The sequence below is a fragment of the Pleurodeles waltl genome, chromosome 2_1, assembly GCF_031143425.1.
Source record: "Pleurodeles waltl isolate 20211129_DDA chromosome 2_1, aPleWal1.hap1.20221129, whole genome shotgun sequence".
Taxonomy (NCBI): domain Eukaryota; kingdom Metazoa; phylum Chordata; class Amphibia; order Caudata; family Salamandridae; genus Pleurodeles; species Pleurodeles waltl.
Window position 1 is genome coordinate 810,554,120 of NC_090438.1, and position 144,179 is coordinate 810,698,298.

General features: G+C 46.0%; 1 protein-coding gene across 4 annotated transcripts; it reads left to right on the forward strand.

Annotated features, from left to right (window-relative positions):
- Nucleotides 1–5,997: 5,997 nt before the first annotated feature.
- C2_1H6orf62 (chromosome 2_1 C6orf62 homolog) lies at nt 5,998–120,882 on the forward strand. Of its 4 annotated transcripts, none has more exons than XM_069218706.1 (5): nt 5,998–6,021; nt 109,482–109,658; nt 116,494–116,619; nt 118,871–119,005; nt 119,682–120,882. In XM_069218706.1, exons 1-5 carry the CDS (start codon nt 6,013–6,015, stop codon nt 119,805–119,807), a joined length of 573 nt encoding a protein of 190 aa, XP_069074807.1. In that variant the 5' UTR covers nt 5,998–6,012; the 3' UTR covers nt 119,808–120,882. The 4 variants fall into 4 exon arrangements, with proteins under 4 accessions (XP_069074807.1, XP_069074817.1, XP_069074792.1 ...); XM_069218716.1 differs by having other exon boundaries at nt 109,485–109,658; XM_069218691.1 differs by lacking the exon at nt 5,998–6,021 and adding an exon at nt 98,650–100,225.
- Nucleotides 120,883–144,179: the final 23,297 nt, after the last annotated feature.

Sequence of the window (144,179 nt, forward strand, 5' to 3'; positions counted from 1 at the left end):
GTCTAAAATCATTGAATTGTCCCCCCATGACAAATATGGTATTGGGGTGCCAATCCCATGCATCTCCGGGCTCCAGCATGGACCCCAAGTACTGCCAAACCAGCAGCTACCGCTGCTGCCAACCCACAGAAGGCAGAACAAAGTATTTCCTCTGAGAGAGGGTGTTACACCCTCTCCCTTTGGAAATAGGTGTTAAGGGCTTGAGAGGAGTAGCCTCTCCTGGCTTTTGGGAATGCTTTGAAGGGCACAGATGGTGCCCTCCTTGCATAAACCAGTCTACACCGGTTTCCCCAGCAGGTGACGTCAGAGACCCCTCCTGATAGGTGCTTACCTGACTAGGTGGCCAATCCTCCTCTGAGGGCTATTTAGGGTCTCTCTGGTGGGCTTCTCTTCAGATAACGAATGCAAGAGCTCACCAGAGTTCCTCTGCATCTCCCTCTTTGACTTCTGCCAAGGATCGACCGCTGACTGCTCCAGGACGCTTGCAAAACTGCAACAAAGTAGCAAGAAGACTACCAGCGACATTGGAGCGCCTAATCCTGTCGGCTTTCTCAACTTTTTCCTTGTGGTACATGCTATGGGGGCTGTCTGCCTTCACCCTGTGCTGGAAGCCAAGAAGAAATCTCCTGTGGGTAGACCGAATCCTCCCCCTGCTAATGCAGGCACCAAACTTCTGCTTCACCGGACCTCTGGGTCCCCCCTCATCGTGACAAGCATGGTCCCTGGAACACAGGAGCTAGATCCAAGGGACCCGACAGTCCAGTGGTCCATCTGCCCAAATTTGGTTGAGGTAAGTCCTTGCCTCCCCACGCCTGACAGTAATCCTGTGTACTGCATAAACTGCAGCTGCTAGGGCTTCTGTGCACTTTTGCAAGGAATCCTTCATGCACAGCACAGCCCAGGTCCCCAGCACTCCGTCCTGCATTGCTCAACTCGCTGAGTTGACCACTACCCTTCTTTGTAGTGTTGAGACGACCGCCATGCTCAGTTTTCTTGAACCCACGTTCAAGTTCTTCTGCAGGTGCTGCCTGCTTCTGTGTGGGCTCTCTGTGTTACTGAGCGCCCCCTCTTCCTCCTCCTCCAAGGGACTACCTCCTGGGCCTTCCTAAGCCCAGGCAGCACCCATTTTCTTCAACCAAGACCTTTGCAGCTAGCAAGGCTTGTTTGCGGTCTTTCTGCGGGGAAACAACTCTGCATCCTCCAGCACGCAGTGGGACATCTTCTGTTCAAAGGAGAAGTTCCTGGCATCTTCCGTTGTTGCAGAATCTTCAGCTTCTTCCACCCGGAGGCAGCCATTTTGCACCTTCATTTGGGGTTTAGTGGGCTCCATGTCCCCCCCCCCCCGGACACTTTCGTGACTCTTGTACTTGGTCCCCTTCCTGTGCAGGTCCTCAGGTCCAGGAATCTGTCTTCAGTGCTTTGCAGTCAGTTGTGGTCTTTGCAGAATCTCCTATCACAACTTTAGTGTGTTTCAGGGGAAGGAGGGTAACTCTACTCCTACTTTTCATGGTTTGTGTTGCCCCTAGGCCTATTGCATCCTATTGTATTCTACCGTGTTTGCACTACTTTTCTAACTGTTTACTTTCCTGATTTTGGTTTGTGTGTATATTTTGTGTATTTTACTTACCTCCTAAAGGAGTATATCCTCTGAGATATTTTTGGCACATTGTCACTAAAATAAAGTACCTTTATTTTTAGTAACTCTGAGTATTGTGATTCTTATGATATAGTGCTATATGATGTAAGTGGTATAGTAGGAGCTTTGCATGTCTCCTTGTTCAGCCTAAACTGCTCTGCTATAGCAACTTAGTAGTGCTAGAACACTACTAATCTACTAATAAGGGAGAACTGGACCTGGCACAAACTGTAAGTACCATCAGGTACCCACTATAAGCCAGGCCAGCCTCCTACACTGATACCGTAGGCACAGTGAACGGTGTGCCTTGTGGGTAACGCTGACACTGCTCTGTAGGTGATAAACAGGAAGAGTATTTTACTTCAGATTGAGCCAAGGTTAGTGGATCTTGCTAATTATGATGACGGGCAAAAGGATAAAGGTTTTTTTGTTTGGAGATGCCTTCATAAAGGATATGTCTAGGTTTGTTAGGGACTTTTTCTCTTTTCACAAGTCACAATGTGACATTACAAAAGTATTCAATGAGCATGTTCATGGATGAAGCTTAGGAACAAGCGTTCGGTTCTAACAACACCGCCCCCCATCCCCTGAGGTCAAGGGATCATCAGAAATTAATTCTCCCATGGTTACAGACCCTATTATCAAGGACAGGAGACATAACAGCTTTTTTCCAAAAGATGCATAGGGTTCAAGGTAGAGGAACACGTAGGAATTTCAGAGCAAATTTACATCAGGTAAGTATAGACCTTTCTGTTATTCACTTAAGATTGGGCAGCAGACTTGCCCAGTTTTATGGGAGATAGATTCGGATTTCATAGAACACTTGGGTTCTGCAGGCAGTTGAAGGGTTTTGGATCAATTGTTTAAGGGAACCAGTTCAGGTATGGTTTACAAAAGAGATAGTTTTCAGCAAAGAGCAGTCACAACTAGTGGACAAAGAGGTACAGGAGCTGTTAGTGAAAGGTGCTATAGCAGAGGTTCATCCAAAGACAAGAAGATTTATAATCAACTTTTTCCTGGTGGAAAGACAAGGTCGGGGAGTGGTTGACTCTATTAGATTTGTAGGATGTATATCTTACAATTCCAATTTGGGAACCACATAGATTTCTTCAATTCAGGTGGACAGAAGGATGTGGATGTTTGTATGTCTTCCTTTCAGCCTTTCATCAGCTTTGTGATGCTTCATGAAAGTCCTGTGCCCTGTGGAGGCATATCCCTAAGAAAGTTATGTAAGGTTGATTATATATCTGCCCAAAATATTGATTATGGATCAGGAGAAGCTGATGGGTGAACGTCACACAGAGTTAGCAGTGGAGTTTTGTAATACACAGGTAGAAGTTACCTTTAATTCCAAGTCAGGAAGCTCAGATCTTGGGGTTTATGGTGGATACAGTTGGGGAAATGTTGAGACTTCCTTCTTAAAAAATTCAAAGTTCTTTTCCTGGTCCTTTGAACTGTCAGGCATTGCAGACACTGAAAGCAAGGCATATACAATGTGGTTTGAAATGCTCAGCAAGGATTGTCCTTACCACAGAGGAGTTGCAATGATGGTTGAAAAAATCTGTCGGCTTGGAACAGTTGAGCAATTTTTGGGGAGAGTCCAGAGGTTATTATAGAGTTGGAAGCAAGCATAAAAAATTGAGGTACAAGTTCAATTTCAGCAGATAGTCATTGGAAAAATTAAGAGAGCAGGATGTATATAAATTGCCTGGTTTTACTAACAGGGGTGTTTACATGGAGGGCAGAGTGAGATGTTCAATGTTGCTGGAAATAGACAATGTTTCAGCAGTGGGCTAAGTGAACAAAATGGGGAGGGGGGGTCCAAGAGCACAAGAAATGGCAGATTTGGCAAAAGTGTTTTGGGAGTATTGCCTGAAGAGGAATGTTTCAGTCAAGCCGGACTATATTCTAGGATTGAACAACAGAGTGGTAGACAGGTATTTGAGGAATTTCAACAACTGACGTGATCAGAGTTCAAAGAGATCAGTTATTCTGGTTCTAGAAAGAATTGTAGGGACAGTTTGAGGTGGATCTGTTTGCAAACAGGTTTAATACTCAGGTGAGGATGTTCTTCAGCTGGCATACAGATTCTGAGTCATTAGGGATAGATGCGTCCATTCAGGCTACAGGGGTCTACAATCTTATACATTTCCAACTTTTACGATGAATGCCCAGGTGGCATTAATGTTTCACAAATGGAAGGATATTGTTATGCTGGGAACTCCTCTTTGAAGGGCCCAAGCATGGTTTCCAGTTATGCTGCTGTTATCTGTATGTTTTCCAATTCTTTTATCTTTGTTTCAAGGAATTCTGAGTAGTCTGATGTGAACGTTTCACAATTTGGTGATGTCAGGGCATTTGATATTAATAGTATGGAGAATTTTGGTAGAGCATGGGAGGTGACAATTCTTTCACAAAAAGCTACTAGAGTTATCAAGGAATCCTGGGCTCCAGGAAAAAGGAAAGTGTATAGATTGGAATGGCAAAAATGGATATGGTTGTCTGCGAAAAGAGATTTTTACCCCATTACAGTTGAATCGGTGACTGCGGTTAATTATTTAACTGAATTATTTGTGAAAGATCTGTCTTATACAACTGTTAATGAACAAAGATCAGAGATTGTGACAGGTTATGTTTTGGTAAATGGCCTAGGAGTAGGTCAGAATGTTCTCACAAGATGGGTATGAGTGTGACTTACCGGATTTGGCAGTTACAATAATTTATTTATCAATTGAACATCCTTCTTTCAGTTACATTCCTTTGGAATTATTTACTGATTTTTCTGATATTTATTTGATTTATTTTATTTTAGAGTTTTCTTTGGAGCTCTACCTTATTTTGAATAACCTTGAGTTCTTTATTGAGGGCTACTAACATTTCTACAATACTGTAATTTTCGTGGCTTGTGTGACTGATGATTCAGTTATATTTACATCTTAGTCCTATGTCTATGTTTACGACCTGGTTCAGCAGTCCCGCCCCCTCTGTTTATGGATTGGAGGATTAACGTCAGAGTACACATTTATACCTGATTTCCCACGTCCGTCTTCCTTTAGTAGTTTGTCGGCGTCATGGATACGAGGGAGAATAGCCCCAGTTCCAGAAGGTAATTAATAGTGTGTACCGCGTCTACTTTTGGACACTGTGTAACTTGTAAAATTCAACCATTTGCTTGTTTGGCTTGCCTAATAGGAAAGTTTTTCGATCCCTGTTCTCCTGAGCCGAACGTCAGGCTTTTTAGTAAAAATGAACCGCTGCGAAGAAACTCTGGTCTCCGTAGAGTATCAGGACTTGCATGATTTATGATACTTCAGTCAAGCGGCTAAGACGATTTCTTCTCTTTAGCGATATGCTGGGTTTTAACCTGCCATTAAAATAGTTATTTTCAAACTTGACCTCTAGCAGAGAGGTCTGTTAGCCATGTCCAACCGTCCCCTTTCTTTTTTCATGTGTTTACTGTTGTTATGCACATAGAGACCTGTGTCTTGAGACTCCTTGGTTCTTTGTATTAATTTAGAGTTGCAAGGCTGTCTCCTTTGCATAGATTGCTCTGTTTTGAAAAATTTCCTTGACATGACATGATTATTATTCCATCATCTAGTATAATTCTTTTTCTCTGCATGAGTATGTTTGTGTTTATTTCAGTCACTTAGAGCCACTCATAGTTGGGGTAAAACAGGTGACTGTGTCATATCAATGTTGTCCCAAAGATTGTTTTTTTTGGTTCTATATTGTGCACTAAGGATTTTAGAAATTATACACACCGTAGACGCAATAGGTCTGCAGCATGGATACAGTTGTTTATAGCCTCTCCTTAGGCGTACCATGCATAATGTGTGAAGCAATCATTAATTATGTACAGAATAGCTATGTTTTAGTGCATACATCACTTTTCACTATATTGCAAGCGTCATTTTGCAAGTAAATAGAAGAATATCCACAAGAGAGAATAGTATTGAGTAGAATTATTATTATTTTTTTCCATATTGTTTCCTTTATAATGATTAGGACTAATTGTCTAACCGCCTGAATTAATAAAAAGACCAGCCACAGTATTGATTGGTAAGCACCACTTTAATGGTTCTTGGTCACCAGAAGAGTCCTACACTTGAGTCTTAGAGAACATTCATTTATGAACACAGTTGTATAGTTAGCCCAGACTAATGGTGGCTTATTTTTGTGTTTCCTTTTTAACTTTAATTCTCTTGTTTGTGCTCTTGACCTTTGTCACTCTAGGTTGGTCCATCTGAAAATACACTCATTGATCAACTGAGTGAGTAGAAAACGCAATATTATTATTTTCATTATACATCATTGCATCATTTTTTGTTGGAGAAGATAATGTTTCAGTCCTGAAGAAGCGCCATTAGATCTGTATGGACAAGGTAAGACGCGAAACATGTTGACTGGTACAGTGGCATAAGAAATAGGGGGTTATTACAACTTTGGAGGAGGTGTTAATCCGTCCCAAATGTGATGGATATACCACCAGCCGTATTACGAGTCCCATAGGATATAATGGACTCGTAATACGGCTGGTGGTGGATTAACACCTCCTCCAAAGTTGTAATAACCCCCATAGTGTTTCTCAACCACTTGTTTATGAGAAATGGCACCATCACTCCCCGATACCCGTCTTTTTGTTTTTAATCTTGACTACCTCCCTTTGACTCCAATTAAAGGGATTTTCCTAAGGGGAGTCGAGCCAATCTTAATTTTTCTTTTCTCTCCACTTTTTCTGGTATTGGTTTGCACAGTACTCTGGTTTAGTGACCCCATTGTGAGTCCCGTCAGACATTGCAGCACCAGTCTGGCGTGGAGCAAGCTCAGTGATGAAATTTGAGGGCTTTTGCTCCTTAGGGCACAAAACTCACTAGTAGTGTCTTCTTTTTGGAACAGTGTATCTTGTTTTGATTTATGTTCTCACAAGAGGACTGTTAAGGAGAATTAGAATTTCTAATCCTCTAGTGTCTAGATATAATTCTTTTTGGGATGTTTCTAGCGTTTTGAGTTTTTTGGCCAATCGAACTTTATATGAGGATTGTCTTTGAAAGATTTTCCATTCAAATTGACTATGTTATAGTGTTTCATATTGTTAAGAAGAGTTACTGATGTGTGTGCTTTGCATGTCTCAAGCAGGTTATTTGGTTATTCACCAAAAGGAATATGCTTTTATTTGTCCAAAAGAACAAAAACACATTGTATGACTATGTTTATCCAGATTTCAGTGATAATGAGAAGTTATGTGACGTTAGCTGTGTAAAGGTGTATGCAAAACAAACAAAGGAGGTTAGACCTTATGGTGTAACTCTGTTGCTCATATCTCTTAAGAAATCATTCAAAGCTGTGTCACCTCCCACACTGGGTAAAAGAGAGTATAATGAGAGTAGATATGGATATACAGGGAGTGCAGAATTATTAGGCAAGTTGTATTTTTGAGGATTAATTTTATTATTGAACAACAACCATGTTCTCAATGAACCCAAAAAACTCATTAATATCAAAGCTGAATATTTTTGGAAGTAGTTTTTAGTTTGTTTTTAGTTTTAGCTATGTTAGGGGGATATCTGTGTGTGCAGGTGACTATTACTGTGCATAATTATTAGGCAACTTAACACAAAAAATATATATACCCATTTCAATTATTTATTATTACCAGTGAAACCAATATAACATCTCAACATTCACAAATATACATTTCTGACATTCAAAAACAAAACAAAAACAAATCAGTGACCAATATAGCCACCTTTCTTTGCAAGGACACTCAAAAGCCTGCCATCCATGGATTCTGTCAGTGTTTTGATTTGTTCACCATCAACATTGCGTGCAGCAGCAACCACAGCCTCCCAGACACTGTTCAGAGAGGTGTACTGTTTTCCCTCCTTGTAAATCTCACATTTGATGATGGACCACAGGTTCTCAATGGGGTTCAGATCAGGTGAACAAGGAGGCCATGTCATTAGATTTCCTTCTTTTATACCCTTTCTTGCCAGCCACGCTGTGGAGTACTTGGACGCGTGTGATGGAGCATTGTCCTGCATGAAAATCATGTTTTTCTTGAAGGATGCAGACTTCTTCCTGTACCACTGCTTGAAGAAGGTGTCTTCCAGGAACTGGCAGTAGGACTGGGAGTTGAGCTTGACTCCATCCTCAACCCGAAAAGGCCCCACAAGCTCATCTTTGATGATACCAGCCCAAACCAGTACTCCACCTCCACCTTGCTGGCGTCTGAGTCAGACTGGAGCTCTCTGCCCTTTACCAATCCAGCCACGGGCCCATCCATCTGGCCCATCAAGACTCACTCTCATTTCATCAGTCCATAAAACCTTAGAAAAATCAGTCTTGAGATATTTATTGGCCCAGTCTTGACGTTTCAGCTTGTGTCTTGTTCAGTGGTGGTCGTCTTTCAGCCTTTCTTACCTTGGCCATGTCTCTGAGTATTGCACACCTTGTGCTTTTGGGCACTCCAGTGATGTTGCAGCTCTGAAATATGGCCAAACTGGTGGCAAGTGGCATCGTGGCAGCTGCACGCTTGACTTTTCTCAGTTCATGGGCAGTTAATTTGCGCCTTGGTTTTTCCACACGCTTCTTGCGACCCTGTTGACTATTTTGAATGAAACGCTTGATTGTTCGATGATCACGCTTCAGAAGCTTTGCAATTTTAAGAGTGCTGCATCCCTCTGCAAGATATCTCGCTATTTTTGACTTTTCTGAGCCTGTCAAGTCCTTCTTTTGACCCATTTTGCCAAAGGAAAGGAAGTTGCCTAATAATTATGCACACCTGATATAGGGTGTTGATGTCATTAGACCACACCCCTTCTCATTACAGAGATGCACATCACCTAATATGCTTAATTGGTAGTAGGCTTTCGAGCCTATACAGCTTGGAGTAAGACAACATGCATAAAGAGGATGATGTGGTCAAAATACTAATTTGCCTAATAATTCTGCACTCCCTGTAAGTGTGTTTGGGGCTCATTCTCTTTGAGGAGCTTTGTCTTTAAAAGCCTTTATGATGGAAGGCAGATTGCAGGGCATTTTAAGGTGTACCTATTGGTCTAACCACTCATTTTACATGAAGTTTAACTTCAAGTCTATTAAGAGTGAGGCAAGTTGATTGATTGGAAAGCTTTGAACTTCCAAAATCTTGGCCTACAGGTCTTACCATAAAATGTAGATTTTCTACAGCCTGGTGGGCAGAAAATCTTGATTTTATTAAAGACACAGAAGCTAATATTATCCCTTCTTTTATCCCACCCTCTGTAATGACAAATGTACTGTTTTGGTGCAGCTCAAGGTAATGTTTAACCCGGGTGGAAGTCTTCGGACATTATGCTGGTGCAGAGGATATTATGCATTTAAAGTTGAAAGAGAAAGATTGAATTTTCTTCAGACTTTGGAAAATGTTCATGTTCCTTAAAGATGTTACGTTTCAAGGTCACTTTGCAGGTTATGATCCAGCATAAAAAAAAGAAGATGGCTGAGTATGCAGTGTTTTTGTATCATCTCAAATTCTATTGTGTTCTGTGTTCTTTAAAGGAGCAGCTGTGTATAGTGGCAGTAAAGGAGATTGCATAGTATTAGCCTCTGTGTCTTTAATGCAATACAGATTTTCTACCCACCAGACTGTGGAAAATCTACATTTTGTAAGCCTAAAATGGCTTTACATATGAAATTGCCTGCACTGCTTCGTCATAAATCAATGAGGAAAATGCAGTCCCCTGTTTTTTTTCAAAATCTCCCTTTTTCCAATATCAAAATGTTGGTATGTGTGAAAATGTAACAGAGTAGTTCACGAGAATTTTGTTAATGACTTTTGTAGGGCATTATCACCAGCTCATCTCTCCAATCAGCAGTTTGAACAAAAAAATATTTTTTTCAGCTGCTAATTGCTCATCCTGCTCTGCATCTGCACAGTCAGACCACCAGTAGCGACTGCTGCCAGGAAGAGGTGGGAGTGCGGGGGGCAGAGGTGGGGGATGGGACCAATAATATTTTTTTGTAAACGTATCTGCTTCTTCGGTGTTTCGCTGCTCCCACCGCCTAATTCTTCTTGTCTTCTTCCTCTCCTACCCACCCAATCATGATGCGTTCTCATTACCAACCAGACAGAAGTGCCAGGATTGAACTGAGTGGACAGAAATGCCACTCAGTGTGAGAGTGGGAGACTGCACTTAGGCCCTCATTATGAACACTGCGGTGTTAACCGCCATGTTCAGGCCGGCGGTCATTTCATTGACTGCCAGCCCCCCTGGGATCCCGCCAGCCGCATAATAAACATTCTGCTGGGCCGGCGGGCAGAAACATTGTTTCCACCTGCCGGCCCAGCAGAATGCCTGGCCGGGACATTGCCTACGGCTCCACATGGAGCCGCCATCAATGCCTGTGTGTGGCAGGTGCAGCTGCACCCGTCGCGCAGATCACTGCCCGTAAATCGGGCAGTGACCTGCTTATGGGGCCCCCAGGGGGGCCCCGGAGCACCCCTTCCACCAGCCTTTCAGGCTGGGGGCAGTAGGGATTATTATCCGAAGGACAGCAGCGCTGCCCTGTCTGATAATGATTCCTTCCACCATCAGGCTGCCTGGCGGAAGCAGCCTGGTGGTGGTGGAAGGCCGCCTATGGCGGCCCTCCATGTGTCCATTATATGGCGGTTCGGCCCGCCATGCCGGTGGCGGGCTTTTCACCCGCCACCGGCATGGTGGGCTGAACCGCCGGGGTTCATTATGACCCCCTTAGTCTCCACCTGGCTGTGCAGCACAGCCGGGTGAAGAGTTCTAGGTGTGCATGTCAGTTTAGCCGGCCTCGGACTGACATAAAAGTGCACATGTCACTCCTCCTCCCTGCTGATGTGGGAGTGGCTGACCCGCCGCGCCCTCATTAAGTGGAAAAGTAAAGTGATAATAAAATACTTTTATTATCGCTTTATTTTGCTCCTTTCAGCAGCAGAGCGATGCTCCTCTGCCATAGCGGAGGGGCCAGCCCTGCAAACTGCAATAAATATTGCACTTTCTGTGCTTTTGTTAAATGCTGTAGTATTGTATTTTTTCTTTAACCAGTTCTGTGCCGGGGACGTAATGGTTCCATCCCACGGCACAGTGCTCCTTTGCCGAGGACATAACCATTATGTCCCCGCACCAGAGCTCGCAGGCAGCTCTAGCGCTCCCTCTGTGGGCTTCCTCCCATCCCCCCCCATGGCAGGGATGGAAGGGGAATCGCTTCCCCTTCCACCCCAATCCCCCCTGACCCCTCCCCCAGTGACGTCTCATCAGGGGCCGCCTCCCATCATGCTGGAAGCTGAGCTTCCAGCGCGATCGGAAGAGAAATGCAGAGCATTTCTCTTCCAATCATGTGATGGGGGCCTGAGAGGCTTCAAAGGGAAGGAAAGGAAAGGAATTTCCTTCCCTTTGAAGTCTCTCAGAGCTTTTCAGCAGCCGGATCGTGAAACGATCCGGCTGCTGAAATGCCCACTAGACACCAGGGATCATTTTCAAAAAGGAAATTGGCATAAGGGGAGCGACCCCTTGGGCAAGGGTCACTCCCCAGTGGGGCAATTTATTTTCAAGGCCTTTTCTGCCCCCCGGGGGCAGATCGGCCTATTGTAATTCGGCTGATCTGCTCCCAAGGGGGGCAGAAACCTCTAGGCGCCAGGGATCACTTTTTTTGTCTTCATTTTTTAGAGGTGGGGAGTGACCTCTTAGGCAAGGGTCGCTCCCCTAGGAGGCATATTATATCAACGCCATTTCTGATCGGCCTATTTTCATTAGGCCAATCTGCCCCCAAGAGGGGCAGAAACCACTAGACACCAGGAAAGTTTTTTTTTTAAGGTCCATTTCACGCAAGGGGAGCGACCCATTAGGCAAGGGTCGCTCCCCGGGAGGGGGCAAATTTATTTTAGGCAAACCTCTAGGCACCAAGGTTTTTTTTTGTTTGTTTTACAGATGGGGAGGGACCCCTTAGGCAAGGGTCGCTCCCCTGGGGGGCAAATTGTATTTAGGCCATTTCTGCCCCACTTGGGGGCAGATTGGCCTATTTTTATTAGGCCAATCTGTCCCCAAGGGGGGCAGAAACCACTAGACACGTGGGATTTTTTTTTTATACTTGCGCATAAGGGGAGCAGCCTCTTGGGTAAGGGCCGCTCCCCGGGGGGGAGAATATTTTTAGGCCTTTTCTGACTCCCCTGGGGGCAGATCGGCCCATGGGGGCAGAAACCCCTAAACACCAGGGATATATTTTTGTTTATGTTTACTTTTGTTTTTTATATATGGGGCGTGACCTCTTAGGCAAGGGTTGCTCCCCTGGGGAGCTAATTGCATTTAGACCATTTCTGCCCCCCTTGGGGGCAAATCAGCCTATTTTTGTTAGGCCAATCTATCCCCAAGGGGGGCAGAAGCCACTAGACATCAGGTATTTTTATTTTTTTGAGCCAATTTCACGCAATGGAGCAACCCCTTAGGCAACAGTCGTTCCCCTGGGGGGCAAACTTATTTTAGGCCACTTCTGCTCCCCTTAGGGGCAGATCGGTCTATTTCTATTAGGCCAATATGCCCCCCGGGGTGGCAGAAACCACTAAGTCACCAGGGATTGGTGTGTGTGTATGTGTGCGTTTTGTTTGGGGGGTAGCCCCTTGGGCACATTTCTGATGGCCATATCTGCCACGCCTATTTTTGGAAGGCAGAAAGCCCACCAGAAACCAGGGAAGATTACTTTTTCCAAATAAGAGGGTGGGGGTATGGCCATACCCCTACCCCAAAAAAAATGGGGCCAAAGTTGTTCTGCCCACCAGTGGGTAGATGGGGCAATTCCCCTCGATCCACACCCCAGGGGGCAGAAAGTCTACTAGATGCCAGGGAATTAAAAAAAATAGTGGGGGGGGTGTCTACCAACTAGTATAGGCCTGGTTATGCCCCCACCCCAACTGAAGGGGGTAGCAGTCTTTCAGCTCTCCCCCCACACACTAAAACATCTTATCCCATGGCAAGCAAGAAGACATTTGATTATTTGGGGTTTTGGTTTGACATTTGGGCCATGACAGCTTGGCTAACTCTCAAAATCATCCCACTTGGAATGGTGAGTGCTGCACTTTATGCACTTTGGGACGCTGCCATGTACAAAAATCCACAAGACCTAGACACATCTGAAAACTAAACATCTGGGTGATTCCAGGGCGGTGTGCTTTACATGCATCGCGCATCATTTTCTTACCCACAATGCCCGCAAACCTCCAACTTTGCTGGAAATCACACATTTTTGTGATAGAACCTTCCGGAATCTGCAGGAATACACAAAATTCCTACCAACCAGCATTGTCTCATCTATACCGATAAATATTATGCTGCACTTGTCAGCCTAAAAATGTTTTTTTTCAAACTGCCCTTTTGGACCTGCTTTGGTTCCTTGTCAGTTTCAACATGTTTTTGGCTCTTCCCTGTCACAGGCACTTGGCCCACCTACACAAGTGAGGTATAATTTTTACCAGGAGACTGAGGGGAACATTGAGTGGTAGGGAATTTGTCCCGTGCGGTGATCTCACACAGAAATGTGGGAAAAATTTGATTTATTTAGCTAAATTTGAGTTTTGCTGAGGATTGTGGGTAAGAAAACATTGGGGGATCCACGCAAGTCACACCTCCCTGGGCTCCCTTGGGTGTCTAGTTTTCAGAAATGTCTGCGTTTGGTAGGGTTCCCTCGTTGGCTGCTGAGCCCAGGACCAAAAACGCAGGTGCCCCCCGCAAAAACAGGTAGTTTTGTGTTTTATAATTTTTATGTGTCCAGATAGTGTTTTGGGGCATTTCCTTTTTGCGGGCAGTAGGCCTACTCACACAAGTGAGGTACCATTTTTATCGGGAGACTTGGGGGAATGCTGGGTGGAAGGAAATTTGGGGCTCCTCTCAGATTCCAGAACTTTCTGTCAGTGAAATCTGAGGAAAAAGTGTTTTTTTGCCCAAATTTTGAGGTTTGCAAAGGATTCTGGGTAACAAAACCTGGTGAGAGCCCCACAAGTCACCCTATCTTGGATTCCCCTAGGTGTCTAGTTTTAAAAAATGTGCAGGTTTGGTAGGTTTCCCTAGGTGCTGGCTGAGCTAGAGGCCAAAATCTACAGCTAGGCACTTTGCAAAAAACAAGTCAGATTTCAATGTAAAAATGTGATGTGTACATGTTGCATTTCCTGTCACGAGCATTAGGCCTAGCCACGCAAGTGAGGTAGCACTTTTATCAGGAGACATGGGGGAACACAGAATGGCAAAACAAGTGTTATCGCCCCTTGTCTTTCTCTACATTTTTTTCCTTCCAAATGTAAGACAGTGTGTAAAAAAGACGTTTATTTGAGAAATTCTCTGTAATTCACATGATAGTATGCGCACCCCGTTTATTTCAGCTGTTATTTTCTGTAGAAAACCCTTGTAGGATCTACACAAATTAACCCTTGCTGAATTCAGAATTGTGTCTACTTTTCAGAAATGTTTAGCTGTCTAGGATCCAGCATTGGTTTCACACCCATTTCTGTCATTAACTGGAAGGAGGCTGAAAGCCCAAAAAATAGTAAAAATGTGGTATGTCCCAGTAAAATGCCAAAATTGTGTTGAAAAATGTGGTTTTCTGATTCAGGTCTGCCTGTTCCTGAAAGCTGTGAAGATGGTGACTTTAGCACCACAAACCCTTTGTTGATGCAATTTCCAGAGAAAAGACCACAAGCCTTCTTCTGCAGCCCTTTTTTCTCATTTCTTGAAAAAACTGAATGTATTTTGGCTAAATTCTTGGTCTCCTTCAGGTGAACCCACAAACTCTGGGTACCCCTAGAATCCCTAAGATGTTGGAAAAAAAGAACGCAAACGTGGTGTGGATAGCTTATGTGGACAAAACCTTATGAGGGCCTAAGCGCAAACTGCCCCAAATAGCCAAAAAAAGGCTTGGCACAGGAGGGGAAAAGGCCTGGCAGCGTAGAGGTTAAAGAAAACCAGACTAAAAGATGCACGGATATAGATTGGTTGATAAAATGAGGGATAGAGCAACACGAAGAGCAGGACAGGTGGCAAGGGGGGTTGTAAGGTGAAAACACATGAGAGAGACAGTAATATGAAGCACTGTATGGGGGTGAAGTACAACAGGAATAGAGAAACATAGAGTGTGTGAAGGGAGAGAGGTGTTTTCTGAAGAAAGAGAAGCACAGGAGTAAAAGAGCAGGAAATCACATGCACTCTGATGGAGTGCTCAATCAAAAAGAAAAAAGTAGTTCCCTAAAAGCAAGCAGTGGAAGAACAGAAGCCATCTAATAAAACCAATAATAAAGAGGCTATGCTCCATTGAAGAGACAAACACAAAATTAACTCTTAGCTGCCAAGTTTCCACATTGCTTACATGTGACATTTCCAGTGTCCTTATGAGTGAGCCTCTGTTGCCAAACATATGACACGTCAAGTGACACTTTCTTGCAATTAAAACTAACCAATGAAGTCCAGGTAAAGGGATTTGCACCAAAAATAACCCCCTTTTTAGCAATGAAAATCTCTAGAAGGGTTTTGAAACAGCTGATATGGAAGGTCACTGTTAGAAATGGGGTCTTTGGTTGGCAGTCAGGTTACCCCCTGTCCAAGCGAGGACCCTCACTCTAGTCAGGGTACGTCACACACAATCCAAATTATCCAGTGCCCACCCTCTAGTGGCTTGGCACTGAGCAGTCAGGCTTAACTTAGAAGGCAATGTGTAAAGTATTTGTGCAATAAATCATGCAATAACACAGTATAGCACCACAGAAAATACACCACACAGTGTTTAAAAATACATATAATATTTATCTGATAAGATGCAGGTCAAAACAATTAAAATGCAGTTAGTATATTTTGAGATCACTGTGAAAGTGATATAAATGTTTGTTAGTCTTTCAAAAGCAATATCTCTTTCAAGCACAAAGTACCTGGTTCGCGTTCAAAATCTCCGCAAAGAACCGCAGAGGAGGAGATGCGTGGAAAACAAGTGTGCATCGATTTCTAGGGCCGCACACGGCGATGAGTTGTTTAGTTGTAATGCAGGGAGAGCTGTGTGTCGATTTCTGGCGCTCGATCGTGGATCCTCGTCGGGTTGCGGGGTTTTCGGACACCCCAGGGATGATGCGTGGATTTCTGGTGCTGACAGGACGAAGTCACAGGGGCTGCGTCGATCTGGTGGGCGTTGCGTGGAAATTTCTACCGCACGGCAGGCGCTGCGCCAATTCCTCTCTGGAAGTCAGGCTGTGTCATTCCGGCTCGGCTGTACGTCGATTCAGTGGGCCATGCGTCGAATTTCCGGTTGCTATTCTGGCGATTGATCTTCTTGTTGCAAAGTCGGGCTGCGTCGTTCCGGTTCGCGTGCAGTTACATTTTTACCAGGGTGCAGGCTGTGTGTCGTTTCTGGCAGGCTGTGTGGCGATTTTCGCCGCACAAGGAGTCCTTCTTGTAGAGGTCACGTCTTTTTGGTCCTGAGACTTCAGAGAACAGGAGGCAAGCTCTATCCAAGCCCTTGGAGAGCACTTCTCACCACAGCCAGAGAGCAGCAAGGCAGCAGGGCAACAGCAAGGCAGCAGTCGTTCACAGAAAGCAGTCAGGTGAGTCCTTGGGCAGCTAGGCTGTTCTTATTGGCAGGATGCAGGTTCTGGTTCAGGTTCTCTTCTCCAGGAGGTGTCTTGTCAGGTAGAGTGTCTACCTCACAAGTGTCTGAGTTGGTAGGTTCAGAGAACCTGTTTATATACCCAAATGTGCCTTGGAAAGTGGGGGAGGCTTCAAAGAGTGGTTTAGAAGTGCAGAAGGTCCCCTTTCAGTTCAATCCTGTCTGCCAGGGTCCCAGTAGGGGGAGTGGCAGTCCTTTGTGTGAAGGCAGGCTACTGTCCTTTGACATGTAAGTGTCAAGCCCTCCACCCTCCCAGCACAGGAAGACCCATTCAAAATGAAGATGTATGCAAGTGAGGCTGAGTATCCTGTGTTTGGGGTGTGTCTGAGTGAATGCACAAGTGAGCTGTCAACTAAACCTAGCCAGACGTGGATTGGAAGGCACAGAAGGATTTAAGTGCAGAGAAATGCTCACTGTCTAAAAGTGGCATTTCTAAAATAGTAATATTAAACCCAACTTCACCAGTCACCAGGATTTTGTATCACCATTCTGGCCATACTAAATATGACATTCCTACTCCTTTCAGATTAGCAGCTACCACTCAAACAGTATATGAGGGTAGCCCCAATGTTAGCCTATGAAGGTTGCACGCCTCCCAGCAGTGTAAAAACAAATTTAGGAGTTTTACCCTACCAGGACATGTAAACTACACAGGTGCATGTCTTGCCTTTTGCCTACACAGCACCCTGCCCTGTGGGTTACCTAGGGCATACCTTAGGGGTGTCTTATATGTAGAAAAGGGGCATTTTAGGCTTGGCAAGTACTTTTAAATGCCAAGTCAAAGTTGCAGTGAAACTGCACACACAGGCACTGCAGAGGCAGGCCTGAGACATGATTAGGGGACTACTTATCTGGGTGGCACAACCAGTGCTACAGCCCACAGTAGCATTTAATTTACAGCCCTTGTGCACATGTAGTGCACTTTACTAGAGACGTATAAGTAAATTAAATAAGCCAATTGGGTATGAGCCAATGTCGCCATGTTTTAAGGAGAAAGCATATGCACTTTAGCACTGATTAGCAGTGGAAAAGTGTGCAGAGTCCTAAAGCCAGCAAAAATGAGGTCAGAAAAAGAAGAGGAGGAAGGCAAAAATTCAGGGGGTGACGCTCAGAAAGGCCATTTCCAAAAGTCACTAAACTATTGACAGGGCTGTCAAGTTTCCCAGGTCCATACATGATATGCTGCTCCAGTCAAGTTTTATTCTTTGAATTCTGGGACTTGCAGTGTTGTTTATTCTGTTATAAATCAGCACTACAAGTTCCAAAATTCAAAGAAAAATAACCTGGAGTGGATTAGCACCTCACATCTGGACCTTGAAGCTTGACTGCTATTTACTGAGATTAATCTGTTATCAGTCACTATGCAGTGCCCCCCACCCCACACCAAAAGTGTTGGACTCACTGACCTATCTGTGGAAAGTGCCCAGTGACTGCTGATCAATCTTCCATCCAGCCTCACTGCACTCCTACTTTCTTTGGGCTGGGAATAGAAAAGCAGGCATGAAGGAGATTATCCTGCACTTGCGGGGCTAATCCTTACTACCCTGACAACCAGCTCATGCCACTGAGATGATCCTGACCTTATTCGCAGTTGAAAAACGTATGAAGTTTTCCAGTGTTGGACCTATCTGTTTGGCAAGAGGTGGCCTGTGACTTGCCAAGCAGTCCTTTTCACTGTCAGACTCAATACACTCCAAAGCCTACTATCTTTACCTCACCTCAATAAATAATAGACAACTAGCTAGGGACTGTCTCTAGCAGGGCTAGTCCTAATTGCCATGATTCTGTCCTTCTAATCCAGTCAGAGCCAGTCACTAATTCTCCACTCCACTGTGCTGGGTCCTAATTGTCAAATACTGGAAACATTTGGGCCTCAGTATTAAAAGACAAAAAATCCCCAGGGCTCAAATTAAAACTGCAAACAGTCATCCAGAATACTTACATCTATTCAAAAATTCACCGCCACTAAATACTTTAGAAAGTAGAAAAATATATATGGCTATAATCTTGTTGTAAAAATATCCTTTAGATTCACATATATAGAAATACACATAAACAAGTGGGAGGTGTGTTTTAAGACAGCAAAACTAGTTACCCCAAAATATAGATGTTTTTAGCCACCTGCAGATTGTGGCCATGGTTGCTCTTTTACCTATTCCTGCTTGTCCGAAAGTCACAAATAAATGATCTGTGTTCCAGAATGACTCAGACCTGTTGAGATAAGCAGAAGTGCCCTTTTAACATCCAATGAGTGCAAAGGAAGATAGAATTGACTATGCAAAGAAAAGAAGGAACTGGTCTAAAGAGGACCTAATCATCATAAAACCTGAGAAAAGGAAGAGAGCAAAGAAGAGCAGAAAGTTCCCCAATTCTGAGGTAACAGCAACTAGAAAGAAGACTTTAAATGACAGAAATTTAAAATCGACCTCCTCCTAAGGCTCAAAAGGAGACAATTGCAATGATTTGATCACCGTAGGGAGCTCCCATAATGGAAAAGTAGAATTTGTTAGAGGTTTAGTGGTAGAAAAACTTATGAAAATCCTAGAGATCAAAGAATCAAACTCACTCCTAGGCTCCACTAAAGGCCTTGATAACAAACCAATGAGACTTAAGTTCAGAAAGAGAAAGACCAGATCATGCACAGATCACCACTTATGAAAAGAATTCCAGTGTCTAGCATAGACCTTTAGAGTAGAAGGTCTTCTAGAATTCTGAATCTGTCTCCGTCAGAATAGGAGGATAGGAGGAAGTCCCTTACTCAGCAGATTCAACCTCTCAACCTCCAAACCAAGACCGCTTAGTAATCAGGAAGAGAGTCTACTGTCTCCACATCAATGTGCGAGTACAGTACAACAACAAAGTTTGAGTGCACAGTCAAATTAGATTTCTTTAAAACATCTATTTACACAAGAAATAACCAAGTGGTTAGAAGACCTAAGTAGTTCAAAGACTCTAGAGAGGCAGAAAAGGGAGGAAGACTCAATAGATAGAGTGAGATTGTCAAGGGAAGGAAATTAGCTTCTTGAAGGGACAATATGTGTGAACAGACTTGAGTCATATACTGAGGCTCAATTGAGATACTTGTGTAAGATCATTACAAAGGAAGCAGGAAAGGTACACCAGCAGTTACAAGAATTAGCAGATGAGTATGACATCGATCTCACAAAACTGAAAAGCCTGAATAGAAGCTATAGATTAGAAATGGAAGAAAAAGATTTTGCACACATGAGGTCTGCAGGGTTGAAGACACATCTTAAGGAATTACTTGAAAGAGTACAAGTTTGGAGAGTCTTAGGCAAATGGGTCAAGAAAAGAGAAATACTAAAGAAAGAAGATTTGGCGCAAATAAGAGAATCAGTGAAGATGTTACTGATGAGAGAAACACCAAGAGGGAATTTTGTACATGTACCCTAGAGTAGGAGTGACATCCTAAATTTTACAAATGATTACCCAAGGTTGAGAGAGAAGCCAGTAGAATGGTATCAGCAGACAGATCGATTTGTGAAGTGTCTGTGGGAAGACTTGAATACTCTCTTTGTTATTGTTGTTCCAGCAGATTTGTGGAGGGAGTGCAAAAGGAGGGTGGACTGGCTGACAAGTGAGCTGTAAAGAGATTTGAAAACAGGTGCACCATCTCCAGAAGTAATGAAATATTACTATAAAGTTGTTGAGTTCCTGAAAACAAAAGTTTCACTGAAAAACATTGATTGACAACGCATAGATAGAACAGCACAGGAAGCTAAATAATCAATTCATGCATTTTATGAGAGGTTGTTGAAGGCATTTAAACATTTTAGTGGTACGGACACAATTGAGAAACAGGACATGTATCATTTTGTGTTCAGGTTTGTTGAAGGATTGAGACCAGAGATTAGCCAGATGATTAAGAATGATTTGATCTGTTGGCAAGCCAAACCGATTGATGAGGTGTTGCAGTATGCAAAATACTGTAGCGACGAGATTGAAATGAAGCAGAAAAAGTTGAAAGAGGAGCCAATGGTTATGCATTCTGTAGTCCAGCAGTGTAGGGGAGATAGTGGTTGAGCGTGAGTTGGTGAGCTGTATTGTGTTTTTGTAGGGTAGCCTTGTTGTGTTATAGGCATGGAGATGCGAAGTCCTGAAGAGTGGCATGTTGTTTATTTTGTTTGCATCTGTTTAGGGCTGAAGCTGTAGTAGTAATGGGCAGGATCAGAAAAACCCTGTATGATCTTGATAAACCCACAACAGCTAAGTTGAACAATAGTGTTGCTTAATAAAATATTTTCTAGCATCTGGGACATGAATTTTAGATTCTATTAAGGACACTTAGGCAAGGATGATGCTTTCTCTCTCTTTACTACTCCAAAACCGCAGCCATTGAAAAACATGAGAAAATACACATATAAACTACATAAACTAAAAAGGCTTTGAACCACGCCCCCTTAATACCGTCAACCAATCATGTTCATTCAACAGTGAGACACCATCTTGACTGCCTCTTTTTTTGCAGTTACCAAAGTCCAAACTTTATTAGAATCCAGGATACCCTGATGACCAGGGAAGCCAAATCCAACCTGAAAATGTAGGAGACCATCTGGTATCACCAAGAAGCCTTTGGCCCAAGACATATCATTCTTCTTTCTGATCCGTTCCTGAAATCAAAATACATTGCATGAAACCACATTTCAAGGGGAACAATTATGAAGGGTGGGCAGTATACAACAGCAGACATTATTGATTATGCCTTGTATCATCAATGTCACCGTTGGTTGTAAAACAACTTACATGTCTCAAATGGGTGGGATAATATTCACCTCTGTGTCCATAATAGAATCTAAAGTTCCTGTTGAAAATGCTATCAAAGTTTTTATTCTATGGCAAACCTGGAGGCTCAGATTATGCTGGTTTAAAGATGATTTACCATAAAAGAGGATTCATGTACAATAGGTTTATAAAAAAGGCTTTAAACACAGAATTGTATGACCAATCAGCTGCACGTAAAATATCCTCCAGCCTAAAACCCAACACAAAAGCTTTGGAAGCCATGGTCCCATTAGCTGAAAGACCTCCATAACTAGAAACATCAATATCAGCCTCTTCCATGACCCAACGGACCAGGCCAGCCAAAGTTGCCGCCAAAACTGGTTTGTAAGGTTTTTGAAGCACCAAAGCAATTGCCCATACGGATCTGCACTACAAGCCAGCATGCAGTACTCATATGTTTTCAAATGCTTGACGACACATCATTTCTCAGTATGACGAAAAGCTGGATATTCAATACTCCTGGACATCGTTTTTTGTCTGTCGTGATATAACAAATGATATGCCTTCAGGAGAAAATGACCTATCTGCTAGGTCCAACGCACTCACATCAGATACTCTCCTACAAGAGACTAGGCAAAGCAACATTGTCAACTTAGCTGAAAGTTGTTTCATGGATAGCCCGGCATTATCTGGCCAATTTTCAGATAGTTCACAGTTCATATCCCAAAACGGAGCTTATCAGGGTTTTGGAGGATATGCTTGAGCAACTTGCACACCAAAGGATGCATAACTACTGGTTAACTATCTTTGTGGTTGTGAACAACAGACAAGGCTGATCTGAAATTACTTACTGACCTGTAATATAATCCACAAGAACGACATTCAGAAAGGACGCTACAATATAGATTTCAAATCTGAGCCTATGGGATCCAAATCCTGTTGAAGACACCTTCCCACCCACTTCTTCCATGCTAAACAACATCACTTGTGGGTGGACAAAGCCCAAGCTTGCTGTATAAGACTGGCAGCCGCTGCTGAAATTCCTTCGATTTGTCCGTGTCTCCCGATATTTTCCAGGCCATAGAGCCAATTGGTCCTGAAGGAGATGAGGGTGAGACAGGCCCGTCAGATCTCCCAGGAGATCCAAGAATACTGGGAGAAGGAGTAGAAGGCTGATAGACATCTTTTGAAAGGCCGGGAACCAAGACTGGGTCTTCCAGGTGGGGGTCATCAAAATTGGTGCTGCTCAATGCTGTTGAAACTGAGCTGCAACCCTGAAAATCATCACCAAGGGAGGAAACGCGTAATTCATCTGGGATGACCAATCCTGAAGAAACTCATCCATGGCTAGTGTCGCTGGATTCAGCCTCCAGTTGTAGAAATCCTTCAACTGGCAGTTCAGTCTAGATGGGAAATGGTCCATCTGACAAGGGCCCAGGACCCGAAGAATCAGCCAAAAGACTTGAGGATGGAGTTTCTAGTCCCTGTGATCCACCAGAAACCTAAAATTCCAATCTGCCACAATGTTGTCCTTGCCTGGAAGGTATTCTGCTACCACTGTGATCTACTGACGAAGGCAAAAGTGCCAGAACTCCCTGGCGATGTCTGCAAGAAGGCAAGGACCTGGTGCCTCTCAATCTGTTGATGTATCGGACCGCAGATACATTGTTCATCCGGAGGAGGGATTTGATCACAAAAGATCCTGCAAGAAGTTCCAAGCGGTTTATGTGCAGACTAAGGGGGGTAATTTTGACCCTGGCGGTCTTTTGACTGCCCGGGTAAATGTGGCGGACCCACCACCAACAGGCTGGTGGTGCAGACTGCCACATTATGAGCGTGGTGGGTTGGCTTTTGCCAACCCGCCACATCTCCACTCGTACCGCCATGGCGGTCAGAACCACTGGATTGGAGATGATCATCTCCGACCCGACGGTCCACAGAAGACCGCCAGCGGTATTAGGAACTGGCTTTCCACCATGGTTTCCACGGAGGTAGCATTGCCATGAAAACCATGGCGGAAAGACTACTAGTGACAGGGACTTTCTTCCTTGTCACCGGTAAACGGCTCCCCTAACTCCCTCCAAGCAAGCACTAGACTCCCCATCCCCCCTTCAGCCACAGCGCTTCTACCCCCCTCCCGCATACATGCACACAGACAGCCACACGCACCATGCATGCACCCATTCATTTACACTTACATACACACATCCATACATGCATTTACAACATCCATACACGCATTCACAACAACATCCATACACGCATTCACAACAACATCCATACAAGCATTCACAACAACATCCATACACGCATTCAAGCACGCATACACACACACCCATCCAAACACGCATACTCACATGCATACACACTTACATGCAGACACCCACTCACTTCAACATTCAGACACGCATAAAACCACACATTCACACATTCATGCACACACCACGCACTCATACATGCACACACAACACCTCCCAAACCTCCCAACTCATTCCTCTGTCGGACGATCACCTTATCTGCTCCGGGGTGTAGGTCGTCTGGCAAGGAACGGGAAGCAGCGCTTCCACCATTGGACTGCGCCCTGCCAGCCGGACCCCGCCAGGCCGTATTATGGCCCATAATATGGTGGGCAGTCTCCTTCTAGCGGGGCGGGGCCGGTGGTGGAACTGCCAGAGCACCTCTGCCCGCCAGCACAACTGCTGCTGGATTTCCACTCAAAGTGTGGCGGAAATCCGGCAGTACCCATGATATGGTGGGCGGGAGACCGCAAGCACTGGATGTCTCCTGGCACCATCGGCTTTGGCGGTCTTAATAGAAGACCGCCAAAGTCATAATGAGGGCCTATGTTCTTCTGAAGACCATGGACCTCCTGTAGAAAACTCCACGCAGTTTGCCCTCCAGGTCCGAATGTCATTGGACTAGATGATGATATCCGGAACAGCCTTGAATATGGATCTGCTGTTCCACGTTTTCATGTGTTGCAACCAGCAGCTGAGTTCTGCTTTTGCATCCAGAGAAAGCGGGATGTGCAATCGTAGGTCAAACCAAAGAAGAGGCTAGCAGACCCACAATTTGAGTTAAAGATCCCAAAGAAACCATCTGTTTGCACAGAGCTGCCTTCAAATCTTGCTTGATGGATGTCATCTTCAAACCTGGGAGAAGTTGTTGAGCCTTGACTGAATCGACCTGGAAACCAACAAATTCTATTTGTTGAGCAGGTCCCATCATTGACTTTTTGAGACTGATTACAAACCCAAAGAAGGGATGACTTCCCAGAAAGATTCTTGAGGAGCCTGTCCTTGTCGGGGCCAAAAGAATCGTCGTCGAGATAGATAGTCATTTAAATGCCTATTTCCCTCAACTTTTCTAACCTAGGTTTTGAACTTTCCGTGAAAACCCAGGGGGCTGAGGACAGCCCAAAGGGAAAGGCCAGGTATTCAGACCACTGGTCCCACTGTTGCAATTGTAGAAATCGCCTGTGAGGAAGGAATATAGGGACTTTAAATCCAAATGCACCACCCATGCTCTTTCACAGAGCAAATCGCAAAGGTGATGGATACCTTCCTTTTTGAAATGGCAGTTAACCACTGTTAGAAATTGCGATCTCTAGTTGGCAGGGTATGTGCATTGTCCAAGTAGTGGCCACAAATCTAGTCAGGGTAAGTCAGTTACAGAACCCAAATTAACCTGGGCTAACACCCTGGTAGCTTGGCACAGAACAGGCAGGCTCAATTTGAAAGGCAATGTGTAAAGTATTTCAGCAACACTCACTCACAACAACCCAGTGAATGACACCACAAAAAGATTCAAAACGGGTTGTAGGAAAATAAAGGCTATTTATCTGATTAAAAATACAACCAGAATGAAAGATTCAATAATTTATACTATGTTGTATTAATTTGTTTCTAAGAGTGATTTGAATTGTTGGGACGTTCGGTTAAAATGGCTTTGTATGAATTCAGGAGCCTATGCGCTCCAATTACGGTATTTATGGTGTACAAGCGATATGCGGCAGAGGGCATTAGGGAAGCTTTTGGCCCTTGTGGGTCCAGTGAAGACACGCAGAGCTGGCTGTCTGACTGTCCTGGATGCCCGGGTGTTGTATATACCTGTGTTAATAAATGTTTAAACGCAGTGCCTGCTTTAGGTTGTTAGGTGATGCACGTGCCATTAGGTTCTATAAGAACTTGTGTTTATACAAGCTGTGATCTGTGGTCTGAAACTGGCTCTGTGAGCCCTTAAGGATTGTTATGATTTAAGGTCAACCGAGTTACTCTGGCTGATTCAGCTTGGCTGTTACAGCAGTTGACTTATGGCCTCCAGAGCATTGGTGTTTATCTTTGTGGCTCTTGTATGTATGCAGCAATAAATATCTTTACGGCAACAGACATTTTGGGCCTCATTCCAACGTTGGCGCAAACGGGAACCGCCAAATGGTCGCTCCGTGGTCAGAAGACCGCGGATGCCATTCTGGCTTTCCCGCTGGGCCGGCGGGTGACCGCCAAAAGGGAGCCCGCCGGCCCAGCGGGAAAGACCCTGCAACAAGGAAGCCGGCTCCGAATGGAGCCGGCGGAGTTGCAGGGGTGCGACGGGTGCAGTTGCACCCGTCGCGATTTTCACTGTCTGCTAAGCAGACAGTGAAAATCTTCATGGGGCCCTGTTAGGGGGCCCCTGCACTGCCCATGCCAGTGGCATGGGCAGTGCAGGGGCCCCCAGGGGCCCCACGACACCCGTTCCCGCCATCCTGTTCCTGGCGGTAAAAGCCGCCAGAAACTGGATGGCGGGAAGGGGGTCGTAATCCCCATGGCGGCGCTGCAAGCAGCGCCGCCATGGAGGATTCCCTGGGCCAGGGGAAAACCGGCGGGAAACCGCCGGATCCCCTTTTCTGACTGCGGCTTTACCGCCGCGGTCAGAATGGCCCTGGAAGCACCGCCAGCCTGTTGGCGGTGCTTCCGTGGTCCCCGGCCCTGGCGGTCATGGACCGGCAGGGTCGTAATGACCCCCTTTATGTCCTTGAACAACTTATTGGAGAAGGGGCATACAACACCAGGCTTACAGTGGAGAGAGGAATCTGCAGGCACACTTTTCAGAAAAACAACGCTGTGGTTCTCTTGCGGACGCTTCTGCCCTCACGGATGGGGAGACTCCATACGGCATCACCGGGACCGGCGCCAGAAAGGTGAGTCCTCCCCCAATATCCCTCCTGGTTGTGGGGGCTGAGGGTGTGGTGCCCGGTCCTGGGGCACCACACTAGGCTGGGAGGATGTTGCTTCTAGTGCTGGCGGTCCGTGCTCCTCTGGGCCCACGCGGCTTGGCAGGCAGTTGGTTTCTCTGCCCGATCCTGGGGCACGGCACAAGGCTGGCGGGTCTCGCTCCGCGAGGCCCGTGTGGCTTGACAGGCAGCTAGATCCTCCACTCCCCGACGGGAGTTGAGGGCCTGGTATGGCAATCCTGGGGCAGGTAGCCCGGGTTCACGCTCAGTGAGCTAGTGCTACGGGCTTTACTCAGCCGGCTCAGGGAAGCCAGGAGTGCACTGTGGCTGGTGGAACAAGGTCAGTCTTCCAGCGCACTTGTCCTGAGCAGCCTTACAGCATCTCTTGGTGTAGCCACAAGGGTTTCCACTCAGTGACTCACACACTGATGTACAGCAGTCCTTCAGGGGTGCAACAATCAAGGTCTTTAAGTCTCCCCTCCCTCCCTCTCCTCCCCCCAGAGGTAGCAGGTGGCAGGCTAGTCCAACATAACCTCGAGCTAGGCAGCAGTCCCTCCTGGACACAGCAGTTCAGGTGCAGCAGGCCAACACAGCAAAGCAAGAGCTCAGTGGAAGTCCCTCCTGGCAGCACAGCAGTTAGTGTGTAGAAGGCCAACACAGCAAGCAAGTGGTTAAGTGGCAGTCCCTCCTGGCAGCACAGCTCCTCGTAGTGACAGGGCCTCCCCGGGATTCTGGAGTGAACTTACTTGTGGGATTTTGAGTCTAGCTTTTATACTTTTATGCCAAAGGTCTGGAAGGTTGGGGAAAACTTCTAGATCTCCCTTTGAAGTCCCAGGGGTCCCTTCCTTGCCCTCCCCAGGGGGTATGCAAACCTTTGTGTGAGGAGAGGCAGAGCCCTATTCAGAGGCAAGTGTCAGCTCCTCCCTCATCCAAGAAGGTCCATCAGCCTGGTTTTGAGCCATCAATATGCTAACAGCACATCCAAGCCCTTTGTATGTTCCTGTCTAGTGGGAATGCACAAGCCCAGCTGTCATCTACTCCAGATGGGTATTCAGGGACGGGCAGAGGCACAGGATGTTTAAAGTAAGAAAATGCCAATTTTCTAAAAGCAGCATTTTCAGACTTAGGGGGTCATTACGACCTTGGCGGTATAAGGCGCTTACCGCCGTGCAGAAGACCGCCAATACACCGCCGCGGCCGCGGAATTCCGCCACAGCTATTAGGACACACATCTCGGAATCCGCCGAAATTCTGACACCCACGCAACACCGCCACAGCAAAGGTCAGCGATAAACATGCGGAAACAAATCATCCACCTCCATGCCAACAGAAACACGCCCATGCTATTACGATCCACGAATCCACGCGGCGGTCTTTCAACCGCGGTATTCCATTGGCGGTACACACCGCAGCGCTCAAAATACACACACATCTACAAAACACCGCCACATTGGACAATTACAAATACACACACCTGATACACATACACACACCACTCCCACACACCCAACACAATATAAAACACACACCCACATCACACACAAACCCCTACGACCACAATTTCTGAGAGAAGGCCAGAGAGAGACAGCACAGAATAGAGAACCCCATCACACAGAGGCACACTACACCATCACCCACACAACACCCACGCACAAAACACCACATACCACAACACTCACCACACTCATCAACACATACACCACCCCACACATCACACACACCACCCCATGGCACGCCAAAGACACCCCCGCTTCTCCTAGGAGGAGCTCAGGGTCATGGTCGAGGAAATCATCCGGGTAGAGCCACAGCTATTTGGCTCACAGGTACAGCACACATCAATAGCCAGGAAGATGGAGCTATGGCAAAGAATAGTCGACAGGGTCAACGCTGTGGGGCAGCACCCAAGAAATAGGGAGGACATCAGGAAGAGATGGAACGACCTATGGGGGAAGGTGCGTTCCACGGTATCCAGGCACCACATCGCGGTACAGCGGACTGGCGGCGGACCCCCACCTCCTCCCCCACAACTAACAACATGGGAGGAGCAAGTCTTGTCCATCTTGCATCCTGAGGGCCTCGCAGGAGTCGTAGGAGGAACGGACACTGGTAAGTCAAATTTTAACTATCATATCTCCCACCCTACCTGCATGCTATCACACACCCCCACCCTCACACCCTCCCCTATCACTCCAAATCCTCACCTATCTACCCATGACACCAACCACCCATCCCAACCCCAAGACCTGCATGACATAACTAAGCATGGATACCCATCACTAAAGCATGCCCACTGCACAGACCCACAACACCCCCCAACCATCACCACACAAGCCCCCACACAGGAATGCCTGCACTGGGGTACACGCACACCCAAACGTTGCACATCATGAAACACACAACATGCAATAATCATGTACTCATACCCCCGCAGGAACCCGAAGGAACGTCACCACACCAGAGGGTCCAGACAACACCACTCCACCCCCAGAAGAGGCCCACAGTGACGACAGCAGCTCTGCCCCACTGGATCTTGATGACCAGCCCGGACCATCGTGGGTCTCAGGACCGTCGGTTCCCCTTGCCCAGCCACAGCCCAACACCGAACTGCCACCCTCTGGGAACACCAGCACAGCACCCACCCAGCGGGCCCAAACCTCCCTACCCAGGACAGGTCAATCAGCAGTGTGTACACCACTACAGGGCACCCAGGCTAACCCAACACCCCAACAACAACAGGGACCTGGGGGCAGTGGTAGTGGGCACACGGTCCAGGGGACGGAGGCACAGGAACACAGGGGAACTGGGAGGGCTGCTGTGCGACAGAGGGAGGACAGGCCAAGGGAACCTACTCTCAATGAGGCCCTCTCCTCCATCATGGGAGCATACTACCACTCCCAGGAGCCGATGGCTACGGTACTGGGCAAGTTGCAGGAGACCCTGCGTCTGCAGGAGGAACAGTATTTGGGGTTCAGGGAGGAGCTCGGGACCATCGGCTCCACCCTGGGCACCATTGTAGGGGTGCTGACGGACATTCAAAAGACCTTCAGGGACACCGTGGCACTCCAAGGGGCCCCTGACACTAGCCAGGACGATGAACTGCCCACCACCTCCGGCGGCGCTAGTGGACAGGACACCACGCCACAGGACCAACACACCAGTACCCCATCCCCTGCAGATGGACAACCACCACGCAAGCGGGCCCTGAGATCCAGGAACAGGACAGAGCAAGATGGCAAGACCCCGCCAGGAAATAAGACCAGCCTGATCGTCCTCCCACTGTCCCACTTTGTTACCCTGTCCAAATCGGAACTGCCCCAGCTCCACTTCCAATGGCCAGATGTGCAATGCACCTGTGAGACTAATAGACTGGACTCTGCCATGGACATTCCTCCACCGTCACCCAACCCCATTTCACAACCCCCCTTCATTGTTATGCACTTAAATAAACACCCTTGAAACACTAATAAAACTGGAGTCAGTCAATGATTGTGAACTTTGTATTGTCAATTACAGTGTTAAAAAAGGTTACCCATTGGAAGGCCAACATACCAATGTCACACATCACAAGCCTTTCAAGGGTGCAAGCTGTTGACACGTAGGTTACCACATTAGTGAAACTGAAATGGAAGGGGACAACTCAGTTAACAAATAGGGAGTGAAATGTAGGTACAGGATAGAGATAGACGTGTGAAAGTTAATATTATGTGAAACATGAAAATGTACTCAGCTGTGTCTCACTGAAAATATTGCTGTATGACTGACTCCCTGTTATAGTTTTCATCTTCATCAGCTTCATCCTCATCACTGTCCACAGGCTCCACAGGCTCCCCCGCTGCAACAACACCGTCATCTGGATCATCCTCCTGCAGAAAAGGCACCTGGCGTTGCAATGCCAAGTTATGGAGCATGGAGCAGGCGATGATGATGTCGCACACCTTCTTCGGTGAGTAGAATAGGGATCCACCTGTCATATGGAGGCACCTGAACCTGGCCTTCAGGAGGCCAAAGGTCCGCTCGATCACCCTCCTAGTCCGCCCATGGGCCTCATTGTAGCGTTGCTCTGCCCTGGGATTCCTCACTGGGGTCAGTAGCCATGACAGGTTGGGGTAACCAGAGTCCCCCAATAGCCATACACGGTGCCTCGGGAGTTCACCCATCATATCAGGGATGCTGCTATTCCGCAGGATGTAGGCGTCATGCACTGAACCAGGGAACATAGCATTTACCTGCGAAACAGACCATCTGGACATTCATAGAATGATAGCTCTTCCTGTTCCTGTATACCTGTTTATTCCTGCGGGGGGGACCAGAGCTACATGGGTCCCATCAATGGCACCTATGACGTTGGGGATATGTCCAAGGGCATAGAAGTCACCTTTCACTGTAGGCAAATCCGCCACCTCAGGGAAAATGATGTATCTCCTTATGTGTTTCAGCAGGGCAGACAACACTCTGGACAACACGTTGGAAAACATAGGCTGGGACATCCCTGATGCCATGGCCACTGTTGTCTGAAAAGACCCACTTGCAAGGAAATGGAGCACTGACAGCACCTGCACGTCAGGGGGGATTCCAGTCGGATGGCGGATTGGTGACATCAGGTCTGGCTCCAACTGGGTACATAGTTCCTGGATTGTGGCATGGTCAAACCGGTAGGTCACGATGACATGTCGCTCTTCCATTGTCAACAGGTCCACCAGCGGTCAGTACACCGGCGGATCCCACCATCTTCCAATATGTCCCAACTGACTGCATGAAGGACAACAGCGAAGAAACTGTCAGCATTCCTCCAGGTATGTAGCAACAGTCACACACAAGACTACAACAGACAATTAACCCATCCGGGAAAGGTTTTGAGTGTAGGCCTCGGTATGTGTGACGCAGTAGTAATTGAAGCCATGTGGGCCCCTGAAATGGCGGCTGCCTGACCTCTAAACTGGGACCATGGAATTGTGGGGTAACTGCGCTGGTGTTGGACACCGTCGTGGTAGGCGGTCATAGAGCGCGGCGAAATGCTGCATTGGTTAACATTGGACCCTATGGGTCCCAGGAGCCAATGAACAGGTGCGCTGGCGGTGATGATGCCCCCCGCCGCGGACGTCACCGCCGCGGACGTCACCGCCGCGGACGTCACCACCATTTTCTATCTGTTCAATCACTAGATACCTGACCTTCGACAGGACAGGACCTACACTGCTAGTGCTGCTGTGACCTCGGTCTGGAAGCGACAATGGCTGCTGCGTCTGGGGAAAGGGCCCCTGCCTTCACTGCACAGGAGTTGGAGAAACTTGTGGATGGGGTCCTCCCCCAGTACACGCTACTCTACGGTCCTTCAGACCAACAGGTTAGTACACAGGGAGCACGTTGTATGGGCTAGGCTTGGGTGGAGAGGGCTGGGTGGATGAGGGAAGGGGGCAGAGTACATAGAACAGTTATGCATGGGGATGAATGGGCCACAGGGATAGAGTTGGGAGGGGGCCAATCACAACGACGGTGCAGTAGGTAATGACTGTTCCTCTTTCCTTGTGCATATCATGTAGGTCAGCGCCCACCAAAAGAGGGACATTTGGCGTGCCAAGTCCGGACCCTGGGGGCCCACCAGAGACGGGGCACCCACTGCCGTAAGAGATGGGAGGACATTCGCCGCTGCAGCAAGAAGACAGCGGAGGCTCAGCTGGGGATGGCCTCCCAACGTGGGAGGGGTGCCCGTCGCACCATGACCCCCCTGATGTTCCGGATCCTGGCGGTGGCCTACCCGGAGTTGGATGGGCGCTTAAGGACATCACAGCAGACACAAGGGGGTGAGTACAACCTCATCCTATGGACTTTGCGTGCAGCGGAGGTGTCTGGGTGGGGGTGGTGGGCTGTGGGTGTCCCTAGGCCAGGGCGAGTTAGGCAGGCAAGGCCCCTCCGTTATGTAGGCCATGTGGCACTCTACCCCAGCTCAAAACAGAGGCAAGTTGATGTATAGTTGCCCCTTTGCCATCCATGTGGGCAGATTACTACCATTGCCATGTAGGCCATATCCCAGAAATAGCATGTGCAGAGGGCAGGAGCACGGCGTAATGCATGGGGCTGCTGCGTCTGTCTTGTCCGCCAACGGTAGCGGTATGCCATGCACTAAAACTCTCTTTCTTCTGTCTCCCCCCTTTTCCTGCTCTCCCTGTCCTTTTGTACATCAGCATCAACAGGCGGAGGTACAGTGGCACCGGAGCACGAGGGAGCTGCATCCCACATGGCCATGGAGGGCCACACCACAGACTCTGAATTCACCAGTGGGATGGAGGGCGAGGGGAGCTTCACGTCGGCCACCAGATCACCAACCAGCAACACGTACTCGTCCGCCGATGGGAGCTCCCCTGTGGTGGCGGCACCATCTGTGCGCCCCACTTCTACAGGTACAGCCGCCACCTCCCCTACCAGCACCGCCCTCCCAGCAGCCCCTCAGAGTGTGTCCCGTGCCCGCTCACCCAGGAGGGTGGGCATCACCTTCGCCCCAGGCACCTCAGGCCCTGCCCCAGTCACCCCTGCTGCCCTCAGTGAGGAGGCCATTGACCTCCTCAGGTCACTCACTGTTGGGCAGTCTACCATTGTGAATGCCATCCAGGGTGTAGAACGAGACTTGAAACACGGTAATGCATTCCTGGAAGGCATTCATTCTGGTCAGGCTGTCCTTCAGCGAACCCTGCAATCTCTGGCTTCAGCACTGATGGCAGCCATTGTCCCTGTGTCCAGCCTCCCCCCTCCAACTTCCTCCACCCAGACCCAATCCCCTGTACCCCAGCCCATCCCAAGCACACCTACAGACCAGCAGGCACACAAGTCAACACCCAAAAGTAGCTCAAGCAAACTTAGGCACCACACACACCACAGGCACTCACACAAGCATCACACCCATACAGACACAGCAACATCCACTGTCTCCACTGTGTCCCCCTCCTCCTCTTCTCCCTCCTCCCTCCCAGTGTCATCTACACACACACCTGCATGCACCACATCTACAGGCACTAGGACTCGCACCAGAACACCCAGCACCACAAGCCGCACCACCTCCACTGCCATTTACACGTCCCCTGTGTCCTCTCCCAGTGTGTCTGTGACGCCCCCTCCCAAAGTACACAAACGCCGGCAATCACTCACCCAACATCCATCCACCTCACGACAGCCTCCAGTACCTGCACCCAAAACACCTAAAGTGACACCTCCTACAACCACCTCCTCTACCTCCACTCCTAGACCCCCTCCAGCTACCCATCCCAGTGTCCGTCAGAAACTGTCCCTCTGTCAAATTGACCTGTTTGCCCCCACCCCCCCCTCCAGTTCATCAGTCCCGTCGTAGCGCCTCAGCCAAAAAGCCTCCAGTACCAGTGGTGCGTGTTCCAGGTTTTTGGAGTGCACCGTCCACCAGGGCAGGCAGTAGGACCCGGAGCCAAGGCACTGTCAGCCCACCCCCTGTAAAGGCACCGAAATTGGAGAGTGGACGACTGGACCGTGTCAAGACTCCTGGTGGGACAACAAGTGAAATGGGATGGAAGGCGATTGGTGAGTCAGCTGTAACTCCAAAGAAGGTGGGGAAGGTTCCGAGGAAGTCTGCCCAGCCTGTTGTGAGTGTCACGGCGGAGAAGTGCGCCATCATTTCCGGCGGTCCAGACACAACCGCCAGCACCGTCGTTACTGGTCCAGAGACCACCGTCAGAGTCAGTGCCCAGGAGGGCCCAAGTATCGTTACTGGTCAGGAGACCACCGTCAGAGTCAGTGCCCAGGAGGGCCCAAGTATCGTTACTGGTCAGGAGACCACCGCCGGAGTCAGTGCCCAGGAGGACCCAAGTATCGTTACTGGTCAGGGGACCACCACCAGAGTCAGTGCCCAGGAGGGCCCAAGTATCGTTACTGGTCAGGAGACCACCGCCAGAGTCAGTGCCCAGGAGGGCCCAAGTATCGTTACTGGTCAGGAGACCACCGCCAGAGTCAGTGCCCAGGAGGGCCCAAGTATCGTTACTGGTCAGGAGACCACCGCCAGAGTCAGTGCCCAGGAGGGCCCAAGTATCGTCACTGGTAAGGAGACCACCGCCGGAGTCAGGGGCCAGGAGGGACCAGGATCCCACAGCCCCGCTGGGCGATGATGGAACGTCAAGCCACACCCCAATGTCCAGTGTGGAGTTCGTCATGCCACACACCAATGTCCAGTGTGGAGTTCGTCATGCCACACACCAATGTCCAGTGTGGAGTTCGTCATGCCACACCCCAATGTCAGTATCTGAACCGCCATCTCAGGCCACCGCTGAACAGTCCATAGCCAGCCATGGCAAAGCACTGCTGAACAAGGCCAAGACCGCCATGGTGAAGACCGCTGAACAGTCATAGCCAGCCATGGCAAAGCACCGCTGAACAAGGCCAAGACCGCCATGGTGAAGACCGCTGAACAGTCCATAGCCAGCCATGGCAAAGCACCGCTGAACAAGGCCAAGACCGCCATGGTGAAGACCGCTGAACAAGGCCAAGACCGCCATGGTGAAGACCGCTGAACAGTCCATAGCCAGCCATGGCAAAGCACCGCTGAACAAGGCCAAGACCGCCATGGTGAAGACCGCTGATCAGGGCAAACACCGTGTGGGTATGAATAGGCCGCCACATCAGGCATCCTTCTCCCAAGTGCAGCTGGGACAGTGACAGGACAGGAACTTTCACGGGGAGACTCATCCAGTCTGGCCACCAGTCCCACCCAGTACCAATTGAGAACTGCATCTACTTGCGTCAATGTGGCTTTGCACTCCCCAGGATGGTCCAGTGGGCAACCCACCCACTGTAAAGACTTGAGAGACTGTGGCTTTGCACGCCCCAGGATAAAGCAGTGGGCAAACCACCCACTTGTGAGACTTGAGAGACTATGGCTTTGCACTCCCCAGGATGGCACAGTGGGCAAACCACCCACTGTAGAGACTTGAGAGACTGTGGCTTTGCACGCCCCAGGATAAAGCAGTGGGCAAACCACCCACTTGTGAGACTTGAGAGACTGTGGCTTTGCACTCCCCAGGATGGCACAGTGGGCAAGCCACCCACTGTATAGACTTGAGAGACTGTGGCTTTGCACTCCCCAGGATACATCAATGGGCATGGAGCCCTGTCGTGGATCTGGCTTTACAGTCATGTGGCTGAGGTGCCCCCCTTTCCCTTCCCCCTGAGGTGCCTGTAGTGTTTCTATCTGATGCCCCGGCAGTGTTCTTTCGGATTTTGGTCAGGTATCTATTGTGGGCCTCGCCCATGCATTTTTGGACTGTTGGTGCACGGACATTGTTGTGTACATATCTGCACTACTTCTTGTATTGTATATATAATTATGACAGATTTCGAGATATGATTCAGTATATTTTTATATGACATGTTTATTGGCACATTACAATATTTGAACAGATCTCGCTTTGTCTTTGCATTTTTCCGGGGGGATTGTGGGTTGTTCATGTGATATTTTTGACTGCATTATTGTGTATGTTGTAATATGCGAGGGTGGGGGTGTTTGGTGGGTGTCCCCCTAACTTTTGCCTCCCCCCTCCCCGTGTCATAGATGCAGTACTCACCGGTATGTTCTGCGCCTACGTCGCTGTTGTTCGTAGAGGAGCAGAAAGACAAGGGCAGGTAGGATTTGGAGTTCCGGCTCCATGGAGTCGTCGTTCCTCGTGGAGTGTGTTGAGGTGAGCGTTTTCCCATAGCAAAGGCTGTTTCCGCCGTGTTTTTATCCACGGTGAATCCACCCCGGAAAAGGTGGCGGATTGGTGTGTTGTAATAGTGTGGGCGGTACATTGTCTCCCGCCTGTCTGTTGGCGGTGACCGCCACGCTGTTTGTCTGTACCGCCGTGGCGGGCGAAGTGTTAAAGTGGCTGTCTTTGTTGGCGGTTACCGCCAGGTTCGTAATTCCCTTTTTTTGTCCGCCGGCCTATTTGCGGTGTTTCCGCAGCTTTAACACCGTCCGCCGGGGTCGTAATGACCCCCTTACAGTTTAAAATCCAACTTCACAATAAGTTGTAATTATAAATTGTGAGTACAGGGACACCAAACTCCATATTTCTATCTTGTCCCATTGGAAAGTTGTACTTGAAAGATGTTTTAGGGCAACCACAATGCTATTCTATGGGAGAGATATGCCTTCCAATAGTGAGAAACAGATTTTGCAGTTTTTCACTAACCCTGCATGTTAAACTTAAAAGCACATGCCCAACCTTTTATGTACACTGCACCCTGCCCTTGGGGGTAACTAGGGCCTACCTTAGGGGGGGGCGTACATGTAATAAAAGAGAAGGTTTGTGCCTAGCAAGTGGGTGCACTTGCCAGGTCAGAAATGTCAGTTACAAACTTCACACATAGGCTCTGCAGTGGCAGGCTTAAGTCCTGTTTGGAAGGATACTGTGGTGGGGCTCAATTAGTGCTCCAAGCCCACTAGTAGCATTTAATGTACAGGTGCTGGGCACATAGGGTGCACTTTACTAGGGACATATATGTAAATTAAATATGCCAATTCATGTTAACATGTTTGGAAGGACAAAGTATCTGCACTTTAGCACTGATGAGCCTTGGTAGAGTGCCCAGATCCCTAAAGGGCAGCAACAATAGGTCAAAAACACAGGAGGTCAGAGAGCAAAAAGTTAGGGTAGAACACGCCAATGATGCAGGGTCTAACGTGTTCCCCCACAGCTGAAAGTGGGGAGAGCTACCCAACACCTTGGGAATTCTCTTCACTAAGGTGGGAGAACCTAGAGAGACCCTCAGCGATGGTGTGGTCTTTTAGAGGGTTGTGCTCCACCATAAAGTCCATTCCCTGTAGGGAGAGTGACCACCTTAACAGTTTGGGGTTCTCCCCCCTCATCTGTATTAACTATCTGAGGGACCTGTGGTTGGTCTGAGCCTAGAAGCGAGTGCCCAAACAAGTATGGCCTTAGCTTCGTCAGTGCCCAGACCACAGCAAAAACTTCCCTTTCAATGGCACTCCACCTCTTTTCCGTGGGGAGTAACCTCCTACTGATGAAAGCTACAGGCTGGTCCAGGCCATCTTCATTTAGCTGTGAGAGCACGGGCCCTATGCCATGGTCTGAGGCATCTGTCTGGAGAATGAAGTCTTTTGAAAAATCTGGGGCCCTTAGCACAGGTGCTGTGCACATTGCTTCCTTCATGGCAGGTCTACGTCCAGATCACCTAGTGTGGCTGCTTTTTGGAAATCAACTCTGTTCAGGGGGTAAAAATGGTGCCATACACCTTGATAAATTGCATGTAGCATCTGTTGAGGCCTAGGAAGGCTCTGACCTCACTCTGGGTCTTGGGAGGTTTCCAAGCCAGAATAGTGTCAATCTTGGGTTGCAAGGGCTGCACCTTGCCACCCCCTACTTGGTGTCCCAAGTAGACCACAGAGACCTGCCCTGCACTTGCTGACCTTAATAGTCAGGCCTGCCATCAGCAGAAACTGAAGAACCCCTGGAAGGTGGCAGGGGCATGACGCAGAATGGTAGTGCCCTTCTGGGGTAGAGAATGCAAACCTCTCTTTTTGCCCCATCAGTCAAGGGGCTCTGCCAGTACCCAGACATTAGGTCAAATATGCTAAGGAACCTGGCAGCCCAAAGCCGATCTATGAGCTCGTCAGCTCTAGGGATGGGGTGCACATTAGTTTTGGTGACCGCACTGAGCCCTGAGTAGCCCCCACAGAACCGGGGTTTAGGTGTGGCCCCTGGTGGGGCAGCCTTGGGTACCAGCACCACTGGTCTGATCCAAGGGATGCTTGAGTTCTCAATAACCCCCAGTGCTAACATATTGTTGACTTCCTCCTTGATCTTAGCCCTCACCTTATCAGACAACCTGTAATTTTTGTTCTTTACAGGTAGACTTTCCCCAGTGTCTGTATCATGGTGCACCATGTCGTGAGCCCTGGGCTAAAGGAGAACAATGAGATGAACTGCTCCAGAAACTGGCAGCAGTCCCTCTGTTGGTCTAGGGTTAGGGTAGGGGAGAGGTTGACACCTTCCACTGATTCACCCTACTCCTTGGTGGACAGGAGGAGGGGGAGAGGTTCACTCTCTTCTTCCACCCCATCATCAGTCACTAAGAGCATGGTCACCTCAGACCTCCCACAGTGAAGCTTGAGGCAGTTCACATGTAGAATCCTCAAGGGGTTTCTAGTATTTCTGAGGTCCACCAGATAAGCGGCACCACCCTCCCACTCCCTAACCTCACAGGACCCAGACCAGCGGTCTCGTAGAGCACAGGGCTCCATGATCCACCAAAGTGGCATGCTGGTCATACCAGTGTTTCATGTCCTCCTGGCTGGCTTGCAGGTTCTCTTGGGTGAATGGCCTGAAGCGCGCAGTCTGGTTGCAGAGGGCAGCATGTAGCTGACCATATCCTGGGTGACCCCTCCCCCAGGAATTTGCTCCCAGCCTTCCCCTCCTTCAGGAGAGTGAGAGGCTCTCTCACAGGGTGCCCCTACAGAAGTTCAAATGGGCTATACTGAACCCCCTTCTGCGGTACCTCCCTGTAGGCAAATAACAGGCATGATAGGAGGACGTCCCACTTACACCTCATGCATTCAGGTAGACCCACAATCATGCCCTTCAGCGTTCAGTTGAACCTCTCAACCAACCCGTTAGACTGACGGAGGTAAGGAGTAGTGAACTTATAGGTCACCCAACACTCCTTCCACATGGCCTTAATATAGTTAGACATGAAGTTGGTATCCTGGTCAGAAACCACTACCCTAAGGAACCCCACACAGGTAAATATCCCCATCAGTGCCCTGGCCACTACGAGTACAGTCACCATTCTCAGAGGGATAGCCTCCGGGTACCAGGTGGCATGGTCCACCAAGACCAGAATGAATATGTTGCCAATGGCAGTCTTGGGGTTCAGAGGCCCCACAATGTTGATGCCTTCCTGCTCAAAATGGGTGCCAATGACTGGTAATGGTTATAGGTGGCCTTGCAATCCCCCCGACTTGCCACTCACCTGGCAGGACCTACAGGACTTGCAGTATGCAGCAGTGCGCTGTCTCATTTGAGTCCAGCACAAGTGGGTGACAAGCCTGTCAAATGTCTTGTGCTACCCCAAATAACCTGCCAGTGGCACACTGTTAGAAATGGGGTCTTTGGTTGACAGTCAGGCTACCCACTGTTCAAGCAAGGACCCTCACTCTAGTCAGGATAAAAGAGAATCACCCTCAGCTAGCCCCTGCTTACCCCCTTAATAGCTTGGCAGAGCAGTAGGCTTAACTTCAGAGTGCTAGGTGTAAGGTATTTGTACCAACACACAGTAAATTAATGAAAAACACTACAAAATGACACAACACAGGTTTAGAAAAATATAAAATATTTATCTAAACAAAACAAGGCCAAAACTAAAAAATCCACAATACACAAGTCAAGTTATCAATTAAAAATCAAAAAGTCTTTAAGTAGTTTTAAGCACACACTAACACTGCTAGCGTGAAAATGTACTTTGGGTGCATCAAAAATAACCCTGCACGGACGAGTGGGCGTCAAAAAGGGCTTGCGATGCGTCGATTCCACTCACGAGCGGGACCTTGCGTTGTTTCTCCTTTCGTCAGGTTGGGCGTATTGTTTCTTCTCTCCACAGCAGAGCGATGCGTCGATCCGGTCCACACTCTCGGGTCCGGGCAGGCCTTGCATTGTTTTTACACACCCAGCGGTACCTAAGTCAGAAATCCAGCCGCACGATGATTCGAAAACCACACAGCGCAGGTTGCGATCTCCCAACCTCCGTCAGCGATGCTGCCCGTCCTTTCTCCTGCTCCGTGCGTCGATTCTTCAGTCGCGTTTCTGGCGAGCATCGATTTTCAGCCATGGAGCCGGTGGCGCATCATTTCTTCAGCTGCAGATCGGAGTTGCGTCGATCTTTTCCCTGCAAAGCGCTCTGTGAGTGGATTTCCTTCTCTTAGGCTGCTAGCTTCTCCTTTCAGGGTCCCAGGAACTGGATGGGCACCACAGGGCAGAGTAATAGTCTCTCCAGAGACTCCAGGTGCTGGCGGAGAGGTCTTTGCTGTCCCTGAGACTTCATACAACAAGAGGCAAGCTCTAAATGAAGCCCTTGGAGAGTTATTCTCAAGATGGAAGGCACACAAAGTCCAGTCTTTGCCCTCTTACTCTGGCAGAAGCAGCAGGATAGCTCCACAAAGCACAGTCACAGGCAGGGCAGCTCTTCTTCCTCAGCTCTTCAGCTCTTCTCCAGGCAGAGGTCCCTCTTGTTTCCAGAAGTGTTCTAAAGTCTGTGGTTGTGGGTGCCCTTCTTATACCCAATTTCTCCTTTGAAGTAGGCCTACTTCAAAGTAAAGTCTCTTTTGAATGTGAAATCCTGCCTTGCCCAGGCCAGGCCCCACACCATCACCAGGAGGTTGGAGACTGCATTGTGTGAGGGCAGGCACAGCCCTTTCAGGTGTGAGTGACCCCTCCTCCCCTCTCTCCTAGCACAGATGGCTCATCAGGAAATGCAGACTACACCCCAGCTCCCTTTGTGTCACTATCTAGTGTGAGGTGCAACAAGCCCAACTGTCAAACTGACCCAGACAGGGAATCCACAAACAGGCAGAGACACAGAAATGGTATAAGCAAGAAAATGCTCACTTTCTAAAAGTGGCATTTTCAAACACACAATTTTAAAATCAACTATACCAAAAGATGTATTTTTAAATTGTGAGCTCAGAGACCCCAAACTCCACATGTCCATCCGCTCTCAAAGGGAATCTACACTTTAATCAGATTTAAAGGTAGCCCCCATGTTAACCTATGGGAGGGACAGGCCTTGCAACAGTGAAAAACTAATTTAGCAATATTTCACTGTCAGGACATATAACACATTACTATATGTCCTACTTTAACCATACACTGCACCCTGCCCTTGGGGCTACCTAGGTCCTACCTTAGGGGTGTCTGACATGTAAGAAAAGGGAAGGTTTAGGCCTGGCAAGTGGGTACACTTGCCAAGTCGAATTTACAGTTACAACTGCACACACAGACACTGCAATGGCAGGTCTGAGACATGATTACAGAGCTACTTATGTGGGTGACACAACCAGTGCTGCAGGCCCACTAGTAGCATTTGATTTACAGGCCCTGGCACCTCTAGTGCACTTTACTAGGGACTCACTAGTGAATCAAATATGCCAATCATGGATAAGCCAATTACATACACATTTTGTAAATGAGAACTTGCACTTTAGCACTGGTTAGCAGTGGTAAAGTGCCCAGAGTAACAAAAACAGTAAAATCAGAGTCCAGCACACATCAACAATCTGGGGAACAGAGTCAAAAAGTTAAGGGGGACCACACCAAGGATAAAAAGTCTAGCACACATCGTGAGCCAGACCCAGTAGGAAAGATCTGTAGCACTGGGGGACCACCAACACACATATTGCACCATGCTTAGGATCCTAGGGTTTGCTATACAGGAGATCATTCTCTCAATCGAGCCCAAAAGCACAACTATGTCCAACAAGCGGGATGTGATTGCAGTCCCTCAGTGAGCAAGCCCCAGGTTATCGCTCCCATCCTTAATGAAATTCTTACGGAAGTCAGGGCCCAAGGAAAAGACTTTGAGTCATAGAGGTTCCCGCACAAGAAGTCAAGATCACGTCCACGGAACAGTCTCCAAGAGAGTCTCCAATGCCAAAAGCCCCACAGCCTCTAGGGTGCACAGTCTCGGGCAGACAGCAGTCCAGGCCACAGTTGTGCTCACAAGAAGGAGTCCACTACTCAGAGAACAATTGCACCCCCCATAGCATCCCTCAGTGTGCAACACCATCAAAATCAAAAAGGTAAAAGAAAAAGACCTAGGAAGGCACAGAAAAAAGAAAGATCGGGCAAGAAGAAAAGCATTTGGCAACTTTTAATGCAGCAGAAGCTGGCCGCACCCAATTCTAGTAATATATTTGTAGAATCATCATCTTCATCTGACCCTAAACAGTCTATTGCTGTAAAGGATCAATTTATCTCAGGCCCAAGTCCCCAAAAACCATCCACAACCTCTGATGAGGGGGGTCAGAGCAGCGAGACCCAAAGTGGCACTTTCAGTCATCTGGCAAGGAGGAAAATTAACAAAGACAAAGAGGCTGATAGGACTAGCAAGCCAGGCAAGAAAAAGTCAGCTCACATTGAACACACTCCAGTGCGTCTCCCCATACTCACCGAATCCAGCAGCCCAATCATTTGGCAGCCCGTAACAACAGACTATCCTATACAGGAGCTGGGAAAACAAAGAGGGAAAGAGAGGAGTCCACCCAGCCGGCAGCTACACCAAGCGCCCCAGTACCGCCCAACAGTGTGCTCTAACAATCCTCCATCGCTTCATAGCAGGGATCACCATTTGGCAGCCCCAACACCCATCACGTCCTTAGAGGCGTTCAAATTACTCCTCATTCCGCATTTCAAGTCAGAGGGAAATTTCAACATCCTCAACAGAGGAAACATCCTAAAATTGTTAGGGGAAATAAGAGACTTATCCCAGATTACATCGGCAGACCTTCTCTCCGTTAAATTCAAACCTCATCCACAAAGGAGTGTTCCAGAGGCCACACTCACTTCATGGAATTAGGCAGCCCTAGTACACCAACTAGTTACTTTTTCTGATATCTTTCATTCACGGGGCATCGAACTGCGACAAGTTGATCACCCTCAATACCCGGGACCACTGCAGGCGTCAATGCACCACAATAAATCAATATTAAGAGGGGCAACAGGAGCTGGCACACTTGCGTCGGCCATGGACAACCTAATGGTAGTGAAGAATGTGGGCAAACCAGGCCTAGGCCACATTCTTTGGGCTTCCAAAGAGCCCCCCCACCCCAACAGCTCACAAAAACATCTCAGACCACGGTCAAAAGCCCTGGGGCCATGGCTCACTCAGATCACATATTAACATCTCCTCATGGAATGTCCATGGCATTGAATCAATACTCCAAGATCTAGAAACTCAGTCCTTTCTCCAGGAGTATGACATCATCCTACTTCAGGAAACCTGGAGTTTAGACCAGACCGCGGTGTCAGGGTACACCGCCTTTCACATCCCAGCTAGGAGTTCAAGTAAATATGGCCACGCAAAGGGAGGCATGACAACCATGATCTCCTCGGCTCTCATAGGCCACAAAGTTGCAATCGACACAGAGTCACACTGGATCCGGCAACTAAAGTTACACTTAGCAGTCCACAAAACAGTCAATTAGATCTAATTCCTATAAATGTGTATATTCATCCAAAAAGGCTCAAGGGGGGGGGGGGGAGTGAAAACATTGGGCAAACTAATCAAGCTCCTACAAAGGCAATACATCAAGTCCATATTCATTGTCAGCGGTGACTTCAACATCACCTTGCTCTCCCCAAAAGGAGGGACTGCAAAGAACCGAATGGCAAGCACCCACAGGAAATACCTGGATCATTTAGGTCTAACATTATTAAATGGCATCAGTGAAAAGGATTCCCGAGCATCAGTAACTTTCATAAGTGGAAAAATAAGTTCAGCCATCAACTACACCCTGATAAACAGCTCCTCGATACCACTGGTGCGCTCCTTCCAAATAAAATGTAGAGCTGAGAGCGATCACTTTCCACAATCATTGGAACTGGCTTGTAAACCCGAGAAATTACAGACCCCGAACAATCTATTCTCAGCCCCAGTAATATTCAACCTCAGGAGATTGAAATGGCGCCAAACAGGGATAGCGGCTGTGATGGACGAAGTGTACCAAAAGGCTGGGTCTCTAGAGGAGGGAACAAACATAGCAGACAAACACCAAAAGGACTCCACTCCTAAAGGAAATTGGAATAAGGACTGGGCGGAGCTCAGCAGTGGGCTTCTCTTAAAATTTCCAACCACTCACAAAGCTCCTTTTCAGCGCTTGGCCTTTGATTCCAAAAGGTTTTGAGACAGCCAATCCTGGTTTAACAAAACTTTGCACATAAAGAAAACACAAATTGCGCAGCAGGCCAGGAAATTGGCAAACGCCTTCAGGCGGGGTGCGCAAGGTTATAAAGCCTTCCTGAGGTCCATGAAAAAAAAGTATCATGCAGAATGCTGGGCAGCAAAAAAAAAAAATCAAGAAGACTCATGGTCCAAGCTACTTTGGACAAGCAAAATGTCAAACAGCAAAGCCTTTTGGGGCATGGTGAATGACCTGGCCCTGGGAAAAAAACGTCTTCGCAGTTATGAGATCAATCCAGCTATGTGAGAGAGTCACATCCACAGCTTGTATGGCCTGACAGGTCAGTGTGGAATTACAGCCAACCAACCCCCCACTTAAACTGATAGGGGAGCAATTGCCCCTGAGCTACAACAACACAGCAGACCAGCAAGCAGAGGGCTCTCCAGCGACCATCGTTGAGAAGGATCTCTAGGATCTAGTCTGGAAATCAGATCAAATAGCCAGCCTGATGAGAAAGATGAAATCCGAGGTGGCTGTCGGTCCGAATGGGCTCCCAAACGCAATCTTCAAATTCTATCCAGAGTAATGGGGACAGTACTTCTTGCCCCTTTTCACCACTACTGCTCATGCCAGCCGCATTCTAGAATCATGGGGAGGCAGCATTATAAACACCATCTTCAAAAGGGGAAACCCAGTCCTACCCACGAACTACAGGCTAATAGCGCTTATAGACGTGGAAGCTTTGTTATACAGCTCTTGCCTGGTACATCATCTGCAAGTCTGGGCCAACAAGAACATGCTCCTCCCAAGATTTCAGACCGGCTTCAGGGCAGCCCTGGGAACATCAACGAATTGAATCACCCTTTACCTTATCATGGAAAAGGCCAGCCACAGGAAATTGAGCCTTTATGCATGTTTCATTGATCTCAAATCGGCGTTCGACCGGGTCCCCAGGGAAAGGCTTTGGTCCAAGTTGGCTCTATGGGGCATTCCTTCCAACTTGCTAAGGGCCATCACAGACATATACACCGACACCTGTGTTCAGGTTAAAATCAGCAATGGCACAAGACTAACATAAAGAATTCCCACAAAGTCAGGCCTAAAGCAAGGTTGTTGCCTGGCCCCACTTCTTTTTAACTTATACCTGGCAGACCTCGCTGGTGCATTGGCACAAGTAAATTGTCTCCCTCCAGCTCTCGGCCCAGAGAAAGTCAGATGACTACAATATGCCGATGACATTTTACTTTTGAGTCATACCCCATGAGGCTTGCAACAGAGCCTATCAGCACTCAAAACATTTATGGACCAACAAGGTCTAGAAATAAACCTGGTCAAAACAAAACTGAGGCTTCTTGGGAAAAATTCGAAATCTTTCAATTGGTTCCTATGAGACAAAAAAGTGGAGGAACTACAATCTTACAAATATTTGGAAGTTCATTTTGAACCACGCCTGAAAATGGAAACGCCACTTGCTGTTAAGCCACGCAAAGGCCCACTCAATAACTTACAGCTTCAAGCTGATCAAGAGGAAGCTTAACTGTCCAAATTGGTCACACCTTCTAAAAATTATGTCAGCTCAGTTGCTCCCAGCCATTTCTTATGGGGCCGAAGTGCTGCAGGGCCGGGAGATCTCATTACTAAACATTAGCCAAGTCAGAACCTACAAGGCTGTATTCAACATTCCAAAAAATGCCTCCCCGCTCAGGGAAGGCTGGAGATGGGCCTAACAAATCAGATCTTTCAGTGTCAGGGAGCTTTGCTCAAAGCATCATGGAATTTACGGATGGCGGAGGATACCTCAATACTCCATTCCTGCTGGTAAGAATTCCAGGCTCAACAAAACAGTAACAGAAAATGCTCCTGGGGAAGTTATTTAAACCAAGTTAACAACCCGGGCATGGAAGACGTCTGGAAAAGTGGTGCAGGGAAATCTGAATTCAAGAGATTAGTCGATTTCTCAGTCCATTCGCTTTCTCTCATCACTGATAAAGCTTCCCTAGCCAAAAGATGGCACCCCTGGGCAGTCCTAGGGTCCTACTCGCTGCTATCTCCTCAAGACTATCTAACTGAACATTTTTCCATCCAAATCAAACATAAATTCTTGTTGCATCGTATGGGATTTTTTAATTCCAAAGATGCTTGCCCTTCCTGGAAAGACCAGCTCCCCGGCCAGAACTGTCGCCTTTGTGGACACCACCAGGAATCACTGCTGCACGCCTTTTGCATTTGCCCAGGTCTAGACCCTGAAAGAAGGAAGATGCTAAAAGCTGCCTTTTTAACACACCACATGCGCTCCTGCAGACCAGCAGTAATAACCTGGCTTAAGGGTGACTAAATAGCATTTTGCTGCAGGGGGATACGTTTTTAAAACTATTTCAAAAGAAACTAACCAAGATTGATCTGGGACAATAGTCGTGACATATAGAGCATCTTAAGATCATCCAGACCTCAATGCTCGTCAGGTTTGACCCAGTAAAGGTTTTGAGTATTTAATGCCCCTTCACAAAATTAGTTTTGTAAAGTCAGCCATCGTGAAATTAGTTTAAAAAAAAAATCCACTTCAAGCATCGTAAGTGATAGCTTTGCACTGTCAGAATCTGAAGAAGCTATTGTTCTTGTAATTTACTCACATGGTTCCATGGTTTTATTTTATTCGCCCTGGCTGAACGTTTGATCATGTATTATATTGCAATGGTTTCTATTAATCGAGCAATAAAGATTATTAGTAATAGATAGGTTGCTTACCAGGGGCTTCACTAGCTGCCTGGGCTTCATCCTGCTGCTGAAGGACCTCCAGAGTAGGGCACTCCCTCTGCGCCTTGCAGAATTACTCCCTGGTGGGGCCCCCTTCCTGCTCCTAATTGGACAGCTTTGGCAGGTTCCCCAGTTTGGCTGTATCTTCCCCTAAATGTACAAGGGACGTCCCCCTATATATCAACCTCCTCCCAGACTGTGGGAATATCTGGGGTGGGTATCCTGTGCCTTTTGCCCTCCTTCTGGTTGGCAGTACCCTGGGCCATAGTTTCAAGCTCCATGTCCCTCTGACCACCCTCTCGTGCTGCCATGGACTGTGTTGTCAGGCACACCCACTCAGGTAACCCCATCATCTCCAAATCAGACCTGCGCTCCACCTTATTCCAGATGGTGTGTACCAGGTTGTTGCCCAGCAGACCACACACAGGTATAGACAGATTCACAGCAACCTTCAGTAGGCCTGAGACCCCCCATTCAAAGGGAACTTGAGCCACTGAGTAGTGGCTCTCCCGGTTGTCAGCAGCAACTACCTGGTGGAACACGTTAGGGACTACCTGCTCTGAGGACACCAGATGGCACCTAACGGTGGACATAATGGCTCCTGGTCCCTCAGAGCCTCCACCCTCTACCCAATGATGGTCACCCACTACCTGTACTTCTTAGTTTTAGCAGGCATGTGGATTATCTAGACTACCTCTCCATCGCCCTGACACACTAGGGTTAACTGTGCCTCCTCCCCTGAACTAGTTAGGCACATCTCCTCACCAAGCACTACACTAGCAAATCCCCGTGGCTTCCCAATAGTGCTGGGCTGTTCCCGCTTGGGACACCTAGCATCTCCCTTAAAGTACCCCTCTTGCTGGCATTCAAAGCACTTCACAGGAAATTTTCCTGAAGGTTTGTCCCCAAAGGGCCAATCTTTCTTTTTTTCACAAGGGGAAGAGGAACTCTGGCTTGCAGAACTATGTTGGGGCCCTTTAGACAACTCCTTACTCTTTTAATCCCCCTCTTCCTTCTACTGTTGAGGACCCTGTCCACCTATGGCATGCTCCCTCTCAAACACCCTCTTATGGACCTGGGTACTAACCCAGCGGTTTGCCTCCCTTGCAAGCTTTCTGGGGTCAGTGAGCTTGCCATCCACAAGGTGTTGGCACAGTTCTGGAAAGCAAAGACTGAACAGGGGCTCTGTTGCACATAAATTATACGATCCCTGATAATCCGTTATTCCACTGGCCTTCACCCAACCATCCAGTGCCTTGCAAAAAGTATCTATACAACTTACCCAGTCCTGGTGTAGAAGCTTTTGACTTTCACTGCATTTCTGCCTATGTTTTTCTGGGATGAGGCCAAACTTCCTGCACAGAGCCTTCTTCATGGCAGAATACTTTATCTGGTTATCTGGTGACAGGGTTAAGAGAGCATACCTCCTCTCAATGAAAATGAGTCTCCACAAGCCAGCCTCAACTTTTCCTCAGGGATGTTGTGCATGTGTAGGGCCACTTCATAGCCCGCTAGCCATCTATCAATGTCATCCCCCACCACAAATTCAGCTGCCATATCTTTAAGGATGTGTACCTTATAGGACACAGTAGTATTGCTGTCACCATCCTTGCTGGACTCCATCTGTCTGGCCTATTTATCCAGCTCCTTTAGGCCCAGTTCCTGAGCCAGCATCATCTTTTTCACCTCCAGCGCCAATCTCCGCTGGTTCTCCTCCACCTCCACGGCAATTTGTTTCTCCCCCAAGGCCCTATCTTTCTCCATTTGGAGCTTGGCCAGCTCTAGTTTTAACTTTCTCTCCTCCTGCCTGTCCTCCAGCTCCTCTGGGGTCTGGCCTTTTGATGTCACACTGCTCCCTGCCCTGGATGGGCCCTTAATCCTGGGAGTAACTTGCTTGCCTTCCCCACAGAAAGCAGTCCAAGGCCTCCAACCAGACCCTGGTCCAAGTCATCTATGTCCTCTTCAATTTTCTCTGAGGTCTCATTTGCCAAACCAAGGGCTTCAGAAAAGGCTCTCATTGCCTTCTGCAATTCTTCCTTTTTGTTTCTTGCAGGCAGCCCAAATCCCCTATAGAAATCCCTGAGCTGAGCAACAGTGTACTCCTCCATCAAGGCAAGCTCAAATTCCATCCTTGTAGGTGCAGATGCAGAACCTCCAGCCAGAGACATGATTTAGAGCAAAATTAAAAATGCAATCAGGGAGATTTGAAAAATCAAGAAAAAATGCCAATTGAGAAGAGCAGAAAGGAGAATAAATGCCAATTGGGATCAGGGACAATTGATTCGGATTGGTCTAAGTGTGAGTAGTAGTGTACACCAAATTACTGTACGGCATCGCACAAATACAAGTCCTATCCTCACTGCTGATCACCAATGTTAGAAATTGTTAGATATCTTTAAGGCATTTAGCAATAGGTTGTAAGGTCGTGGAGAGCACATTGTCCAAAGAACATTGGATAGAGTGATCAATCACCTCCACAAGGCCATCATCAAAATAGTAGCCTTTATAATCATTAGTTCCATAGGACTCATAGTCAGGATCAAGCGGCTCACAGTCTGACATCTTGGAGGATTCCAAGGAAACTAAAGGTGGGGTCGGTTTGAGCCGTGAAAAGTCTCTAAGGTAGAATTTAAATGTAGTCCCCAGAGGGAACCAAGGTTCGAGCTCAGGATGATCAGGAAGCGAGAAAAATCAACTCTATGAAAATCACCTATTATATTGTAGCCCTGAGGGACTATGAGGGTCAGGGCATGAAGTTGGAACTTAAATCTTGAAATAATGCAGAGGAAGATCATATTTTTCAGCCCCTGTTGTTGCAGCCCAAGGAAAGCGCCACCTCTATCAGTGCAGAGAAAATTGCCTGCTGAGCACATAAAAGCGCTGCTGGAAAGATAGAAGGACTACGTGCGAGTAGCCCTGCTGGGCTACTTGAACGCTCTTAAATCCCGAGCGGGCCGCCACACAAGTGGCCTGCTGCACACAAACCCAGGGGAAGAAACTGAGGTGCAACCCGCGCCTGAGGGGAAATGAAGGGAAAAAATAAATAAAGGCAAATAAGGCAACACCATAGAAGACAGAAAGGCTGAAGACAGAAATAAGGTGAGGCAATAGCACTGCAGGGACTTTGTCGGCGAGTCACCGGAATGACAGTACAAACAATAGAAATAAGTCACAAAGTGCTGATGTAGGAAGAATAGGAATACATCACATACAAACAAACATAAGTTCCCAAATCCCAATACAAGCATTTTAGGCTAGATAGTTGTAAACCAATGTAAGTAGTGAAAGGCTTAATACATGACATGTTAAAAAAAAAAAGACAGACTGTGGGATCAATAGAAAAGGCAGGTCATATTTAGGACAAACAAACACTTATTACTTAGGAAACATATATACATGCTGCATTGTTAAGTTAGCTGTGCTGAAACACACAAGAGGCCCAGGCCACATTAGAATGAGAGTTTTTCTTTAAAGCTGCACCAACTGTTGCTTTCAAAATGTTCACTTAGCATGAACAGGGTGGAACAGAAGGGTGTATCCTTCCTTAGCACAGGGGTCCTAAAAACCACAAGTCATTCATATCGTGTTAAGGGGAACTGTGTAAAGGGTCAGATAAGTATTTGCAAGGCAGGGCTGCCATGAGCAGCACGCAACATATAATCTCTTGTTGTGCAGAAAGATAGATATGGTGAATGACGTCAGTGTAACTTACCCACCCATGAGGCCAACAATTGCATGTGCTTCTTTCCAGAGGCACCTCATTATCTTATCTGTACTGCTTGTAGTTGCTTACGTCAATGGTGAACTCTTCACCACAGTTTTTGTGTTTTTTACAGTATAAATGCTACTGGTGTTTGAACCAGAACTTTGAACTTCAGTCATGGCCTCTATGTTGAGACTGCCTGTTGTTCCCAGCTGAAAATCGATTAAACCTATATTATTGTGTCAAACTGATCTGTCTTATTTTATTAACAGATTTCCCTCTAACATATTGGCCAGCTAAGCCAGGAGCTCTACTTTGATCTCACCAACTGCTGGACTGGGGGCCCTGCCTGTCTCCACGAGGTGATTTGCGCACTTTTTAAAGAGGTAAGGGAGATGCCAACATTTATGTAAAAATCTCTGATTTCGTGGGGGCAGATGGGTCTCAGTGGAAGGTAGTGAAGTGGACAAAGTACGAGGTCTGTTCCTTTTATTTTATAAAGACAGTTATAATTTTGACACTGTAATGTATGTAATTTTTGTGTTTGCATGCAAGATTGTGTATGAATTGAGAAGATATTAAGGGATCCCAGTGGTAAATCCGGAAGATACAGGGAGCTTGACTAAGTAAGTCAAAAGTGGTCAGGAGTAGTGGTGGACTTGGAGCTGAGCAATCAGTGTATGTCCTAAAGAACACTCGTGTCAACCTAACCCAGACATTAAGGGCCTCATTACGACCCTGGCGGTCATAGACTGCCAGGGTGGAGGCCGGAGGTAGCACCGCCAACAGGCTGGCGGTGCTACATCAGGTATTCCGACAGCCGCGGTTGCCCAGCCGGGTCCGGCGGTTTCCCGCCGGATTTCCCCCGGCTGGGGGAATCCTCCATGGCGGCGCTGCATGCAGCGCCGCCATGGGGATTCCGACCCCCTTCCCGCCAGCCTGCTCCTGGCGGTTTACACCGCTAGGAAGAGGCTGGCGGGAACGGGTGTCGTGGGGCCCCCTAACAGGGCCCCATTAAGATTTTCAGTGTCTGCTTGGCAGACACTGAAAATCGCGACGGGTGCAACTGCACCCGTCGCACCCCAGCAAATCCGCCGGCTCCATTCGGAGCCGGCTTCATCTTTGCTGGGGCTTTCCCGCTGGGCCGGCGGGCGATCTTTTGAAGATCGCCCGCCGGCCCAGTGGGAAAGTTAGAATGGTCCCCGCGGTCATTTGTCCGCGGGGCGGTGTTTGGGGGGTTGGCGCCCGCCGCCCGCCGGGGTCGGAATGACCCCCTAAGTCTGGAAGTCAGTTGCAAATAGTGAAAAGTTGTCCCCTCTATGAATCCAGAGGGAAGTGACCAGTAGTATTTTGTTTGCCCTAGTATGAAATTGAGAATTACTGTGTATGTATATGCATGTATAGATAGAAATGTGGCCACATAATAATGTCAATATATAAGTTTATGTTATTTAGTGTATAATTTAGGAATAAGTATCAGACCTCCTATTCTTATGAAGGTTAAGTCATAAGAGTATACTCAAAAGTGAAGTAATGTCCCAAAAAAGTCAACTAATTAATTCCACATCCCTGAATTAATTATTCATTTTTATAACAGTCGGGCTGTCGCCCTCTGCAACAGAACTGACCTTAGTAGATCAGCAATATCAATAACATAGACTCATTTTTTAAGTCAGAAGTTTAGGAATGCCTAAGTGTTTATAGTATATCACCCCTAGGCCTTAAAACAACCTACATTGACATAAGAGAAATGCCTATTAGACAATTATAAAAAAAATATTCAAAGAACTAATACAAGGACATTATCCTCCAAGTTAAAAGTCGTGTAGTAGCCTCATGAACCCCATAACAAATATTGACACTACTAACTATTATCCCCATTATGAAACTATAGAGCCTCAAGATTGGAGGCTAGATGAAATAACAAATAGTATAGATTGGGACATACACACATATATTGAAGATATACAAATAGAAGGAGAATTATCATCTATTATACATACAAATATATTTAACTACCTTTCAGATAGATGTGAACAGGATCTTCGCATAATTAGAATAAAATAGTTTATTTTGAAATCTACAAAACCTGTTGCAGTTGTCTTTCCAAGAGTAAAGTTTTAAATTTGTTTTCATGTGTGACACTGGTGCCACCTTGTGGCGGGAAAGTGAATATATTGAAGTTACTGCAATTTTTCAGTGGAACCATGGGCAACAGTCACGTGAATTCTCTGCAATAATAACAGACTCATAATTATTATTAGACCTCCTAATGTATGCATTTATTAGGGACCTCCCTGTATGGAATTTAGGATATGAGTAATTTATAAACATGTATATATCAAAATAACATTATTTGTTGTGTCAGGCAAACAAACCACTTAGGCCACACATAAATGCACCTACCCAATATATATGTAAATGAACAAAGTTGTTAAAGAGATTAGGGATATATATATATATATATATATATATATATATATATATATCTGATGTTCACCTTCACAGCCTAATAATAGTTTATGTGAAGTCTGGAAATACCCTAGGAAGTAAATAGAAGTCCATTTAGAGTGAAAAACATATGGTGCAAAAGATTAAGTTCACTAAACAGACATGGGGTCTCCTTTAGAACACATGGTTAAAGTGTTCTCAGAAGACAGGGACAGGATAGGAAAATACTGTAAGGAATGGCACAAAGCAACATTAAAACTTGCACATGCATGGCCCAAAGAGGGCACACTTGATAATACAATAATAGAACACATGGGCACCTTCCTACAGAGTAAATACAAGGGAAATAAACTAGAGAAAAGGAAGATCACACTAGACCAATGGAGGGTCTTTTGTGAAACAAATATGAATGAGTCAAATACAAAGCCTCAAACCCTCCCTTTGGCTCCTCCATCCCCCTATCAAGATGTGCCATTAAGGTTAGGCAGTGCAAAGGTACAGGGCATGTATACATTGCAACCTGGTGCCCCACACTCATTACCTATCTCTTCACATCCCCCTGCTGTGGGATATACAGACCCAGAGTATAGCCCACCATTAGAATCTTTTTCTAAACATAGAGAATATGTTCACCCACCTCCATGTCCTCAAATGGCCAGTACACCACAGGAAATGTCAGGTGGGGACAGTACTAAATACATAGGGACAGTAGATGCTACATTTACACTTAATTTAGAGGACCAGATGTCCCCCACTAGAAAGAATGAAAGTATACCTAATGAGGGATCAAGAGGGGTACAGAGAATGGAGGGGGCTAGAAAAAAGGAAGGTGTTTTGAAAAAAACGAGTACTAATATTAAAAATGAGACAAGAAGGTTAGCTTTCACACCAGAAAGTCCTTCCACAGAGTGCTGGGGGTTCATGCACTCAGGAGCAGAAGAGAATAGTGTAGGCAAGTGGGTCACAGAGCAGGAAGATGGACGGGTAGACAAAAGAGCGACTTGGGAAAAGGAGGAAGGGCCCCTGAGGCAGTCAAGGGCCCACAAATAATTGAACAAGAAGGACTAGATGACACAGTCTCCACACATAGCAGCTTAGTTGAAGAAGATATGGGTTTAGAAAAATCCTACAAAGGATCAGAGGGGGCATTAGATGACATCACTGAACATGTTAAAAGAATGTCCCTTCTTGAGGATCATAACAAGGAACAGTCACAATATGCCTGTGAGGGAGACGAAAACAGTAAGACAGGACAGACTTTACAAAAGAAGCCAAGAGAATTACAGAGATTAGTATTTGATGGGGCGCATGCACGCCCATATGAGAGAAAGGGAACATTTGATATGGCAGGAAAAATGACACTGAGGAAAGACATGGCACGTGCATTCCCTGTATGTCCTGGCAATAATTTGACACCCAGTGAAATAGTAGCTCAGTATGAAAATAGTTGGTATAATGTTGTCCCTTTTACTGACAACCTAGCAGGTTGGACAGAAGGATTGGCATCACAGATGACACCATGGCCGCGAGAGGGTTCCTTTGAACCCCGAGACATGGATAATGCAGAAATTTGCATTTTTCAGGGTGCAGGGGTTCCTTATTGGGATTATCCCTATATGCAGAAAAGTTTAAGAGTGTGGCACCCTACTGACAATAGGACTACAGTCCTGTCACAACTGCCCTTGATATTCAAGGGCCCAGGGGCGCCTCAATATATACCATGGCCCCAGATGGACAAAGAAAATCTTTAAAAACAGTTGCCACAACTTGCTGAGGGTGCTGGGAAATGGATAGCAGCTCTGGAAAAACATACTGCAGGGATTACTCTTGCAATAGGGGACATTAAGAGTTTACTGAGTTCCCTTATATGAGATGAGACAGACACACTGTTCACAAAGGCAGGAGTAAAAGATGTGACATTGACAAACCCAAAATGTGATGGGGCACCTTTTAATAGAGTAAGGGGAATTGTTTGGAAACAACTGAGGAAAATGTATCCAGACAGGCCAGACATTGGGTCCCTTATGGCACAAACAATGCAGCCAAATGAGGACCCAGCCCAATCCCTTAGCACAGTGGTTCCCAAACTTTTTTGACCCGCGCCTCCCTTGACCTATTGGCCGCGGCTCCCCGTTATGCTATTTTTTTGGGGGGGCGGGTGGGGGGATCTGAGCCGGGCCTCAGGAGTACTTATATTTTTCACGCTGAAAATAATTGGGATAAAGCCAATGAAGGTATTATAATCATAGATGTAACAACATAAAAATATAACAGTTGTTTAATTAAATATATAATTGGTTAAGTCAGAAACAATATAAACTATGCTTAGAAATCTGTACTCAGGGGAATGTCTCCAGTACTAATCCTATGCTAGACAGCATATGCTCTCCTCTGCACTCTGGTGTTTGACTGTGAGTCGCACAAAGCAGCCTATTTGTGTGCTAGATCTGGGAGTGACACCAGCAGCATGCAAAGTTTTGCATATATGGTGCTGCACTCTGTTTTCTCTTTAATGCAACAATGCACAGCAAAATTTGAAGTTTCATCACATTGTGCGAAATCTTAGTAAACTTGAGCCTGCAAATTTCCCTTAGCCTTCTTTATAGGGTAAATTGGGGTGTTGCGGGGGGATACACCTGGGTATATGACTCCCTGCTCCACCAATGCCTGTATAACAGGTGCAATGCCCTCCTCTGCTTCTTTGGAGAGAGGATATTGTCTCACTCTTGGCAGTATTGCTCCTTCCTTCAAAGTTATTCTGAATGGTACTGCTGTGCGGACGAGGCCTACATCATAAGCGCCTTTTGTCCATAAGTTAGAGGATACCTGCGCAAGGTCATTATCTTTGATAGGACTGGAGACATTTATTGGTATCACAGGCCTTGTCTCCAGTGTGGTGCATAAAAGTACACTGTTTTGAAAAACAATCTCTGTCCTTCTAAAGTCATCAGCAAACAACTGGTCATCTGATATGTCTCCCACCTGCATGTTGGGATCATAAAAGATGACACATGCCCACATCACACCAGTGTGGTCACTTGCCATCAGGGTCCCATAGGTGGGGAACACTTCTAGAGCCTCTATTTCCAGAATGAGGTTTTTGTCTAATGTTTCAAAACAGGGGCCCTGTCGTCTAAAGAGGAAGTTTTTGGGTAATTCAACTAGTTTCCCTGTCAGTTCTGGTGTTTCTGCTATGATGGTGTACACTGCTCTAGTAAAGGCTAAAATGTCTACAGGTCTGGCTCTAACTTGGTTACCATCTGGGGGGGGTGTAACAATTGTCATGATGTGTGTACTAGATACTCCAGGTGTTGAACAGATCATAGTCCCATCCTCTTCAAAGTGAATAGTCATGTTTAATTTTGCCATGAGATCACGTCCTAGCAGATTAGCTGGTGCATTTGGGGAGAATAAGAAACATCCATCAACATGCCTCCCCCCTATTTCCATCTCCTCAGGTTTAGTGAATGGAACCCTCATCACAGCCCCGGAGAACCCCTGTGTGTCCATTGATAAATTTGACAATGGCAGTCCCTTCTCACGGATACAGGACTAAGTGGCCCCAGTGTCGATGAGCAAGGTGTATTCCTTGTCATTTATGGCTACCATCACAGTGGGTTCCTCATCTGGCCTGTGGGTTACCGATAAGACTGGACACATGAGACTTCTCCTTGGGCACCTTCATTGGGCATATCCTCCCATGTAGTTTTGCTGGAATGGGTTCCCTCCCCTGACAGTTACCCCTCCTTGTAAGTTCTGGTGCTGCAAGGTGGACTGCACTCTCTGCTGTGGCCCATACTGTATTTGGGGCACTGATTGCTGTAACTGTTGAGGCTGTATCTGTGGTTGAGGCTGCATTTGTATTTGGGGCTGTGGGAGATATATCACTTGGGGACTCGTGGCAGGTTGTGCTACAATGGCACCAGGCGGTACCATTTGTTGGCCATAATTTGCTTCTGTCTGGTTGCTAAGTTCATCTTCCTTTTTAAAACTACAGTCTCTAATGAAATGTCCTGTCATTTTGCAATAGTGGCATGTCTGTCCACTCTGGAATGTGTTTACTCTATTTCCACCAAACCTTCCTCGCCCTCCTCTTCCATTATTCCTGTTATTGCTTCTCTGGGCATACTGGTAGGGTTGCATTGGGGTGCCCGAAGGAGGCATTCCCAGGGACACTGCAGCTAACTGGGTGGTGGCAGTGGCAATTCCTTCCTCTGATTTCTTGGCTAGTTTCTGCTGGACCAGTTTAGCTGCTGCTTTCTCTATTTTATCTTTCTCGCTCTTTTCCTTTTCTTGTCTCTTCTTACAAAAATGTATTATGTGTGCTTGTATCTCTGTCCAAGGTTATATTATCTAATTTATCCTGCACTTCAACTGGCAGACCCTTTTTCAATATATTGAAAAATAGTATTGCATTCTGTCCAGTGACATCCCAACTCTCCCCCACTTCCTGTGTCCATTTTTCCTTCATTCTGCTAAGGTACCTCCATCTGACAGGTGGATCCCTGTGCTACTCACCCGGGAAGGTCTGCCAGATAAAAGTGCCATGCTGCATTTTCCACAACCTTGCTCTCAGACGGCATGTGCCTTTTCTGCAGGAGGAGAAGACTGGAGATAACCCTGTGGCAGCAGCGGACCCTGAGGACAGTGAGGATGAGGAGGCAGAGGATGAGGATGTGGACAACAGAACATCAGTTATACGTCAATACTTCCAATGATACACAGGTGAGACAGTGGAACTGATCATTGCCCTGAATATTGATTTCATCTGTGTGATTGTGGCATGATGGAATTTGCGTCCTTTGCATCTAAACTTACTGTCACCTATGGCTTGTCATTTTACAGATGTTGGTGATATGACAACAGTGTCCTTATGTGATTACTACAGACAGTTAGAGGTCATACATTGATGCTATCATAGTGTTCAGATCATTTGCACCACATGTGACTGTTCCTCTAAATGCACATTTTCATCACATAAAATACTATCAGTCAAGTTCAAGGCTGTTTATTGTGGTGACATAAAATTGAGGGTAAAGTGCAATGGAATCGGTGATGGTAGAGAAAAGTCCAGGGTATAGTTCAGTCTGATTGTAGCACAGGTGCAGTATCCAAGGGGCCATAAGAAGGGGAGCTATGGCAGTTCAAAGTGGACAAGGTGACAGGGTGGGACACAAGGGGGACAATCAGGAGAGTCTAATTTCCTGGCAGTGGTCTTGGTCTTGGCAAGTGTCTCTGGCTTCTGTCTGGGTTACAGGGAACGTTTGCAGGGAGGTTCACCTTCTGAGGGGGAGGGGTGCTGGTGGCCTGCGGGTCCTGTGGCAGGGCCTCCTGCCCACTAGCTGCAGCAGAGGTGGTGGGCTGGGTAATAGACTGGCAAGTGGTAGGGGCCCACTGGTGTGCTGTACATTCCCTCATGATGTTGGCCATGTCTGCCAGCACCCCTGCTATTTAGATCATGGTGGTGTTGAGAGCCTGCAAGTCCTCCCTGATCTCCTGATGGGGGGTTCCTCCTCCAGCCGCTTGTTCTCTTGCATGATGTCAAGGATCTGGCCCATCGTGTTCTGGGATTGTTGGTAGGCACCCAGGATCTTGGTGAGTGCCTCGTGGAGAGTCAGTTCCCTGAGCCTCTCCTCCACCTGGTGCACAGCGGTCCTCCCAGTGTCCCTGTTGCCCTGTGACCCTGTCCCCTGAACGGTGTGCCCACTGCCACTGACCCCAGGTCCCTGATTGTCTTGGGTGTGAGGTGTGGGTTTGGGTCCCTATACAGGTGGGTACACTGCTGATTGATGTGTTCTAGGGACAGAGGTGTGGGGACGCTGAGTGGGTGCTGTGGTGTTGGTTACTGATGGGGGAGGTTCTGTGGTGGACTGTGAGTGGGCTGGGGTGACCGAATGTCCAGTGGTCCCTGATGGGCCAGGTTCTTGATCCAGATCCTGGAGTCCTGAGTTACTGCCATCACCGGGGGCCTCTTCTGGTGGGGGACTGCTTTGTCGTGGCACCTCTTCTCCGCTGACATTGGCTGGGGCACCTGCGGGGATGTAAGTGATGTATTATGCTTCATGCCTGCGACATATTGTACATCCCTCGCTTCCCCTCTATCGTTGCTGTTTCCCTGACACCTTTGTTTGTGGATGGTGATGTATTGTGGGATTGTTAGTTCCCCTATGCTGTGCATGCTTTTGTGATGGGTGTCCATGCAGGGCTGGGAGGGCTGTACATGAATTGGTTAATAGACCAATGTGGTTAGTCATATGTGTTGGTGCAGTGTGTGGGATGTAGTGGAGTGATGGGAGTGAGGGTGTGGGTGTGAGATGGCATGCAGGTATCGGGGGTGATAAGTAGTAAACATTGACTCATCAGTGTCCAGTCCCCTGGCAACTCCAGTGAGTCCCTGAGGATGCAGGATTGCCAAGACTTGCTCCGCCCATGCTGTGAGCTGTGGAGGAGGAGGTGGGGGATCCACCACAAGTTCTCTGTATGGCGAGCTGGTGCCTTGTTGCTACGGAACGTACCTTCCCCAGTAGGTCGTTCCACCTCTTCCTGATGTCGTCCCTTGTTCTTGGATGCTGTCCCATGGCGTTCACCCTGTCCACAAATCTCCGCCATAGTTCCATCTTCCTGGCAATGGCTGTACCTGTGCTCCAAACAGCTGTGGCTCTACCCTGACTATTTCCTCCACCATGTGGGTGTGTGTTTTAGAGTGCTGTGGGTGTGGTGTTTCTATGAATGTCAGGTGTGTGTTTTTGGTATTGGGCAATGTTGTGCAGTTTAGTATTTGGGTGTCCATTCTAAGCGCACAGGTGTGCATCGCCAATGGTTTACCGCCGTTGAATGTCTGCCGTGGTGATTCGTGGGTCATGATGTAGTGGGCGTTGTTTTGTTGGCATAACGGTATGGGTGTTGGTACCAATGCTTTAGCACTGACTTTTGGACTGGCAGATTTGTGTATGTGGCAGTATTCTGTCGGATTGGTGTGTGTGTGTGACATAATATGGAGAACAGGTATTTGCCACTGTGGCGGTATGTTGGCGGCCGTCACCGTGGTGGTAAGCAGGATTTACCGCCAATGTCATAATGAGGGCCTATATCTCATATTAATGTAGTATACAGAGAGCCAGCTTCCTACACTGTGCCAACAGACAAGAAGAACCAGTGACTACCTGCTCACTCTGTTTGCATCCTGATCCCGGTGGCGCGAGTGCATCTTGACTAGGGCCCATCTACCCCTATGGTTGCAAGAGCGACTAGTCATTGTCTCATCAGCACTCTTGCATTTGCCCAGATGATGTGACACACACGCAGCCCCAGGGCACCCCACAAGCAGTCCTGTGGCAACCCAACCAAGGAGCCTCCCCAAGCACGAGATGGACTTGACATTGCCCTACTAATGGATTCCAGGAGGTAGCAAGGCTGTGTAACGGAGACTCCAACAGGTCACAGCACACCGGTCACAGCACACCAGTACTGTCTTGAGTGGATTCTATTGCAGGACCCTAGGCTCAGATTATGCTTTCTCTGTCTTAACAACTCTAAAATAGCAGCCAATGAAAAACATGAGAGTATGTACATATGAACTACATAACCCAAAAGGCTTTGAACAATGCCCTTCTAATACAGTACACTAATCATGTCCATTCAACAGCTTCAAAACAGTGAGAGACCATTTTGACTGCCCCTTTCTTTGCTGCTCCGCAGTCAAGATAAGTGGCTCACTGTTTATTCATGCCTTAATGGTCTAAATGGGTTATTATTGCCATTCACGTTTGCAATTTCTTTTTCTTTTTCTCCCCCTCTGCTAGCTGCACTGTTAGAGGGAAATCTGTTAATAAAATAAGACAGATCAGTTTGACACAATAATATAGGTTTAATCGATTTTCAGCTGGGAACAACAGGCAGTCTCAACATAGAGGCCATGGCTGAAGTTCAAAGTTCTGGTTCAAACACCAGTAGCATTTATACTATAAAAACCACAAAAAACTGTGGTGAAGAGTTCACCATTGACGTAAGCAACTACAAGCAGTACGGATAAGATAATGAGGTGCCTTTGGAAAGAAGCACATGCACTTGTTGGCCTCATGGGTGGGTAAGTTACACTGACGTCATTCACCATATCTATCTTTCTGCACAACAAGAGATTATGGGGGTCATTCCGACCCTGGCGGTAAAAACCGCCAGGGCCGTGACCGACGGAAAGCACCGCCAACAGGCTGGCGGTGCTTTCCTGCCCATTCTGACCGCGGCGGTAAAGCTGTGGTCAGAAAAGGGGATCCGGCGGTTTCCCGCCGGATTACCCCTGGCTGGGCTGAATCTCCATGGCGGCGCTGCTTGCAGCGCCGCCATGGAGATTCTGACCCCCTTCCCACCATCCTGTTTCTGGTGGTGTTTACCGCCAGGAACAGGATGGCGGGAACGGGTGTTGTGGGGCCCCTGCACTGCCAATGCCACTGGCATGGGCAGTGCAGGGCCCCCCTAACAGGGCCCCAGCATGATTTTCACTGTCTGCTTAGCAGACAGTGAAAATCGCGACGGGTGCAACTGCACCCGTCGCACCCCTGCAACACCGCCGGCTCCATTCGGAGCCGGCTCCTGTGTTGCAGGGCCTTTCCCGCTGGGCCGGCGGGCGCTCCTTTGGCGGGCTCCCGCCGGCCCAGCGGGAAAGCCAGAATGGCCGCCACGGTCTTTTGACCGCGGTGTGGCCAGATGGCGGTGACCGCATGTATGACCGCCTATATTTTGCGTGCTGCTCATGGTAGCCCTGCCTTGCAAATACTTATCTGACCCTTTACACAGTTCCCCTTAACACGATATGAATGACTTGTGGTTTTTAGGACCTCTGTGCTAAGGAAGGATACACCCTTCTGTTCCACCCTATTCATGCTAAGTGAACATTTTGAAAGCAACAGTTGGTGCAGCTTTAAAGAAAAACCTAGGCTTATGTAATTATATCAGACAATGGGTTTTTGACTACAGTACTTTAATATCCCCACTGCTTGCATCTATCAAACAGGCAAAAACACAGAAAGACAGGATAACATGAACTACGGAGATGAAACAAACCTTCAGTAAGATAAAAACAGAGATAACAAATGCACCAGTGTTAGGAACACCAGACTATAACAAAGAGTTTTTTCTTTTTTGCCACTGTAATGGCCAGGTGATGACAGCTGTCCTCACCCAAAAGTATCCTTTAGGCCACAAACCAATTGCATATTTTAGTGGCCTACTTGATTCTGTCATGAAAGGTCATTACCCTTGTGAACAAGCACTAGCCACAGCAGCCTTTGCAGTAGAGAAAAGTGCTCCCATTGTCATGGGTGCACCCTTGACACTGTATGCTGAACATGCTGTGTTTGCAATAATCCAGAAAGCTAAAACAACACTAACAACACAGAGAGTATCAGGCTATGAGATAATATTATCATTACCATCCTTGAAGTTGGATAAATGCCACACAGTCAATCCTGCTACCTTCTTTGCACACCCCATTTCAGACACTGACGATGATGCCCATGATTGTGCCACATATACTCCAGATGAGTGTAGCCAAGTAACAGAAGACCCCATTCCAGGTAGTATTGTGTATTTTGTGGATGGATCTTCCACAATAGATCAGGACACAGGGGTAAGACATACAGGTGCTACAGTGTTCAGAGCGATGCAGCACAACTCTTCAGACACACTGCAGATAACTGAACAGATAACTTTGCCATCTCAATATTCAGCCCAGGCTGCTGAATTAGTAGCTTTAGTGGCAGCCCTCAAACAAGGGGAAGGAGAAACAATAACAGTATACTCTGATTCAGCCTATGTTACTACAACAGTGCATTCCAGCATTATGCGGTGGAATAGACGGGGATTTCTCAAGTCTGATGGAAGCCCTGTCATGCACCACCCCCTTTTAGAGGACTTGATACAAGCTTTAACACTGCCACATGCAGTTGCAGTAGTGAAATGTGCAGCCCACACTAATGCTCAGGATTTTGTGTCAGTGGAAATGCCCTGGCTGACTGGGCAGCCAAAGATGCAACAACACGCCCTCTTAGTGATACACATACCACAGTTTTGTTAGCTAGTGAAACATTGACATCTTCAGACTCTTTGAATGCATCCAGACATTACACAGAGACAGCTCACCTGCATATAAGAGAGATACAAGAAAATGCACCAGAACATGAGAAACAGTTGTGGGAAGCCAGAGGATGCACACAGACAGGAACAGATTTAATATACAGACAAATATCAACAAGGAAGCCTGTCATGCCCCAAGCATTGCTACTGATAGCTCTAAACCAGCTACATCTTCCTTCACATACTGCTAGAGACAATGGGGGTCATTACAACCCTGGTGGATGGCGGAGAACCGGCGTTAAGACCGCCAACAGGCTGGCGGTCTTACCTTGGTGTATTATGAACATGGCGGTCACCGCCATGGTCAACCGCCGGTTCTCTGACCCGCCCGCCATGGAGGAGATGACCGCCGGGCTGGAGACCTGGGTTTCCAGCCCGGTGGCCGTCAGTATACCGCCGGCAGTATTTGGACCTGGCTTACCGCCGTGGATTTCCAGCGGTTTCAACCGCCATGAAATCCATGGTGGTAAGCACTATCACTGCCAGGGAATTCCTTTCCTGGCACTGATAGGGGTCTTCCCCACCCCCACCCCGACTCCCTCCTCTACACCCCCACCACCCCTGCTACCCCCAAAGGTGGCAGGGCCCCCCTTCCCACCCCGACCCCCAACATAACATTACTCACCCTCACCCGACACGCATGCAGGCACCACCAACACACATGCACACACCCCGACATACATGCCTACATCCACACACACACACAGTCAGACACGCACACCCACATTCAAACATACACGCACACATCCATACAGACATACCCACAGCCATACACGCACTCATTCCCATACACACAACACCTCCGCAAGCATACACGCACTCACACACCCCCTCTACATACATACACGCACACCCCCATGCACGCACACAACACACAACACCTCCACACCCACCTCCCCTAACGGTCGTTTGACTTACCACAGTCTATCGACTTACCTGTTCCGTCAATCTTCCGGGAGGGGACGGGAGCCATGGGGGCAGCTCCGCCGACACCACACCGCCAACAGAACACCACCATGGCGAATCACAGGCGCAACCTCCACTTCCCCGCCGCCCGCAAGTATGGCTGTTGGCGGCTCTCCGTCGGAATAACGACGGAGAGCAGCCAACAGTCATAATACGCCGAGCGGCAAACCGCCTGCACAGGCGGTCTTCCGCACGGCGGTTCCTCGGCGGTCTTGCAAAAATACCGCTGAGGTCGTAATGACCCCCTATATGTCCCTCCAAATACGTCAGGATTGGTTTGTCCCTAACTTACACGAGATGATTACAATGTACATACACACCTGCACAGTGTGCCAGCAGTATTCACCAAATCCCACCTCTAAGGTAATAGCTTCCACAATACCTCGCCCACAAGGTCCCTTTAAGGAACTGCACATTGACTACATTGATATGATTGACAGATGCAATCATCGCTATCTGATAGTTTTAGTCTGCCCATTCTCAAGGTGGATTGAAGCAGGACCTTGTGTTCACTGTGATGCCAAATCTGCTGCTAATTTTTTGATCCGTGAGGTAATACCGCGATGGGGTGTCCCTGAGGGGATCAGATCCGACAATGGCACCCATTTTGTCAATAATATCTTTTCTCACCTCACCACCTTGTTACGAATAAAACATAAATTGTCCTCAGCTTATCATCCGCAAAGCAATGGAATTGTGGAGCGCCTTAATGGCCTCCTCAAGAACAGAATAAGTAAACTATGTGTGACATTGAAGAAGAAATGGCTATACTGCCTCCTTGTGGCACTCTTTGCTTTGAGAAATACCCCAGGATCAGATCATCATTTAACTCCACATCAAATAGTGACAGGTAGAACAATGAGCACATTTGTGCCATCAACTAGACATAAATTGGAGACTGAGAGTGCACCTGAGGTTGTACAAACTGAAATGAATGAATACATGTCTGAGCTAACCAAAGTTGCAAAGTTCTTCTCTAAACAGGTTACACGTGCAGCCAAGAAGCGCGCCAACGCATCTCCTGCAAAGGATCAACAAACACCATTACCTTTGGGAACTTTAGTATATATTCGCAATTTTGTCAGAAAGTGGAAGGACTGCAAATTCAATGGACCCTTCCCAGTGACAGACAGCACAACTACAGCAGTGAAAGTCCAAGGCCACAAACCATGGTACCACCTACAGGATATCCGCCTGGCCCCAACCATGCCATTCATCCCTTTGGACACCGAGCAGGAAAAAGAGGGGGGAGAACAGGAGAAGCATCCGGAGTAAAGCCTCCCTCTAAAGCTTCAATCTTAGACAATTCTTCTTTTCAGTTATGTATTTTATGTTTGTTTTTCCTCCTCGTTGCACTGATATTGCTGCTTTTAGCCCTTGGATATTTTTTTTTTTTTTGATCCTATATCAATTACTACACGCATGCGTGGAACTGTTGATAATGATACTGACAATCACCCTCTCCATATTGCTTAGTTTGACAATGTGTGGTATCAGCACATGCACAGTATAGGCACATCCACATCCAACACCAGTTGTTATGTATGCTCTCTCATCCCCCATGCTGCTGGAGTAGATAACTTGCATCTCCCTAAAGAGGTATCCCCAAACATTACACATTGTCTCCTGCACCTATTTTTATGCAGAATGAGAGCACAGCTACAGCCAACTCACGTTAGTCCTGCTACTGCACGAGTTAACACAACTAGATTTGACACCACCCCAGAAGTCCTACAAGTCCTGACAGAAAAACAAGAGATAATGGAAGAGATATCAAGAATGAAGGAAGCAGGGCAAACAATGTTTCACCCAGATTGGGAAAAATGGGTATTACGTCGAGGTATTTTTGGAAGGTCTTGCGCATCATCTGAATGTAGTAACTATTTAGCTGAACCCCTGCCCCCTGATTGCGCAGGCAGGCCAGTTCTTAGTATCACAGGATCAGTATTTGCCCATGTTAAATGGCATACCGAGGCCAAGTTCTCATGTAGAGCAATATCATGGAATGGTACCAAGACACAAGGTCCACTAAGCTTTAATAAGATAATAGGTCAATGTCAGGAAATATGGGATGCGAACATACAGAGATATACATGGACAGGGACTACCATACACCCTAGAATAGCAATGAAATTAACACAGTTTTCTCATTGTTTCAGAGGGAAAGGGACAGTGAAGGTGGGGAGTAACCTCAACTGCAACATCACCACCTACAACACTGATATGCAGGGCGGCACCTCCAGCCTGATGGATCACTACTGGATGTGTGGGGCCCGACTCCACATGCAACTACCCCCGAACTGGAATGGCCTCTGCTCCCTAGTGACTTTGCACACCCCCTCCCTGGTAATACCAGGTGTGGACATCTCTCAGTTACATGACCATCCCATGAGCCGTCCAACAACCTTGCTTCACCATTACCGGACAAAACGAGCTGCTGAGTTTCTTGGTACTGAAGTGTGGAAAGATGTTCCACAGGAACACAGACTAATGATGCCCAAATCTTTTTTGGTAGCATCCTACCATTCATTCAGGCGAAGGCAACTGCACGCTGGCTGCAGATCACGCGCTTTGAATTGATGAAGACCATAAATGCAACTGAAGATGGGTTCAATGCTATCAAGGAAGAACTTCGAGCCTTTAGGCTGATGGTAATGCAACACAGATATGTACTTGATTTAATGACGGCCATGAAAGGAGGGGTGTGTAAGAAGATTGGATCGGCCTGTTGTACTTATGTGCCGGCCAATGATGCGGACAATGGGACATTAACTCAGGCCATTCAGACATTGCATGATCTACAAAAGAAAATGATCGATGAGGGTGGTGCCGCTGATAGGTGGTTTGAGGGCTGGTTCGAATGGGTGCCGTCTTGGATGTCGGGGTTGTTCAAGACCTTGTTGCCTTTGATTGTGTTGTTGCTTTTGATATGTCTTATTTTTCAGGTAATAATAGCATGTTGCAAAAGGATGACAGCTAAATTGGTAGGGACAGAGTAGTGGGTATGTGATGATTCCCCTAATTTCATTAGTAGATGGGAAGGTAGGAAAAGTAGTTGAATAATCAACTAGAGGGGGGAATGATGTAGGAAGAATAGGAATACATCACATACAAACAAACATAAGTTCCCAAATCCCAATTCAAGCATTTTAGGCTAGATAGTTGTAAACCAATGTAAGTAGTGAAAGGCTTAATACATGACATGTTAAAAAAAAGACAGACTGTGGGATCAATAGAAAAGGCAGGTCATATTTAGGACAAACAAACACTTATTACTTAGGAAACATATATACATGCTGCATTGTTAAGTTAGCTGTGCTGAAACACACAAGAGGCCCAAGCCACATTAGAATGAGAGTTTTTCTTTAAAGCTGCACCAACTGTTGCTTTCAAAATGTTCACTTAGCATGAACAGGGTGGAACAGAAGGGTGTATCCTTCCTTAGCACAGGGGTCCTAAAAACCACAAGTCATTCATATCGTGTTAAGGGGAACTGTGTAAAGGGTCAGATAAGTATTTGCAAGGCAGGGCTACCATGAGCAGCACGCAACATATAATCTCTTGTTGTGCAGAAAGATAGATATGGTGAATGACGCCAGTGTAACTTACCCACCCATGAGGCCAACAAGTGCATGTGCTTCTTTCCAGAGGCACCTCATTATCTTATCTGTACTGCTTGTAGTTGTTTACGTCAATGGTGAACTCTTCACCACAGTTTTTTGTGGTTTTTACAGTATAAATGCTACTGGTGTTTGAACCAGAACTTTGAACTTCAGTCATGGCCTCTATGTTGAGACTGCCTGTTGTTCCCAGCTGAAAATCGATTAAATCTATATTATTGTGTCAAACTGATCAGTCTTATTTTATTAACAGATTTCCCTCTAACAGTGCAGCTAGCAGAGGGGGAGAAAAAGAAAAAGAAATTGCAAACATGAATGGCAATAATAACCCATTTAGACCATTAAGGCATGAATAAACAGTGAGCCACTTATCTTGACTGCGGAGCAGCAAAGAAACGGGTAGTCAAAATGGTCTCACTGTTTTGAAGCTGTTGAATGGACATGATTAGTGTACTGTATTAGAAGGGCATTGTTAAAAGCCTTTTGGGTTATGTAGTTCATATGTACATACTCTCATGTTTTTCATTGGCTGCTATTTTAGAGTTGTTAAGACAGAGAAAGCATAATCTGAGCCTAGGGTCCTGCGATAGAATCCACTCAAGACAATACTGGTGTGCTGTGACCGGTGTGCTGTGACCTGTTGGAGTCTCCGTTACACAGCCTTGCTACCTCCTGGAATCCATTAGTAGGGCAATGTCAAGTCCATCTCGTGCTTGGGGAGGCCCCTTGGTTGGGTTGCCACAGGACTGCTTGTGGGGTGCCCTGGGGCTGCGTGTGTGACACATCATCTGGGCAAATGCAAGAGTGCTGATGAGACACTGACTAGTCGCTCATGCAACCATAGGGGTAGATGGGCCCTAGTCGAGATGCACTCGCGCCACCGGGATCAGGATGCAAACAGAGTGAGCAGGTAGTCATTGGTTCTTCTTGTCTGTTGGCACAGTGTAGGAAGCTGGCTCTCTGTATACTACATTAAAATGAGATATAGGCCCTCATTATGACATTGGCGGTAAATCCCACTTACCACCACGGTGACGGCCGCCAACATACCGCCACAGTGGCAAATACCTGTTCTCCATATTATGTCACACACACACACCAATCCGACAGAATACTGCCACATACACAAATCTGCCAGTCCAAAGGTCAGTGCTAAAGCATTGGTACCAACACCCATACCGTTATGCCAACAAAACAACGCCCACTACATCATGACCCACGAATCACCACGGCAGACATTCAACGGCGGTAAACCATTGGCGATGCACACCTGTGCGCTTAGAATGGACACCCAAATACTAAACTGCACAACATTGCACAATTCCAAAAACACACACCTGACATTCATAGAAACACCACACCCACAGCACTATAAAACACACACCCACATTACCCACAACCCTTTACGAATACAAATTATAGCCTCCAGACTGACACCAAGACTGCTGCGACAACTAGAGACACACACCACATACACCCATACATCCCTCATGCACACCACTACGCACACCCAACCACACTACCCAACACCCCATACTTACACACAACACCCATGTCCCCACAAAGGTACCCCCGTTTAACAGTTGAGGAGTTGAGGGTCATGGTGGAGGAAATAGTCAGGGTAGAGCCACAGCTGTTTGGAGCACAGGTACAGCCATTGCCAGGAAGATGGAGCTATGGCGGAGATTTGTGGACAGGGTGAACGCCATGGGACAGCATGCAAGAACAAGGGACGACATCAGGAAGAGGTGGAACGACCTACTGGGGAAGGTACGTTCCGTGGCAACAAGGCACCAGCTCGCCATACAGAGAACTTGTGGTGGATCCCCACCTCCTCCCCCACAGCTCACAGCATGGGCGGAGCAAGTCTTGGCAATCCTGCATCCTCAGGGACTCACTGGAGTTGCCAGGGGACTGGACACTGATGAGTCAATGTTTACTACTTATCACCCCCGATACCTGCATGCCATCTCACACCCTCACCCTCACTCCCATCACTCCACTACATCCCACACACTGCACCAACACATATGACTAACCACATTGATCTATTAACCAATGCATGTACAGCCCTCCCAGCCCTGCATGGACACCCATCACAAAAGCATGCACAGCATAGGGGAACTAACATTCCCACAATACATCACAATCCACAAACAAAGGTGTCAGGGAAACAGCAACGATAGAGGGGAAGCGAGGGATGTACAATATGTCACAGGCATGAAGCATAATACATCAGTTACATCCCCGCAGGTGCCCCAGCCAATGTCAGCGGAGAGGAGGTGCCACGACAAAGCAGTCCCCCACCAGAAGAGGCCCCCGGTGATGGCAGTTACTCTGGACTCCAGGATCTAGATCAAGAACCTGGCCCATCAGGGACCACTGGACAGTCGGTCACCCCAGCCCACTCACAGTCCACCACAGAACCTCCCACATCAGTAGCCAACACCACAGCACCCACTCAGCGTCCCCACACCTCTGTCCCTAGAACACATCAATCAGTAGTGTACCCACCTGTATAGGGACCCAAGTCCACACCTCACACCCAAGACAATCAGGGACCTGGGGTCAGTGGCAGTGGGCACACCGTTCAGGGGACAGGGTCACAGGGCAACAGGGACACTGGGAGGACCGCTGTGCACCAGGTGGAGGACAGGCTCAGGGAACTGACTCTCCAGGAGGCACTCACCAAGATCCTGGGTGCCTACCAACAATCCCAGAACACGATGGGCCAGATCCTTGACATCATGCAAGAGAACAAGCGGCTGCAGGAGGAACCCCCATCAGGAGATCAGGGAGGACTTGCAGGCTCTCAACACCACCATGATCTAAATAGCAGGGGTGCTGGCAGACATGGCCAACATCATGAGGGAATGTACAGCACACCAGTGGGCCCCTACCACTTGCCAGTCTATTACCCAGCCCACCACCTCTGCTGCAGCTAGTGGGCAAGAGGCCCTGCCACAGGACCCGCAGGCCACCAGCACCCCTCCCCCTCAGAAGGTGAACCTCCCTGCAAACGTTCCCTGTAACCCAGACAGAAGCCAGAGACACTTGCCAAGACCAAGACCACTGCCAGGAAATGAGACTCTCCTGATTGTCCCCCTTGTGTCCCACCCTGTCACCTTGTCCACTTTGAACTGCCATTGCTCCCCTTCTTATGGCCCCTTGGATACTGCACCTGTGCTACAATCAGACTGAACTATACCCTGGACTTTTCTCTACCATCACCCGATTCCATTGCACTTTACCCTCAATTTTATGTCACCACAATAAACAGCCTTGAACACAACTTGACTGATAGTATTTTATGTGTTGAAAATGTGCATTTAGAGGAACAGTCACATGTGGTGCAAATGATCTGAACACTATGATAGCAGACAATGTATGACCTCTAACTGTCTGTAGTAATCACATCAGGACACTGTTGTCATATCACCAACATCTGTAAAATGACAAGCCATAGGTGACAGTAAGTTTAGATGCAAAGGACGCAAATTCCATCATGCCACAATCACACAGATGAAATCAATATTCAGGGCAATGATCAGTTCCACTGTCTCACCTGTGTATCATTGGAAGTATTGACGTATAACTGATGTTCTGTTGTCCACATCCTCATCCTCTGCCTCCTCATCCTCACTGTCCTCAGGGTCCACTGCTGCCACAGGGTTATCTCCAGTCTTCTCCTCCTGCAGAAAAGGCACATGCCGTCTGAGAGCTAGGTTGTGGAAAATGCAGCATGGCACTTCTATCTGGCAGACCTTTCCGGGTGAGTAGCACAGGGATCCACCTGTCAGATGGAGGTACCTGAACCTGGCCTTCAGGAGGCCGAAGGTCCTTTCAATTATTCTTCTGGTTCGCCCATGTGCCTTATTATAACGGTTCTCATCCCCTGTCCTGGAATTCCTCACAGAGGTCAGGGGCCACGAAAGGTTTGTGTAGCCAGAGTCACCTGCAAATAGTAGAGGGTGAACTTTAGCCTTACACAATCCTATGAGATAACACCTCAAGGCATACACTGACATACAGTGGGTGGGAACTCTGGCTCACCTATTAGCCACACCCTGTGCCTCTGTAGTTGGTCCATCACATTTGGGATGCTGCTATTCCTCAGGACAAAGGTGTCATGCACCGACCCAGGATACTTGGCAGTGGTATTGGAGATGTACTGTTCAGTCAGGCACACCATTTGCAAATTCAGTGAGTGGAAACTCTTCCAATTCCTGAACATCTGTTCATTCTGGTGGGAGGCTAGTGCAATATGTGTACAGTCAATCGCCCCAATAATATTGGGGATATGGCCCATTGTATATAATCCTGCTTTAACAATGGCCAAATCTTCCATGTGGGGGAAAACAATGTAGCTGCACATGTGTTTAACCAGGGCACACAGAACCCTTGCCAGCATGACTGGGAACATTGGCTGTGACAGTCCTGCTACTTGGAAAGTACCAGTTGCCAGGAAATAGAGCACTGATAGCACTTGCACAAGAGGGGGGATCCCAGTGGGATGACGGATATCTGATATCAGGTCAGGTTCCAATTGGGCACACAGCTCTGTGATTGTGGCCTTGTCCAGTCTATAGGTTAGTATAATGTGCCTGTCCTCCAGCGCAGCCAAGTCAACAAGAGGCCTGTACACGGGGGTCTGTCTCCTGCTCCTATTCATCCGCAGTGGTAAGTATCTAAGAGACACAAGAGTGAGTAGGCTGTCACAATTTGAACAATAGTACCACCACACCAGTGTACATACAGCATCAATGTGATGGGACAGTGGGAATGACGCAGTTATGGTTTATGTGATTGTTGTCCACCACCATGACATGGCGACCTCCTGTCCTGTATCTTGGGACAGGTGGAAGTGAGGTAACTCTGCCGACGTTAGGCGTTGTGGCAGAAGGAGGTCTTGCACCGCCGTGCAATTCCTCATTGGATAATATAGGGCGCTATGGAGTACAGTGGCCAATGGGGATCTGCGCCAACGGTGACGGTATACACCGCTGCAGACGTGACCCCCATTTTATATCCAAATCCTCACTTGCTTCCTGACTTTCCACAGGACGACACCTACACTGCGTGTGCTGCTGTGACCTGTGTCTGGAACCTACCATGGCCCGTGTGACCGGGGAAAGGGCCCCTGCCTTCACTTCGGAGGAGTTGGAGCGACTGGTGGATGGGGTCCTACCCCAGTATGGACTGCTGTATGGGCCTCCAGACCAACAAATGAGTACAGCATGGGCACAAGGCATGTGGGAAGGATGCATGAGGATGTGTGTGCAAGCATCGTGTCATGAGGGGGATGTCTGGTGGTAGTGTACACAGTGGGCGCCGGACGATGTGTGTGCCAATGGTGATGGAAATGGGATTGGCGGGCCATATGTGTGACAGGCTGGATAGTATGGTTAATGGTGTCCTCCTGTCTGTGTTTCCTCTGCAGGTCAGCACCCATCAGAAGAAGGGATTGTGGCGTGCCATTGCCAAGGACGTGCAGAACCTTGGGGTTTACAGCAGGCGGAGCACCCACTGCTGGAAACGGTGGGCCGACCTGAGACGCTGGGCACGGAAGACCACGGAGGCCCAGCTGGGAATGGCCTCCTAACGAAGAAGGGGTGCCCGTCGGATCCTGACCCCCCTGATGGCCTGCATACTGGCGGTGGCCTACCCAGAGCTGGATGGGCGCTTGAGGGCATCACATCAGCCACAAAGGGGTGAGTACAGTTGCCATTACTACAATTATTGGCAGGTGGCATGGGATCCGGGTGTTGTGTGTGAGTTAGTGGGTGCCCCTTAATGCAAGGGCCAGACATTGCAGCGTGATCCAGCTCAAGGGCAATGGGTGTATGGTAAATGCAGGTAACCTAGCTTGTTTGCATTCCATGTCAGTCAGTGCTTAGTGGGTCCCAGGAGGGATGCAGTTGGCGGTGTTTGGCCCTCATCTTGCTGTGGCATCTAGCCAAATCAATGGCAATGCAATGCATAGTGCTCAATCCTGATCCCTGTGTGTGATGGTGCTGTGTATGCCAACTGTGGTGTTAGTGCTGTAACTGACCCAGTGTTCCCTTTCTCTCTCTCCCCCCCTTTTTTTATTTCTGTCATCCTGTCCATGTGTGCATTAGCATCATCTGGTGGAGGAGCAGGGGCACCGGAGACAGAGGGAGCTGCTTCCCACAGGACCCAGGAGGCAGAGTCCACCGACGGAGGGTGAAGGGAGCACCACAGCAGAGACAGGAGGTGACAACACAGACTCAGATACCTCCTCTGATGTAAGCTCCCTGGTGGTGGCGGACCCCTCTGTGAACACCCCAGCTGCAGGTACAGCCGCCACCCCGTACCAGCACCACCCTCCCAGTAGTCCCTCAGCGAGTTGCCCGTGCCTGCTCATCCAGGAGGGTGGGCATCTCCTTCTCCCCAGGCACCTCAGGCCCTGCCCTAGAGACCCCAGCGGCCCTGAGTGAGGAGGCCATTGAGCTCCCGAGATCCATCCCTGCAGGGCAGTCAACCATTTTGAATGCCATCCAGGGGCTGGCATCCCAGATGCAGCAATGCAATGCATTCCTGGAGGGCATTCACAGTGGATTGGCAGCCCAACAGAGATCGATTCAGGCTCTGGCCTATTTTCTGATGGCAGCCATTGCCCTGTTCCTACTGTCCCCCCTTCAACTACCATTTCCCAGTCTTAGACTCCTCAACCCCAACCCATCCCATGCACACATATGGACGAGCATGCACACAAGACATCACACAAGAGTGGCACAGTCAAACAAAGGCACCACACTTCAGCCCACAAACACACACACAAACACCAGACAGTTGCATATACAACCACATCCGCTGCTTCCACTGTCTCTGCATCCTCCACCTCCTCCACCTTCCTCTCAGTCACGTCCACACTCACACCTGCATGCACTGCTTCAACATCCACCACCAGCATCACCACACCAAGCAACACACACACCTCACTTGCAGACACCGACACAATAACCATTCATGCGCCCCATGTGTCCTCTTCCACCCTGACTGTCTGCCCATCCTAAAGGACACAAATGTAGGCACTTAGACACCCAACAGCCATCCACCTCACATCAGCACACTGCCCATACACCTGCACCCAAGTCCAGCAGACATACACCTCCAACAACCAATCCCTCAACCCCCACTCCCATCCCTCCTCCCTCTTCCCAAAGCTTTTCCTTGTCCAACTTGACCTCTTCCCTGCCCCCCTGTCCTGCCCGTAAGAGCAGGGTCCCAACGACCCCGCTCAGCACCTCAGCCAAACAGTCCACGCAGATAGTGGAGGCACCTCCTAGTCATGGATGCAAGACAGTGAAGGATCCCACTCCACCATCCAGGAAGTGTAAGGATCCCACTCCACCAGCCAGGAAGGGGAAGGATCCCACTCCACCAGCCAGGAAGGGGAAGGATCCCACGCTAACAGCCAGGAAGGGGAAGGATCCCACTCCAACAGCCAGGAAGGGAAATAATTCCACAACAACAGCCAGGAATGGGAAGGATCCCACTCAACAGTCAGGACAGGGAAGAAGCCCTCACCTCCTGCCATGAAAGTAAAGAAGCCCTCACCTCCAGCTGCCACACAGCAGCCCTCGCCTCCAACGGAGGCTGGAGGCACCTTCCGCAGCTGAGACACAGCAACCCTCACCTCCAGCAGAGGCTGCCCAGGAGGCACTTTCCACAGCTGAGACACATCAGCCCTCACCTCCTACAGAGGCTGCCCAGGAGGCACCTTCCACAGCTGAGACACAGCAGCTCTCATCCCCAGCAAAGGCTGGCAGGGCATCACCACCATCACCACCAGTGGTCACTGAGCCCTCGCCTCCAGCTGAGACGGTGCTGCCCTCTTCTCCAGCAACGGACATGTAGGCCACCCTTCAGGGACTGCTGTGCAAGGAGCCCCCTCCAGAAGCAGTGGGTGAGTTCCCCACCTGAGAGACTGAAACCTTGCACTCCCCAGCAAAGGTAAATGGGCACGGAGCCCACTCCAGAACCAGTGGGTGAGTTCCCCACCTGACAGACTGTGACCTTGCACTCCCCAGCAAAGGGAAATGGGCATGGAGCCCCGTCCAGAACCAGTGGGTGAGTTCCCCACCTAAGAGACTGTGACCTTGCACTCCCCAGCAAAGGAAAATGGGCCTGGAACCCCGTTCAAAACCAGTGGGTGAGTTCCCCACCTGAGAGACTGAGACCTTGTACTCCCCAGCAAAGGAAAATGGGCCTGGAGCCCCCTGCAGAACCAGTGGGTGAATTCCCCACCTGAGAGACTGGGACCTCAGCTGGGGAACCCACCTGGGAGTGCCCAGCACAGGGAAATGAGCATGGAGCCACCTCCAGAACCAGTGGGAATGTTCCCGACTTCGGCTGAGGTGCCCCCCACCCCGCTCTACCCCTGAGGTGCCTGCCCACTTCAATAATGATGCCCCTGCACAGTTATGTGGGGATGTCGTCAGGAAACGAGTTGGGCCTTGGACTGTGCCCTATGGCCATGTGAGCCCTTAGCACTTTGGACTGGGCATTGGCCCTTTGTGGAAAATTGTACATATCTGGTTCATGTGGTGGCTTTTGCCTTACTAATAAATTTTCAGTACTTCCGAAATCTAGTCCTTGTTTTATTATGCCCTGTGCCATTGGTTTACGTATGCAGCTGGTTGTGTGTAAGGTGTGTGTGTGTCTGGTGTGTATTGTGCGTGTGTGTGTGTGTCACTCTCCTTTTCCTCCCTCCCTCCCTTGTGTGCTAGGCGGCTGTACTCACCGTCGTCGTCTTCATCGGCATTGGTGTTCCAGGTGGGGCATGGCATAGAAAAGCATCAGGAAGACTTGCAGTTCCGGCTTCATGGCGGCATTGTTCTTCTCTGTGTCACTGATGGTGAGTCTTTTCTCTTCTGTGCAGTGTTTCCACCAAGCTTTTGATGGAGTTGGTTCCGCACAGAAATCATGGCGACTGCAAGGTCATGATATGGTGGGCGGTACCTTGTCTTCCGCCTGGCTGGTGTTGGCTACTACTGTGGTGAGTGGTGTTAATGCCCTGGCGGATGGTGTGGCACACTGGCTGTCTGTAAGAGTTCTCACCGCCTTGGTCATAATTTTCCAGTAATTACTGCCAGCCTGTTGGCGGTATTTCCGCCATTTTATCACTCACCGCCAATGTCATAATGACCACTGTAGTGTGCACAGAGCCCAGGGCTCTCCCAGAGGCTTAACACTAAAGTAGGTAATACTAATGCTCTCTTTTGTGGCAGTGTGGTCGAGTAGTTAGACTTATCAGAGGGTAGCGCAAAGCATTTGTCGTACACACACGGGCAATAAAGGAAGCAAACACTCAATGACTAACTCCAGACCAATGGTTTTCATATAGCAAAAATATATTTTGTTACTTTATTTCTAGAAGCACAAGATTCAGTTTGCAGGTAAATACATTTGCAAGTAAGTAGCAAGCATGTGTATCAACACCACTTTGTTTCAATTTGGCAAGTTATACGGTTTTCAAACAAATAGCAATAATCTATTTTAAAAGGTGACACTGCAATTTTTAAACACAGTTCTAGGGGGAAGAAAAGTTAGTACAGTTTTGAGGTAAGTACAAGACTTACAGTTCCAGTCCTCGGGAGTTAGGATGTCCACAGGTTGGGGTTCAGATTAACCCCAAACACCCACCACCAGCAACAGGGGGGCCGAACGGGTGCAGAGGTCAAATTTGAGGCAACATTTAGAATCGGCTCCTATAGAGACTGGGGGCACTCGGAATTGGATCTGCCAGCAGGTAAGTACCTGTGTCCAAGGAGGGCAGACCTGGGGGGTTTAGGAAAGCACCAGGGCGCCACAGGTCAGCACCAAACTCACAACCCCAGCGTCACAGGGGCAGCTAGGTATAGGGTGCAAACTTAGCATCGGGCTCCCAATGCTTTTCAATAGAGGAAATGGAGGTCACAAGCAGGCTGGGTCCAGGGGGTCAGTTCGGAGAAACCACAGGCTGGACAGTGAGGAGGGCCACCTGCTGCTTGTTGCTGCACCGGATGTTGGGTTTCCCCAAGGCCAGGGGGCTGCAGGTGCAGGGTACCTTTTAGCATCAGGTATATTTGTCCGGATCCTTCACAGGCAGGGATTTAGAGTGCAGGCATCGTTGTGGTGGACAGGAGGAGTCAACCCAGCGTGGACATTAGGTCAGAATTGGCTGGGGACCAGCTCTAGTACCTTCGGCCACCAGGACACAGGCAGTGGGTGTCAGGTGCAGAGTGAGCAGGGCTTGCGGATCCAGACGGTTCTGGAGTCCTTTGTGGGAGTTTCTTTCAGAACAGGGCAGCTGTCCACGGGAGATCTTGGTCTGTGTGCAGGCAGTCCTCTTTAGGCTTTTAAGAGGTCGTTGGTCCTACAGAATGTGTCGCGTTTTAGTAGCAGGGGCTTCAGAAGTTGGAGACAGGCCGGTAGGGCTGGGGTCAAAGCAGTTGGCGTCTTCAGTCTTCTCTGCTGGGTGTCAGCTTAGCAGTGCTTCTTCTTTCTTCTTGTTGTCTTCTTGAGGTCACCAGGAATCTGGTGAGCTAGATTCAGGGGTGCGATTAAATACTAGATTTAGGGGTGTTACAGGGGTCAGAGGGCAGTAACCAGTGGCTACTGTCCCTGAGGGTGGCTACACCCGTCCTGTGCCCACTCCCTTTGGGGAGGAGGGCACATTCCTAACCATATTAGTCACTATCCTCCAAACCAAGATGGAGGACTCTGCAGGGAGGAGGGGTCACTTCAGATTTTGACCCCTTAGGGGTGGTCCTAGCTGAAGCGTTCACTCCTCCTTGTTTTTCCTAATTTTCCAGCCGGACTTGATGCCAAAAATGGGGCTTTGACTGGGAGGGGCGGACCTTGAGGCACTGTACCAGGGGTGCCATGTTGACTTTGTCTTTTTCTCCCCACCAACACACACATGCTGCAATGGCAGTGTGCAAGGGCTTGGTGTGGGGTCCCCTAGGGTGGCATAATACATGCTGTAGCCCTTGGGGATGTTCCCTGGACACAGGGTTGTTGGTACCATGAATACCTTTTACAATGGACTTAGCAGTGTGCCATGGGTGTGCCAATTGTGGGAACAATGGTACATTTTTAAGAAAAGGACACTGGTACTGGGGCCTGGTTAGCAGGATCCCAGCACACTCTCTGTCAAGTCACCATCAATATCAGCCAAACCTAGGGGGATAAACATGCCAAAGGGGGCACATTCCTACACACAGCAACAGTGTAGGACTCCAGTCTGGTTGTTTATGTTTCATGGGTGGTAGTGATGATGCACTGGACAAAGTCTGACATGATGGGGTTGCCAGTTGTGGTGTGAACCTGTATAACAAGGAGCGACAACTTGCCTTGATGGTCGCAGGGTCACTGACAAATGGGAATGGTGGTGGCCAGGTGTTACCATTCTTCCTTTGTGGAAGCATCTGCATCCTTCTGCCTTAATGTTTTTGGTTGCTGAGCCAGTGGTGACTGTGTCTAGATGGATACACATGCCTGGATGCTTCTGCTTGCCAAGCCGTCAGTGACTGTATCTGGACGGATACACTGTGAAGCATGGGGAAGAGACTTGGTTTGCGCATGCTTGCGGCTTACTCTTGGTACTCCCGCTGTGCTGTCGCCAGGTCGTCCTTGTTTCACCTCTGTGGCTAGCTGCTTGTGTATTTGGATGCACTCTGTCATCTGCCTAAATCTTCTTGAACTTGCTTTTCAGGCCTGGCCCTCTAGACTTTCCCTCTGGGGCCTGGCTGATCATCAACTTTCATAGTGTAGACCAGGTCACACTTCCTTGTCTCCTCTATCTCCTTTTTCCTGCTTCAGCCTACATTTTCTTTCTACTGATGCAGTTAAAGCTTCTTGTTACGAGTCTCTTCTTCTGAGTGCAGCAGCATGCACCATCTTTGGGACAGACCAACAGGGCCTACCCACGATCAGTGGTCTGTGGACCATGCGGGTGAGACTTCTAGTCGCTTGAGTCTCTTTTTCTGGGTGCAGCAGCATGTACCTTCTCCAGGGTCGGCCAACAGGGCCTCGCGGTGGTCAACTGTCCCCGTAGTCTGGCCTTGGGTGTTGGGGTCTAGCTTAGTGATGATCAGGGCATTCGCTGATCTGGTTCTCCTTTTCATCTTGAATGTCGTGAGGCGTCCGGCCAAGTGTCTAAGGTTCCCTCTTCAGAGACTTTCTTGGAGCTCCTACTCTGTGGGTAGATATATGTGGCTGGCCCTCTGCCTTGAAGGTCTTCCCGCTACCTGAATTGCTTCTTCTCTGGGTCGGTGTAGTGTCATGCCGCATCTTGCACATTCCCTCATCAGGTAACTTCTTGTGCAGCAGCAGGGCGCTGTGGTTCTGACCCACATTCTCTGGGTGGCATAGGACTTGCATCTCGAGGCACTGCTGTCACCAGGCATGGGTGGTAGAGTGTGGCACGGTGTGCCTTGAGGGTTTAGGACAATGTGATCCTAGTAGCTGGGCTACAGTTGTGGCGTTGTGGGCTTCTGTCCACTTTGTCATCTGGCATCTCTTCTCTTGAGCCTTCTCCTGCTTGAGTCTGTGTCCATCTGGCTGGTTTGGACTGATAATGTGATGTCTCAGGGGTTCTCAGTCTCTTTATTGGGTGACAATCAGTGGGCTGCTCCTTGTGATCTGGGTGCCTTCCTATGATGCTTTCACATCTAAGTCATTGCTGCTCAGTTCCTCCGCTTTCTCTGTGGAGCCAGCTCTCTGGTGGTGCCACAATGCAGCAGCAGTCTCTCCTTCTGGCTCGTCAGAATGTACCTTGGTGTCACTGGGGCAGACAGCTGCGGTTGGTTCTTGGCTGGGGTGGTTTTGTAGGCTTTGCCACTCTGATTCACTTGTGTTGTCTTTCTTTGGCTGTGTTGGCAACCTTACATTTGCTGAGCGTGACCTGCCCTGCTCTCTGTGGTGCTTTGTACCTCTTGTGTTGGGCGTTTGCCTCTGCTGTGCCTGTGAGGCTATCAGGCGGCCTGCGAATGAGGTGCAGTGCTCTTCACTCCTGCCATGGCTTCAGATAGTCTCAGTGACACTGAGGGGGGCAGGAACCTGCTCCTGCCATAGGCTGTACTTGGATTCGTTCAGCTGGAGTAAGCTTTACTTCTTACTTTCTTCATCTTGCTGGTTGGTGCTGCCGGATTGCCACAGGAGTCATATGGTCTCTTCTCCTCCCTGCAGTTGCAGCAGGCTTCCACTTGGGAATGTGTGTCCACTGTATTTGAGACTGTTCCTCAGTCCTGCCGATTCTTACTTCCATCCCACTGTCACCAGTGGGCAGCTGAGGCTGCATCAGGGCTTCAAGCACTGGCCAGCTGGCAACTCTTTCATGGTACTGGAGCTCCCTTCCAGGCTTGTTTCCTAGGGCTAAGTTGTCAACATTGGCAATGTCTCTCTTGTGCTTCATGGTCTGCTTGCCTTAGCAAGGCTTTCCTGCTTGTGGTGTGCAGTAATTTTGTTTTCTGTGGGTGGAACTCACTCTACAATGTGAGAGCTGGCTCAGCAGAGTTCTTGCCTATCACAGCCCAGTTCTGGACGGGGCTTCTTCGTCTGTTGGTTCTCCTTTCGTGGTGTGCAAGGCCTCCATTTGTTTGTGACAGGTTCACTGGCTCTGTCCTGTAGGAAGTCAGAATGCAGGGAGTCGCTCAGGCTGGCTTTTCAGAATAAGCGGGAGGCAGGCCGTCTTTTTGTTTGCAGAGCCACCACTAGCTGTAGGGGCTGGCCGTTTCCAAACTCCTTGTGCCCTGAGGGCACACTATGCTACCTGCAGTCCCTGTAACCTCCCCAAACCTCTTGCCTTTGAGGCCTCAGCTCCAGGCGGCACGGTTGGCTCCAGCCTGAGGGGTCCACATGTGGCTGTGTTGGCATTCCACTGCACCCTTATTCATGGCCCGTCTCATCCTGTGGGGCGAGAGCCCGCCTGTTGCCTGCTTCCCACTGATGGTACAGCTTCTTTTTGGCAGTGCAGACGTTACTCACGGCCCTGCCTCTGTCAAGTAGGACACCCTATGCAGGCAGTAGGGATGGTTGTGAGTTACAGTTTTCCAACCATCCTTGTCGCCAACGTAAATTTGTGGGCCCTAGGTGCACATACTAAAGCAATTATGACACAGGGTACAACTGGCCCAGGGCACGGATGTTGCAGTAATGAAGCTTTTCCAAGTAGTAAGTATACTTCTTTATTGTCAACTCTGCATTTTACTTTACAACAAGAACAGCATCTTGCCTCTTTTTCTTTCATTTCCCAACTGTCTCCTTTATAACTTTCTCACCCCTTAATTCACATTAAACTCCTTCCAACATGCTATTGCTACCTCATACCTTCTTCTTCTATGTTTGCCAAGCAGCAACACCACACATCTCTTTCCTTTGTACTAACTAGAAACACTTTATACTGTTATAACTGTACATAACTTGTATGGACAGAAAATACAACCTTAACAATTCTAATATATTTAATACACTCTTAACAATTCTATTATTTTTTATATATTTTATAGTTTTGTGTGACATAACTATTGCAAACCCTTGATCTATCTCCACAAAATGCAATATTTACCTTAAAAGTAAGGTTAATACAAAATCTTCAAATTTGGTGGGTGAACGGATAACTCTTCCTATTCTACTTCTTTTTTCCCTACGTACAATCTCGCCTTCTTAATCTTCCCCCAAATTTTCTTCTTCACCCACCTGCTCATGACTCTCTATCACATCATCTTCCCACAACCATCCTTTCTCTTGCAACCATTCCTTTTCCTCCTTATCTTTACTTTCCACCATTTATACCTTGCCATACAACTCATATGCCAAACCTGACTCTCACTCAATCTTGCAGAATTTTTCAAGCATTCCACAACGCTCAGTGGTTTAGAATACATGCCTTTTGATAACTTCAATACTATTTTTAGTTTCACCCAATCACCTACTTTCAACTTTTCCTCCTTTGCTCCTTTATTTTTATCACATTATTCCTTGTAGATCTTTTGTGCTTTCATTATGTTTTCTCTCACTGTTTCTTCTGACCACTCCACTTTCCTCACACTATCCAGCCATCCAATATTATATTTCGTAAATGGTTCTCTACTACGCATTAATACAAAAGGAATGTAGCCAGTTACAGGTGGTGTCAAGAGATACGTCCACAACATTTTCTGTAACTGTATTTCCCATTTTTTTCAATTGCTACTTGCTATTTGAATACTTCCTTTCATAACTCTATTAATTCTTTCTACGGCCCCATTACCTGCATGATGGTATACAGAGGTGTTAATATGCTTAACACCATTCCTCTAAATACTTCTCTACAATAGAAGACAGGACCACTGTCACTCGCACATTTCTTAGGTAATCCTACTTTCAAAAAACTGCATCCAGAAATTTGACCAGACTTTCTGCATCTGCTTTTCTCACAATATCTACTTCCACCTGTTTGCTGAAATAATCCATTAAGACTAGAATATACTTACTTTCACCTGCCAAAGTTTGTACAGGGCCTAGAAAATCAATAGCTAACATCACAATGTTCACAATTCCTTACTATTTATTCTATTTCTAAATTCCTGGCCACCAATCCAATGCCGTCACTCTCCTTTTTGTTCTCACTATTCCAAAATGTCCTTCATGACAAATGTTCAACACTTTATTTCTCACACTTTGAGGTGGTACTACTCGATCACCTCTTTTAACAAAATCGCAATCTATACTTAACTTATTTCTTATCTCCCAAAAACCATTCAGCTCCTCCTGGCAATTTATTTGTCTTCCCATCCTTCCTGAATACATTGTTTCACTCTATCTAGTATTTCATCAGCCTCCTACTCTTTTTTCCATTTATCCTTTGCAATAGAATTAACTTCATCCTCATCCAAATAAGCTATTTGGAAATTATCTCACTAATTTCTTGGTATTTCATTACTTGGTACTGGCAACCTTCTTAAACAATCTGCAGCTTTATTGTGTATTACCGGCATATACTGTATTTTGTAATTATAATCCTGTACTCTCATTGGAAACCTTGCAGTTCTTGCAGGAAGCTTTTAAAAAAACTCCTTCTGTTGTAAGCAGGTTAACGAAGGGCTTGTGATCCATTCTTACATCAAATTCCCTTCCCCACACAAATGATCTACAATGCTCTGTACCCCAAACGCATGCTAGTGTTTCTCTCTCAATTACAGAATACACCTCTTCAGTGGTTGTCAAACTTCTAGATGCAAATCCAATCACCACTTCCTTTCCATCTCCATGTCCTTGTGTTAAGTCTGCACCTAAACCTGTTTTGCTTGTATCCACTGTCAAAATACTCCTCAATGTTGGGTCAAACCCTTGAACAGGAGTGGCCCTGCAAATTTCTTCTTTGCTTTTCTTTAAAAGGCTTACTACACTTTTCACTTAACTCAAACATATTTCAATTTTTTAACAATTGTCTCAGGTTATACGATTTCTCAGCAAAATTCCCCACAAATTTAGAGTATTACTCTGCTAGTCCTAAGAATGATGGCAGTTCATCTTTATTTTCCGGCTCAGGGGCTTCTTTAATTGCTTCCACCAATTCTTTTTTAGGCGATATACCCTCCACCCCAATAATTTGTCTCAAATATGTTACTATGGGCCACATGTACTAAACTTTTTTTGCACGACGCAAACACCGAATTTTGTTGTTTGCGATGTGCAAAAAGCACATCCCGATGCACAAACCCCGTTTTGTGATTCCGTAACCTGGTTACAGAATCGCAAAACAGGTTTGTGACTCGCAATTAGGAAGGGGTGTTCCCTTCCTAATTGCGACTCGCAGTGTCATGTAGGATTGTTTTGTGACCGCGAATGCGGTTGCAAAACAATCGCAGTTTGCACCCATTTCAAATGGGTGCTAACCCATTCGCAAAATGGAAGGGGTCTCCATGGGACCCCTTCCCCGTTGTGAATGTCACTGTAAAAAAAAATTCAGGGCAGGCAGTGGTCCTACGGACCACTGCCTGCTCTGTAAAAATGAAACACAAACTTGTTATTTTTTGTTTTTGTAATGCATCTCATTTTCCTTTAAGGAAATCGGGTGCATTACAAAAAAAAACTGCTTTAGTGAGAAGCAGTCACAGACATGGTGGTCTGCTGTCTCCAGCAGGCCACCATCCTTGTGAGGGTCGCCATTCCCCAGGGGGTCGCAAATTGCGACCTACCTCATGAATATTCATGAGGTGGGCATTTGCGACCCCCTTGCGAATCGCAAATGGTGTCAAGGACACGATCCTACATTCGGATTTGCGACTCACAAATTGTGAGTCGCTCTGACTCGCAATTTGCGAGTCACAAATCTGAGCCTACGTACATGTGGGCCTTGGTCCCTTGCAAATTTGCACTTTGCACACTCCGCAATAAATCCTTTTGTTTTCAATACTTCCATGACTTTTCTTAACCTTTCATTATGCTCTCTCTTGTTCTTACCCATTATTAAAACATCATCCTGGAAGTGAAGAACCCCTTCAATGTCTCGTAAGATTTCACTTGTTAATCTTTGGAAAACGGATGCCACCGATGCCAACCCAAACGACATCCTTACATACTGAAAACATCCAAATGGGGTTCCTACTTTTTTCATGTAATGATACTGAGTAGTATGCTGAAGAGAGATCTACAGTTGAAAACCATGTCATGCTCTTTGCTTTGGACAGCAACTCATTAATTGTTGGTAATAGATATTTATCAACTAGTATCTGCATGTTTACCACTCTCAGGTCAACACATAATCTGATCTTACTGTTACTTTTACTTGCAACTAAAACTGGAGACATGCAGTCAGATGATTCTGTTCTTCTAATTATACCTGCTTGCTCCAACCTTAACAATTCCTTTTCCATTTCGCTTCTCACTACAAATGGTGTATTCCTTACTTTGCAATTTACCAGAACTTCCCCCTCCTTTAATAAAATGTTATGCTTGAATCCTTTTAATCTACCTATCCTTCCTGAAGATACCTCTTGATATTCCCTGCGTATTTTCTCTCCTACACTGTCCTCCTTATTCACCATTAACACTTGTTCCTTACTGTTGGGATTTGGAATAATATCTAAACTTCTTTGATCCTTCCATCCCAAAACATATGGTCCGTTCTCTGCAATGTACATTTTTCCTGTCTGCCTTTAATTTGAATGTGACTTTTCCATAACCTAGAGTTCGTATGCTTTTTCCTGTAAAACTTTCAGGATTGACATCTGATTTCTTTAGCTCATTTCCTAAATGTTGCACAAACTTCTCTCTCCACATTGCCAAGTTAATGATTGTGTAAGGTGATCCTGAGTCCGCGACCAAAACTACTGGAACACCAACAATTATGACCTCACATCTAGGCTTACTTCTTGACTCTGTTCCAACCTCTACCACTTCATCCTTCACAATTAAAATACATTCCTCCCTTTCTGAAAAATCTTCCTCCACAGTAGACTCCTTTTGTGATTCTGACACACATTTTACTCATTTCTTGCTTCTCTTTTTTCTACAATTGCGCACAAAGTGCCCTATTAAACCACAAATAGAACACTTTTGATTCATAACTTTATAATTCTTGTTTGCCAAATGTTCATGACTTCTACATCTATAACAACTCAACCCACTCTGTGTCGCTTCGTTATGTACACTTCTATTTTTTTCTGAAAACATCTCTCTTTGTGAACCTTTCTTGAAAATGCTACCATTGATTTTTCCACTAATAGCACAAATTTCCACTTCTCTGCTTTCTTGTCATGCCGCTTTGGCACATCTATTTGAGATTTCTGCCTTCCTTACTATTGCCACCACTTCTTTTAAAGTTGCCTCTCCACACGCCCATAACCTTTCCTCCATTTTTTTATTGTTAATATGCATTATGATTTGATCTCTGATTAAGTCCTCTTGTAGGGTACCAGATCTGCACGATATTGCTAACTTCTTTAGCGCAGGTGCAAAGTCATCAATAGTTTCTTTTTGTTCTTGTTTTCTATGGAAAAATGTATACCTATCAAATGCTATGTATACTGTCGGTGAATACTTTTCTAAATCTTCCAATGCATTACTATACACATCCGTCTCTTCAGCACTTCTGGGTTTTTTCCATCTGATTGTATTGCCATATGCCCTCTGGACCCAATTAATGCAATAAAATGCCCTTTTTTGTTTCTGACGATAATGTTTCATTGTCTATGGTTGCCATATAATTTCCAAAATAGTCTCTCCATTCATGCCATTTGATTCATGGTTCCCCTGCTTCTGCAAAAATGGAAATAGAGGCATTAAAGTGAAGGTTTGTGCGGCACACATATGTACCTGCTAGCCCCACAATCTTATATATGCAGTTTGGCCCAACTTCCCTAAAGAATGTTACTTGTATAATCACTCTTTTTTAACGGTTCTCTGATCCAACTTAAAATTTAATTTCTTAAAATGTACACAATACCGTCAATAAACGCACATCTGAAGACACTTCACTTTGTATCAATCAAAATGGTGTGTGTATCACCGTAGATGAACGCATTTCATTCCAATGGTAATCACCAAAAAAACTTGCGTATCACCATAGATGAACGCACTTCAATGCTAATCGCATTGTAATGATGTGCGTATCACCGTAGATGAATGCACGCTCAGTTAATGTACTTACATTGCATGCCTGCCCTTTCCAAGATGGTGCCTCAAATGTGTTACGTCCGACGTCCATGTCTCCTCTTCACTACCTTGTAATGCCATCCTCAGCTCACCCGATGGCTCCACTGAGTGGAATCTATGCAGTTGAATCTTCTGCCTTCCCGCAGGGATCTTAAAGCGTATTCCAAGCTCCAATGGTAACAGCTTCTCCCACCAGTGATTTCACCTCAATTGGTAATTTCAGCTTCTCCATACTATACACCACTAGAACAACTCCTCTACTGTTCATCTGTTCTCCTCCTTCTTCAAAATCTTCTGTTGTAATTCACAGCACTCCAACGTCCAAACGTAGTAAAAAATCAATTTTGCTTACGGGTTCTCGCAGAATTGGCACCTCCATCACCACTTTGTAATGATGAAGCTTTTCCAAGTTGTAAATATACTTCTTTATTGCCAACTCTGCATATTACAGTACAGCAATTAACAGCATCTTGCCTCTCTTCCTTTCCTTTCATTTCCCAACTGGCTCCTTTAGAACTTTCTCACCATTATATCACATTAACCTCCCCAACATTCTATTGCTACCTCATACCTTCTTCTATGGTTGCCCACCCCGTTTATTAGCAGGATCATCAGACTGGTGACCAGGGGCATAGGAGACAATACATTTCTTGTAGGGGTGGACAGGGACAGCTTTGGGGACTTTCCAATTGACCCTACACTATTCGCCCGTTGTTTGCGAACTGCAGGCTTCGATAACTGTGCACAATCCTATACTTTGGACATGAAATATGGAAAAAGGAAGGCATTTTGTTACATTTTGAAAATATGTTTTATTGTTATTTACATTCACAAAGTTTTTAGATCAAATTTGAAAAAACATGTTGATTAACCTTGCATCTTCATGCACCAAGCAAATACAAGTAGGAGGGAGAAAAGGAAGAACATACTCTTTGTGCTCCGCACCAATCATGCCCCTTGCCTCATGCAAATTGAAACCACACTGGAGATATCAAAAGCATTCAGGTACAATAATTGTAAACTGGGCTCTGAAACCGTAGTTCTAAAAACACTTCTCTCTGTGCGGCTTTGAGCCGCTCTGCTCCACATCTGTCAGAACTGGGAGCATATACACTGAAGAAGCTCTTGGTGTTACAGGCTATTTATTGCATAGGATTCTGTGATCCCTGTACAAACGCAGGAAATAATTTCTATATAATTGGCTACTTCTGATGCATCAGGTCACCGATTATAAATAAAAGATGACAGAACTCAGCTTTTATAAGGTTATTATTGAAAAGATATGAAAAAAATAAAAAATATTTAATGGGAAGGCTGGCGCTGCATCTCAGGCGACTAACTTTTAAATGGTTGATCTTATTTAGGAAAGTTGAATCCGCAGGTCAAATTCTATATTTCCCAAGCAATTTTTGTTTTTATTTTTTAGGTACGTAAGATATGAGAAGGCTTTTTTACATAAATATGTGGTGGGGAAAGGAATTAAAACCATAAGGGCATCTCATCTCTCCAAAGTTTCTCTTCCACATGTAATTCATTTATTCTATAGCACCTCTCATAACAGTGTGGGGTGTTGGAGCACTTTACAGAGGACTACAAGGTGATTAATTCACATGTCATCCACACTACTAGGCATTTTCTAATAGTGCTTAGTCTGGAGAACCACAAACTCATGATTCAGAACATCACACAGTAGTTACCATCTGTCTTTAATAAGAAGAATATATTTCTACACAGGTAAATCTTATTTAGCAGTATAAGGAAAATGAAAGACTGGGAAAAAAACGTAACTTTCTAATGTGTGCCATGCAGTTCTTTGAAAACTGTTCATATCTTACTGTGCTAGATTTCGATTGTAACTTATGAACTGCACTGTAACAAAATAATCTCTGTGACAGAAGTAGTAACCTACTGTGCTATGCACATAAAATAAAATACTTTCCTTTGCATGATACATGTTCCTTGCAGCAGGCATATTAACCATCTGCACTACCTTAGATGAGTCAAAACTGCCACTAGATAAAACTCCAGTCTCTCCCCAGCAGGTAAATTAATCCAAGTACCAGGTACTGACATAAATAGTTATCTTGAGGCTTTTATTGGCCCAAAAGCTGCTGGATGTACAAGGAACTTTGCAGTGCTTTTAAAACTGCTGCACAAAGGAAGTAATAAATATAAAAATGCACGTGTTTCTAGAGGCCCCAGCTGGAGAAGTGCCTTCCTGTTGGCCCAGGCCTGCGAATCCTCTGGGAATGTGTCACGGTCCCCTGGGGTGCCTCAGACCAAAGTTTGGGAACCGCTGCACTAAGGTTTTAAGTGGTTTGTGGGAAATTTGATGGTGTTACCATGTATAATATGGGCTATTGTACCCCCTGGATTAGATGATAAGGATACAGCAAGCCACCTTGAAGTTCCATACTTTATACACAAGCATTGGCAAAGCCAATAGGTCTCACCTATGCAGAGCTATTGGCTTTGCCAATGTGTGTTAGCCATGCTAGTTTACAACATGGCTATCAGTTAATGGCATAAAGGAGAATGACGTGTCATAGAGTGCCGTCGATTGGTGTGGCATAGAGTGTTGAAGAGTGAGTAAAGTGTCATAGAGGGGAGTAGTGTCATAGAGTGGAGTAGAGTGTCATGGAATGGAGAGGCATAAAGAAGACTGGACTGGCGTAGAGTGGAGTAAAGTAATGTGGAGGGGTGTAGAGAATTGAATAGGGTGTCGTTGAGCATCGTACATTGTCATATAGTGGAGTGGCAAGGAGTGTCGTAGAGTATCATAGATTGAAGAGGCATAGAATGTTGTGGAGTGGCATAGAGTGGAGTAGTGTGTCATAGAATAGAGTGGAGAAAAGGCGCATGGAGTGGCATAGAGGCAATTGTGTAGAGAGTTACAGAGTTGAGTAAAGTGTCATAGAGAGGCACAGAGTGGAGTAGAATTTAAAGGAGTAGTGTCACAGTGGAGTATTATGAGTGTAATGTTTTAGAGTGAAGTGCTGCAGAGGGGCAGAGTACAGTTGTGCAAAGTAGATTGCCATAGAGTGCATTATTTTTTAGCAGAATTGTGTAGAGTGCATTGGATTAGAGTAGAGTGAACTACTCTAGTGGTGAAGAGTAGAGGGGCCCAGAGTGGAGTGGCACACCATAGATTGCAGAGCACAGAGTGCAGTGGTGCAAAGAAGTGTTGTAGGGTGATGTGGTGCATGGTAGAGTGGAGTGGTGCAAGACAGAGTGGCCTAGAGTACAGTGATGCATAGTAGAGTGGCATAGAGTATAGTGGCATATAATGCATTGGTGCAGAGTGCAGTAGAGAGGCATTGAGTTGAGCGTTGTCAAGTAGAGTGCAGTGGTGCAGAGTAGAGTGACGCAGAGTTCAGAAGCAAAGTGTGCAGTGTTGCAGAGTAGGGTGTCATAAAGCACAGTGGTGTAGAGTAGAGTGGCATAGATTGCACTAGCCTAGAGTGCAGTGGCATAGAGTGGTGTAGAGTACAGAGGTACAGAGTAGAAAAGAGTGGCGTAGTGTGCAGTGTTGCATAGCAGAGGGTCGTAGAGTGCAGTGGTGTAGAGTGATGTAGTGAGCAGTGGTGTAGAATGCAGCAGTGCAGAGTAGAATAAAGTGGCATACAGCGCTGAGGTGCAGATTAGAGTGCTGCAGTAAAGTACAGTGGTATATACGAGAGTGGTGCAGAGTAGAGTAGAGTGGCTTTGAATGGAGAGGGGTAGAGTGCATTGGCATAGAGTAGACTGGTATAGGGTAGAGTAGACAGGTGTAGGATGGGGTGGTGCAGATCAGATTGTAGTGGCATGGAGCAGTGCAGAGTAAGGTGGAGACAAGTGACATGAAGTGGCGTATGCATAGTGTGGTAGCACACTGCCATTACAGGCAACAATCTTCAATTGAAATGACCATTGTATAGGCACAGACATACAGTTTTACTGATAAAAAATATACAACACACAGATGTTAACGTGTGGAAAGGTCATTACCAAGTGTACTGATTTGTTTTGATCATCTTCAAATATTTGTTTCCCCCACACTTATATTCTTAAGTACTTGCACATTTCATTTGCTGACGTTTAAAGTGTGTTGTGTGGTGGTAAAAAAAAAATAGCATCACCACACCCCCAGTAGCCAGCATGATTGTCATATAAGTCCTCTCAGTTTGAAGACAGAGAAAGAAAGATAAACACCAAGCTCCATAGGAAGACAGAGCCTGTCATTTGACCTTGGTTTTTGAATGCACAGCAAGTGAAACAAGATAAAAACAAGATTTAAAGTCATGTTTACAGAAATTGAACATTGGTGGAAGTATAGAGTAACCAAGGGATGCTCTATGGGAGGGACAAACTCAGACTGGACAGTCTAATACAAATACAGCTAACATGTAGAAACCAAGCAAATGTGAGTTACAAACCAGAAAACCAAAGGTAAGCAAGGGGTGGAATATATTCCAAGGGAAGCTTCCCAAACATCCCCTAAATGTTTTTAGCAAACCAGATAGGCTTCGACCTAATGAACTCAACCTTCAGCTTTGTTCTTCTATGTGTTTATGGAACTACTCTGTGACTTGTAAATACCCTTATACTGTATGTCAGGGGATACTTTATCCCTTATACCATGGGTACACGAAAACTTTTTTCCCAGGGGCCACAAAGTTTGGTTTGTGATGTGACCGGGGGATAGGTTGGGAGAGTGCTGGAGGATAGGTTGGGAGAGTGCTGGAGGGTGGTGGGGGAATGACAGTATGGTGGGTGTGAGGGAAGCGAAGCATACACATCTAGTGGATGAATTTGGAACAGAAAACCTGGGATTAATCCTGGCTTCCCCACTTTACCAAATTGTGTGATCCTAGGCAATCGTTTTATTTCCCTTTCCCTCCTTTTTCTTCATTATTGCATGTAATAGAACCTCAAAATACATGACTTCAGGATTTGTGCTGTACAAAACCTTTTCCTGTGTTTCCTTCAATAAACTTTATTGTTTGTAATTTATTTTTTAAAAACACGCCACCCAAAGAGTGCACATAACAATGGACTTGCCTCTTAGTTCACTATTGGCATTTTTTTCAGGGTTGGGGGGAGAATAAATATTTCAGAATTTAGGTTTGAAAACTACACTTAAAAAGAAAATACTTCACAATACACTGATATAACCTGATGTACTAAGATTAAACATCTCTACCTGTTAATGAAATACACTTTTTGATTTTTTTGAGGAGACCTTATCATATTTTCACACTTTAGCTGCAATATGTATTTAAAAATAAAAAATACAATAAAGGTATTCCCAAAGTTAAAGGTGCATGACAACCTAGTGACTTCCTTTCTTTACCTTCAATTAACATTTAAATGAAGGTGTTCCTGTTTATTTTATATCTGTTTGATCATAGTGGTGAGTCGAGTAAACAGCAGCCCAGTGCTGCTTCTGACCAGGGGGCTGCATATAAAGGTCTGAAGGACCACATTTGGCCCCTGCACTGTATCACTGCTTTATATTAAGAACTGTGTACTAAATATTATAACCTCATGCAAAGCTTGGTGAGCCTTGTAAGAAGTTGGCTCTGTATATACTATTTCAAAGTAAGAAATAGTGTGCACAGAGTCCAAGAGTTCCCCTTAGAGGTAAGATAGTGGCAAAAGTAGATAATTCTATTGCTCTATTTTGTGGTAGTGTGGTCAAGCAGTATGCTTATCAGAGGGTAGTGTTAAGCATTTGTTGTACACACACAGGCAATAAATGAGGAACACACACTCAAAGACTTACTCCAGGTCAGTATATTTTTATATTGAAAAATATATTTTCTTAGTTTATTTTAAGAACCACAGGTTCAAGATTTACAATTAATACTTTAAATGTAAGGTACTTCACTTAGATACTTTAGGAACTTTGAATGAAAGCAATATCACATACAGTCTTTGTAAAAATGGCAATAAGCTATTTTAAAAGTGGACACAGTGCAAAAATCAACAGTTCCTGGGGGAGGTAACTAAAGGTTAAGTTAGCAGGTAAGTAAAACACTTACATGTCTCAAAGTGGGGTCCAAGGTAGCCCACCATTGGGGGTTCAAGGCAACCCTAAAGTTACCAAACCAGCAGCTCAGGGACGGTCAGGTGCAGAGGTCAAAGAGGTGCCCAAAACACATAGGTTTCAATAGAGAACAGGGGTGCCCCGGTTCCAGTCTGCCAGCAGGTAAGTACCCGCGTCCTCGGGGGCAAACCAGGGGGGTTTTGTAGGGCACTGGGGGGGACACAAGCAGGCACAGAAAGTACACCCTCAGCAGCACAGGGGCGGCCGGGTGCAGAGTGAAAACAGGCGTCAGGTTTTATAAGTAATGGGGAGACCCGGGGGTCTCTTCAACGATGCAGGCAGGCACAGCGGGGGGCTCCTCGGGGTAGCCACCACCTGGGCTAGGCAGAGGGTCGCCTGGGGGTCGCTCCTGCACTGGAGCTCGGTTCCTTCAGGTCCTGGGGGCTGCGGGTGCAGTGTTGTTTCCAGGCGTCGGGTCCCTTGTTACTGGCAGTCGCGGTCAGGGGCAGCCTCTGGATTTCCTCTGCAGGCGTCGCTGTGGGAGCTCAGGTGGGGTCATCTCTGGCTACTCACGGTCTCGCAGTCGCCGGGGAGTCCTCCCTGAAGTGTTGGTTTACCGTAGGTCGAGCCAGGGGCGTCGGGTGCAGAGTGCCAAGTCTCACGCTTCCGGCGGGAAACGTGAAGACTTTAAAGTTGTTTCTTTGTTGCAAGAAAGTTGCAGGTTGTTGAACAGGGCCGCTGTTCACTGGAGTTTCTTGGTCCTTGGTTGCAGGGCAGTCCTCTGAGGCTTCAGAGGTCGCTGGTCCCTGTTGGATGCGTCACTGTTGCAGTTTTCTTCAAAGTTGGGAGACAGGCCAGTAGGGCTGGGGCCAAAGCAATTGTCGTCTCCGTCTTCACTGCAAGGCTTCAGGTCAGCAGTCCTACTTCTTGTTAAGGTTGCAGGAATCTAGTTTCCTAGGTTCTGGGGAGCCCCTAAATTCTGAATTTAGGGGTGTGTTTAGGTCTGGGAGGGCAGTAGCCAATGGCTACTGTTCTGGAGGGTGGCTACACCCTCTTTGTGCCTCCTCCCTGTGGGGAGGGGGGCACATCCCTAATTCTATTGGGGGAATCCTCCACTCACAAGATGGAGGATTTCTAAAAGTAAGGATCACCTTAGGACACCTTAGGGGTTGTCCTGGCTGGTGGGTGACTCCTGCTTGTTTTTCTAATTATCTCCTCCAGCCTTGCTGCCAAAAGTGGGGGCAGTGGCCAGAGGGGTGGGCATCTCCACTAGCTGGGATGCCCTGTGGCGCTGTAACAAAAGGGGTGAGCCTTTGAGGCTCACCGCCACGTGTTACAGTTCCTGCAGGGGGAGGTTAGAGGCCCCTCCACCCAGTACAGGCTTTGTTCCTGGCCACAGAGTGACAAAGGCACTCTCCCCATGTGGCCAGCAACATGTCTGGTGTGAGGCAGGCTGGCAGAAACTAGTCAGCCTACACTGGAAGTTGGGTATGTTTTCAGGGGGCATCTCTAAGATGCCCTCTGGGGGTATTTTACAATAAATTGCACACTGGCATCAGTGTGCATTTATTGTGCTGAGAAGTTTGATACAAAACCTCCCAGTTTTCAGTGTAGCCATTATGGAACTGTGGAGTTCATGTTTGACAAACTCCCAGACCATATACTCTTATGGCTACCCTGCACTTACAATGTCTAAGGTTTTGCTTAGACTCTGTAGGGGCATAGTGCTCATGCACATATGCCCTCACCTGTGGTATAGTGCACCCTGCCTTAGGGCTGTAAGGCCTGCTAGAGGGGTGACTTACCTATGCCACAGGCAGTGTGAGGTTGGCATGGGTCTCTGAGGGGAGAGCCATGTCGACTTAGTCATTTTCTCCCCATCAGCACACACAAGCTGTGAGGCAGTGTGCATGTGCTGAGTGAGGGGTCCCCAGGGTGGCATAAGACATGCTGCATCCTTTAGAGACCTTCCCTGGCATCAGGGCCCTTGGTACTAGGGGTACCAGTTACAAGGGACTTACCTGAGTGCCAGGGTTGTGCCAATTGTGGAGACAAAGGTACAGTTTAGGGAAAGGACACTGGTGCTGGGGCCTGGTTAGCAGGGTCCCAGCACACTTTCAAGTCATAACTTAGCATCAGCAAAGGCAAAAAGTCAGGGGGTAACCATGCCAAGGAGGCATTTCCTTACAAGCCTGCACACTGAACCTCCATACCCCCTTCTCCAAGACCTGTGTACCGTCCGCCACCCCCCTACATCACTTGGAAGGGCGCTGTGTGAAATGGAACTTTCATGATGAGCCAATTATGATACACATCAGAAGATTGACCAATAGATCTTGCCCTCTGCAACACAGATTAAAATATACACAGCATTACCACTTCCTTCTTTGATACACAAAAAGATATCTGAGGTGTGCTGTGTATCTTTTTATTCCACGTTGATGAAGATGTTGAACCATCGACCTCCTCTGGCCTACCCCACACATCAGAGTAAGGATACTATGCACATGAAATAAATGCTGTCACTGCTTAGAGAGCTGACTTACTAGAATACAATATGCCATCCAAACACTGCGGCAGTCAAACTGTATCTTGTTATTTAGTACCTCTTACACACTCTCTTATGGACATAGACTGCACTTATTGTATTTTCCTGTAACATTATGAAATGTGTGCAGATTTATGCAAATGCATTGATACAAACACTGTATTGCTTATGCCTTAGTTGGCTATCAGCAGGGCAACTGGAATTATGTGATTGTGCGCAGCAGTGTTTATCGCATAGTTATGGATTTGCCGCATTTGCCACAAAATCCATCATCTGCTGCATCATCTGCAGATTTAAACAAAAAAAATGTTTCTAGCTGAAACGGTTCAAAGATTACTAAAAGCGCAGCAACACATGGTGCACAGTGGAAGGCCCCTTTGTAAAAGTTGACTGCTAATCTTTCTTTTGCTTTTTGCTATATTTAGGTGTGAACCTGATACTAATGAGGTCCAACCTAACCCCAGAGAGTATTAACAAGTCTAAAAATGATAGAATAATTAAATACTATCACAAAATGTGTTATGTTATTCCGAATAATTTGCCTCTTCTTGGTGCATAACTTAGTCAAACCTGCCACCTAATTTGACCCTCTCCTGTTGTATAATTCTAGTGACCCTGATTATCACAAATGTAACCTCATGTAACTATCATTCTTTATTTCCAATTTTTTTCTGCCTCTACTCATAAAAATGAAAATGAATAAAATAAATTATAATACAAGTAAAATGAGAATTTTAAAAAACAGAAAAGATAATATACTTCAAAATACTTCAATATGCTTAAGTATGTACCAAAAACAACAACATAACTAATAACGTTAGGAAAAACTGCCCAAAATGAAACATGGCTTCTCCCCGTTAGCCACGCTGTAACCCAACTAGTCATTACTTATATAAAAAACATTTTGTGTAAATGTTAGAAAGAGATACCCTTCTAGTAGCTAAATTGTATGGTGTGAAAAAGTAAAATCTCGCCTTCCATTTCACCAAATGGTTTTATCCTAGGCAACTACAAATACTCAGGGCACAAATCCTAAAAAAATAAATGGGGGCTAACCAAGTTAGGCAGTATGCAAGTGACATACAGCGCATGACATTATATCGCGTGACATTGCACTTAGCATCACAACCCATGACCTCACAGGAAGTGGCATCAGATCTGACACCTCAGACATATCTTTAGCAGGTCTATCATGAGCACATCACTATATTTAACAAATGAGATTTTGCTTTAGGGTTGTGCCAAAAAAGTTACGCAACCCTGACACAAATTCTGGGCCTCAATTTATCTTTTTTTTTTAGAGACTCTGCCACAAAGAAATTGGTATAAAGGAGAAATGTGGCAATAAATCAGTTCTCCTTAATTGGTTTCAAAGTCTGCATTTGAAAATTTCTTGTGGGGGTTAAGGCACCAGCTGAAGAGATCTTTGCGTGCCCAGTATATCTCAGGTAATAATAATGTTTATGTATGATGTAAAGAGCTTAGATACCCTGCATTGGGATGAGTAGCGCCTTATAAGAAATAAAGCAAAATAGTGGTATTTATATTGTTATTTGTGTAAATTCTGGGGCAGACCAACACATCATATATTCTTACAGTGCATTCATATCTCTTATATATGCAGAGATTGAACAACTTGAAAACAATGTCTCTCTTAGGTTCCTCCATAGCAGCTAGGTGTGAGGATCCAGAGGGCTTCCAGCTAGAATAAACAAACAAAAGGAGGCCTGATGGCCCCTTAACTTCAGCCTTTGTCCTGGGCCAGCAGGAATTTAGAATCAGAAAGCCCTTTCCCATGCTGCCCAGAATGAAGGAAATCCCTTCAGAAAGTGTGTGCAGGCACTACTTTAAATGTCCCACTACATCAGATAAATTCATCATATTTTACTGGGGCCACCGACTTGAAAATACTGTATTTCACAGCCTCCTTTCTAGCCTGCAGGAGTCATGCTGAGTGGGACTCTTCCCTCTTTTTATCTTCCTCATATGCCCTGCAGGGTTTGTCTTCAAGAGGGCAGGTGGGAGTAGGGTTGAGGATGGCAGGATGCAGAGAGCAATCAGCAAGCAGGGACATTCTAAGTAGCACGTTTGCACGCTAATGGCCCTGCGAATGATAGAAATGAAAAGGGAAATTCTTTTGTCCCCCCAACCTCATCCCCTATGTCCCCCCAATACAAAATCTGGGGAGGGGGTACATCCCCCACACTTCCTACGCCAATGATAGTGACTCCTGTGTTGGATGTATATGGGGTAGGTGTTAGCACGGCCTCTAAGGGGTTACATGACGTGTCCTCTGGATACTGACGTCACTCCATAAGCAACTGAAACTTGCCAGCTACGCATATTGCCAATAGAAGCAAGCTAAATTACTGTTTTTTTTCCTCTATAAAGCTTGTTTTTAAAAATTCTCTACGTTTTATAGAAATGAACACTGCTGTCTGCTTTCCATTTCCTAGCTGTCATCACGTTACAGCGCACAATTCTAGCGTCTTGCGCAATGCGCACCTGGGAGAACCAGGAGCGTCACGGGAACACGTCGACTGGACGTCATTATGTTGAAAATGCTCTACAAGACCCACGGACTATTAACCAATCTCTGACGGGGGTGGAGCCTCTAGGAAAGGCAGCGCCTATCCAAGGCCTTGCTGACGGGCGTGCTTGTCTTCTTCCGGGATGGGCGTCAAGGGCGTGTGATTGCAACCGAGCTTATAAGAGGTTACACAGACCCCCACCCCTGACAGCTAGTCGTGTCTGGAAAGCATGAGGCAGGGGAGTGGTGTGGGTCTTGTTGCAGAGAACGCGAGCGTGTAGAAGCGGTTTTCCAGGGGAGGAGGAGGAAGCCCGGCGCGAGGCCTCTGGCTGTAGCTGCACGGAGCAGCCAGCGAAATATGACGCAGTAGCGCTGGGCGCGGAGCCCTGCGGACGCCGAGTGCATTCGAAGGCTTCGGCGGTGCCCTCTCACTGCTCCGCCCGTGAGCGGCCGAGGCGGCGGTTTGGGTTATTTCTAATTGTTCATATATATATCTATAGTTGAGTATATTCGAACGGCGGTGCTCTGACTCTGCCTTGTGGGTCTTGTTTATGAGTAGGTGGTAACGAGTCCAGGAAGCAGATAAACAAAAGATGGCGGCCGCCCCTCCACCTGCCGCCATCTTAGAGGCGTCCCGGAGAGGCCCGTCACTATTTCACAACCGCATAAACATGCTCGGGTTGAACGAACAAGATCGGGGAAGGAAAGCACGGGGGGATTAGTAGCGACCTAATAGTCTTTGTCAGTTAAGAAGGGGTTGATTGAGTTCGTGGCGGGCTCCTCATGGTTCCCTGTCAGGGGTTGTAAGATGGCGTCCTAGCGAGCAATGCGGGCGTCCCCGCGACAATGAGTGTGGCCCCGAGTGGCCTTCAGATGTACCCCGTTGGGGGACTCTCCACGATGACCCCCCGTCACCAGAGGGAGCGGCCGCGGCTCAGCGGGAGACACAGACAGGGACAGCGGGCGGAGGGCTGCTGATTTTGGGCTCGGGCGGTTTCTCGCCTCTATTTTTTCCCCCTCGTTTACCATTTGCATCTGAGTAGTTGTTGACACCTAGTCTCTGTGCTGCAGCCCCTGCGCTACAAACGGCCACAAATGACCCGGCCGCTGAGCACAAAGAATCGCGGCAAATACAAAGTGCAGTCATGATTATGACTGGGTGACCACTGCCTGTTTTTTAGTTGATATTTTCTTTTGTGTTCGAGAGGATGGTAAACATGATGGTGAAGGTTTGGGCTGATGCCAGTTGCATTTTATGGGACACATAATTTGCTGCCTTTACAAGGGATTGAACACCCCGTTTCTCCCCTCCTTACAGTCAAACGTAGTTTGCCTAAATGCAGCCAATTCCATGTGGGCCTTTTGTTGTCACAAAATTAGCTGTCCACCATGGTTGGACGTCTGTCACCTCTTAAACCCACAGTAAATATGATCGATCCGCGCTCGTTTTGGGGTTGAAGGTAGGTTTCTATTCGAGCCAACCTAGCAAGGGGTGACCATGGCCCTTCTTTGGTGACCTGGGGTCCTAATAAGGAGAAAGTGCTCTTATAAAGTGACAGTGACAGCATCTCCCACAGCAACCATGGGAGACCCAAATTCCCGGAAGAAGCAAGCGCTAAACAGGCTTCGTGCTCAGCTCAGGAAGAAAAAAGAATCCCTGGCTGACCAGTTTGACTTCAAAATGTTCGTCGCAGTTGTGTTTAAGGACAAGGTAAGACTTCGACACCCTACTGCCCCCCAAGTAGTATGTTTAGTAACGGACTTTTAATTTTGATGCAAAGTACATTGAGGCAGTGTCTCCGCAGGGGTGAAAGTATTATGTGGAGTCGTGGTGCACCAAAGTAAATAAACATTTCAGTGTAGTAAACACATGGTACGTGTCATGTGGTTTGTTTTGCGATAATTGGTCTTATTTTGCGCTGTGCCAGCCAGTAAAATTGTATTTTAAAAATCGATTCTATTCCCGTTTCTCCATCGTTGGTCCTCGTATTAAAGTACTTGTAATATTGTGGGTAAGTACTTGGTGTACGTAGATGGACAAGAGAATGGTGTTTGTGTGTAAATCTCAACTTTCATGTGCGGTGAAACAATGTATACTTAAAAATCCAACATTAAATCCCACGCAATTCTATAAGCAAACTTGTCAGGATCTTCCATTCTGAAACTGACCCTCATATATGATCTGCCTATTTAGAGTTTAACATTCCAAGGTGGGCGGGGCTTGGTTTAGCAATATTAATTAGAAGCAAGTGGGTGCTGAACTTACTGTGGAAGATAAATGCTTTCAGAGAACTAACTTTAAAAAAAAAAAAACGGAGTTTAACCTTACATAATTTCAAAAGTGGGCTTTAAAAGAGCTCAACCATCTGAGCTTGCCTGCCTGTCTTTGCCTTTAGAGCCCAACTGCGAACACAACATGTAGGACGTTAATATTGTAAAAACACGACAAACTGAAGTTAATACACTTTAACATTGAATAGTGTCAGTGTGCTACTTAAGTCTGAGTATTTGGTGACCTTTGTAAACATTTTCTACGCATAGACTTGGACATTTTACAGAATCCAGGGCCCTGTTGAACTTCCCACGAAGCGCTCGACAAAGACATCGGCTTGAATTAACCACTTTTTAGGGTCGAGCCTGCGTCACTTTCGAGACGCTTTAGGAATTAGAAAGGGGCTCGGAGCCCCGTTGACGTCACGTCAGTTGTCTCATTGGTTCGTGGGCTTGCCTGATAAAATCTGCTTGCTTTCATTAGTGGAAGGCACGCATAGGTCATACCTTTTCCGGTGGTTAACCCTCCTCGAGCGCAGTGACCAGTAACTGGAAACATGCGCTGTTTCCCGTCAGGTTTGTGGACTACTTTTTTTTTTTTTTGTTTGCAGCGCGATCTCGCTTGGCAGAAGTCGAGCGCTTTGCATAACTTCGACCCTGTTACAGTTCACTCGTAATGAAACCTATCGGCCAAAGTGCCGTTAAAGTCAAATGCGAGACCATAGTGCATTGCAAGTGCTTGTTATATGGACAGTTTTTGCTTTCTTTAGTGCGGTGCCCTAAGTGTGACAGATGATGGTCCCGTTGCAACTTCACCATGACCCAGACTCCAGCTACTCAATACTGAAGAGGTCTAAATCGTTCTGGGGCTATTGTCTTCCTTTTCAGAGAGAACTGGCAATTAGCCTTGGACTGTTGCTATTGTAGTTAGGACCAAGAATGATTTGCAGAGGGCCGTTTCCTGGGTGACGTGGCATGCTTTATTCACTGTTATGAAGCGGCATTACCTATAGTGCTACCCCAAAGAGGAACCAGTGCAATTTATTTTTTGTAACTGACAGGCCTTGTTAAAAAAAAAAAAACTGCAGATTTTGTAATTTAATTTGGCTTGTTCTTAGAGCAAGGCCCCTCCGCCCAAGAAGCGGATGTCTCATCTTTGGTTAAACTAAGCGATTCGAAAGTATTTTTTTTTTTTTACTGAATGCAATACTGTTAGAATGAATATTTCTTGAAATCAGTTTTGCTAAAATGGTAAAGTAAATGCCGTAAAATTTCACTTGACTCCTACGTGTGAAAGACTAACCGCTTCAGTTAGGCAATGGCTAAATTAAGTCTCCCCAAGCATTCTCGGAGCCCTTCTAGTATCACCATTACACAATAATGGTAAAACCAATACATGGTTCTCTAAAATGTAGGTCTGCAGTTGGTTGACTAAATTTCGTGCGCTCAATGCAGGATTTTGTTAAATACTGCTTCAAACCTCCGTCCCGCCATTTCGAAGGGTTCTAAAAATAAGTTGCGGCTTGTACCCAGTTCATAATAATTTCATTAGAACCTGAAGGATAGAAAACAATCTTTCATGTTAGGATTCAAACTCAAGAACCCCCGGCTTGTTCACCACTAAGCATCTAGCTCATTCAACCTTCCCAGCGGGTTAATTGGTAGCTTCGTGTCAATTATTTTTTTTTTTTTTTTTTTACTCCCTGGTATGTCATTAGTTTAGGAGTTTAATCCGTTTTTGTAATGGCAAACAGTTTATATAAATTCTTAATTAATTGCACAATACCAGAAAAGTTAAATACCGCTGAATTAAACAAATGTGCAATTTCACAATACAACTCTTATCTGGTTGACGGTTTGGGGCAAGATACACTCCTATACAGGATTCTGATTTGCACTATTCATGATGTCCCGCACGTGGTCATGAGGATTTGACTTGAAATCATTACTCTAGGTAGGTTGTTTTTATTGTCCGTAGTTTATCAATGTAAGCATAATGACTGTAGTGGCAGTAAATGGCACATTCATTGCATAGACTGTCGGCCTCTCTAATGGACATTAGACACTATTACCAGTAGCTGGAATGCTCTGAGGTCATCGGTAAGCAGCAGCAAGCCGCTGGCAATGACGTCTCAATCTTGAAGGGAGGCGGGTGCGGTAAGACGTGCTGATGGGCCCTTAAAACTGCAGTCAAGTCTCACACCTGATTTAAAGTACAGGTGCGAACAATAGCGCCTATTGCGAGTTTCCGGGGAATAACATGCATATTTCGGTGTTTAACGCGCAGAAATTCCCGTGGCACAGTAAATATTGTATGTTTTTCCCTGTCAAATTTCGACATGTTTGACCTGCCAAAATGTAACATGTTTGAGGTACTTAACACACCTGATGATCAGACCTGCCAATCTACAGCTAAATATTGCTATGAAGAGGGAGTGGGGCCGTGGAGGACAAGGCCTAATGCTGAGAGCTTGCTAAGAGGCAGTCTGCCCTCCACAAATACCCCCACCCCCACACACACACACAGCCACTGCAAAAAGGAAAACAAGCATTTGCAATGTAATGTTTCACATTTGTTTGAGTTAGAGCTATTGGCGTTGTAAAATCATAACTAGACTTTTCTGTCCGGTCCAGGTTATCTGGCCCTTAGGCTGGGCGAGAGGTGATGTGCCCACTTCTATGCCTGCGAGGTTCCAACGTTTGGCATCCCAAAGCCCCTTTGTCACCAGACACCCCTTTCTGCAGTGCCTTACTCCTGTTCAGATTACGCCAGTTGCTGGGCAGCTTCCAATTAGCCACGTCTAATTTCCACCTTTTGCTTGGTTATGCAGGTGTGGGCCACAGGCGCTCTGAGCTGCGCCCCCCAGGCTTGACTGGCCTATTCAAATTTTGCAAGGGGAGCAGCAGCAGGCTCGGCCAGTAGTGCTTGGCACCACTTGTGCCAGTCTGCTTTGCACCCCCTACTTGCCCAGGGAAATTAGCACCCTTTGCCATGCTTCCTTTCTCTCCGCCAGCTCTTAAATATCCCCACTGTGCTCCTTCAGCACAGGAAGTACTTTAAGGGTTATTTATAGCACGTGCTTGTCTTACATTAAGTGCCATTAAAACCTAAGTCGGTATTGCTGAATTTTCAAGGTTCCTTTAATGCTTTCCCTGCATGGTTAACAAGCAGTCAAAGATCCCCCATAAGATCTTGTCTATTGCTTCTTCTACCCATACCTGACCAGCTTTGTTCCACTTTGTTTTAATTTTAATTTTAATCCAGAGTTCCCCAACTTCATGACTTAGGCACATGTATCATCACAATGGACCTGGCCACTTTATTTTCCCGAAGCTTGTTGATTGTCTGCAAATTTATTGGTAGTCTGCTGATGCTTTTCAGAGGTGTGGCCTTTTGGCTTTGCCAGTGCTTTTTAGGTCGAGTGTGCAAGCACTCTGGCCTGTTGTAATCTTTGTGGGCTTTTAATGTTTTATGTTTTATGTTTACTTTGTCCTTGGGACAAGTAGGCCCAACCCCCTGCAGCACAAACCGTTTGGCTGTCTGTTTACAGAGAGTTGAACTCTCTGCAGTTGAGGTAATGTGTTTCCAAAAGATAATACTGTTGGAACTTGTATTTATGGTTCATTATTTGAAAGTCTTCATTATTAGGCTGCGTGCTGTAAATAAATGTTTTAAGGTCACACTTCACTACTGACGTTGGTTCCAGTACAAAAAAAAAAACGTGTACACACATGTTTGAAAAGTTTAGGCTAAGAGGCTAAGTATAATGCTCCCAGAATGCTCTCTGATTATATGCAAATGAAGTGTCATTTAGTAAAATGTGTTGATGCATGCTAGTATTTCCCAAAAATATTTCTAATGGAAAATCAGTGTAACCATTTTCAACACGATTATGGGAAGCATGAAAATAAACAAACACTGACAAAGCCAACTAATCTGACATATTTTTATAAGTCTTTTAGTTTCATCAATGCGTGTCTTGTTTTGACATGGCTTTTGTAACACTTTATTGTTGTGGGAGCTACCAGGCCCTCAACATTGTAACAAACATTGGCAAAACCCCCCCAAAAAGTTTTTGAACTCTTAAAGCACACGTTGCCACCAGCGGCATAACAAAGGCCCCGCAGCCGCCCTCCAGGGGGCCCGTCAGCACAGCACCTGCCCTGAGTGAGTCTGGAGAGGGGGCTCCTCCATGTTCTTTGCAAAGGGGCACCCTCCAGTTTCGTTACGTCACTGATTGCCACTGTAGTTCCTGACACTGAACAAAACTACTTTGTGTGGCAATATGCTCCTTGTGGAAGAGCAGAATGCGATCACTCACAGTAAAGCCAGCCGAAAGAGAGAGAAATAGAAGTTTAATAAAAACAAAATGTCTTTGTTAACACCAGACCTAATTAGGGACCAAGACCCACATGTAGGTAGCTTTTTGCATGTCGCAAACAGCGACTTTCGCTGTTTGCGACGTGCAAAAAGCACACTGCGATTCACAAACCCAGTTTTGCGATTCAGTAACCTGGTTACCGAATCACAAAACGGGTTTGCGACTCGCAATTAGTAAGGGGTGTTCCCTTCCTAATTGCAACTCGCAGTGCAATGTAGGATTGTTTTGTGACCGCGAACGCGGGCGCAAACCAATCGCAGTTTGCACCCATTTCAAATGGGTGCTAACACTTTCGCAAAAGGGAAGGGATCCCCATGGGACCCCTTTCCCATTGTGAATGTCACTGTAAACATTTTTTCAGAGCAAGCAGTGGTCCTGTGGACCACTACTTTCTCTGAAAAAATGAAACGAAAACGTTTCATTTTTCGTTCTTGTTATGCATCTCGTTTTCCTTTAAGGAAAACGGGCTGCATTACAAAAAAAACTGCTTTATTGAAAAGCAGTCACAGACATGGTGGTCTGCTGTCTCCAGCAGGCCACCATTCGTGAGGGGGTCGCAAATTGCGACCCACCTCATGATTATTCATGATGTGGGCATTTGCGAAGCCCTTGCGAATCACAGATGGTGTCAAGGACACCATCCTACATTCGGATTTGCGACTCGCAATTTGCAGGTCACAAATCTGAACCTACCTACTTGTGGCCCCAAATTCTTAAAGAAAGTCACAAAAGTGCACCCATGGTATATGTCGTACCCCTATAAAATATTTGTGAACTGTATTTTAGCGTGGGTAAATAAGATGTGTAGATTTGCTCATGTGAAAATCTATTGAGCATTTGCAAGTTCATTTTCCCTCCAGCCACTTTCTTCCCAACCCTGGAAGAAGTTCTAATTCTGCCATTGTCAGGAGTAAATGTCCAACCTTTCTTATTATGGGAAAATATTAGAGAGAAGCTGGTAAAAATCTTTATAACATGCAGGTTTGCAGACTCAAAGGCATTCCAGCCCTGGAACTATTGCTTACTGCTTCCTCCAGCCCCAGTATGCAGATCTGCAGAAAGGTGGCAAAATAAGGAAATTGCTACAGTAGGGATTGAAACCCAAGTATTCAAGCCCTACTATGGTAGTAGCCCTGGCATAATCAGAGAGGCTATTAATTGCTGCCATAATTTGTTGCCACACTACATGGTACCAAAGGGACAAGTAGATCTTTTTACAGGACAAGTAGATTTGAGAAGCAACCTGTCCCCTGGACAAGTAGATATTTTAATAAATTCCACACCCCTGCACTTTACTTACCACTGGCTGGCTTCTACATGGGTCTCATTCCCTTGCTTCCTATTGCTCAGGACTCTTTCATTTACCATTGGCTGACTCCCACATGGGTCTCGTTCCCTTACTTCCTGTTGGTTAGCAGCTCCCCCGGGCCTCCAGCTTTCTCCTGCTCTTTGTATTCTTTGATTCTTTGTCCATGCTGGGGAGCTTGGGCCAACTACTGCCTCTCATCCTATCCTGGTACATTACTAGTAAGACCCCCAGCAGGGAGTAATTGTTGACGAGTGTTGTCATTACTTCCCAGTAATCCCCTGTTGAGTGTTGGGAAGACCCATACATGCCCATGTTTCAGTGAAAAGTCAGTTAATAGTGTCAACACATGTTCCTTTGGCATGTTGTGATGCCACTATAATTAACGTTTATATAATTAACAGAGACGTAATATTAGAAGGCAGGCCGTTTTTTTGTGTTGCTGGGGTTTTTTAAATGCGCCGCAGTCTGAGAAGGGATATCAATTTAATCTGTTGTGTGTATAAAAAAAAACTAGTCTATAGTAAAACGATAATTGTCAAGTATATTTGTAAATGTACATAAAATCTGATTTTCTGTAATTAGTGTATGCTGATTTATTCCGTGGGGTATATTGAATTCTGAGACTATGCTGATTTGGGGAACAGCAGCTGCGCTCAAAATGCAGAAGCATTTTAAATCCCTCCCTACACGGAATAGCGAGGATGGACAGTGCAAAGAGCAGCAGGGGGCTTTTGAATCTGCTTGAATAATATGTTGGACTTGCAAGATCAGATAGGATTGATCAGATGAATAAATCTAAGACAGGTGTACTGTAATGTACTTCTCAGAAGATAATTGATACCAAGACTCTTCTACATATATTCAGAGCAGCTCGATCAAATTAAGTGGAATCTATGAGAAATTCAGTGTCACAAGCTTTCCAAACATTCTTTGCCTCGGTTATCAAAAGCTAAATAATTTTTATAACGCAGAAATTATACCAGATTATTTAAAACGTTGAACTAAAAATGCACCAATTAAGTACCGACATTGCGACATCTAATTTTCTTCTATGGCCATCCTAATTGATCAGTAGATGTTGTGTAAACACACTGGTTCAATCAAAAAGCTTTTTGCCCCCCAAGATTATAAATAACTTCAACTAGCCTCTTATGGCAGCCAATAACTGTATAGCCAGCCACACTGAAGAGTAACACTTGTATATCTGTTTTCCCAAGGGCTGCGTTATTGAAACACATATCCATACTGGTAAAGACACCGGTCTTCTCATCCTCTTTAGTCCTATTCAATTTCAGTACAGGCAACACAATGCCAATTCATATTCCTTACGGTCTTTATTGGCTATTGCACCAAAGCACTATATTGATTCTCCTCCTTCTTAACCATCTTTAACTTGGTGAGAACCCTGAACCAACCATGATGGTTTATGCCATTATGCAAGGCTCTAAACTGTCTCCCATTCACTGGTCCATTTTAGGTCTTTCTGAATCACCCCTAGGGCCCTCATGTGCTCCTCCAGTTTGCTGCTAAGCCACTTTCAGTTTAGAAATCATTTGACAATCACCTTTTTCTTCCATGTATTTACTTGGGCATGTAAGGATGCCCGAATTAGCTTAAAGCTAGACTGTCACCCATAACTCTACATACTCAATTTCCACCTTTTGCTTGTCTTAAGGTGTGGGTGGGCTTTCACAAAGCTCTCGAGGTTATGCTGCTGTGGGCCACATGCGCTCTGAGCTGCGTCCCCCAGGCTTGACTGGCCTATTCAAATTTTGCAAGGGGAACAGCAGCAGGCTCGGCCAGTAGTGCTTGGCACCGCTTGTGCCAGTCTGCTTTGCACCCACTACTTGCCCAGGAAAATTAGCACCCTGTGCTATGTTTCCTTTCTCTCCGCCAGCTCTTAAGTATCCACAGTGTGCTCCTTAAGCAGAAATGGGGTGGAAGTACTTTAAGGGTTATTTACAACACGTGCTTTGCCAACTTTAAAAGAAGCCACAGTTGATTGTTTTAGCAGTCTATTGGCTGTTTTATCTGGCTCATTCTTGAAGGCTGAATTTTTGCCTGGGGTGGCTCCTTCGCAGTGGCGGAGCATTGCCCTACCGGCTGATCCAGCAGCTGAAAAATAAAAACAGTTTACTACCATTTTATTTTTCAGCTGCTGGCTCAGCGAGCATGTGCAAGGAGGGGTGGGGCTGGGCCGTGGGAGGAGTGGAGTAAGGGCGCATGTCAGTTTGGCCGGCTGTCTTAGGCCAGCCAAACTGACATGTGCCCTTAGGTTTCTCCAACCTGGCTGTGTTGCTCAGCTGGGTTGGAGAAACTGCAGACTCTGAGCAGCAGACCTGGACACTCGGACCAATCATGAGACTGCTCTCATTCTAGGTATAGCATGCTAGTTATAGCATGAGGAGCACCAGGGTTGCATGGGGCAATCGGTGTTGGTGTCCAAGGGACTGCTGGGACACCAACATCCTCGGAAGGGAAGTGAGGCGGTGGCAGGAACAAGGTTTTAAAAAAAAAAAAAAAAAAAAACTTTCCCTCCTACACACCACCTGGGATTTGCTGCAGCAGATTTTTGCTGCTAAGTAGTGTTGTGAAAAAAGCAAGATTTTTATATATGCTATCAGTGCTTTATTCTGATCGGTTGTATCACCCTCACTGCTCCAAATTGGCACACAAGATGCACATGATATATCAACTGAATGCCTCATTCCTGCATTTACTGCTGCTAGTTTTTTCTTAGCGATTAATTTTTTTAGAAGCTCTCATTTGATTAAATAAGATTGGTCTTAAAGGACATTTGATAAAATCAGGTATTGCGCAAGTTCCTGGTTGTTGTAACAGTTCCTTTAGACTTTATATTGTGTAATGCTGCTGGCTTGTGTAAAATGTTTAAAGCTGCTACTGATATTCCCCTTTAAAGCTTGCAGGTTAACTTCAACGGGTTCAATTGATTATTTTAAGCTTACAGCCTACCCATTTAAGACTAACGTTATCCTCTCTTTCAGAAGAAAAGGTCAGCACTTTTTGAAGTGTCTGAAGTGATACCAGTTATGACAAATAATTACGAAGAAAATATTCTGAAAGGTGTGCGAGATTCCAGCTATTCCTTGGAAAGTTCCTTCGAGCTTCTACAGAAGGATATAGTACAACTTCATGCACCGCGCTACCAGTCCATGCGCAGGGTAATGTCAGTTGAATGTTGAACCATATAGTAGTGTTTTTCAAATTGTTTATCCAATTCAGTCCAGCTTGTGTAACAGGTTTTATAAAGTACAGCTAAGGAGACAAACCTGTCCCTGCCCCTAAAAATTCCTTCTTGCTTAGCATTTCCAAGCACGAAGAACCAAGTACTACTTAAAGATGGGGTTGATGAGATCGATGTTTGAAACTTACTCTGTGGGAGCCAGATCTCCAACTTCAGCATAGTTAAGCAACAACCCCAAATGAACAAGTAGTGCACAACACAGATAATCTGAAGTAGGTTAATTTCAAAGATGAATATCTGAACATTTGCCAGTGTCTTATGCCAAATGTTAATTGTTCATGAGCCTTAAATGAAGTTCCCTAGCTAGCTTGAAGGGAAATTTAAATTTTTATTAAGGACAGAGGCGAAGATCATGCTTTAAATTTCGGTGCTTTTCTCACAGCTGCCAACAACTAAACCTCCATAAACCCTCAGATTGTTGGTGTTGAATTTGTTGAAACAGTTTAAGGTTCTGAACATTTTGTGTGGGGTCTTATCACATGCATATAGAATGTTAATTTATTTTCTATTCTTTCAGCCAACGAGGAGAAACACATTTCAAAGGGCCACAAAGGGAGATCTACTTTCACTACCATTTGCACAAAGAGGACTTGCAGAGGATGCTGCCACATTATATATAGCGTCATGGACACTATTATTGGTTTATATAGTCAAATGTTTGGTGACAATGTGAGGATCACAGGAGTTGTAGTTTTTGTTGGCTGCAGTGAGAAGTAGAGAAAGTTCAAGCATAATTGAGCTCCCAGTCCGATATAGAATTCATTTTCACCAAGTAGCATACGCGAGGAAGACCGCTACAAGATTTGTCATAAGTAGGCTGTGGCAGAATGTGCAACTGATGTTTCTATACAACATTGAATCCTGTAAAGTACAATCTGTAGCCCAGAAGTGTAGCCATCCGATTTGTACTAGTCCTTCTGTTAGCGTATATATAATAAACCAGACAGTCACCTTTAAAATAGACTGCCTTTATTCCTGTCTGCAGGAGCCCAAAAAACACCTAAACTCTGAAGTGATGCAACGTAATGCTCCAGAAGCTCTTTATTTTAGCACAGAAGTAGATAGCTCTGTGGGGGAGTCTGCACTGACAACCTAAACATCTTCTATAAAGCAGCAAAAGAAGTGCACCCATCCACCGAATTTGAAAGGGGAGAGCTTGACTGCTTTCCATACTCTGACTAGGCCCATTAATATTCCAGCTCACTCCCTTGTTTTTGCATTTTACTATTTGACCTCCCTCGATGCTATGTTGAGAGCCCTAAGGGAAATTTGTGGTGACAGCGAGGAGGCATTTCCCACAGCTGCTGTCTTGCAACTTGCAAACAGTGTTCCCCATAAGTGGGAAATCCCACCTGATCTCGTGGTTATATACAGGATGGTGGAAAGGTCGCTGGATAGCCTTAGACACAGGTGGGAGACAGACCTGGGAAGAGAACTGACGCACTGAATGTGCCAGGGTCCTAGTTTATGCACATACGGTATTGTGGGCACACCTCAAATACACACAGGACAACACCCCTCCCCCCGAATCAACCACCTGTATGATGAAACCTCGGGGGGATGCCTCCGTTGTCAGTTACTAGATGCGCATTTTTGCCATATGACATGGGGATTTGTTGGGACTCAGTAGTTTTAAGGACTACCCATACATTAAGCAGACCACTGGACATTACACCATCGGTGTGCTTGATGGGCCTCATTAGCAGACCGCAACCCAAGAAGGTGGGAAATAAATTGACCTGGCTCTGGCGTGATGAAGAGTGGCCTGAAACTGGAGACCTGGGTGGCAGATGTTGTGCTGGGCGAGGGCAGAAGAACGGGCACTGCAGAGGGATGAGACGCAGGGGAATCGCCCCCATGGGGACAGAAGTGGATGCAGAGTGGGAAGACACTGGACACAACCAGTGACACAGATGACAATGCATACCAAGGGGAGGAGGTGAGCATTGCCTCGGACAGTACCTGAGGGGATCATCCCACTAGTGACCCCTCCCCCCCCCAAAAAAAAACGAACCTTGATGCAGCATAGCAGATCAGGCATAGCTCCGACCTCTGATCGAGCATACACACTGGAGGCAGAATACACCCAGTGTAAGTTTACTAGTTGGTTAAACCAATCTTGGAGGAACATGCTGTGAATACATTAAGACCAACTAAGAAATTAGCCTATTTACTATGACTTATTGCTGTATGTTGTTGGGTAAGGGAAAGCAGAATGTACCATCTGAAATACCACTAAAAGGGTGGGGTTGGGGGGTAGAGAATATCTCCTCCCGCTTTGTCAACAAATCTGCTGCCTGGGAGGCTGTCCATCAGTGACAAATCATGAATATTGGGTATCACAGGCCACGTCTTTGAGCTGCATCAATGTACACCTGGTCCTTATCATAAATCATCAACTAACCTTTTGAAAGTAGCACTATACCACGTGATCCTGAGACCTAGCATTAGGAAGTGCCAGAAGTTCTGTTGGCAGCATTAATCTTTAAACTGGTAGAAATACTTTAAGTGATTATCCATTGCAAGCAGCACATATAACATGTTTTTCCTGTTTAGCAATAAGCAGCATTACAAATGGACTCATTCTTCACTGACCTACTTTAAACAAGCATTTGCAATGCAACCGGTCTCGCGTTTGCTCATGTTCGAGCTGATAGGTGAAAAGTCTGGTTAGGAGTTTACAGCGCTCTCGGCAAAAGTGCATTTATGTACGTAGCCGAAAAAGTGCATTAACTATGTAAAGCGCTCGACTTCTGCCAAGCGAAATCGCGCTAGTAGATTAGAGAAAAAGTAGTCAACGAGCCAGACAGAAAACAGCAAGCCTCGCATGTTTTTTGTACTTGGTCGATGTGCTCGAGGAGGGCTAGCCACTGGAAAAGGCATGGCGTATGCATGCCTTCAACTAATGAAAGCAAGCATTTTAATTGGCAAGCCCACTAACCAATGAAAAACACTGACGTGATGTCGACAGGGCTCCGAGCCCTTTTCTAAACCCTAAAGCGTCTTGCTGCGATACGCATGTGCGAGCGCATGCACTGCAGGCTCGCCCCTAAAAAAGGTGTACTTTAAAGTCAGTGCCCTGTTACCAGTGCAGTTGCAAACTCAAACCTGCATTGGAAACAATGCATTAGTGAAAGGAAGACCAGCTGTTTGAAGGCATCGGTTTACTTTTCACAGAAATGACTGACCCGGCCTCACCTTTAAAAGGGAGGGATCACCCTGTAGGTGGGTGCCTCGTGGCTGCTTCTTTGCTTCTGTGGCCCTTTGTGATTGGGATGTCCCTAAATGCGTGCTGGCATGATCCATATTTCAGAAATAGCCATGTAAGCAGTATCTCTAGCCTGTTCTGTAATACAAAAGTGCCCTGGGGCTCAGAATGAAGGTGTCAGCCCTTTTTTGACTATTTGGGGAAGTTCACGCTTAGGCCCTCAAACATTTTGTCCACATGAGCTACCCATGCTAAATTTGCATCTTTTATTTTTCCCCCAACATCCTAGGGGTTCTAGAGGTACCCAGAGTTTGTGGGTTCCCCTGGAGGCCACCAAGAAATTAGCCAAAATACAGCAAAAATGTCGTTTTTTCCCCTAGAAAAAATGGTGGGGGGAGGCTGCAGAAGGTCCCCCCATCAAATGGGATCAACAGAGGGTTTACGGTGCTAAAATCATAATTTCAAGAACAGGCAGACTTTAATCAAACAAATTTTTCAACACAATTTTGGCATTTTACAGGGGCATATGTCCCATTTTTACTTGGGCTTTTAGCCTCCTTCCATTTAGTAATGGAATTGGGCATAAACCTATGCTGTGTTCCGGACAGCTAAACATTTCTAAAAAAAAAGTAGACAGAATTCAGCAAGGGGTAATTTGTGTAGACCCTACAAGGTTTTCCTACAGAAAATAATAGCTGAAATAAAAGACTGAGGTGAAAAATCAGCCATTTTTCTCCACATTTTAATCTAACTTTTTTATGCAATGTCAGATCTTCTAAAGGAATATACTGTTTCGTCTGCTGGACTCTTCTGGTTGAGGGGATATATATAGGGCTTGTAGGTTAATCAAGAACTGTATGTACCCAGAGCCAATAAAGGAGCTGCACCTTGCAATGAGTTTTCATTGTATACTGGGTGTACATCAATTCATATGGTGAAATATAAAGAGTGAAAAATAGGTATCGAGGAAACTTTTGTATTCACAAAATGGGCGCAAGATAATGTGTTGAGAAGCAGTGGTTATTTGCACATCTCTGAATTCCGAGGTCCCTATGCTCACATGTGAATTACAGGACATTTCTCAAAACAGTTGTCCTTTTTACAACTGTCTTATATTTGGAAGGAAAAAATGTAGAAAATAAAGGGGCAATAACACTTGTTCTGTTCTGTGTTCCCCCAAGTCTCCTGATAAAAATGGTACCTCACTTGCGTGTGTAGACCTTATGCCCACGACCGGAAACGCAACATGGACACATCCCATCTTTACATTGGAATAATGACGTGTTTTTTTTGGGGGGGGGGAAGTGACTAGCTGTGGATTTTGGCCACTAGCTCAGCCAGCACCCAGGGAAACCTACCAAACCTGTGCATTTTTTTAAAACTAGACACCTCGGGGAATCTACGATCGGGTGACTAGTGGGGCTCTCGCCATGTTGTTACCCAGAATCCTTTGCAAACCTCAAAATTTGGCCCAAAACACTTTTTCCTCACATTTCAGTGCCAAAGTTATGGAATCGGAGAAGCGCCACAAATTTCCTTTCACCCAGAATTCCCCCCCTCCCCCCCCAAGTCTCTCGATAAAAATTGTACCTCACTTGTGTGGTTAGGCCTAGTGCCGGGGACAGGAAATGGTGCTGCAAAGTTCTGGAATCTGAGGGGAGCCACAAACTGCCATCTACCCAGCATTCCCCAGGTCTCACGATAAAAATGGTACCTCACTTGAGACAGGAATGCCCCAAAACCATACGCGGACACATCAAAATGATCAAATACAAAACTACCTGTTTTTGCGGGGGTGGCACCTGCGTTTTTGGTCCCGGGCTCAGCAGCCATCTAGGGAAACCTACCAAACAGACATTTCTGAAAAAGACACCCACGGGAGTCCAGGGAGGTGTGACTTTTGTGGATCCCCCAGTGTTTTCTTGCCCAGAATGCTCAGCAAACGTCAAATGTAGCTAAAAAAATAATTTCCCCACATTTTTGTGGGATCACTGCAATGGCACAAATTTCCTACCACCCAGCGGTCCCCTCAGCCTCCTGATAAAAATGAAACCTTACTTGCGTAGGTGGGCCAAGAGCAAGTGCCTGTGACAGGGAAGAGCCAAAAACGTCATGAGTGGGAACCAAAGCGGGTCCAGAAAAGCAGTGTTTTTTGTGTGTGGGGGGGGGGGGGGGGGTTCCTGCAGATTCCAGAAAGTCCCATCACACAAATGTGGGAAAAATGTGATTTCAAGCAAAGTTGGAGGTTTGCAGGGCATTATCGATAAGAAAATGGTGTGGGGTGCATGTGAAGCACACCACCCTGGACTCACCCAGATGTTTAGTTTTCAGATGAGTCTAGGTCTCATAGATATTTCTCCATGCAGCATCCCAAAGTCCAAAAAGTGCAGCCCTCCCCATTCCAAGTGGGACGATTTTGAGTTGGACAAGATCTCATGGCCCAAATAGATACTATGTTTGTGTGAGAGGGGAGAGCTGAAAGACTGTTACCCCGTTACTGTAGCCACCCCCACTATTTTTTAATTCCCTACATCTGGTAAGCTTTCTGCGACCCCTAACCCCCCCCCCCCCCCCAAGGAAAGTTGATCAGGGGTAATTGCCCCATCTGCCTACCTGTGGGCAGAACAACTTTGTCCCTAGTTATTTAAGGTTGGGTATGGCCCCACCCTTTAAAAAAATATATATATATTCCCTGGTCTCTGGGCTTTGGCGCACAGCCCCCCCCCCCCCCCCCCCCCTTGAGGGCAAATGGTCTTCTTAAAAATAGGCCGATCTGTGGGTGGGGTGCTGAAATGGCTTAAAGTAAATATCCCCCTCCCCCCCCCCCCCCAAAAAAAAACTCCCTGGTGTCTGAGTTCTGTCCCCCCCCCCCCCCCGCAAAACACACACACACGCAATCGGGCTGTAGAAATGCTTAGAGGCATGAAAGGAAAGGCCTTTCCTGCCTCTGCCTGCCCCCATGAGGTCAGTGCATGTGATTGCGTACTGTCATCAGATGTCACTGGAGGGGGGGTTGTACGGGGATGTGGCTCACAAGGGAGTGGTAGTGCTCCACCTCCCCTGCCACACCCCTCATGAGCCGGGTGCAGCTGGTCTCGTCCTCTGCACACAGCAACCAAGGACGAGACCAGCTTGTACTGGGCACACAAGGGGTTAATACAGCCCATTTTGTTTACTACTTTGCTATCTTGCCTAAACAGTAGTCCTAAAAGTATTTAACAAGTTGTCTCCCCTCTAAATGGTGGCCTTACAGTGCTGGTAAGGCCCACAAGGCTCTACAAACCAAAATGTCGGTTCATAGCTTTTAGATCCAGCAGTCTTTGTTGGTGTTTGTTGACTAAGCCTAATTATTGGCCCTTTTGATCCTGTACTAATTAAGCCATTCTTTTAGTTACTCCTTACTTCAGGTGCAATTTTTTTCTGCCCATTTTGTTCCCTTAATAAACTGATATTTAAAACATGCACTCTGGAAAGTATAATTCGTCCTCTTGCTTTTGTCGAATGCTGTGAAAAGCAATATTAATTTTAAAACATTTCTTAACAGGATGTTATTGGGTGTACTCAAGAGATGGACTTCATGCTCTGGCCTCGAAATGACATTGAGAAGATTGTATGCCTCCTGTTTTCTCGATGGAAAGGGTCTGATGATGAGCCTTTCAGGCCAGTGCAGGTATTTTTTTTTGTTATTTTTTTTTGCTTACAGTGTAGGTGTCATAGGCCGACAGCACATTTTTCAAAGTCAATTCATTTTGAGGACTATATTACTGTGAGTTTCTTCGGTAACTGGTAGTTTTACAGTTGTGCATGCTGAAAGCTAATAGCAAATATAAATACTTTTAAATAGGTCAAAGTGCTTTTTTTGTTTCATGTGAAAAACTACACCGTTTTATTATGATTTCCATGTAAAAGACGTTAATCCAGTCCTTCCCCAGGCTTTATAATTAGATAAAGCTAATCCCCTGTGAAAAGTAACAGTTCATGTTATTGGTTACTAAACAAAAGTACAAGGCATTCAGAAGTCTTGTGTGGAAAAAAAACACCAAGTTATCCAGATCATAGTCTGCCAAACAAGTGTCCAGAATTACTTTGTAGTCTTGCAATCCTGTCCATATAATAAACTTCATCAATGTAGTCTGGAGCGTTTAGGTAACACGTGATGCCTGACTCCTTTTTTTTTTTTTTTTTTTTTTTTTTTTTTTTTTTTCTGAGAAAGATTGCAAAGCTATTTACAAAGTCCAGCATTCCATTGTGAGAAAGATAACTTAAAGTTCAAGACAATTGGAATTCCTTTGGGCATCTCGGCAAATTCATCCCAAGAGCAGACCTAGGGTTCTCTTAGGTAATGCAACCTTAATGCTACTGCAACCCCAACACTACCTCCAGAGATCTACAGGTCTGTCAATAGAGCAAGGCAGGTTCATGATTATACCATTATAGAAAACTGAACACAGGTTTCCTTTCGTGAACTATCAGAAGAACAACTTTTCTGAATGAACCCACAAGATTCGTAGGTTTGCCTTCTGGACAGATTACACATAATGAAGTTGTTTGACTGATACAGGTTATTTTTTGAGACAACCAAACTGCATATTGCCACACGAATTCTGTGCAAATAGTCACTCAATTTGGGCTATATGGTGGTAATGTTTGCTTGCGTTTTTTTTTTTTTGTAGCCTCAGGGTCTACCTCACCATCATGAAGACCGCCATGAATTCCTCACTATACCATGCATTTGAGAGGAAAATGCAAGATCTCTCAAACAGCTAAATCTTAACCAAAAGTGAATCATGCAACAGTGCAGTGAACCAAAACAACCCAGTAAACCTTTGGCTATTAAAAACTTTAATGGCCAAGTCAAACTTCCCATCTAAGTCCCATTTAGATGCCATTACTACGCCTAACAAGTTGTGCATAAACCAGTGTCCCATATCTTCCAGGTGATTCAAATTACTTTTGTTTAGTTGTCAGTGAATAGAATGGCCATTTTATAATGGAAAGCTCTGTAGAGTGGCTTTCTTCTCTTTACCTAAGGGGCCAAGGGTTGTATGAATAAAAACGCATATGCTTTTTCTAACATTTGACATTGAAACTCAGTTGATTATCTTTGCTGTGAGCTAGGAAAATTTGTCAATTGCTCTTCAGGATTGTGTGCTGCACGAGTTAAGCATGTTCTTGATAAAGATGGTCTTCCATGCTCTTAATCAGTTTGAGAGACCATCCATATTGAATCTATAAAGGACAGATCTGCAAAAAAGAATAGCAGTAGCATAATTTCACTACACTAGCTGTCTGGTATCTTCTTCCGTATGCTGCATTGAACATTTTGAGATGTATGCCAATCTGAACTGTTCTTCTGTGTGGTGTGGCTCATGATTCATGATGGTCATTGCTTGATATACAAATCTATTACCCTTCTCGGGAAGGTAATCTCAATAGAATCTTGCCAAAATGTGCCCTGTTTAAGTCTGTGCCTGACCAAACGATCCATTTTAATAGGCCATTGTCTTTTGTGTTAGTTTTCAGACGCATATGGACTGATCATATACACTTTTGTGATGCATGGACTTGAAACTCCGTATACATGCTTTAGTGTAATTGAGTTCTACTCGAGCATTGAGGGTTTCTCTACACCCTGTTAATTTTTTTGTGGCAAAGAAAATGTTACCCCTTTTGAGCCCATTTTAAACTATATGTAGGCCTGGTTTTTTTTTAAATCTTAGGAGTGACTCAGTGCTTCTCAGCTTTATTATCTGTAGTTCTAATAACCTCGCCACCCTTCTCACTCCTGTAAAGGTGTCGCTTAAAAGGCTCGTTTGTTGGGCTTGGTTATGCCCAATTTGTCCTGGGCTTCAAAGCCCGAGTTTAAGAGTGAACTATAACCAGTTCTAAGTGTTTTTAATGGTTGTGCTATTCATCTGCAGGCCAGGTTTGAATTTCATCATGGGGATTACGAAAAACAGTTTATGCACATACTGAGCCGGAAGGATAAGACTGGAATTGTTATCAACAATCCGAACCAGTCGGTGTTTCTCTTCATCGACAGACAGCTCTTGCAGGTAACGCATTTCCTAGTACTAGTCTTGCCCTATTCATATAAACTAGTTATAACTGTAGTGTTACTGTTCATTACTACTTAGCTCAGCAAGTTGCTTTTGCACTAATTCACCAAAGTCAAATGTCTGTTAATTTGTAGAATGTGCACTATCGTATTTGAAGTAGCTTAATGGCTCCAGCACCCACGAGCTGCCCGGTTGGTCAGTGGCATGCTGTGTTCAGACACTGTGAATCGTAGTTTATAAACGTTGTAGCAGACTATACCTTAGTTTATTTCCCATTGTCAGAGTTTATCCAATGTAGGTTTAATTACATTTCTAGGGGACTAGGCTATTCCTAAATTGCCTGTTAATCAAATAAGGGTTTCATGACCAGAGCGAAGATCTAAGGGACTTTTTTTATTAAAAAAATTTCTTTAGTGGGACTTTTGTTGAATGCTGGCTATATTGTTACATAATTATGTTATGAATGAAGAAGCCCTCTGACTGCAATCTGCACAAAGGGTTTGCAGCGAATGTGGCAGCATGAGAGCTGTGGCTAAGTAATTTACTTTATCTCCTGCTACCGTCCTTGGATCAGTTACCCATTGTGGTCAAGCAGCTAAAGTTAATGCATCAAGTAAGTGTTGTGTGCCATTTAAGAATATCCCCTGCTCATTTAGGATTTTTATTCTTTCAGACTCCTAGAAACAAAGCTACAATTTTCAAGCTATGCAGCATTTGCCTATATCTGCCACAGGAGCAGCTCACCCACTGGGCAGTTGGCACCATTGAGGATCATCTCCGCCCTTACATGCCAGAGTAGGGTTACAGCCAGCCAAATGGAGAAGATCACAATGCAACAGCAGCAAAACCTCGTTTTCTTGCCATTAAATCTCTGAATTTAAGAAGAAAATGGACTCATGCTCAGAACACTTGTACGTTGTGAAACCTGTTCATCCTGGATTTTGTTTTGAATCATTTGTCGGGACTTTTTCTTTTTCTGCATGGACCTTTTGAAAGAGGATGCATTGCCGATTGCTGCAGTGCATTCTGTTAAAATGTGAATTGAAATGGGACTGTTGCACACTTAAGAGGTGCACTGATCTTCCCATTTGAGCTAGTCCTGCTCCCTAACATCTTTAAGTATGTTCTTTCTGGCAGTATTTAAAGGGTGCGACGTGAATGTAATGGATGTAAAAGCCCTATTGCTTTAATGTGACCATTATAGAATGAATGAAATGTGCACTATCTTTCATATTAATGAAAAGACCAGAGGCAGTAAACATGAAAAAAAAAAGTTTAATTGAAATGCATCTTGTGCATTACTGGCCATTTATGTTTTTATTTTCTTACAAGGCCATGTTTGAGTTTACAGGCACTTTGATTTTTAATCGTTCTCCAGTTTCTGCAGAACTGCATGAAAGTATTTTTCTCAGTGGATTAGTTTATGCAGAGGCAGATGTAAAGTGGGTAAGATTAATGCCTTAGTTGCTGTGTTGAAGGCTTTAACGGATACATAGAGACTTTTGTATAATGGCTGCAGATTGAGTTCAAATGCTGGTTACTAAAGTAGCATTCTTACATAGCGCGTTATTTGGAATGCTTACTTCTATTGAGCAGTCTGGACTGTCATGGAGCTTGGTTTGTCAAAGCTGGTTCTGCTGGGGTTATTTTTACTTTGTTTTTAAAACTGTGCAATGAACACAAACTACTGTATAGTTTTGACAAAGAAGGTTTTGAAGTTTGAGAATCTTTCTTGAAGTTAATCTGTACAAGCCTGCTTCCTTTGGGTAAAATGAGTGCTTTCCTGTTTAAAATTTGTATTTAGCTTTTGTTTGAAAATTGAACAACATTGGGAATCAAAATAAAGGAGGTGAAATTCTGATTTATAAAAGAAATTGACTTGAGACAAGTCCTTGTGTTCCATCGATGCTACAAAACGTGCAACCGAATCTGTTCTCGCACCATATTAAGCAGAACTTCGCATTCTGGTTTATTAACGTTGTAAGCTCTTGTGCACTTCAATACAGTCATTCATTGAAAGCAGGTCTTAATGAAGAGGCAGTAACACATGGTAATGGTATAAGTTCTGCAAATTAAGAATGCTCCATTTCTCGTACACCGACCATTGCAGCGTCTGCTCTAATAGGCGAATTTCAAAATTTGGGGGTGGACGCTGTGGGTGAATGTACGGGGTGGGGTGGGTTCGGGGACATGCATATACACACGCATTTGAGAAACACAGTAGCCATGGTTTTTTTGCATTTACTGGTTTCGACAATAACGCAAAAATGCAACGTCTCAATGAAATTAAGTCTATTAAAAACATCAATTCACCGCTTTTGCATTTACTGAATGATATCTTGCACGATTTGAAGGCCTGCACTGACTTTCCTTTCTGCATATTTTAAAATTCTCTTGATTTATCTCGACAACTTTCTGATCTTAGTTGGTTTCCCAGGCAGTCACTGCTGCCCCACACTTTTGCGCAATGAGTTCCCTTAACGATACATAAAGATTTGCCATTCATTGTGGCACAGTATATGTACATCATTTTTCCAGAATATAGCATTTAACGTTTCAAACCTGAGTGGGCGATGTCTGAATCAAGGTACACCACGCAAATACTATTAGTTCTGCGGTCATGGAAGTATTAGCAGTATGAACAGCAAAAAACACCAATGACTTTAGGTGTTTGAAATTGAGACTTCTCTAAACCTATTATCCCATCTCCTAAGATCAAAAGGCATACAACTGGATATTGTTTTTAAAAAAAAAAAAAAAATAGCAACACGCGAATTATATTTCAGTAGAATAAATGCAGAACCTCCATTCCTGGAACCTGCATTTTTTTGCAAATAAAGTTATCAAATGATTCAGAACCTGCATATTTTTTGTGCTTTCATTGAATGCGAGGGAGCTACACCATAAGACTGAAGTAGCCACTCAGTATCACATAGTAAAGAGATTGCCGATCAGTGGCAGTTGTATGTCTCCCTGGCTGAATAGTGCCATGTGATGCTTAAGATTCAGTGATAATTAATTCTCAGGCACGCTACCCAGAACAGTGCTTCTTTGAGATTACATTTCTACATTTTGTATTTAAAATCTGGTCTTATTTCCAGTGTTAACATGGTAACATCTGTTACTGTCCCATAGAACAGTAACCCACCCATCTTAGGATCCTAGTAACTAATACTGTTATAGGCTTAAATTTTGCATATCACATACAGATTGAAAAACATTCAGCTACTTAACCATAAGTGTGATTATCACTGAATGTTTTCCAGAAAGGACAGTGTGGAGTTTGAAGCATAGTGCTTCCGTTCAGATGTTAACATGGCTGTCTTAAATTCGGCTTCAATTATAAGCTGTCTTCAGGCTGGTTGGGCTATGAAAGACTTCAGTTTTTTTGTCACTGTGTAGAAATTGAATGGCTCGTGCATGTATCCAACTTGCATAAAGATGTGAGTGAAGTGGCAGATAAAAGGTGCCTATAACTGACTCAAAGGGAGTACCTATGAGTTTAAGAATCTACGTTTTTTGACTGTCCAGTCACTTCTGGAAGCAAATCCTGTGACAAGATAACTCGGTAGCACCCCCTGTTGTCGCCAAGGCAAGCGTGGCATCTTTGCACAGGTTACATTTCCTAAAGATAACAGGGGCTAGCCCCCAGGGCCACTGTAGGGTCACTTTTTGTGACTCTTCAGTGGAGCTGTGCTGTATTTATAAGGTGCCGATAAGCCATGTTTTGTGACTTAACACCACCTTGTAAATATGACCCCTTCACACGCAGCAAGCACTTTGGGTCTAGCAATGTGTTGCTGTGGGTGGTCCCAGCAGCACCATTGCATTTTGACAAGATTTCGTAAGCCTGAGGCAGTGCCAAAATCTAACGCCACCCCAAGAGTGCTGTTAGCATAGCACGACGAGAATTTTTTCATTTCCTCTAGTTTTTTGCTTTGTGAGCTGATTATGCAGCATATATGGTAAGTGAAAATCACCATTGACGATTGTTTTTGTGCAGGAAGGTCTGCCTTCCTGCACAAAAACAATCTCATGCAACGCAGCCATCCTTGCACTATGGCACATGGGTGGCTCTGTTGGTGATAAGCAGCTAATTTAGCGCCGGAGCAGGGGGAAACATGGATGTGCCATATTTTTGTAAATACAGTGCATCCCTGCGTTTCTAAAGTGACTCAGTGTGGTGTGCAGCGCCGCACCACTTTATTGTAAATATGTCCCATGGTTTCTGGCTACTGTACAAACTAAAAGCTGGCCTTTGTAGGATGAGGTCAGTGTTCACCTGTAAATGTTCCAACCAATGGACACCTCACCACCTATTTTCGCCCTGAACCAATGGACACCTTGTAAGGTTCACAAGCTCTTAGAAGTCTGATTGCTATTTTTAAACAATTCCGGAGTACTTAAGCATTCTGATGTCATTCCTGCGTTTTGCAAAGTTCAAGAACAGCTGTAACCCAGTGGAATTTTGTAGAGGCAACCTATTTGTGGCTTTGGTTGGTCAAAAAACTTCAAGGGAATCTTAAGACAATTCCTCACTTGATGTGGTTCAAGTTTATTGAATTTCTGCTTCATAGAATCTTGATGGTCATAAATGCTGAATAATTCCCTGCTGCTTGTAAAATGTTTTGAGTCAGTTAATTTCTTATGGAACTCCAATGTTGGGTTGCCAGATGTCATTTCCTTTGAGTTCTGGTAAATTAACTCCAGTTTAAATTAATCTGCCATAGAAAGTAGCTATTTTCAGAGATCCGCCTGAAGAAGCCAGTAAAACAAATAGGGCAACTGCCATGTACAAGGCACTGTGGGTAGAGGTTTCCTTCAAGGTTCTTAAAGTGTCTTTTTTTTTTTTTTTTCCCTCTCAATGTAAGCCTTACCGACTGTGTTTTCTTATGTTTTTCATGTTAAACCGTAGCTTCTTTCCATGGCAGATGTTGTAAACCCAAGAAGTTAATCTTTCAATATTTACCAACATTCAGGAACAAAATGTCATCCCTGGTCTAACATTGGAGTTCCATAGTAAATTAACTTTCCAGACAGTTGGTGTGGCAGAACCAGTCCCTCCCAATAGCTTTCATGGAAATAGCTGTGCACCACGTCTGGGTATTTCTTGGCTCTTCATTGAATTTAAATATTAGAAATCCACTATGCACTTATTGGCTAGGTTAAATTACCAGGTATCACCGCCCACGTCTTGCACTGGGTCTGTTGAACCTGAATATGTGGGTTCCAACAGAGCTTTTCATTGTTACTTTTTCATCCTTGGTGTGGTCTCCCTTAACCTTTTGCCTCTGTTCCCCTGGTTGTTGTGTGCTGTACTCTGCTGTTTTTGTTACTCTGTGCGCTTTACCACTGCTAACCAGTGCTAAAGTGCAAGTGCTCCTTTACAAAAGGTGTATGTAATTGGTTTATCCATGATTGGCATATTTGATTTACTACCAAGTCCCTGGTAAAGTGCACTAGAGGTGTCGGGGCCTGTAAATCTAGTGGCCCCCCCAGCACTGGTTGTGGCACCCACATGAGTAGCTCTGTAATCATGTCTCAGACCTGCCACTGAGTGTCTGTGTGCAGTTTTAACTGTAAATTTGACTTGGCAAGTGTACCCACTTGCCAGGCCTAAACCTTCCCTTTTCTTACATGCCAGACACCCCTAAGGTAGGCCCTAGGCAGCCCCAAGGGCAGGGTGCAGTGTATGGTTAAGGTAGGACACATAGTAATGTTTTATATGTCCTGACAGTGAAATATTGCTAAATTCGTTTTTCACTGTTGCAAGGCCTGTCCTGTCCCTCTTAGGTTAACATTGGGGCTACCTTTAAATCTGATTAAAGTGTGGATTCCCTTTGGGAGCGCATGGACATGTGGATTTTGGGGTCAGAGCTCACAAGTTAAAAATACATCTTTTAGTAAAGTTGATTTTAAGATTGTTTAAAAATGCCACTTTTAGAAAGTGAGCATTTTCTTGCTTATACCATTTCTGTGATTCTGCTGGTTTGTGGATTCCCTGTCTGGGTCAGTTTGACAGTTGGGCTGTTTGCACCTCACACTAGACAGTGACACAAAGGGAGCTGGGGTGTAGTCTGCATTTCCTGATGAGCCATCTGTGCTAGGAGGGAGGGGAGAAGTGATCACTTAACCTAAAAGGGCTGTGTCTATCCTCACACAATGCAGTATCCGACCCCCTGGTGAGTGTTTGGGGCCTGGCCTGGCCAAGGCAGGATTTCACATTCAAAAGAGACTTTACTTTGAAGTAGGCGTACTTCAAAGGAGAAATTGGGTATAAGGCCACCCAAAACCAGATACTTAAGGACATTTCTGGAAACAAGAGGAGCCTCTGCCTGGAGAAGAGCTGTGCTGCCTGTGACTATGCTTTGTGGAGCTATCCTGCAGTTGTTGCTTCTGCCAGAGTAAGAGGGCAAAGACTGGACTTTGTGTGCCTTCCATTTTGAGAAGAACTTTCTAAGGGCTTGATTTACAGCTTGCCTCCTGTTTGAAGTCTCGGGGACAACAAAGACTTCTCTCTACCATCACCTGGAGTCTCTGGAGAGACTCCTCTGACAAGGGGTGCCCTATCCAGTCCCTGGGCCCTTGAAAGGAAAAGCTGATGATAATCCAAGGAAATCGACTTTGGACTGACACCACTGCTGAATCCGGTGACGCCGCCTGCACCCGACTCCGTGATCTTCACTGGAACGTGCCGACCTTCGCAGGCCCGATATTGCTGCAGCCCTGCTGAAGTCCGCGACTCCGTGAAAGTTGCCGCACCACATCCTGACTGATGCCGCTCTAAGTGCGCGGATTCAATGTTTCGCACACACTGTGATCCCAGACTTTGCGCATTGGCTCTTTTTCATTTCTTCACTGAGGTACTGTACCTGGGGGTCTACGCGACTCCGTGCCCAGCAACGCTGGTGTCAGATTGTTGGGAACAACTCCGTTAACAACGCTGTGTTAACACCTCATCGAAGCATTGTTTCGAAGCGCTATTTTTGAGTTTAATCTTTAAAAATTCATAACTTGACTAATGTATATCGGATTTTTGCCGTTTTGGTCCTTGTTTGGATAAATATTACCTATTTTTCTAAACTGGTGACATTTTGTAGTGTTTTTATTAAGTTACTGTATGTGTTGGTACAAATACTTAACACCTAGCACTCTGAAGGTAAGCCTACTGCTCTGCCAAGCTACCAAGGGGGTAAGCAGGGGTTAGCTGACGGTGATCCTCTTATACCCTGACTAGTGAGGGTCCTTGCTTGAACAGGGGGGGGGGGGGGGGGGGGGTAACCTGACTGTCAACCAAAGACCCCATTTCTAACAATTGTGCTGCAAGCCAACAGGACATCTTGTGCTTTTCCCTCTCTCCTGTCCTTTTATGGCCCTCTTCTACCCCCACCTATTCCAGTAGATCTTTCTCCCATGCGTCTGTTAGGGGGACTGGGGCAACAATGTTTCATTTCTATAGTGAGCAGTAGTTCATGGATTTTTTTTTTTGGAGATAGGGGGTGTTGTGGCTGTTCAGGAATTGACCGCACATGTACATAAGCTGAAAACATTTACTGAATTTTGGTAATGCATGGTGAAAACCTGACGCCAAAATAATTCTTTTTTTTTTTTTTAGTTTAAGCATTATATTTGTCCCTAAAACCATTATTACAACTTCAGTGGCCATGTTCACACCATGCTCAGTTATCAGCAGTAGTGGCAATCGCCTTGCATTTCTGTGATATAAACTGCTGGAATCTACAGGAATCCACAAAATTCCTTCCATCCAGCATTCTCCCACTTTTCCCAATAAAACACTGCCTTAGTTGTGTCAAGTACACACAGGTCGGATTTGGCATGGGGTGAGTGAAAATTTCTAAATGTAAATTGTAGTACAAGATTTCACAAAAATGAAATTCATGCTTACTAATATTGAAAGTTCAGAATACTGAACTAATGACTCGCAGTTCATGAGCTGCAAAGCCACAAGGCACCAAACACTTTGAGGGCTATTCACAAATTTCATGTGTGACCTACAGAACCATTGACACCACAGGCCCAGCATGTTACAATGCTCACATTAACAGACTGCCATTAAGGACCTATCACTTCCATATGCCTACCCAAGGATTGACGCAGCAGTCACTACTTGGCAGTGAGTGCCTAGACTGTCATTTGACCGCCAGTGTTTGCAGCAAGTCATTATACACACAACACTAGCCAAATGTCAGTTCTCACACTGCCAGCTGGAAGCCTACCCCCACAACCACAGTCCGATGAGACTGCAGTTGCACCGCCTGGAAGGTGGTGGAATGTGTGGACTGGGGTTTTGGTGGTCTGAGACTTTTGCTGGTCCACACACCCAGCCAGGGCCCACACTGCCCACATGCCAGCGAAGTGCCAGACCCCACATACCCTGCTGTCACATTTTTTCTTTCACAAGCACAAAAACACAAGGAAGGAGAGGAAACATCAACTATGACTACAAACACAGCAGGTCTTACTGAATATATCAGACAACTGCAAAACTGAACAAAAATATCAAATAGACCAGTCAGGTCACTTTTACTCTTGCTCCCATGTCCCTGAGTTGTGTGGTAGGATTTAAAATGTGGTCACACAGCCCAGGATAGGGACACCTGGGACAGTACATACAATGCTCCTTTTGTACTCCTCATCAGACTCAGACCTCTTACAGGGAAAGTTTTTTATTTTTTTGTGTGGTGTGGGAGGAATGTAATCTGGAAATGGCAATCTTTCAATCTAGCCTTATCCTCTAACGCTCCAATGCTAGGCACAGCTACCTACTCAACTACAAGACTTTTATTACAGACTGCTCAAACCACTTATACCAAATGTATGACTTACAAACAGCACTGTACGGATCCAGCCTTTGATCTAATCTGCCCCTGTGCTTATTGTCTTAAGTGCACACAGGTTTCTGCAATTCAACCTAACCACAAGGGTAGCACTTTCATTATGAATGGGTGTTAGCATGTGAACATGTTCGATGGCATGTGTAGCTGCAGATACACATGCTGTGCACAGTCCGCCGTCTGGTGTTGGGCTCGGAGTGTGACAAGTTGTTTTTCTTCGAAGAAGTCTTTTCGAGTCACGAGACCGAGGGACTCCTCCCCTTTCGGTTCCATTGCGCATGGGCGTCGACTCCATCTTAGATTGGTTTTTTTCCGCCATCGGGTTCGGACGTGTTCCTTTTCGCTCCGTGTTTCGGGTCGGAAAGTTAGTTAGAATCTCGGAAAAAATTGTCGGTCTTGTTTCGTTCGGTAACGGGTTAGTTAGAACAAATCGACACCGAATCTTGAAGAGCTCCGGTGGCCCTTCGGGGTAATTTCGATCCCCCGTCGGGGCCTGGTCGGCCCGACCGCGTGCGACTTCAAGACTGATGGAACGGACCCCGTTCTGCTTCTGTCCTAAATGCCATAACAAATATCCGTATACGGATCAGCATCTGGTCTGTAACTTGTGCCTGTCCCCGGAGCACAAGGAGGATACGTGTGAAGCCTGTCGAGCGTTTCGGTCGAGGAAGACGCTCAGAGACCGAAGAGCCAGAAGATTGCAAATGGCGTCCACGCCGACAGGACAACATCGGTTCGAGGACGAAGAGGAAGCGTTCTCCATCCACGAGTCGGATTCGGGGGAATCCGACGCCGAAGACATAACCGTGAGTAAGACGTCGAAAATTAGGACTCTCAAAGTCCACAAAAGCCCAGGGGACGCCACTGCCAACAGGCCATGGCTTAACCCACAAACTAGGTGACCAAGCCAAGGCACTGAAAAAGGGCATGCTGGTGTCGAAGTCATCCGACTCCGGTCGTGATACCGCCACACAGCAACCTCGGAGCCGAGACACCGGCTCAGAGGAAATTCGGCGCAGAGACAGCGGCACCGAAAATGTTCGGCACCGAGATCCCACACCGAAATCAAAGAAACCTTCTTCGGAGCCTAAAAAGCCTACCGAAACGGTTTTGGTACCGAAAAAAGCCTCAGAACCGAAAATTAGTTCCTATACTGAGGAACAAGGACTAAACACCCAATTGCATAGATTTGGTGAAGAGCTTCAAACTGTAGAGACTGACTACACTCAAAGGAGGCTTCACATCCATGAAGACACAGGGAAGATAACCACTCTTCCCCCAATCAAGATGAAAAGGAAACTTGTTTTCGAACAAGGGGACAAGCAACCACAAGCAAAGGTGGTAAAGAAAGTAACACCACCACCTTCTCCACCACAATCAACACATGCATCACCGGCGCAAACTCCACCACTAACGCACTCACCAGCTCATACCACAATGAGCCAGGATGATCCCGATGCATGGGACCTCTACGACGCCCCAGTGTCTGACAATAGTCCAGACTCATATCCAACTAAACCGTCACCACCTGAGGACAGTACATCATATGCACAGGTGGTCGCAAGGGCAGCCGAATTCCACAATGTCTCACTACATTCGGAACCTATTGAGGATGACTTTCTCTTTAACACCCTGTCCTCCACCCATAGCCAGTATCAAAGCCTTCCCATGCTCCCAGGAATGCTAAGGCACTCAAAACAAATATTTCAGGAGCCAGTTAAAGGCAGAGCCATAACTCCGAGGGTGGAGAAAAAATATAAGGCACCTCCCACAGACCCAATATTTATTACAACACAACTAACACCGGACTCAGTAGTTGTGGGGGCAGCTCGTAAAAGAGCCAACTCTCATACATCAGGCGACGCACCACCTCCAGACAAGGAGAGCCGCAAATTTGATGCAGCGGGAAAAAGCGTTGCAGCACAAGCAGCAAATGAGTGGCGTATCGTCAACTCGCAAGCACTCTTGGCAAGATACGACAGGGCTCATTGGGATGAAATGCAACATTTCATCGAACACCTTCCCAAAGAGTTCAAAAAAAGAGCGCAACAAGTGGTGGAAGAGGGACAAAGTATCTCGAACAATCAGATACGGTCTTCCATAGATGCAGCCGATACAGCTGCAAGGACAATAAACACTGCAGTCACAATACGGAGGCACGCTTGGCTGCGCACTTCTGGGTTCAAACCCGAAATCCAACAGGCTGTGCTCAATATGCCGTTTAATGAACAGCAACTGTTTGGGCCGGAAGTAGACACTGCCATTGAAAAACTAAAAAAGGACACCGATACAGCCAAAGCCATGGGCGCACTCTACTCCCCGCAGAGCAGAGGCACATTTCAGAAGACACCTTTTAGGGGAGGGTTTCGGGGTCAACCCACAGAAACCAACACTTCACAGACGAGACTACCTACCAGGGTCAATATCAAAGGGGAGGTTTTCGGGGACAATATAGAGGAGGCCAATTCCCAAGAAGTCGGGAAAAATTTCAAGGTCCCAAAACCCCTCAAAATAAACAGTGACTCACAAGTCACACAACCCCATCACACAACATCAGTGGGGGGGAAGACTAAGCCAATTCTACAAATCTTGGGAAGAAATAACAACAGACACTTGGGTCTTAGCAATTATCCAACATGGCTATTTTATAGAATTTCACAAATTCCCTCCAAACGTCCCACCGAAAACACGCAATATGTCAAAACAGCATATAGATCTTCTAGGACTAGAAGTTCAAGCATTACTACAAAAGGACGCAATAGAATTAGTACCAAGCCTACAGAAAAACACAGGAGTTTACTCACTGTACTTTCTAATACCAAAGAAGGACAAAACTCTGAGACCAATACTAGATCTCAGAACACTAAATACCTACATCAAATCAGACCACTTTCACATGGTCACATTACAAGACGTAATCCCACTGCTCAAACAGCAAGACTACATGACTACATTAGACCTAAAGGATGCGTATTTCCACATACCAATACATCCTTTCCCCAGGAAATACCTAAGGTTCGTATTCAAAGGAATACATTACCAATTCAAAGTGTTGCCATTCGGAATAACAACTGCGCCAAGAGTCTTTACAAAATGCCTGGCAGTAGTAGCTGCACATATCAGAAGGCAGCAGATACACGTGTTCCCTTACTTAAACGACTGGTTAATCAAGACCAACACGCTAACAAGGTGTTCACGTCACACAAAGTATGTCATACAGACCCTTCACAAGCTGGGTTTCTCCATCAACTATGCAAAGTCACACCTCTTGCCGTGTCAAACACAGCAATACTTAGGAGCGACAATCAACACAACAAAAGGGATAGCCACTCCAAGTCCACAAAGGGTTCAAACATTTCACAAGGTGATACAGGCCATGTATCCAACACAAAAGATACAAGCAAAAATGGTATTAAAACTCCTAGGCATGATGTCTTCATGCATAGCCATTGTCCCAAACGCAAGATTGCAAATGCGGCCCTTACAACAATGCTTAGCATCACAATGGTCACATGCACAGGGTCAACTTCTAGATCTGGTGTTGGTAGACCGCCAAACATACATCTCGCTTCTATGGTGGAACAGTACAAGTTTAAACAAAGGGCGGCCTTTCCAAGACCCAGTGCCACAATACGTCATAACGGATGCTTCCATGACAGGGTGGGGAGCACACCTCAATCAACACAGCATCCAAGGACAATGGGGCATACATCAAAGGAAGTTTCACATAAATCACTTAGAACTGTTAGCAGTATTTCTAGCGTTGAAAGCATTTCAACCCATGATAACCCACAAATACATTCTTGTCAAAACAGACAACATGACAACAATGTATTATTTAAACAAACGGGGGGGACACACTCGACACAGTTGTGTCTCCTAACACAAAAAATATGGCATTGGGCAATTCACAACCACATTCGCCTAATAGCACAATTTATTCCAGGGATCCAGAACCAGATAGCAGACAATCTCTCTCGGGATCACCAACAAGTCCACAAATGGGAAATTCACCCCCAACTACTGAACACTTACTTTCAAATTTGGGGAACACCTCAAATAGATCTATTTGCAACAAAAGAAAACGCAAAATGCCAAAACTTCGCATCCAGGTACCCACACCATCAATCCCAAGGCAATGCTCTATGGATGAATTGGTCAGGGATATTTGCGTACGCTTTTCCCCCTCTCCTTCCATATCTAGTAAGCAGATTGAGTCAAAACAAACTCATACTAATAGCACCAACATGGGCAAGACAACCTTGGTATACAACACTACTAGACCTGTCAGTAGTACCTCATGTCAAGCTACCCAACAGACCAGATCTGTTAACACAACACAAACAACAGATCAGGCATCCAAACCCAGCATCGCTGAATCTAGCAATTTGGCTCCTGAAATCCTAGAATTTGGACACTTAGACCTCACACAAGAGTGTATTAAGGTCATAAAACAAGCTAGAAAACCTTCCACTAGACACTGCTATGCAAATAAATGGAAAAGATTTGTTTGTTACTGCCATAATAATCAAATTCAACCATTGCACGCATCTCCAAAAGATGTAGTAGGATATTTACTACATTTGCAAAAATCAAATCTAGCTTTCTCTTCCATAAAGATACATCTCACCGCAATATCTGCTTACCTGCAGATTACTCATTCAACTTCCCTATTTAGAATACCTGTCATTAAAGCGTTTATGGAAGGCCTAAAGAGAATTATACCACCAAGGACACCACCTGTTCCTTCATGGAACCTCAACATTGTCTTAACAAGGCTCATGGGTCCACCTTTCGAACCCATGCATTCTTGTGAAATGCAATACTTAACGTGGAAAGTTGCATTTCTCATTGCCATCACATCTCTAAGAAGAGTGAGTGAGATTCAGGCATTTACCATACAAGAACCATTTATTCAAATACACAACAATAAGGTAGTTCTAAGAACAAATCCAAAATTCTTACCAAAGGTTATCTCACCGTTTCACTTAAATCAAACAGTAGAATTACCAGTGTTCTTCCCACAGCCAGATTCGGTAGCTGAAAGAGCACTACATACATTAGACATCAAGAGAGCACTAATGTATTACATTGACAGAACAAAACAAATTAGGAAGACAAAACAACTATTTATTGCCTTTCAAAAACCTCATACAGGAAATCCAATTTAAAAACAAGGCATTGCCAGGTGGATAGTTAAGTGTATTCAAGCCTGCTATCTTAAAGCAAAGAGAGAGCTGCCTATTACACCAAAGGCACACAACCAGAAAGAAAGGGGCTACCATGGCCTTTCTAGGAAATATTCCAATGAACGAAATATGTAAGGCAGCAACATGGTCTACGCCTCATACATTTACCAAGCACTACTGTGTAGATGTGTTAACTGCACAACAAGCCACAGTAGGTCAGACTGTACTAAGAACATTATTTCAAACTACTTCAACTCCTACAGGCTGAACCACCGCTTTTGGGGAGATAACTGCTTACTAGTCTATGCACAGCATGTGTATCTGCAGCTACACATGCCATCGAACGGAAAATGTCACTTACCCAGTGTACATCTGTTCGTGGCATGAGTCGCTGCAGATTCACATGCGCCCACCCGCCTCCCCGGGAGCCTGTAGCCGTTTAGAAGTAGATCTTAAACAATTGTACATTTGTAAATATATTATTTTAACCTTTATTATGTACATACGTATTAATTCCATTGCATGGGCACTATGACTAACATACACAACTCCTACCTCACCCTTTGCGGGGAAAACAATCTAAGATGGAGTCGACGCCCATGCGCAATGGAACCGAAAGGGGAGGAGTCCCTCGGTCTCGTGACTCGAAAAGACTTCTTCGAAGAAAAACAACTTGTAACACTCCGAGCCCAACACCAGACGGCGGACTGTGCACAGCATGTGAATCTGCAGCGACTCATGCCACGAACAGATGTACACTGGGTAAGTGACATTTTCCATCTCTTGTCTGAAAATTTCACAGCTAGAAGTTCATCACTATACAAGACACTGCACCCTCTGAAGTTTTTTTCTTTCCTTTTCCACCAAACAGGCTATTTAGGGTAACCTTTATGGTAAGGGTGAATTGTGCTCCATGCATCAGTGTTCACTTTGAACAATTTACACTGACTCTACAAGTGGGTGGGCAACCAGGTGGTGGTCAGTAGAATAATCCCTCCTAGTGTATACACAAATGATAGACATATCCAGTACTGCCCTAAGACGGCATAGACATCTTAATTCCATAACATGCCATCTTGCTAGGAATACACTGCCTAAAAAACAGCCCTTTAACAGGACCAAGGCTCTGCCACAGCTGTTTTTCCTTGGAACATAGATCTCTGAAAAGTGATCAAGGACAGGTTGAATTGTTAAGACGCTCATTCTGCTGACACTGTGGCAGTGCTGCTGCAGTATCAACAAAATGCAGAAGCAAATGCTGATCACAATTCATTGTTGCAGGAAATATAGCAGTTTCCACCGAGGGACTAGAAACCCAATATGAAGTCAGTTACAGCTTCCTTGTCAGTCCCATCAAAAAAGTGAAACCCCAGTGTTTCACCCCATCCAAATTTGTGAGAGTCCACTGGCTAGCTCTAGAGTGGGACTTAAGTCTGGCACGATTGTCCCTCAAATGTTGTTCAGCATAGTGAATAGTCTGTTCCACAATCCCATCCAAAAAATACATACATTTATAAGCAACTGAAAGCAATTTGTAGCCATAAAATTCAGCATTGAGACTACACCCTGTGACGCTACTAAAGGCAGGCAATGCAGGCTGCACCATGTTTGGGGCATTCTAGAGTTCAGCACTTCCAATTGGAAACCTTTCAGCACCATGCTGCAATCAAATTTCTCTCAGACTGAAAATTCACTGCTAGAATTTTGTACTTCGTCCTGTGCCTTGGAGGCCTTCAACCTCAATCATGGCCAGAGGGAAATTTGAGAAGCTAACAACCTGCTGAGCAATTATCCTGTAGGTAGGTATAATCCTTACTAATAAAAGTAAAACAACAAACAAGTCAACAATAATGAACACTTTATAATGTAAGTAACATACTGTGGCTTTATCAAACAAAGTAAAACTACTGGCATATAGTTGTCAGGAAAGAAAAGTCAATCACTACACAACACACACAGACCTATGTACTAAAGAATAAATATATCACTCACTTGCCAGAGACAGCAAGACTGAGAATCATTTGAGCCTACTCTGTCCAGACACAATAAGCTCCAAAGAACTCCCACTGGAAAGGAAAATACATTATTCATATCACAAGGCAGTAAGGAACGTGCACAAATCGATATGTTACTTTGAAAGACAAATGTCCAAAATATTCAGACATTAGTACAGCAGTCGAAAACAAAATATACAATCATGCAAAAGCTACACATTAGATGACAAAAATTACAAAATGAGTTGCTTACCAACCACAACTCCACAAAACTACAGATCTGCCACAGTTGCACCTGCAAACAGGATTCACCACCAAGACAAAGGAAACCATTCATTCTAAAATTAAATTAAAACAAAAATGATAAAATATCGAAAGCTACTGATATTCCCACAAAACCAGGAGTGACAGGCAACAAAGAGACCACCAGATGAAGCAGACCTTACCCTAAAAGCAGATTCCTCACGACATAACCTTATTTGCAGGTGACTCAAGTGTTACTACTCACCCGGAGACCCAATCCAATCAAAAATAACAAAAATCTGCTGTCAAGGGGGAAGGAGGTATGCAAAAATAACATGGCCCCCAAGTAGAGCGTCCTTGGTCCTTGCCCAAGGGAATACTCTCATAAAAAAAAAATCCCTGGTGTATAGTGGGCTTTCATCCCTGCCTGCTCAGGACAGATCGGCTTGAAAATGCCCAAACAGCCCACCAGAGGGACAGTGGTGATGGAGTAAAAAAGAAAAAATCTATATGCTCCCCTTCAAAACATAATTCCCTGGTGTCTAGTGGGTTCTGCCCCCCCAAGAGGGCAGATCAGCCTAAAACATCTGATCTGCCCTCTGGGAGAGGGGGAATAGCAACTAAAAAGTTATCCCACAAGGGTAATGATCTTTGCCTAAGGGGTCACGCCAATTCAAAAAATTATTCCCTGGTGCAGTGGGTTTCTAACACCCCCACCTGGAAGCCAGATTGGCCTGTAAACAGCCAATCTGCCCTCCTGGGGGGGGGGGTGTGGGGTGTAGTACAAAAAAATGATATCCCCAAGGGGAGTGACTCTTGCCCAAGCGGCCACTCCCTGCAATTTCATGACAAATATAATCCCTGTCATCTAGTGGGTTTTAACCCCTCACCCAGGACAAATCGGCATAAACATGGATTAAATATATCAAAACACATCCTCTCTCCTGAGCATGCTGGAAGTAAATGGCTTCCTTCATGTCCCAGCACCATCTGATGACATCAGAAAACAATGATGACATAAGATCATTGAGGTGGGAATCCAATGGGGAATGCCAGTGCTCCCCCATCGTAGGGTACCAGGAAGGCCTGGAGCCATACTTGTCACACGACAACCATGGCTGAGTACCGCTCCAGGCTGTCCTCAACACCCCAGGGGTAAAGCATTGAAGGCCACTAATGCACTGTTATCCTGTGTTCAGTGGTTTGTTGAGATGTCTTCCAGTGTACGTGAAACCTTTTTGCTTCTGAACCAGTTTTAGAGGACTATGAAAGTTTTCCAGAACAGAACCTCTGCTAACCATAGCCACCTTTTGAAAAATATTCTGATGGATACTTCTAACCTTTGATTCCTCACCTTGTGAATATTCCCCTAGTCAATGCAGTACACCTGTGCCCAGGTAGGTGGCATCAAGTAGCTCCACGCCAACGTTGTTCCTGCTCAAGAAATTACAAGCAGGGCTGCATATAAGCATCATCCAGGTGCGCTGACGTCACCTCCTTTCTTCCCGCACCTTCAGACACGAACCTTGAGCTCTACTCATTTCATTTTGGACAAGGTTTTCATAATAAAATTCTTTGTCCATTGTGCATGGGGAATAAGTCGTCTCCCAAAATGATATTGTAAACCTAGTAGGGATGGTCAATAACACTTAGAATACTACTCCATGGCCTGTGACAATTGCGCCCAGCTAAATCCAACAGCCATACAGGACCGTGAGGTGTAATTCCACAACACCAAACAGCAGAAGACTCTGTGCTGTGATCAGTCAAAGTCAAAAGGAAGGTCCTGTTCCTGCAGCAGATCTTCAGTGTGGTCTAAGACTTTGGGTAAGTTGAAAAAGCAGTAGAAGTCCAAGAGGGAATCTGCACCTTCCTGTCACTCTGAAACTCCAAAGGATGCAAGGGTATCAACATACCACTCTGTCTTGCTTCTCGCCCCTGGAGAACTGATACTGAATCTGGTTCTGATGCAACCTGAATTTCCGGGCACATCAGTGATAACCAGTAGATCAAGGTATTTAAGGAAGCCAAGGATGCACATATTTTGCATGCTTCTGGCTCCTTCTGGTGCATCTTTGTATCCCAAGTGTTTACAAAGGTCTCTAGTTTGGGTTCCACCAGCAGATTCATCCTTTGCAAAGTCTGTGCCTCTTTAATCTGTTTTGGGGTCCACACTGGCTTCGGTTCTATTACCACTCCATGCACCACTATCTCTGACATTGATGCAGATGCCAGTGGAGAATGCATCACCTATAGTGATTCCTGACTTCGAACTGGTCTTGTCTCAGCTCAGGTATTGCTCTGATCCCACCAGAGTGGCACCACTTGGCAACCCTTCTGACTGACACATTGCCTTTACCATATGGTACATCTCATACAGTATATTCTCAGTTCTTTGGTTCTGATTCAGACAGTAACAACTATGATGAAGACAAATTTGTCCCACAGTATGATGAGGACAATTGGTATGAAAAACTATGGGATGCCAGTGGTGTAGACACCTCCCAGACACTGAATGTGTCTCTTACACCCCCTAAACTCCCTAGCCGTGGCACATATGGGTATAACTTTCACTGTTGTTATGCGAAGGTTGTTGACCTGCAGCTCCCTACCATGGAAGAAAAGACCAACGTCCTTATGGAGGTTCATTGGCTATGCACCTACTCAACCTCCATCCATTTAGGAAAGCCCTTACAGATACACCTCTGGACAAAACATGTTCTGGGCCCCCAGTCAAAAGGCTGGTAGCTTTTTGCCACAGACTAGCACCTGATGACCTTGACTTCCTAACTCAACACCCAATGTAGGAGAGTTTTGTGCTATTAGCACCCACCAGCAAAGTAAACCCTAATGTTTTTTCCACAACCCAACCTGACTTCAAACGCATGGAGGCCTTTGGCAAGCGAATGAACGCTCCTGACAGCATTGCCCTATGTTCTGTCAATGCCAGTTGCTTCCTGGGTTGCCACTCCCTTGCATTGTAGGACAGGATGAGCCCAACCCTACCAGCAGCCCGGAACAGCCTTACAGGAGTTTTTAGCCTAAACCATTGCGGATGGCTGGGATGCAGTAAAATGTGTTATTGAGTCTGGCCTAGAAAGAACCGATTTCCTGGGTCAGGCAATCAGCATGAGCCTGATGTTTAGGTTCCCAGCACAGATGAGCCAACTGCCTTTTTGAGATATTAGGGCATCCTTGATGGACAAGACATTCAGCTTCTCTTTGGAGATAAACTGACTCAGCGCAGCAAAGATTCAAAGCAAATAGCGCCACTGTGTGTTCTTCGGGTTTGTCTGCTCCTATCAGGATTTCGTTTTTATCAACCGCTGCACCCCTTTTAAGTGTACATCAGGGATTTTCAATATCACCAGTGGCCTATTCCTTTTTAACCCCATTGCACCACCTTCCAACCCCATCAGCACAGCTGACTCAGGCCCTCGTGTCATTTGCAGTAAGAAGTGCAGGCGTTTAAGGCTAAAGGAGTTTTAAAGAGGGTTCTAGCCTTAGAAGCAGGAACTATGTTGCTAATGCTAATTCCTCTGCCAACGGAAGGAGGCATTCGTCCTATTTTAGATCTCCTACCCTTCAATGCCTCACGAAGGCAGGACAAATTCCAGATGCTTACGCTGGCCCAGGTTTTGTCTGCCCCTGGAGCCAAGACAGTAGTGTTGGACCTGCGGGACTCTTCCATATTCCTGTCCTGCAGGCCCACAGGTGTTATCCGTGGTTCACGATGAGCCAGGAACATTTTCAATTTGTACTGCTCCCCTTTGGCCTCACCTGGGCCCATTGGGTGTTCACTAAAATGATGCTAGTGGTCACCGCTCACTTTTGGAGGGAGTGTGTGTCAGTCTCCCACCTCCCTTGACAGCTGGCGGCAAAAGGCGGGCTTGCCCCTGGCAGTTGTAGGACACCTCTAAGGCTGTGGACCTCCTAGCATTCTTGTGGTTCACTTTTAATGTGCCAAAGACACACCTGACTCCTCTGCAGACACTCCCATTCATCTGAACCATTCTGAAACCAGGGGAGTTTTGTGCCTTCCACCACTCCCACCAGACGGAGAGTCTTGGATGTACTGGCTTTGATCCCCATGTTTCAGTACATGTTCTAGATCTCTGAGGATGACATTGACTTGGACTACTGGCCTCCTGCATCCTGGTAGTCAACCACGCCGGATGGCATATTAGGGCTTTGCAGTGGGATCTGAAGTCTGAGTGGGCACAGCACCAGAGGAACCTTTCAGGTTTCTGAGGAGACTATAAATTGTCTGCAGAAGTGGCTGCTAGACTGCAGTTGGGTCAGTGGAAGACTCCTTACCCCACCCAAAGCTGACTGGTATGCACTACTACTACTACTGGGCTTCTGGGAAAGGTGGAGGTCAGAGGAGTCTGGTCTCTCGCAGAAAGCCACCTCCATATCAATTTGTTGGAGTAATAGGTACGCCGATTGGCGTTGAAGCTCTTCTACCAATCAAGGGGAGGTTAGAACAGGTCCTCACAGACCACACCATTTTGGTGTGGTTCTTCAGGAAGCAGGACTGGATGGGAGTCTTTAGTCCTGTGCCAGGAGGCTCTGTACTTTTGGAAGTGGCTGCCTGGCCTGGTCATTTCTCTGTGTAAAAACCACCTGGCGTGATCTCTAAACGCCAGGTCGGACAAACTGCTGCCATGTCTTAGAGCAGGGGTCTCCAACCTTTTCTGTTGTAAGAGCTACTTGTAATCCATAAAAATCATTCCGAGCTACTAATATCATTGATGATTGTTTGTGGTCACCCTATGTAAAATTACATGCAGTGATCCGCTCAGTGCATCAGGCAGGATCGCCGGCAGTAATGTAAGAAAAAAAAAAAAGCTTTGTCAATTTGGAATGCCTTCACATGGATAATACATAACAGCCGTAGCTTAAATGCCCCTGCCACCAGGGTAATAATATTAGTAATGAACCTGCCCAACACCATATGATTTATCAATCAAATATCCGCTTTAAATATGTTTTAGAAATTCAAATATCAGTTTATCAGTTCTGAAAATGCACATATGTTCATCTTGCATAAACACTTTTCAATTGTAGTATACATATATTAATTCAATCAAGAGCTTTTAATTTTGTAAGCTGTACTGGACACAGGATGCTACTTATAGGTAGCAAGAGAGCTACCGGTAACTCATGCGCTACTCGTTGGAGAAGCCTGGCTTGGAGGATCGCAAATGGTAGTTACACCTGGTAGTGGTACATGGTATTTTCCCCCCCCCCTTCTTACAGTGAAAAAGGAGAGTCTGCACCGTTTGGACCCCAAGCGAGCCCTCAGTTTTATATTGATAGTACCAGGGATCACAGAGCGGACGATTAGCTCTTTGTGGTTTCCTTAGGGGCAAAGAAGGGTAAGGCAGTGCAGAAAAGGACTGTCTTTAGATTGATAGCACTCTGCATTAACACTGGTTTATTATCTGCCCGCTGGCCTGCAACTGAAATGGTTCATCAGAGGCTCAGGCTGCTTAAACAGAGCCAATTGAGAACCTGGAATCCGAATTACAAGCTGAAGCCAAACCAGGGATGAGACAAGAACATTACATCCCTGTTACACCTGGCATCTTTAGAGTGGTCTTACCCCAGACGTCTTGCTTTTACCTCCAGTTTTGTTGCTGCATCTTTTTGATGCCCTTAGGATTCTAAGCACTTTACCACTGCCAATCAGTGCTAAAGTGCAAATGCTTCTCCCCTAAAACATGGTCACATCGGAGTACCCACAATTAAAATATTTAATTTACTTGTAAGAGTGGTATACTACATACCTAGGGCCTGTAAATTAAAGGCTACTAGTAGGCCTGCGGCGCTGATTGTGCCACCCACTTAAGTAGCTCCATAAACATGTCTCAGGCCCTCTACTGCAGAGCCTGCTTGTCCAGTCGGTGCCACCCTGACTTGGCATCTAAAGACCTCTAGCCAAGCTCAGAACTTCCCTTTTCTTACATATATGTCACCCATAAGGTAGGCCCTAGGTAGCCCAAAGGGCAGAGTGCCATGCAAGCAAAATGTAGAGCATGCACCTTTAAGTTTTTCATGTTCTGGTAAAAAAAAAAAAACTCTTACAGTAATGTTTCATTACTGTGACGCCTGACCCTCTCATAGGCCAGCATAAGGATTTCCTTATAAACTCTTAAAGTGATAATTCCTGATCTGAGAGGAGTAGCTGCATAATGTTCAGTACCCATGAAATGGTAATAATAAATCCTCTTTACTGGTAAAGCCAGATTTATTATTACTGTTTTAGAAATGCAACTTTTAGAAGGTGGACATTTCTCTGCACTCTCTGCCCTGTGTGCCTGTATCCTATATCCAATGCACGTCTACCTTGGGCTAGGTGACAGCTACACTTGTGCATTCACCTTCAGACACCCACAACACAGGATACTCAGCCAAATCTGCATACTGATGGGTCTTCCTGGGGAGGAGGTTGGGAAGGGCTCAAACCTACACCTCAAAGGGGTAGGGCTTGAGTTCACACAAAGGGGCTGATTACCTCCTACTGGTTGTCTGGAGCTAAGACTGACCAGAAATAGGGACCTGTGCACTTCACAAGAATTATTTTGTATTCATCCCCCACATTAAAGGCACTTTCTTGTATAAGTACTGGGTCTCGACCCACCACAGTAGTAACACTACTGGACCAAGAAGAAACTGCTGGAGCCAAGGCTGCTGTGCCAGAAGGACTGCCACTTTGCTGAGTCTGACTGTCCCCAGGGACTGCTGTCCGCCTTGCTGAGCTGCCTGCTGACCTATGCCCGCCAAGTAGAAATTGTACGACATCTCCAGAGTGACTACTCTGGCTTGCTGGCCTACCCCTGTTTTTCCTCGGGGTCTCAGAGGCACAAAAGACCTTGTATATTCTGGCACCCCGTGTATCCGTCAGTGCATCGCTCTGAGAAACACTTTAACCTGCAACAGAGTCAGCATGTGCCATCCGACTTTCATGGTGGGTGTGAGATCGCTGCATCAAGCACTTTGCATCTGAGTGTGGGTGCTGTGCTGCTGCAAGGACTACCTATGGGGAGACGCCACCCAACAAAACTGCCAGAGTGCGCGGCACCCAGCCTGCCACACCAAACTACCCGAGTGTGTGACTCCCAGCCCGCAGTCAGCACAGCAGGTACTTGTTGTGTCCTGCCTTGGGCCCGCTCTGACAGCATACGAGACGCCATGCCCAGACTGCCTACACATGTTGGCCCGTGGCCACGGCGGTGAGTGCCTTCTTTTTGTCTGCCCAGACTGCAGATCCATGCCAGTGGTCGGGTAGAGTTCTCCCATCCTTGGCCAGACTCAAGCAGACCCTTCCAGCTTGCACAGTGCTCCTCACCACCTCAAGTGTATCACCTTACTGCTTAAAAGCTGCCCCAGTAACATTAGAGATAGCTCACCGACAAGGGCAGGGCTCCTAGGAAGTAACATTTCAAAGCACATTCTTTTACCGTAAGGCGTCTAATTGGTGCACATTAAAATTCCCACTCTTTCTAATGAAATTTGGCATGCGCTAGATCGTACACAATACATACTGGATTCTGATTTTTTTGTATCCTATGTTTACTATATAAAGAGTCCCTTGTTTTTATCATCTTGTGTGGAATCTTGTGGTGTGACACCATGTTGCTGCAAGCGTATTTCAGAACTACTTTGCACATTGCCTTTGAAGGTAAGCCTGTCTGCTCTGTGCCAAGCTACCCGAGGGTGAGCACAGGTTAGCTTTAACTTGTAACTTACTTGCCTTGACTAGTGTGGTGGGTTCTCCCTGGCTTAGATGTATACCCTACCCAACCAGAAACCCCATTTCTAACAATCACATACTGCCACATCTAAGTACCAATATCCCACCATCAACTGTCCCTATACCTTGCACAATGACCTCGCTATCCCACACTTCCGTTACTACACATACATTTCTCTGTGTGTAAACCTCATTTAACTGAAACAAAATGTACACACCAACCTTAAAAAAGTGTTTTCAGGTCCTGGTAAAGCGTGACTAGTAATGGAGTGTTGGAAGAGCACTATGAATTTTTAAACAAAAATTCTGAATATGATCTTTTAATGGTTTTGGCCTAAAAACCTGTAGGAATAAAAGTGTAAGGGTTGTTGCTGTGGGCCATCATAAGAGGGATGAGTAGACAGATATGTCTGAACATGAGTGCAAAATTAATACGTATGAATAAAAATGGTGTATAGGTTCTTAAAAAGAATCTTCCTTTGTTAAAGTATCATTAAATGAGAAATGCCCACATCAGAATAATATCAATTATACTTTAAGTTAAGCAATAGAGACTTAACTACTGGTTACTGTTTGAGGTTAATGCTCACGTTTGGCAAAGTACTGGGAATTTTTATTTTGAAAAAATCCATTGTCCCTGTACTTAGGATCATCCTTGAGTGTGCTATTTACACATTCATCCTGTCCAGTAAGAGTAATCACCCCTGAAGGAAGTTAGCTCTGTATATACTATCTCAAAGTAGGAGATAGCGTGCACAGAGTCCAAGGGTTCCTCTTAGAGGTAAGATAGTGGCAAAATTAGATAATTCTAATGCTCTATTTTGTGGTAGTGTGGTCGAGCAATAGGCTTATCAGAAGGTAGTGTTAAGCATTTGTTGTACACACCCAGGCAATAAATGAGGAACACACACTCAAAGACTTAACTCCAGGCCAATAGTTTTTATATAGAAAAATATATTTTCTTAATTTATTTTTAGAACCACAAGTTCAGGATTTGAAGTAAATACATAAAATGCAAGGTACTCCACATAGGTAAGTTAGGAACTTTGAATTAGAGCAATATCATGTACAGTTTTTGTTAAAATGGCAATAAGCTATTTTAAAAGTAGACACATTGCAAAAATCAACAGT

Excerpts from the sequence above, each read along its gene's own strand:
- C2_1H6orf62 (XM_069218691.1), top strand. The coding sequence starts at position 100,097 with ATGGGAGACCCAAATTCCCGGAAGAAGCAAGCGCTAAACAGGCTTCGT. Across the intron at positions 109,659-116,493 it reads GCTACCAGTCCATGCGCAGG|GATGTTATTGGGTGTACTCA; the intron begins GTAATGTCAGTT and ends ATTTCTTAACAG. Across the intron at positions 119,006-119,681 it reads TCGACAGACAGCTCTTGCAG|ACTCCTAGAAACAAAGCTAC; the intron begins GTAACGCATTTC and ends TTATTCTTTCAG.